The 121,896-nt window shown below is 48.4% G+C and overlaps 2 protein-coding genes across 2 annotated transcripts; both read left to right on the top strand.

Moving 5' to 3' along the window:
• Positions 1 to 753: 753 nt before the first annotated feature.
• On the top strand, positions 754 to 74,576 carry LOC144931403 (uncharacterized). Its single transcript, XM_078855209.1, has 58 exons — positions 754 to 1,098; positions 4,228 to 4,317; positions 7,298 to 7,452; positions 8,679 to 8,889; positions 9,889 to 10,017; positions 12,008 to 12,085; positions 14,233 to 14,397; positions 15,167 to 15,271; positions 16,907 to 17,002; positions 18,204 to 18,329; positions 19,138 to 19,290; positions 21,553 to 21,707; positions 23,826 to 23,952; positions 24,403 to 24,610; positions 26,044 to 26,237; positions 26,890 to 27,035; positions 28,400 to 28,538; positions 29,330 to 29,544; positions 30,795 to 30,963; positions 32,666 to 32,749; positions 33,936 to 34,040; positions 35,061 to 35,156; positions 37,049 to 37,174; positions 37,596 to 37,687; positions 37,816 to 37,942; positions 39,396 to 39,579; positions 40,871 to 41,028; positions 41,409 to 41,587; positions 42,255 to 42,393; positions 44,224 to 44,420; positions 45,864 to 46,008; positions 47,218 to 47,301; positions 48,719 to 48,826; positions 50,151 to 50,216; positions 50,567 to 50,689; positions 51,522 to 51,613; positions 53,668 to 53,794; positions 54,782 to 54,965; positions 55,147 to 55,298; positions 56,938 to 57,089; positions 58,003 to 58,141; positions 59,091 to 59,284; positions 59,966 to 60,128; positions 60,442 to 60,525; positions 60,980 to 61,075; positions 61,309 to 61,407; positions 61,726 to 61,851; positions 62,012 to 62,109; positions 62,287 to 62,413; positions 63,391 to 63,574; positions 64,382 to 64,539; positions 65,119 to 65,297; positions 66,743 to 66,881; positions 68,175 to 68,368; positions 69,934 to 70,096; positions 70,780 to 70,863; positions 71,549 to 71,653; positions 72,903 to 74,576. Exons 1-58 carry the CDS (start codon positions 916 to 918, stop codon positions 73,194 to 73,196), a joined length of 8,190 nt encoding a protein of 2,729 aa, XP_078711335.1. The 5' UTR covers positions 754 to 915; the 3' UTR covers positions 73,197 to 74,576.
• Positions 74,577 to 80,143: 5,567 nt separating this feature from the next.
• On the top strand, positions 80,144 to 119,981 carry LOC144931402 (uncharacterized). The gene is made up of 30 exons (XM_078855208.1): positions 80,144 to 80,232; positions 82,767 to 82,860; positions 84,713 to 84,826; positions 85,639 to 86,247; positions 89,578 to 89,701; positions 91,302 to 91,698; positions 94,855 to 94,932; positions 97,853 to 97,864; positions 99,242 to 99,382; positions 100,984 to 101,037; positions 101,507 to 101,560; positions 102,605 to 102,658; positions 102,983 to 103,036; positions 103,610 to 103,663; positions 104,704 to 104,757; positions 104,917 to 104,970; positions 106,570 to 106,623; positions 107,839 to 107,883; positions 108,317 to 108,370; positions 109,027 to 109,080; positions 110,101 to 110,154; positions 110,420 to 110,491; positions 110,595 to 110,630; positions 112,151 to 112,195; positions 112,756 to 112,788; positions 113,648 to 113,794; positions 114,601 to 114,777; positions 115,483 to 115,573; positions 118,271 to 118,348; positions 119,274 to 119,981. The coding sequence occupies exons 2-30, from the start codon at positions 82,773 to 82,775 to the stop codon at positions 119,468 to 119,470; spliced, it is 3,078 nt and encodes a 1,025-aa protein (XP_078711334.1). The 5' UTR covers positions 80,144 to 80,232; positions 82,767 to 82,772; the 3' UTR covers positions 119,471 to 119,981.
• The last annotated feature ends 1,915 nt before the right edge of the window (positions 119,982 to 121,896 follow it).

Below are 121,896 nucleotides of genomic sequence, written 5' to 3'. Positions count from 1 at the left end.
CGTAAAAATAAACGAGGGCAATTTTAATGCTCATTCGCAACACAAATTACAGCTGCCTTAGTTTGTAGGTACGTGTGGGTTTCTGTTGTTGTTGTAGATGATTGTCGGCATGCAACGCAGATTGTTACCTTTAATCTAGCTAGCACTGTGAGTTGTATCGTCACGATCTGTTTCGTGTTTGTCGAGTTGGCACTTTGGTATTCTCTCAAAACTTTCGCCTCTTTTGCCAGAGTTTCGCCCGTGGTCAATGTGGTCATCGCCACATTAGGGGGTATCCTGCAACATGGAGTTGTCTCTCGTTTAATCTCGATTCTCTGCACGTTGCTCGCACCGCACCCCCACACACACCACACACACACACAACCCGCCCCCCGTGTCCATGAGTCAGTGTCTGTGCCTTGCCTGCCCGCAAACCGGTGGAGGCACACCTCGTGGAAGAAATTCGTGAGGCCCCCCCCCCACACACTCTCCACGTCTCTCACCGCCCCTACCACACCCCCCATATGTGCCATGACTTCACGAGCTTGCGGCAGCAACAACATCATCGTCATCATCAGCACCTCAGTGGATTTCATCCGCGAGTTTTTAAATAAATAAATAAAATAACCCCCTCTCCCCCCCCCCCCAACGTAAAGGGCCGGACTTGGCTCCACGGCACAAAGTGGGAGGAGAAGTGAAGACAACGATTCTTGACGGCTGCCCCTATCTGCACCCCCCCCTCACCCCCCATATCATTCTGTGCTCACCTTTAGAGCAGTGCGTTTGGGTTTTTTGTGGCTTTTCGTCTTCTTATTCATCTATAGGCACATCTGCAAGGCGAGTCCTTAAAAGGGTTTTCAAATTGTCCCCTTCGGTGCGGGCAAGGCAGAGAGGAGGGTGAGGGCTCACTTGGCCTCGCTGGACCCCTCTGCGACGATGACTATGAACCGGCTGGAAGAGTTTGCCTTCAGGCAGCACCTGGTGGCCATGCGCAGTGGCACGCTGACCACTCAAGATCGCTCCGTGTCCAGCAGCCGCATGGAGGCGCTGGGGAACGGCACCAGGAGCAAGGGCGAATGTGTCCAGCAGCAGCAGAGCAACGGCAGTTCTCTCCGGCAAGTCTCGCTCAACTCGGCACAATGCTGTCTGCCTTTGCTACAGCGTAGACACACACACACATGCATTGGCACAGCTAGTGAAAAATGCTGTCTTGTGTTAGCTTTGTAAAATGTTGCGTTTGCTACAGCTTAGACACACACATGCCTTGGCACAGCCAGTGGAAAATGTTGTCTTCCTTGTGTTAGGATAATAGGGTTCTACCCTTTCTGGCAATAAAACAGCTGTGTTAAGATGTTAAAACACTAAACTGAAACCTTTGCAAGGAATCATGTCTGCATTAACCACATATAAATGTGGTGAAAATGAAAAACATGCTCTGACAGAATGTGCATTGTCTTTGAAACGGATTCCTTGTGTTAGCTTTGTAAAATGTTGCGTTTGCTACACCTTACACACACGCGTTTCTGCACAGCCAGTGAAACATGCTGTCTTCTTCCTAGTGACAGCTTTGTAAAGTGTTGCGTTTGCTACACACACACGAGCACACCAAGTCACGCGGTGTTGTGGATCGGCATTTGTTTCGACGATGCCTCTGCTGATGAGACTAAAGGGGGTTGACACTGACCCAGAGCTTTGGTTGCTTAAACAAATGCTGTGGGAAAATATTGGTGTTGAAAATTCGATGTTTAGCCCTTGGGCTAAACATATTTTATTCATATTGTGGAGACACAGAACAGATGTCAGCTTATATATAGCATTTAAATGTTCGTCTATTTTTATTCCATCCAAGCCTCTAGGCTGCCACTTCGACTGATATATTATTAATTTGTTTGTGGTTTATGCTTTGTTCGTGCCTAGCATTTGAAAAGTAGATGTAATCTTTAAAGAATGAGAAATGCACAAACAGTTTCAAAAGAATAGGCGCTGGCGTTATTTTCTTTAAACTGTACTTTAAAATAAAACACTCCATAGCCCTTTATTCATTCACTGCTCAAAGAAGCCATCCCATGCGTGTTTGTCATGGGAATTGTTTGACCATACTTCACCACGCTGATCACTGCGGGCTGGTGAAGAGGGGAGTTCTAAATGCAGCACTGGTTCAGATATGACTCGCCGCTGACGTTAGCAGTGGGCGCGAGATTACCACTCAGGTCGCGAGGCTTTTAGCGCATTACGCTAACTGCCGTGCCACCTCTCACTCTCTCGTAAGCATATAAAAATACTCTCAAGAAATTCAATAATTGCTGTAAATGTCATATTCCAGTGTTCACTCATTTTCAGAGGGAGGCCACTTTCGCCGATAAGATATCATCAGTGTGAGGGCCGCCACACACATTTGACACCATTGGAGTTTGCCAACACAACGATGGGGGTGGTAAAAACTAGATTCGAAGCTTTCGTGACTGCAGGAATTATTTTTTGGTTCTTTCGGTAAAGTCACGTAGAAATAAATTTAATTAAATAATAACAGAATGCGACGTTTCGATTGCATTATAATACAATACGACGTTTCGATTGCATTATATTTCCAAGTTTACTATGTTTGTTTTCTCATTCATTTGTACCTGATGATGGTTACTTTTTGGTTATGTCGGTAAAGTCACGTATAAAGATAAATAAGAAATTATTTTAATTTAATCTATTATTTTATCTTTATACGTGACTTTACCGAAAGAACCAAAGAGTAATTCCTGCAGTCACGAAAGCTCCAAATTAAGACTGATGATGGTTGCTTGTGTTGCAATCGAAACGTCGTATTCTATTATTATTTAATTACATTTTCTTTCTACGTCACTTTACCGAAAGAACCAAAGAGTGATGGGGGTGGTGTTTTCACTTTTTGTTTATTATTGGAGGCCGCACGCCAGGGGCCGCACTAAAGGCCACCAGGGGCCACAGTGGCCCACGGGCCTTGCGATGAAGAACGCTGCAATTCAATGAACATTGAATCGCGGTGGTTGAACATCCGCACCGGTCTCGGACACTCACGCTATTCCGTGTTGACACCCAAATTACACTTTACTGTAGGATATTTTTTTAGATCGACATTTTTTTTTTTACGTGGCTGCCAGCCTAACTCTTTGGTAATTTCACAAGTCAGTTATGAGCATGTGGTACATCAGCCACGTAAAGTGGATGCCCAACGCCTGTAACATGCCTCACAACAATAGACCGTGACGCACAAATTACCAACCAAATGCCACTGACCAATATCTCCTTAGTTGTGCCCGATCTCATTCAGTCTTGGAAACTACGCAAGGCCTGAGCCTGGGGAGTGTCTCGGAGTAGTAGCCGTGGGCTGAAAAGTGGGCAGGAAATGGTCGTACAAAAATGTATCGAATCAACATGTCCAAATATTTATCGTCACTCCCCCATCAATTTCATGGCCATTCTCTGACGATTCTGGTTTCCAGCCACACGCAGCTACTCATTGATGGAATCGGTCAAACATCCCAACGCGGGACTCTCGTGCAAAGCAGTCTTGAGAGTCGGTAAAGCACTCCTAGATACATTAATGGCAGGGCTATTATGAGCAGTAAAGTACTATACTTAATTTAGAAAAACGCAAAAAAATTGTTTTAATAAGTTGCGTAACTGTCTGATACATCTTTCGCTGTGTATTTATGTCCATTGTTTTGTGGAACGATTTGGTCACCATTCTAAACTGAAAGCTACATTTTTTTTAAACAACATTCGATTAGCATTTTATAGGTGCAAATAACTGCTTTCATTTACGATTAACGAATTCACCTTTAGTCTCGTGTAATGTACCGATCAGATCCAATATTACTCATTAATTCAAAATGTGGGTGGGTCATACAAGTCTTACCGGTACGGTAATTAATTAAAGGTAAATGGCTTACCGCTTCCATCGGGGTGTCAACGAATTGTGGCCTTCGCGGCACGCAATAATGACAATGAGGGAGGGGGGGGTCAACAACAAACTGGTAGTCGCGAGATCAGATGCCACATTACAAGTCTGCATGTGGGTGGTGACTCAAGTTTCCCCCGATGCCGTCATTATGAAAGTTAAATGCCACGGTCGGTGGTGCCACGACCCATGTTCATTGCCCTCGCCCTTCGCCAAGCGACCGCTCGATGCCGAGGCTGCGTGAATTGCGCGGTATTTGTCGGTGTTCTCCGGCGAGTGAGCGTCTCCGTGCGTGTCCGTGCGCGTAAAGCAGGCAGGACTCTCTGGAGGCGTGCACCAGCTTGCTTCAGCACGAGGTCCAGCGGTGCGAGGATCTTCTCAAGCGCGCTGACACGTACCTGCAGGCTGTGAGTCACGCACGCCACGATCCGTATCTCCGATTAGCACGTTTGGCGAAGTACGGTGCGAAAGAAGTTCCACATACATCCACACATCGCCCAGACGAACCGCCTTCGTCCATGGAGATGGGACATTTTGCGGAGAGTCTGCATTGTGCCGTGCCACGCGTACGTAATAAAGGTGCAGCACTGAAAATAGCTCCTTCACGCCACTGCTGGCGAAAAGGGTAGCTTGGCCTACTCTTCCACGAGGTTGGAGTACCCACATTTTACCCAATCACACCCAACTTGCAAATTGTCCAATTGTGTCGTACACATTTATACTGCTGTGTGTTCATCTATAAGCGTGATCATTATGTTCAACATACTCTGCAGATAAATAAACTCAACATAATTTTTGTGGTGTCCCCAAATATGCTATAGATTAAGTAATTACGATGCCCCAGAAATGACTGCATCACAGTTTAGTGGAGCAACCTATTCTACAAATGCCATTGTTGGTTGTTTAGTTCACTGTGTATCATTCATTCAAGCCCTTTCCTTTTCTTTGCCTTAACCTCCAAAAAGCAGATTATTGGGGAAATTACGCAATTATTAGCTCTTTCTATTTTATTCCAATATTGCTGTTGGCACCATGTAGTGAGAAAAATCACCCATTCAGAACACTTTCAGAGTGCTGGATAACCTATTTGTCTGAGGACTAACGGATGCAGATATTACGTAACTCCTTCTTAGATCCCTGCAAGTGACACCTTTTATCCACGCTCTTGGGGATGAAGGGTTCTCTGCGATGTAATGATGTTTGTCGCATGGCAGCCAAACCGATATTTTTTAAACTATCGGAGTTGGATTTTTAAAAATTAAGTGACATTTAATAAAGAAATCAATAGAAACGACTCCTTTTTTTGCGCGTGTGCAGTCATTGGATATTGGTCCGAGTCCGTCACTTCGCAACACTTATGAACTTACTTTAATCACAGATGACTAACTGGGTTTGAGCCTGAGATCGCGGCAGTGCGAGGCTCAGTGTTCTTCACGCCTAGGCCACCTTTGCGACCTCAAACTAATAAAGTCTTAAAATGGGGCATTACGTAAGCAACATCAAGCCCACTGACTCGCCTGTGTGTCAGTGCATTCTGTTGCAACTGTCTCACCTGCTTTCAAACCAGGGGTGTAACCCTCCATCAATTCCCCCCACATCGCTGCCCATACATGCCTGGAGGCTAGTCACTGGCCACAGGTGGATTAAAGCGGGTTATAGATAGGTTTGCCGCGATATACAATTTTAATTACAGTATCCACTCTTCTATTGTATAGTTTTTGCGATTTGCTGTGCGCCCAGTTCAAATAAAGGTTACTCAAACGTTCTTAAACTGCAGTTCACTTCACATATGCATGTCATATGTCTTGTGTTAAAGTATGTTACGCTTACAATGCACATACTGTCAGTTATACGAGAATTATTAACTAAATAATAAGCTAAACTCTGAAAACGTGTTGCCCCAAGCACTTTTTTTTCATGAATAATAGCTATTTACATCAATCACTCGAGAGTTGATCATTTCATCCACATTATGCGGGGAAATACGATAATTAAGAAAAAATATTAACGAGCATAACAACTCACGGGTGCCAAAATAAGCACGGAGATGCACGCTCAGAATTACATTGAGAGAAATTAAAAGGGGGAACACGTGGATGAGAGGACGTGCAGACGCTCATGACGTCAATTCCAAGTTTGCAAGAACAGAAAGTTCCTTCGGGGTGGGCAGGTAGGAACTTGGTTGGACAGCGCATTCGTGCACGACAGAAAGCTCGCGGTCACGTGACGCACTTCAACCAATCCGGGAGCGTACATGTTTGGGAGGGGCTATGCACGACAGACAAATAATCCCTGGTGGGCATTGTGGAACTAGATTTGAAGCTTTCGTGACTGCAAGGATTCATATTCTTAGGTTGTTTCGGTAAAGTCACGTAGGTAAAAAAATTAAATTAATAAAAGTAAAATAAAAAATAAAATGAAAATTACGACGTTTCGGAGGCAACACAAGCTTCCATCTTCAGGTGGAACCGTCACAGCACGATTCCACCTGTTGCCTCCGAAACGTCGTGATTTTTATTTAATTTTATCAAGTAATACAGCAATCGTGCTGTGATGGTTCCACCTGAAGACGGAAGCTTGTGTTGCCTCCGAAACGTCGTGATTTTTATTTAATTTTTATTTAACTTTTATTAATTTTAATAGTAATTTTTTACCTACGTGACTTTACCGAAAAAACCTAAGAATAACAGTGTGCAACTGTTGTTCCTACCTGTAAAAGTAAGTTGACCTGGAACAGGGCGCGTCGCTCGTTTGGATGGTGGTCGATGGAGATGAATATTGATGGGAGTAGAAAAGCCCCCCGAAAAAAGTTGGCCACACGTTCCAGTCGGACAAAACCCAACAAGGAAATGGATGCGAGGAAATCAGCTGGGGTGCAGGCGCTCTATGAATGATTTATTACATCACGGGATTGCTTGGAGGCCTTCATCCAGCAGGGCACTGACCATGGCTGACGATGACGATTGTGAAAATGAGCAATTACCACTTTTAAAAAATTGCTGCTAAACGGACATTACAATGACGAAGAATAGGCGTTATCCTTTATGTCAATTATACAGGAGGCGGTAAGATGTTCAAACACAAAATGGATACCTGTTGCAAAGCATTACGCCTGCATGAAACACACGTACTTGTGGCAAAACATGCAAAGAAACATGCTCTGATTATCATATTTTAACACCTGTTGTATTGCCAGAAAGAGAAAATAAAGCCGATTCTTCTATTTTCATCATTTCCACACTGGCAGAAAGGCCCCACAAGATATCACAATTGCCACGCGCCGTTCACCGCAGCGACACATCGCAAAGTCGCGACCGCCCCGAGCCGCACGGTAACGCCGACGTTTTTTCTCGCCCGCGGTGTTTCCCGCTGTCGGCGTGCGAGCAGGACATTCGGCGCGTGGAGACGGGCCACCAGCCGTGGCACATGGCCGAGACGGACGAGTGCCTCTGGGAGGCGGAACAGCTCGTACAGAACCTCTACCAGGAGGCGCACGTGCTCACCGAACGGCAGCACCCGCACTCCGAGTGCCTGAAGGCCAGGTAGCGGCCAGCCAGGCGCGCTCTTGCCACTCCGGCACATTCGCTCTCTGTCTCTCTCTCTCTCTCATCACACACAGACCGTTGGGGCAAGTGCTGTTAGCGAGCAGCACCTATGAAGGCCGGCACGGCGCATGAGGGGGGCGGGTGGCCGGCACCACGCCCGGCCGCCTTTGTCTCCATAGTGGCGATGTTTATACACCGCACCAGGTGCTCATTTGAGGCCAAGTCGACCATGACCGGTTCAGATAATAGTCAGAGGTGTTGGCCTTGAGCAGGAATCGAACTCGGCACGTACGTGCCCTCGCAGCCGCAAGCACGTTCATGCCAGCGCACAACTACAACGACAGCAGCCACAATGTGCCACCGAGTGACTGCCTTTTCACCACAATGCTTGTGCCAGGCTAGGTGCCCTTTTGAGGCCACGTGAAGTGTCGAAGGCTCGCTGGAAAGATGCATCACGTTGTGCTCCCCGCTGTGCCAGTGGCGTGGACGTGTTGGTTTATCATGCAGCCATTGTTGACTGGGCTGGCTTCATCAACTCACTGCGCTTAAAATCTCACGGTGGTGAGAGGTTATGAGTGCACGAGTTCGATTCCGACCCTGACGCCTGTATATTCGGCAATTTGCATGTTTCCCCGTGGTCACGTGGATTTTTCTCCAGGTCCTCCGGTTTTCCCCCTCCACATTTAGAAACATGCGTTTAGACTATTTGGCTACTATGAATTTCCACATTTCCTATATTTTTCACCTGATGACGATTGCTTGTGTTGCGATCAAAACGTCGTGATATTGTTATTCTTTTTATTATATAGCTGTGGGCTTTACCTGCTAACATATACGTACAGGGTGCTTCAAAAAAATGTAACACTAAAATGGTACTATCGTTTTCAATGGAAAAAAAGAACGGATAATACAGTACACTGTAACATGATAACAAATGTAATGTTAATAGTTTTTAAAAAGTCAGAGTCTCCACTTGTTCGCCATCGTTGCCAACGCGTGCCTGGAATCTTCTCCAGCTGGTCTCCAGAGCCCGGAGGCAGCACATTTCTCGTGGTATTGTTAAAAATCCCCAGAAGCGTTTAAAAACAATTTTCGAACATCTGAGCCAGTTTTCAGTTTCATTTATTCGGTATACCCCTCTGAGCCTTTCGCCGAGCGCTCCGACCCTCCGATCCCCACCAGCTGCTGCGTGCGAAACTCCCGCGTGCCACGTGCGCCCACAGGATCGCCAGCCTGCGTGGGGAGCTGCAGGTGTTGCAAGAGCACCGCGCGCGCCTGCAGCCCCAGAACGGCACGCGGAGCCCCATGAAGACGCGCGAGGCCATCCTGCACACGGGGCAGCGTTTCAAGGGCAAGGGCAGACAGCGAGTGGCGGGCGAGTCAGAGACCATGCAGTTCATCACGGAGCTGCTCGTCTGGGTGGAGCGCAGCGAGGTGACCGCATGCTGTGTGGCTCACGCCCTGTTCGGCTGCCGTGTTTCTTTTTTTGACACGCTTTTATTTAAACTCACTGTCTGTTATATATTCTTGGTTCTTTCGGTAAAGTCACGTAGAAGGGAAGTAATAAAATAATAAAAATAAAACATGATAAAATAATTCTCACGACGTTTGCGTTGTGGCCGAAACGTCGTGAGAATTATTTTATTATGTTTTATTTTTATTATTTTATTACTTTTCACTTCATCTCTGGAGGTCCTCCAGCTGGTGGAGGCACCTGGGCTCCAGCCCCTAAAGCCCCCACGCCTTAACCCGGCCCTGGATACACCCCATTTGAAACTATACAATTGTTGCAAGGGCTCCCTAACACTTGGAGATACAAACCAGAACAAAAGCGACTAGTTACGCATAAGCAAATGCATTTTCCCCTGATATCCACAGGCGGAGTTTGACTTCTATACTTGGGCGGGGTGGCAGGGGGTTCGCTTTGTGCTTCACATTATCAATCGCGGGTGAATACAATTAATGCAATTTTAATCTTATTTGTAAACTACTGAAAAATTTTTTATGAAGGCGTCCAGTTTGGGGGGGGGGGGAAATATTTTTTTAATTGTTTATTATTTGTATTATTTTATTATTTCCCTTCTACGTGACTTTACCGAAACACCCAAGAAAATAATGAAAGATACATTGCAAATCTAAGCAGTAGAACAAGTATGCTACCCTAGTATTGGTCACTGTTTTGTTTGACTCGGTTGAAGATGATAAGTTGTACATAAATAATTATCAAACCTTCTTCCCCTTGTTATTTCTGGTCAGCATACGCGCTCACCTAATTATATATGACACATCTATCACAGGTGCTGTGATGAATTGACAGACAGGGCTGACAAATGCAGTTTCATATATATGTATGTAAGGATTATTCTCACCCTTGCGGTCCACACGTCGTCCGATTGGCTGAGCATTCTGGTGGTGTGTCTGTGATGTGTGCAGGTTCACATTGAGAATATCAGATGGGGGGATAGCAAGGCAACGGTGGAATCTCAGTTCCAGAGCCACACGGACCTGCACAATATGATCGAAGCCATCGGAGAGCGGGTGGAGGAGGCCAAACTTCTCGAGGTACGGTTTGAATGTTGTATCCAAACTCTACAACCAGTTACTGACAGCAACCCCACCTATGCATCTGGAAAAAAAACATCGCTTCAACTTTCTGAGTATTCTCAGACTTGAAAGGGTTTATGGATGATATGAAAAACATTGTAATTTGACCTCGCTTATTTTCTTCAGGCCCAGCACACAAAAGCACGAGTATTTTTTGTTTCGTTAAACTGCCGGTTTTATGCCAATCTTGTCTGTGACCTTGGAACAATGTTCGTGTCCACTAAAACAGCTGCAACATATCATCTTCTACGACATTTGGTTTAATAATGTGAATGCTTGCAAACTATCGGAAAAAAGCGGAAATGTGTTCAAATGTATGCAGAGGTTTGTACTTTGAATCACACTGAAAGACAAAAAAGATGCAATTGAGGTTTTTTTTGGGGGTTAGATCACGTGGCACAAGTGTGGTCACCACATCTACGCCTCTATATAAGGAACGAAACAGTAAGACTTCTCCACAAATCTGGCTGTCGCCTGATGAAGCTAGTTGTAATTACTGGCGAAACGTCACGGTACTCAGATTGTAAATATTGTAGCTTGGCTCTTCAACACACCGGTGTGCTGCTGTACTAGTGATGAATTGGCCACATTCTGATTTAAAGCTTTCGTGACTGCAGGGATTCATCTTCTTGGTTCTTTCGGTAAAGTCACGTAGAAGGGAAGTAATAAAAGAATAAAAAATAAAACATAATAAAATAATTCTCACGACGTTTCGGCCACAACGGCTGCTTGCGTTGTGGCCGAAACGTCGTGAGAATTATTTTATTATGTTTTATTTTTATTATTTTATTACTTCCCTTCTACGTGACTTTACCGAAAGAACCAAGAAGATGGCCACATTCTGTTTACGTGACAACCCTTACTAGTTGGCTGTGTCGGATGGTGGCGGGTTTAACGACACATTTATATATTGACGCGATCTAAACCCCCCCCCCCCCAAAAAACCTCTATTATGGATGATATTGGTCGCGAAAGCTTACGTGTTAAAAATATGCAAAGTTGGATCAATGAACCAATGCAGTAAGAGACTTCAGAATGCCTCCAGGCAAGAGTCATCGCCCGAAGATATTGTGTTCAATGGTCAAGATCAGTAATGGAACGGCAGTCATTGACGAGAATTGTACTTGAGAGGATGACCACCGCAAATATAGAGCGAATAAGATGGACACACGCACAGGAGTGAGATGGATTGTGGCATCTCGAGGTTGTGAGAGACAATAACAGTGTTTGGCGGTCGTCATCCAGCAGTGGATAAACAATGCTTGCTTATGGTAATGATATAAAAAAAACAGCCCATCAGGCCCTTTGCACATGTCATAGATGGTCACCCATTACTTTGTGAACTAACAAGTCTAGATTTGAAGCTTTCGTGACTGCAAGGATTCATAGTCTTAGGTTTTTTTTCGGTAAAGTCACGTAGGTAAAAAAATTTCAAATTAATAAAATAAAAATCACGACGTTTCCACCTGAAGACGGAAGCTTGTATTGCCTCCGAAACGTCGTGATTTTAATTTTATTAATTTTAATAAAAAAAAATTACCTACGTGACTTTACCGAAAAAACCTAAGAATATAACTAACAAGTCATAGAGTTTCTGTGAAGTAGCCAAAGTGGCGCGTGTGTGCAGCGGTATTGTAGTTGGTTAGTACGCCGCGCAACGAACCCGGCGACCTGAGTTCGATTCTCGCTCACGGCCCATAACAGTGACGATTATCCGAATTGGTCCTGGGCTTCCCCTAGGTCGACTCAGCCTCAAGTGAGTACCTGGTGCAGTGTGTAAACATCACCACTGGGGAGACAAAGGCGGCCAGGCGTGGTGCAAGCCACCCACCCCCTCGTTTTGCCGTGCCAGCCTTCATAGGTGCTCGCTAACAGGACTTGCCCCAACAGTCTGTTAAGGCTACACGGGGGATCTTTGTCTTTGTTTATCCGTTATCTGTTGTTTCAGGCATCTGTGCCCCAGTCTTACAGACGCAAGTACCAGGAGGCACTCCAGGCACTGATCTCCAAATACTCCAGCTTGATGGTGGGACCTCTGCATGTGTTTCCATTTCTGTTTAGCTGACGCTCACACCTTCTTTGTGTTTCATTTTATTGGGTGCAATTGTGAACAACAGCCGTATCAGACATTGGTACATCTACTGCAGCTCCAAGACTCGGTCCTACAAGGCGTGTGGTGTCCGTTTTGATCCGTACGGTACAACGAACACCACCTGGGTCTTTTGTTTCTTGGTAGCAATTGAGAGTAGGGTTCAAGTGTTGCTGACCCGAAGACCCCCAGGCGCACTTGAGCAGTGCGATGGAGGTGTCACGCTACACATGACCTCATCTAAAAGCATCCGAAAACTCAGAACAGATCGTGCTCAGGCGTGAGCCACTCGGTCAAGGGTGGGGTGACGAGCGTTTTTGTTCTACCTCCCACTACCCCCTGCCTTACATCTTTGTCGTGTTATCACCTATCGCTCTCGTAAAGGGTTGCGATATCACGCACAGCGCTTTTTTGCAGTCGTGCAGAAATTCTGCACTCGAATATCAGTGAACCAATATTATTAGAATTGTACTTAAAATGACAGTTTACACAATGTGATACTGTACTATTTTAGATAGACAAAACATGAAAGGCATGTTTTATGCGGCTCATCAATGTATTAAGTAGACTTAAACGGTACAATTTCAGATTTAGTCAAATTGACTCATAACAAGACACAATTATACCCACTTTGACTTATGAAGAAGAAAAAGAGCTTAGCTTCTTGTTGAGAGTGCTTTCACCAGGTGTGACTGATATGTTTCCATGGAAATTAATCTGCGTTTAAAGATGATGAACTGGTGACACCCGAACACTTTTACATTCAAAACATTGGCTATGTGCCTTCTGGAAGAATATATGCAATTAATAAGGTGTGGCCCTGCCTCATTAAGTAAATTAAAATCCAGTTTCCAAGTGCAATGGTCTTTCTTTTTAAATCCTTTATATTAAGTTCGCTTGCTTGCTTAGGACCGTGCAAATCTTTCGGTCGTTTTTTAACCCACTTCCCGTGATCCAATCGAGCTGACATTTTGCACATAGACTCGTTGTGCGTGACAATGCATTTTCGTGAGAAAAAAAAATTCAAAAATTTTACACTGTTTAGGGGAAATTTTTTAAATATTTAATTACCAATTGTTTAATGCTGCCAGACAATCATCTGACCCATAGGTGGCAGCCATCTCAAGCCAGAGGACGAGAGGACTCTAGCCGCCCCGATGCCACGCATATAAAGGATTTATAGTGAAAAACTTTGTTTTTACGGGTTTACTTGTTACTCGTTGGTAATTCACGATACAGAATTTGACGTCGATATTGGTTATCCAACTGAACATTGCTGTTAAGGAGACCGAACAGTAGAATCAAACAAATAGTTGCGTCCCTTCTACCGCCACAAATGTCTCCAATCAGATCGCCCGCGCATGCGCCCGATCTCGTCAGCCACCCATCCGAGCCGGCACAGTGCTGGCATGGGTGACTATAACGCACAGGAGGTTATCATCGGCTGCTGCAGGACCCTGTGGTGGGCTGCAGAGGTCACAGTGCCCCCAAATCCCCTGTTGCGTTGGACAACTGTGGTCCCGTGGCTATGCTCCCCGCCGTAACCAACCCGCGGTGACGAGCGTGGTGAAGTATGGTCATTTAAAACAGGGGTCCCCAATCTCCAGGACACGGACCGGTACCGGTCGGTGGCCTGTTACGAACCGGGCCGCACAGCAGGAGGTGAGAGTGGTGAGCCTGCACGTGGCCCGCGCCCATTATTTTATTTACCACTTCCATCCGCGCCTCTTTCCCGCACTACGCACTTGTCTCAGTCACAGTTTTGGTGAGCCCACAAGCTCTAACCCCCTAGTAGCCACAATGAGTAAAAAACAAACGTCGCTGGAGAGCTTCTTTGAAATCGGGGAAAGACCCAATGATGAACCCCCTCCCCCTGGTCCGTGAAAAAAAATGTCTTCCACGAAACCGGTCCCTGGTGCCAAAAAGGTTGGGGACCTCCGATTTAAAAAATAGCCCCCGCCGTGACCTGCGTTGCTTGGGGAGGCCCTCATCCGGCAGCGGACGTGCATGCACCAGCAGGGGACAGCAAAGTTGCGCAATGACTCACCTCTGGTGCCGTAACGAGCCGCCTGCACTTTTTGCAGGACATCTCAACGAGCTACATGAAGGATGTGAGCAAGCTGGACGACTTCATCGGCCGTGCCACCGCCGAGCTGATCTGGCTCAACCAGCACGAGGAGCGCGAGATCGCCTATGACTGGAGCGACCGCAGCCTGCCCAATCTCGCTGCCAAGAAGGACTCCCACTCTGTGAGTGGCTCCGACGCGCGTGGCCTCCTTGGTTGCAGTGGCTGTCTTGGGTGTAGAGCAGCCGTGATGGGCAACTTGCGGCCCACGGAGACCCTCGCAGTAGCTTGTTTTAAGTGTGTGTATGTCGAACTCCTTTCGCGCCGTGCGCAGCCAACCCTGCCCATCGGAGATCCGGAGGAAGGACAAGAAAAAAACTAAAAAGCATCTTCTTGGTTCTTTCGGTAAAGTCACGTAGAAGGGAAGTAATAAAATGATAAAAAATAAAACATAATAAAATAATTCTCACGACGTTTCGGCCACAACGCAAGCAGCCGTCCTCAGGATACGCACTTCATGAGAATTATTTTATTATGTTTTATTTTTATTATTTTATTACTTCCCTTCTACGTGACTTTACCGAAAGAACCAAGAAGATGAATCCCTGCAGTCACGAAAGCTTTAAATCGAAAACTAAAAAGCAGTTCTAAAGAAATTAATTTTCAATCTCGATTTAAAAGCGCATTGGTCCAGTGGCTTTCTAATATCAGAAGGAAGAGCATTCGACACTGTTATATATTTACGCGATCTAACCCCCCAAAAAAAACTCTTATGGATCAAAATATATTGTTAGATATTTGTCAACGACGCAGCGTGTTGCCTCATCCGTGTTACTGCTTCAACGGAGTTGCGCCTATGTATGTTGAACTTCTTTCGCACCGTACGTCGCCAGCCGTGCCAATCGGGAGGTGCGCGGAGTTGACGCTGTGATGTGCGTATCGGACCCGGTTAGGAGCTGCTCAAGGAGATGGAGAGGAAGGAGATAACCATCAACCGCATCCAGGGTCTGGGCAACCAGATGCTGCAGAACAACCACCCTGCCGTTGACACCATTGAGGTGCCGCCATCAACCACCACTCACTCGCCCAGCCTCCGCTGCATTGCAGACACGTCTGCCTCACACACAGACAAGACAAAGATCCCCCATATAGCCTTAACAGACTGTAGGGGCAAGTGCTGTTAGCGAGCACCTATGAAGGCCGGAACGGTACACGAGGGGGTGGGTGGGCCAGCACCACGCCGGACCGCCTTTGTCTCCCTAGTGGCGATGTTTACACACCTCACCAGGTACTCATTTGAGGCTGAGTCGACCTAGGGGAGGCCCGGGACCGGTTCAGATAATCGTCACTGCTGTTGGCCGTGAGCAGGAATCGAACTCGTGTCGCCGGGTTCATAGCGCAGCGCGCTAACTGCTACACTATCGCTCCCCACAGACACACACAGACACACACACACAGACACACACACAGACACACATAGACACACACAGACACACACACAGACACACACACAGACACACACAGACACACACACAGACACACACAGACACACACGGACAGCCTGAACCACGGCACGGCCCTGTAGCGTAACCTGGCTTAAAAAGGAGAGAGGGGGGGAAGGTACAAACACTTTGGGGACACACGACACGGCCAGTGTTAACTACACTTCAACTTAATGTTAAACGCTGAACGGAATGAGCAATTCTGTGATGTGCTTTTATCTACAGTGTTGTATATTGTGCCCTAGCTCGCACCCCCTGTGTGCATGAGGAAAGGCTGTACGTGGTCACGGGTATTCGCTGAAGTGGCGAACCTTGATGAAAAACCCACCGTTGGTGTTTATATTGTAGCAGCAGTTTTGACCTGACTGTGAGAATTGAGAATGGCGGCTGAACCTTCATGAGGAGGGTGGGAGGTGAGGGGGGTAGCTCTCCCCTCTCCAGCACCCCACCCCCCAGAACCCTACAGGGCTGCATGTAGAGTAACGCTAACCATCTGCGCGCACATGATGAACCTGCCGTCGTTAATTGGGGACATTTCCCGAAACTCATGGACAATAGAGAACCACATCGATGGGCGGTCAAAGCCCAATTTCTGGATTGAGCTCAAAAGTTTGACGCAGGCAAGGCAAATGCCGGACACCGATATTTGATCATTCACTCGGTAACCGATGTAGTTGCAAATATCTGAGATCGGTCCGATTGACCTGTAGGAGGCACAGACCATGCGCTCCTGTCGATGCCATAGCCCACTCACGTGGCCTGGAGGTTCGCTGTGATGAGTGTAGTGGCCGGTGGTGTGTGTGCGGCCGTGTGTACGCGATGTGCTGCTGGTCAATATTGTAAGCAGCGCAACCAAAGAACACTTTCGTATTAGCACACAGCGAACCCGGCGAACCGAGTTCGGTTCCGGTTCATGGCCAACACCAGTGACGATTATATCACTCGGTCCTGGGCCTTGCTTCGGTCGACTCAGCCTTAAATGAGTTCCTGGTGCTGTGTGGAAACATCGCCACTGGGGACACAGAGGTGGCTGGGTGTGGTGTTGGCCCACCCCCTCGTGTGCCGTTGCCGGCCTTCAAAGGTGCTCGCTAACAGCACTTGCCCCAACAGTCTGCTCAGGCTATACGGGGGTGGGGGGGGGGTTTCTTTGCCGTTATGTGTCAGTATATATTTGTGTGTGTGGTTGTGCAGGGGTTCATGGGGGCTCTTCAGACCCAGTGGAGTTGGCTTTTGCAGCTCAGGCAATGTATCGAGGTGCATCTTCAAGAGAACACGACATATCAGCAGGTAAGAGCCAGCAGTAGAATAACAGTGTTCATTTAGTCCAATTCTGGGTGAAGGCATCGTCATGCCGAGTCGATCTTGGGGATTGTCTGACCATACTTCACCACACTGGTCAGTGCGGGTTGGTTGTAGGGCAGAGAGGGAAGCTCATGACCAGATCATGTGTCACTCACGACTGATGTTAGCCATGCCCAGGAATCAATTTCACAATTTTTAGATTCCCGATTTACATAACTGTAATTGGGTATCTTAAATGCACGAATTCAAGCATCAGTCTTTTTAGTGTGATGTTACTGAGCAGCGTCCACTTTTGAGTTCACGTCTCTCTGCTGAATCAGCTCTTTCACGCGAAAGCCAAGTAAGTGCCTTCTGTTTAGTTGCGCATGACTAATGAAGCAGTGGTTAATGCACTCTGCGCTACGAACCCAGTCACATGGGCACAATTTCCAGCCACGGCGAACATCAGTGGCGGGCGATATCTGAAACGGTTCCGACCCACGCCTCACCACCCTTCACCAACCACTCATTGACCAGTGCGGTGAATTATAACCCCCCCTTACCCCCATGACCAACACACTAAGAGGAGACTTTCATCCAGCAGTGGATCTACAAAGGCTGTAAATGATGAATTATCATTCTGCACATTATAGACGACGAACACATTGCTTTCTTATTCTTTGGGTCTTTCGGTAAAGCCACGTAGATAGAAAAAATAATGTAAAAATAAATGTCTTTATTATTATTATTATTTTATAAAAATAACAATTATAATTGTTTCTACCTACGTGGCTTTACCGAAAGACCCAAAGAATATGAATTCCTGCAGTCACGAAAGCTTTAAGTCAAGATTTACATTGCTTTCTTATTAACAGAGAAGCAATCTGCACACAAAGGACAATTATTGTACACTATTTGGGCTTAGTTCCTACAATTGTCGCACTAACTGAACGCAAAGCCGCGTGCGCATTCTCATTCACGTACCACGCGTACTGAAATGTACCGAGTGGATAACTCTGCATGCCCCAGCGGAGTTGAATGAAAACCCAACGGCCTGTGCTTGACAAGGCTATGTATGACCTCCGGTCGCTCCAACGATTTTCGTTTAGGAAATAATATTCGTGCCATTCATCGGATGGACTGTTGCCACCTTGTCATTACAATAGTGCTCCCGTGTGTGCTGCTGATCCTTGCCTTGGGATGGCAGTTCTTTAGCGATGCCAAGGAAGCAGAGCTTTTCCTCAAGAGGCAGCACGAGGTCATTCGCCAGAAGTACACGTGCGACAAGCACGCAAGCCTGGAGCACGTGGAGCAGCTGCTGCAGAATCTGGCGGTGAGAACAGGAGCAGCAGAGAGACATTTTGCACGACACAAATTCGCATCGAGCGGTACGAAAAGGGCCGCTCACCAACAGAACAAGCCGCGAAAAAAAAAATTCGTTCGTTTTAGTTCCCCCAGTTACATTTCAATGGCCCACAACTAAATGGGGTGCCGCGGTGGCGAGATGTTAACTCCCTCGCCTCGCATGCAGGAAGTCGTGGGTTTGATCCCCACCCGGACGCCTGTATGTTTAGAGTTTGCATGTTCTCCCCGTGGTCGTGTGCTAAAGATTTACACATTATAAGCCACTTTGTTGAGCTATCGTTTGTGGTCAGGTCAATTCTGACAAAAAAATTAGCTACATAGCTCAGTGGGCCTTACCTAGTAAAAAAAATTTTTAGTTTAGTAAATCGCACAAATTGCGCTGACTCATATCAGTGCTCCGAGGTCAAGCATATCGTGTGGGTAATGGGGGTGAGACGACCATACTTCACCACGATGGCCAGTGAGGGCTGGTTAAGGCAATGAGCATATCTGTTGGAGAACAGCACGGTACGAAACAATCTCTATTGCTGCACTGACCCTCCGCTACCCACAAAGTGACCCTTGCAGCCACCTCTACCACCTGGTAGTACAGTGCCACAGCCACCCATCCCTAAGCAGCAACCCAGCACTCGACCCTTCACAGCTCCTGAGATCTGCCGAGGGACGCATTCCGGGTGCTTTGGTCGCAGGCTCGCTTACTCACGTGCAGTTTGCCCGGCCCCTCTTTCGCGTCGTGGAGCCTCTCGCGTTATGTTGTTGTTTGTTTGTCGCCACAGGACGAGAGAGACTCCTACATGAATTACAGACAAACGGTGGCCAACGTCGCGGGCCGAGCCAAAAGCGTCGTGCAGCTGAAGCCGCGTCACCCCGACCACCCCGTGCACGGCGCCCTGCCCATCAAGGCCCTGTGCGAATACAAACTCGACGAGGTAGGGGTGAGGGGGTGGGCACTCATCCTCGGCCACGTTTTTCTCACCTGAATAAGCCGTGAAGCTACTCGGGAGGGAGGGGGGGGGAGTTTCCCTCGCTCTCCAGCGGAGGCGGGCTTCGTGGACGTTCGCGGAATTGATCCCTGACGCGTAATTGTCAATCTTGGTTTAAAGCTTTCGTGACTGCAGGAATTCATGCTCTTTGGTTCTTTCGGTAAAGTCACGTAGGTGATGACGGACGCTTGTGTTGCGCCCGAAACGTCGTGATTTGTTTTATTTCATCCCTACGTGACTTTACTTACGTGACTTTACCGAAAGAACCAAAGAGTACGCGTACGTCTTTGTGAGTTTATATTCGACGGTCGAAGCATCCGGAATCTGTTGTGTATTCGAGATTGCGAGCGCTGAGGTTGCAACTTCTGTTAGTCGTGCGGACGCCATGCGGTTCCGCAACTTTGGCGAAGTATGAAACGGTGTAGAACTGTGTGTGTGAAACTAGAAGGGAGAAAGAAGGGAAAGAAGGTGAGGATGGGGGGCAGGGGGGGGAGTCGGGGGCGGAGGGGGGTCCCGAAGATGCTCCCAGCTCATCACAATTGGTATTGAAAGAGACCAGCCATCTGATCCCAGATCAGGAAGAGTGTACGTATGTTTGCGTACAGATTGAAGCAAACGAACATTGATAATTGTTTTTTTACCCTTTTATCTGACAACAAAACTGACACCTTTTTTACGAGGAGTCATGTTTGCATAGACCACAATACCTGCAGTCATAATGCAAACAAAAACATGACGGCGTCATCTGGTCCAACCCATGTGAGACTAGGCTCTAAGGAAAGCTGTCTCGGGTGTGGACCAATCAACTTCAAGGACAGTGCATACATTATCAGAGTTATGTTTTTTGTTTGCATTATGACTGCAGGTATTGTGGTCTATGCAAACATGACTCCTCGTAAAAAAGGTGTCAGTTTTTTTGCCAGATAAAAGGGTAAAAAAACTATTATCATATTTTTTACTGGCAAATGAGGTACCAATGGTGCAAACGCACATTGTGCTCATCATGCAATATAGGCTCAGAGGAGCCTTTTGCGCAGTTTAATCACCGTAGCTGCGTACACAGGGGCTCATCATTGTACTGGCTTCAGTTGTTGGGTTCAAAGCGGAATGATGGACAAACACATTTCATTCGATTATTATTGCAGTATAATTATAATGCTTTGGAAAAAAAACATTGCAATTCAGCCGTCTGTCGCTTAATTGCTGGGGGTCAGGTGATGCTCTTTCAAAAAAACAAGCCTGCATGTTGAGGAGGCTACAGCACGCCCCCTATTTGCGTTGTTTCACTGCAAAATCGCCAACACATTCGAGTACGTAAATCAATTTGCAAGGCGTTGATTCGCATACAGCGTTGTTTTGGGAGATTGGAAGGAGAGATCGCAGTAGAGTCGAACTCGCGTTTAACGCGCGTTTACGTAACGCGAATTTGAAAGAGCGCGTTAGATTAATTGACAGTTATTGTCGGCATGCGCGCACTATTATTGAAATAACGGGGCCCCCAGCGCGTTGGCCATGGTGTACGGACCGCGCTTGCGAGCTCATCGTTCAGTCAGGCGGCAAAGTTCGGGAGCGATGCCTGAGGTGCAGTACAATAAACACGAGGAGCGCGGGCAGCATCGCCATGCCCAACTGGCGCCCCATTTTGAAGATCCTGTCCGCGTGAACTTTGTCTTTTGCACGCATTTGCCGACCAATATGGCCGGTGAGCATCTCACTGTGTTCTTAGGTTTTTTCGGTGAAGTCACGTTTATTTTATTTTAATTTAACTATTATTAATTTAGATTTTTTTACCTACGTGACTTTACCGAAAAAACCTAAGAATATGAATACTTTCAGTCACGAAAGCTTAAAATCTAGAATCTCACTGTGTGTTTTATTTAAATTTATTTCTTGAAATAGGCTACTTAGTAAGGTTTGTGACGTGGACAAAACTATGTCAATTAGCTAGGACTTCAGCACATCGTTGCGATGGCGAGCAAACCCCACAACGTTTACAATCGAGTACGACGTTCCGTCGACGATCACAACCAGCTTCTTCTTTTTTTACGATCAGAGGAAACAAGAAGATGCTCGGTGTAGTCGGCACTTTGCTTCGTTCATCATTTCGTTTTTTTTTATGCTTTACAACCAACTTCATCAGTGTGCGAGCGGCTTCAAATTGTTATTCCGTCCGCTTATTGTTTTTTTGTTTTGTTTACGTTGCTTCAGATGATGATCGCCCCTGGCGATCAGTGCATTCTGATGGACAACTCTCGCCGCGTCACTTGGAGGGTGATCGGGCCGGGCGGGCGCGAGGTCGCGCCGCTGTCGCTCTGCTTCATCATCCCGCCCATCAACAAGGACGCTCTGGAGATGGCGAACAGGTGCAGGGAGCTACAAAGACACCCCCCCACCCCCCCCGTGTGTAGCCTTGGACAGATGTTGCACACTCGAAATGAAGGACGTGGGCAGGTGCTCCAAATCGAGGGCAAGCACATTTATTTATTGTGGTTAATATTAATCTTGGGAAGAACAGCACCGTCACTCTGTAAAATGCAACAACACGTGTGTTACAACCAGCCTTGCTCCCGAGCCGCCATTAACCATGTGATTGGTATATCCGCGCGGTCATTCAATAACCCTGCCAGCCACCTACAGGCCCAATTCAGTCATCACATGCTGCTGTACACACATGCATTGATGCACTGCACAGCACATCAGGACTTTCACAGAACCACACTTTACTCCCTTGCTGCACAAGGACATAATTAAAAGAGTGATCCATTCCTAATGTGCCACACAGACTTTCGGCGGGCAAGCGCTGTTAGCGAGCACCTGTGAAGGTCGGCACGGTACACGAGGGCGTGGGTGGCCAGTACCACGCCCGACCGCATTTGTCTCCCGAGTGGCGATGTTTACACACTTGACCAGCGACTCATTTGAGGCTGAGTCAGAATCAGAACCTATCTATTTAGACTGCAAGGAATCCGATGACCTATGATGCTCTTTGTCACAGATATCCAGCAGGGACTCCTTGTGTAGTAGATTCAAGGAGACTTGGACGACGTAGTCGGAGGCACACTTATTTATTGAACTACAGTTGTATTTTACAGGTCGAGATATACAACACTTGAAGGGGTATCGGCCCCTTCACCCGTCTAACAGGGAGATCCCACAATCTCTGTCCTGGCTAGCCTACTCCCAGGTCCTCCACTATAGGGCTAGGGGAGGCTAGCTCACCCAGCTCTGGTCAAGCTGGGATTACGGCACCCTGAGTCCCCAGACCGGCTCTTTGAAGAACATCGGCTCTGGGCTCTCAGGGCCACGCCACTGGCTTGCGCTGGTCGGTCCTGAGAAGGACGGCGATCCAGGGGAGTCCCAGGGCCTATCTAGCCGGTCTTCTTTCTTCGCTGGTTTAAGCTAAACACTGAACCCCGAGCCCTCCGGCTCACCGCCTTATGTAGCAACTCCCCCACCGAGGGGTGGGGCCGTGGGGGGATCCCAGCGCCGTGTTAGCCCCCCAGGCTAAACGATGCGGACGTGGATGTTAAGCATCCTTTCGCGTGCGGGCATAACCACACCCGGTGTGTTTGTTTGCCCTCCCGTAACACCTCTACACTTGCATGCTTCTGTGGGCTGCTTGCAATAGCAAGCATTGTGCAAACAAAAGCAACAGTCCTGCTGCAGCGTACTGCAGAAAATCACTCAAGTGGCACGGTTTAAAAAAAATTAAGAGTACAAGGAATATATTACCAAAATTACCCCACAGTTCAAACTGCAAGTGGATTACAATTATTTAGTAATAGATGATACCATTATTGACGCACGATTGTAGTGCATTGATATTTTATAAAGCTCCGAGGCACATTCTTGATTTGAAGCTTTCGTGACTGCAGGAATCCATACTCTTTGGTTCTTTCGGTAAAGTCACGTAGGTAGAAAAATATATATATATATCATGACGTTTCGATCGCAACACAAGCGGTCGTCCCCAGGCGGAAAAAATAATCCAGCAGTGGAACTGCTGATCCAGGAAGAAACACAGCGAGAGCTGCTACAACAAGACGTTATAAATGTGGCGTAGGGCAAGCAGGCGCGGTCTGAGCTGGAAAGAAATTCCATCCCCGCTCGCAAGCACGTCAGTTGTGTTAATGAGGGAGATTAGGGAGAGAGAGATTAGGGAGAGAGGCACATTGCAATAATACCTTATAATGACATCTCATCAGGGTGCTGTTATTAGACAGCTGGATTGTGAGAGACAGTGCCAGCTTGCGACACAACCGCACTCTACGGTAACTGGAGCCAAACTGTGCCACGCCCTCCCGCATGGCCTTGTGGGAGCTTCGGTACCGATATAGTTACTTCATTTTTTCTTACAATTCTTTTCCAATTAAGCAAGTGTACGATGACGTACACATACGTCATCAGAACGGGAAAGGGTTAATCGTAATTTTATGTCTTAGCAAACCCTCTTTGTCGATTGATTGAATTGTATTGTGCAGGATTGACCACCTCTACGAAGGCATCCTCACTCTGTGGTGCCAAGTAACCATCAGCCTCAAGTGTCTGCTGTACTGGCGCTACATGCTGAGAGACATGGGCAAGATCTACTCGTGGAGTGTGCAGAAGGTGCGTTCACAGTTCCCTCTCAGGATTTCGACCTCGCAGTGGACAGTAAATATGCTGTGACGTCATTCACAAGGGTAGGAGGCCGTTATGCGTCAGAATCGTGGTCCAAACTTTGCCAGGTTGGGATTCTACGCAGCAATCATCAAAACTTGGTAGGACCCTCCTAAAACAGAATATTGAAATTTCCCTGGGTAAAAGGCCTTATGATAATCATTCAACAGAAACAGTAAATACGTTGAATTCACGTTGACAGCCTTGAATTCGCGTGTGTTGCTTGCTTGTTTGTTCTATTTGCACTCCTTTCGTGTTTTTGCATTGTCTGTCGAAAACTTTCTGACCTCCTGCCCCCTACTGGACATCCCGGAAAAAGAGACTCATAGCTCATCGGGTCCCTCCTCGAGTATAAATAAATAATCTGATTCTGGTCTCTGTTACGCATCTCGACCGCAGATGCCTTCGCACGACGAGTACTGCCGGCTCATCGCGAGCCTCGAGTCGCACTACGAGAACTTCGTCAAGTTCAGCCAGGACGCCCAGATGTTTGACATCAACGACATCAACCAGATCAAGGTGGAGTTTGGTCAGGCGCTCAAGTACGCGAGCGACGTGGACCCGCAGACGTGCGTGTCGCAGATGACGCAGCGCCAAACGGTGCCAGGTACGTCCCGTCGCGAGAGCTCCGGTCATCCTCGCAGCGGATTTTGGCTGGCCATCTGGAACGCTCTTCCTTCTGATATTAGGAAGATGTTGTAGCAATGCACATTTAAATCTAGATTGAAAACTCATTTTTCTTTTTTTACTGTTTTTTGTGTTTACTTTGTTGTACTTCCTACGCACCTCTGATTAGCACGGTTGGCTACATAAGGTGTGAAAGAAGTTCAACATGCACACATACGATTCGTCGCAGGTTTACAACCCTTTATATATTTAAACGTGGAGACAACTTGTAAATGCTCCTCAACAATGCATGATGAGTTTGCACACAAATATTGCTTTTTTCTGCTGAGAAAATAGGCCCATAGCTTAGCTGGAGTGCACTTGCCAATAACACTGGGCGATCGACAATACAGGTTTTTTTGGGGTTATATCGCGTAAATAACAAAAAAAAAAACCTGTTTTATGGATATTGGTCGCGTACGTGTTAAACTAACATTGGGTGACTTGGCAGCATTCGTTTAAGAAACCTGGCTCCACTGATGAGACTCAGAATGTCAGAACTGGTCCAGAATTTTCTTGCTTCGACCGATGCTGCTGGTTAATATTGGTTTGGAAAGATAATTGGCTGACGGACTAAAAGTACTGCAATCCAGCAACTCTTAATGACTGACACAGCACAGGGAGGCCTTCAACCAGCAGTGGATTCATTTATAGCATGTTGACCATATTGGGGGGGGGGGGGTGGTGGAACTGGGGGTGGGGGGGTCAGAACTGATATCACGTGCCCCCTATGTTAGTCCCAGCCAGGAATCAAACTCAGGTCACCAGCTCCAGAGGACCTGTTGCTTACCACTGCACCACCGTCCTCCACTGTTGATTGTCTCTTGGCACTCCCACATGACATACACTCACGAATGGAGTTGGCCAAATTTACCAATGTGCAGGACCCTCCTGAAAATGAGTCTGGGGACTCAGAGAGACCTTTCTGGTTAAATAGATCATTAAACCCCGCAATTACTTGCTCACACCGCCGCTGGCGGAAGGGCCTTCTTTAGTGGGTGCTCTAGAGAGCCCCTGCATGAGATGTTTGGCCTTCTCTTCCACGCTGACCAGATGTTTGGAAGAGGTGGAAGTCCAGACTTCACGTCACCACACACGACCTGCAGATCGACCAACTGTCGCATACCCATTACTGTACTACTGCTGCATGGGCAGAGGCGGGGAGATTTAAGAAATTTGCCCCTATTGTTTCCACTAGCCCGCCGGGATATCAAATCAAACCAGAAACCTCTAGCTTGCAAGTCCCATGTGCTGACCATTACATCGTGGCACCATCCCTTGTATAAATGGTATTGTGTGATCACAATTATTATTGAATATGAAGGTCTAAGAGGTGGGAGAATTCCATGACCGTTGAGCCATCTCCGTTTGCAGTGCTGGTGACGGAGCCAACCATTACTCTGCCACCGCCACCTCCTCCGGCACCTCTACGTGACATCGTCCCGGAGGTGCAGCTCCTGCTGCAGCATTTGCAGCGCATAGAGGAGACGGTCAGACAGCTGTCGAGCACGCCGCTGCCTGGCTACAACCTCTCCCGCGAGGTCGACGACAAGATGTCCCAGTACCAGGTATGCCACGTCCCTGTCGACCGTCGCTCCGACTGTCCGTCCACTCCTCATCGGGCCCTGCCTCCTGCTTGGACTGAGTAAACAGCGCAACCATTTGGTCTTGTTACATGGCAAAAAGCTTGGGCCAATTTTGATTCCTCTCGCCATTGACCATCTGGAAATCTAGCGGGGTTCGTTTCGCAAAGATGCTGCCACAGGTTATTTTTATTATTGTATTATTTCCCTTCTACGTGACTTTACCGAAAGAACCAAGAAGATGCTACCACAGGTTAAAAACCAGTGGATTGTGCAAGGATGGCAACACTGATTGTGTAATAAAACAGATAAATAGACCTCCAATGTTGTCTTGTCCATGTTAACAAATACTGCTGGGCTGTTATTGGTGAGTGTTCTTCCTCATAACTAACCTGACACTCCTGAGACCCATGCTGGTGGATAATATTGGCTTGGAAAGTGTGTAGGCTGATGGCCGAATAAATTGCCATTCATATTTGCGCAGACAAACACAAAAGCCTGCCCATCGTGGTATCTATTTATTTATTTTGTAAGAAGTCGAGAACTGACATTTCCCGACGTCTGTTGCTTCGGACATCTGTATAAAACGAGTACGAATACATATCCTGATTCTTATGTGTCTCTGCCGGGGCCCCAGAACGTGTGCTCCGAGGCGGAGGTGGCACGCTCCAGGCTCGAGCGCCTGTACCAGTACCCGCCCGACTCGCTGGGCTACTCGGAGCTCAGCAGTGCCAGCCAGAGGCTGGAACAGCTGATGCGCCTTCTGGAGAAATGCCACCAGCAGTGGGTGTCGCTTCACACATCGCGCACGTCCACACACACACACACGTCCACACGCACACACACACATACGCACACACGTCCACACGCACGCACACACACACGCACACACGTCCACACGCATGCACACACACACGTCCACACGCACACACGCACACACGTCCACACACACACACACGCACACACGTCCACACGCACACACGCACACACGCACACACGTCCACACGCACACACGCACACACGTCCACACGCACACACACGTCCACACGCACGCACACACGCACACACACGTCCACACGCACACACGCACACACGTCCACACGCACACACACACACGCACACACGTCCACACGCACGCACACACGCACACACACACACGTCCACACGCACACACACACACACGTCCACACGCACACACGGACACACGTCCACACGCACACACGTCCACATGCACACACACGTCCACACGCACACACACACACACGTCCACACGCACACACGCACACACGTCCACACACGCACACACGTCCACACACGCCCATCGCACACACGCACACACGTCCACACACACACACGCACACACACACACGCACACACGTCCACACGCACACACGGACCACGGGGCGGGAGGGGCTCGGCGAGAGTGGGGCAATTACTGCAAAAACTGAGCCGGTGCCAAATGTGATTACTAAGGCTACCATTTTGCTGTGGTAATTTTTAGTAAAATTCACGGCCGAGGACCGGGGAATTTTTCTTTTTATTCAGGGAAAGGTCACGGCGGTACCCCCCTCTCCCACCGCAATGTACGGAATTTTATATAGGGGGGGAAGGGAGCACCATCTCCACGATTTCACAAACTTTATTTAAATTTACCTTACGCGTTAACAACGTGACCTCCATGTCATAATCGCCTGCCAATTAGGAAGCCACTGGATCTATTAAATCTTAAATCTATATTTAAAACTAATTTCTTTAGAACTGCTTTTGGGTGTTTAGTTTGCTGTCCTTTCCTCGCACCTCCGATTAGCACAGTTGGCTACGTACGGCGCAAAAGAAGTTTAACATTCATACAGATACATACCTACATATGGTCATCAGCATTTATATAATGCCATGGTGGCGAGGTGCCAACTACCTCTCCTGGTATACAGGAGATTGTGGGTTCGATCCCGATTCTGACACCTGTAATTTTGGAGTTTCCATGTTCTCCTCGTGATCGTGTGGATTTTGCACCCGGTCCTCCGCTTTTTCCCTGCACATTTAGAAACGTGTTTAGAATCATGCACATATGTCAAATAAGGAAGGTTCATATCAGCGTGTGTATCTGACACGTGAGCGCGTGATGCGGCACTGTGTTCTTACGCCAGACTCAAGGGACTGGAGGGGCTGGTTCGCTGCCTGGGGGAGGTGGAATCGCAGGTGGAACTGTTTGAAGGCCGCCTTGTGGAGAGCGTCTGTGTTCCCGTCAGCCACCCCGGCATCCAGTCGCACGTCACCCTGCTCAAGGTGCCCTGGCTTTCCCCTCCGATGCGTACTCACGGTGACAACAAAAATAACCCACCGCACGCGTCAGTAGAGCTGCCGTATGTCATGGAGATGTATAATTAGTCTTCTTGGTTCTTTCGGTAAAGTCACGTCGAAGGGAAATAATAAAATAATACAAATAAAACATAATACAATAAATCTCACGACGTTTCGGCCACAACGCAAGCAGCCGTTGTGGCCGAAACGTCGTGAGAATTGTATTTTATTATGTTTTATTTTTATTATTTTATTATTTCCCTTCTACGTGACTTTACCGAAAGAACCAAGAAGATGAATCCCTGCAGTCACGAAAGCTTTAAATCGAAATGTATAATTAGCCTGCCGCTTCTGGAAGTGGCCCTTCTTCAGAGCAAACGAGAGAAAGCAGAGAGATTCACTGGGAAATTCTACCCTCCCCCCGCGTGTATATTAAACAATCACTTGATGATTATTCCAGAAGCAGTTTTATGATATCTTCTTCTGCGGGTCGTTCCCGAATGGTGGTGGAAGCAACTGCTCTCATGATGTGATGCCAATAGCACAATCGAGCTAAATAGGTGGGGGGGGGGGGGAGAAATAAATACAAATAAATGCCAATGTTCCGTAATAAAAGCAGTGATGTATCCTCACGAAAAAAGAGACAGAGCAGCCTTTCGCCAATGCTATCACAACGACCAGAGCAATGCCGCGTTACAGTCGAGACGCACGAAACACACAGAGCGCTGCAGACTCACGCGTGACGACGGACCGACGGGCGTTTCTCCCGTGCGCAGCAATGGGTCTCCGAGGTGGAGCAGAAGGGCTGGTTGCTGCAGCGCTTGCAGGAGGAGCTGCAGAAGGCCGGGGACTTGCTGGGCGGCGGTGGCGGCTGTGGGCGGCCTTCTAAGCAGGGCTCGCACCGCAGCGGCCAGGAGCTGGGTCGACACGTGCGCAGGGCCGAAGAGCTGACCCAGCGTTGGCACATGCTCCACGAGCAGATGGGAGTCAGGTGAGGCCACGCCAAGCAACATTGGAGGTGGCTCGCGGCTGGCTGTCAGCGTAAGGCAGAGTTTGGTGGAGGGGGGGGGGGAATTTCCCCACCCACCTCCAACCCCCCCCCTCCCCCCAAACTGGACACCTTCATGAATTCATTTTCAGTAGTTTACAATTGAGATTAAAATTGCATCGATTGTATTCACCCGCGATTGCTAATGTGAGGCACACAGCAAACCCCCTGCCACCCCCCCTCCAAATATAAAAGTGAAACTCCACCTATGGCTATCGGGGGGAAACTCATTTGCTTATGCGTAACTAGTCGCTTTTGCTCTGGTTTGTATCTCCAAGTGTTCGGGAGCCCTTGCAACAATTGGATAGTTTTAAATGGGGAGTATCCAGGACCGGGTTAAGGCGTGGGGGGCTTTAGGGGCTGGAGCCCAGGGGCCTCCGCCAGCTGGATGACCACCAGAGATGAAGTGAAAAGTGATTTCGTTTGTGAATGGTGAATTTTATTTGTTGTTAGCCTTGTAAAAATAAATTTTACTTTTCTTTCATTTTGTTTTCCTTTTGAAAATATTACTGGGGGCCTCACAGTACCTGTAGCCCAGGGGCCTATACAATCTGAATCCGGCCCTGGGTGTATCCCATGGGGTGTGTCCTGCATGGCAACGCAGCTTTACACCGCAAATTTGGTTCACATTGGGTAATCTTTGCGAAATTCGTAGCGCCCCCTCGTTGCGGACAGATGGATTGATGGACAGGCAGAGCTATGGCATGGAAACTTTCAACCTTAGATGAAAAGCATTAAAAATGCACTGCTGATGAAAAGAACACCTCTTACCTGATAGCCGAATAGAAAAATGTCTTGAGTCATTAATTTTACGATCAGAAATTCATACGACTGTCATATTGTAAAACAAAACAATTAACAGCGACCATTCATTTGAAAGAAAACAACGCGTTCGCTCAAACACGGGGAAACTCTCCGCATGAGCGGTTCGTGATAAATGAATACAAACTCTTTGGTTCTTTCGGTAAAGTCACGTAGGTAGAAAAATATAATAAAACAAAAAATAATACATCACGACGTTTCGATCGCAACACAAGCGGTCGTCCTCAGGCGGAACAAAAAATAATCCAGCAGTCCCACTGCTGAACCAGCGCAAATCACAAAACATATTTTTCCGGACACCTAAAAACCCACTTGGCCGCACCACCCCATTCGGCAACCTTGTCGCGAAATCTCCCTCCACCCCTCCCCAGGCTGCGGGACATGGAGCGCCTGGGCGCGCGGCTCCTGCCCACCTTCCAGGACCGGCAGCGCTCGCTGAGCCGCTGGCTCGACGATGCGTCGGCCCGCAACGACCGCCTGCAGCTGCCGGCCGCTGCGAGCGACGCCGCCTCGCTGGACGAGCGCATCCGGCAGCAGACGGTAGGAGGGGTGGGAAGGGACCGACCCCACCCAGTTGACCCCACCACCCAGCAGAGGCCGCAAACGGGTTTTGATTCCTTACCCGTACACGTACCCGGCCGGGTATGGGTACCCGTACGCTACCCGTACCCTACCCGAAATGAGTGACAAACGGTTACTCACCAGTGACTCACGGCCTACCCGTACCCGTACCCGGCCGCACCAGGGTCGCAAATGGGTACCCGTACCCAGCCGGGTATGGGTACCCATACGCTACCCGTACCCTACCCGAAATGAGTGACAAACGGTTACTCACCGGTGACTCACGGCCTACCCGTACCCGTACCCGGCCGCACCAGGGTCGCAAATGGGTACCTGTACCCGGCCGGGTATGGGTACCCGTACGCTACCCGTACCCTACCCGAAATGAGTGACAAACGGTTACTCACCAGTGATTCACGGCCTACCCGTACCCGTACCTGGCTGGGTACGGGTAGCCGGGTATCGGGTAGGGTACGGGTATCGGGTACCCGGTTGCGACCTCTGCCACCCAGCCCCCCTACGTTGAGCGTCAGTGGCGGCGCTCGGCGTAAGTTAGGGCCCCAATTGGCTTAAGGGGTCCCGGATTAATGGCAGATGATAGGGGGGAGGGGGGCCCATGAAATATACGCTTTATGTTACAGTCCTTATAAACGTAGCAAGATAATTAGCTTAAACGAGCCCATTAATCTCTCTCATCTCTCACGTGTCCCCAGCTCTGTTCTCTCATGCCATGTCTCCATTGTGTCACAGATGATAGGGGGTGGTTGCATCAAATATACGCTTTATGTTACAGTACTTATACACGTAGCAAGATAATGAACTTAAACGAGCCCATTAATCTCTCTCATCTCTCACTCGTCCCCAGCTCTCTTCTCTCATGCCATGTCTCCATTGTGATCTACATTTTCACGCATCTCAAAACATCTACTTTCTCTCGCCTCTGTATATTTTTGTTTCTGTCTGTCGTCTTTCTGCGGTCTTTGTAAATTGAAAGGGGTTACGGCCTCCAAAATGCATCTTGCTTGAGGTCCTCACTGCGCCAGCACCACCGCTGTGTGCAGCGTGGAGTGTAACCTTCGTACCCAGTCAACATTCAGTCGCCGATGACCAAACCGCTCGGAATGCACCCCAATCTCATCGGCATGTCGGAAGCTGAACGGGATCGAGCTCGCTCGGTGCTCCCTCGATGGGTGACCACCGCGCTAAAGAGAGGTCATTGCAGGCCGCCGCGTGGCTACTTGGCGCGCAGCAGCAGCCAGGGCAACAAAATGCATTGTTGTACTGTACTCTCTATGCTCCCGCGTCTAAGCTTCCTCACTGCATTCAATCGGCACTGACCACGTGGAGGGGTGTGGTTAAATAATCCCCACGACCTGCACGGCGTAGGTAAATAGGCACTCATCCAGCAGTGGATTAACGAAAGGATTGTACGATTAGAATTCAACGTAAACTCACGGTTCTATTTACTGACGATTTGTCATAGTTACAGCACATGCGCTGAGTGAACAACCAATGGTGCTTTGAGAGGTGAGGGTTAACGCTGACACAATAGCGTGTAAGCGTTTGATTTAGAACTCTAGGTTTCGTGAATAAGTCACAGTCGTTGATTTTGTGTTGGGTATCTTTCTGCTGCGTTGACGCGTGGCGTGTAAACGTAACGACGCGAACGTTCCCCCGTCAGGCGCTGGTGAGTGATCTGGAACGCAACAAAGCCAAAGTGGATGAATTGCACACGTTCTCAGAAGACTGCATCAAGTCAATCAAGGTAATGCATCCCTTTTTGTGCTGCATTCGAATCGTTAAGAGCGCCGAACTCGCGGTCGATTGCATCGTTCAATTTGGCCGCTCTGCACGTAATCGTTATGTTTTACTTTGTCATAGTTGATAACATTTCAATAAATGTCCTACAACTATAGAAAAGTGTAATCACAACTATTGTTGTAGTTATTGTGGTGTTATCAGTAGTTATTCTTTAAAATCATTATGAATTTATGCAATGATGGCACACGAATCACAGCACGATGTTAAATTGCTGAGAGTTTTATACGGTGTGATGAATTTATTATTTTTACTGCTCGCCCTGAATGAGGGCTTTGTGCAGAACCGGCCCTAGACCTTTGGGGGCCCTAAGCAAAATTTGGTTGGAGGCCCCTTTGATGTATGATTTTTTTCACCCACTCGCTAGCAGTGACTCTAGGGGGCCCTCTGCTGGCCACGGGGCCCTTTGCAATTGCAAGGGTCGCTTAGTGGCTGGGCCGGCTCTGGCTTTGTGGCATGCTATTGCCTTAAAAATCTGGGTTTAGTTTAACGTAGCACAAGTTAATGCCGTGCCTGGACCATCCTCACGGCTGCTATCCACTGATTCGTCGCGGATTTTTTCACGACTCATAACAAGCCCCCAGGATGCACTGGGATTACTCGCACCGTCCTCCTATGGATGTAAGAAAGAAAACTGACGTATTTATTTGACCATTCAGTGACAGTCCGTTCTCCTATAATGTCACGTGTTTTCATAACGCGAATTGGATATAACTCGATGAATGTATGTGGGAACATTTTATAACACGGGTGCGAATTGAATATAACGCGATCGAGCAAACGTCACTGCATCACGCGAGTAGAAATAGGCGGTTGTGCGGCTGCCTCGGCATAGCATTGCACAAGGCGGGATGCTGCTGGATGCTTCTCGATGTTGCCCACGCGCCTCAGTCTCTGTTCAACCTGCATACGCATCTCACGCGCTATCGCGGACTGTGCTTTATCCTGTATTATACATTTTTCATTTATTACAACGCGATTTTTCCATTACGCGGTGTTCTTCAGGAACGCAACTACCGCGTTATAGGAGAACAGGCTGCGTTTTCTAAATGCACATCATGATTTAGCGAGCCTGGCACAATTTTCCGCGCGTCGCCCTGGCGTCTCGCTCCCCTGTGCCGCCCCGCGTGCAGGAGTACGAAGGCCACCTGGCCGCCTACCGTAACGTCGTGCAGAAGTTCCAGAACAAACACCTGGAGATGCAGCACGAGTGCATGGCCGACACCATCGAGAAGGAGGTGGGACACCGATCGCATCTGATTAATTGCCCCTTCCACCCCCCACCCCCAAATTCCATGGCTGTTGTGCAATTGGTAATGTGTTTTTTGGGACTCTTGTTGTTGTTTTGCTGCCTTGCCCAAGCTTGCATTAATTTTACTTGGGTCTTTCGGTAAAGTCGATAGTGGTGTTGCGATCGAAACGTCGTAGTATTGTATGCCCCCCTCCCTCGCCCCTTTCTAAACAGTATTGTGAACATGTCACATCAGTGACTTTTGATGAATCCGTTTTGTTTCAGTGGATTCAACATGTGTTTTCGTATCCTGTATGTATGCACGTTGAACTTCTTTCGCACCGTAAGTAGCCAACCGTGCTAATCGGAGATGCGGGGGAAGGACAACAAACTGAACACCAAAAGTAGTTCCAAATAAATTAGTTTTCAATCTTTATTTAAAAGTGCATAGCTCCAGTGGTGTCCTAATATCGGAAGGAAGAGCGTTCCAGACGACCGCAGAAGCGCATCTGATAGTTGGCCAAAAATAATATCCTATACTTGTGTATGGCAGCAATATATTCAGGAGCTAAATGCCAATGTCGAGGTCTGCTTGCCACAATGAGAGGGCTTCATGAAAGAGTTTGTGTCGTGTTGCTGTTCCTCCCCCTCCTCCTCCGTTGAAGGAGCGCAGACGATAGTGGTTTAATAAACGGTCGATAATTTGGGTTACGTGGCCACAATCGCACTACTGTGGCTTGTTGCTTTAATTTTCCATTTATGAAGGAGATGTGCACTCTGGATGTTCTGATGTAGCCGATGCTTCCGCCAGTGTCTTCGAGGACAAATGCCAAAGCCAGGAGGTGTGATGATATGGGTGACGCAGTTGCGTGTGGCAAAAACTTGAGAGAAGAAAAGCCCAACAAGCAGGCGAGCCTGGAAAGCCACACTTGGATTCCCTCTCCACCCTCTCTGCTCGTGCGATGAATATCCGGCGTGCCGTCTTGTTACCTCCCTGCCCCCTTATCCCATCTCTTCCCGACGGCAGTACAAGGACATATTCAATCGCTATAATGAGCTGCTCAACGCCAGTGCTCAGCAGCTGCTGGTCACTCGCCGGAAGATCAACGAGACCGACCAGGAGGTGAGTTGCAGCCGTCCATTGTTCACATTCCCTTTTAACCCTTTCCCGTTCCGAGACGTCTGCAAGTTGCAGGGTGTCTGTCCCGTTTACCGCTGAATCTCGGAACGCGTAATCGGTTCGCGTTAGTTGTATTTCGAGTGCCATGGCGCCGTTGTTTTTAAAGGCATCAAACTCACCGCGGAGAACTGTAGTGACACGACCGCGCTCTACGATAGCTGCTGCCAAACTGTAACACACGCCCTCCCGCATAGCCTTGTGGGAGCCTCGGTATGTCTTCCGACCTCAAGACGTACCGATAAAGTAATTGCGTACATAAACGTCATCGGAACGGAATTGGAAGAAAAACTGATGATGTACTCGTAGGTCATGAGAATGGGAAAGGGCACATCTCTTCGCTATCATTGTGTGAATGGATGTCCCTACACTTGCTAATATTCGTAGCTGGCCGTCGCGACACTGCTGTAGAGCTATGACAATAGCAGTTAATCTACTTTTCACTCTTAACAATGTCGTATTCTCATATTATGAAATCTGTTCGTTGAAACATCGCTCTTCTATGAAGACGTTTAATTAGAGACTGGATGTAGGCACGACTCCTTTGGGGGCACAGAAGTCGAGCGCTTGTGTCAGTAGTTCCCCATCACCTTCCCCTACCAGTTTCATGTAACAACACACTGCTTATACCAAAAGTGTGCGTGTGTAAGGTGTGCTCACATTCAGCTTCTACTGCATTTACATTCACTTTAAGCTTGACATTGTTTGCATGCTTTTGTGACCGTTCGTCAGCATGTGGTAATTGCATGTTTTTCAAAGGGGTCTTGTTCGATCACATTCACAGGGAAAAATACGGCCTGATGTTCGTTACTGCCTGTGTTCAGAATCAGCTTTGTTCAACCGTAGTTCGGTGGACTCGGTCGATAATGCCTCCTTTCTGGGCAGTGAGCCATCAGCCCATCACCCCGTGTGAGATGCGGTGTTAAAGCCTTGGGGCAGAGAGCTGAAAAATGAAGGTTCTTCCCTGGTCTAGAGGGGGCTTCGCATTCAGAATATTGATGATCTCAACCTGGTCAGTGATGACTGCACAATAAACGTGTGCCTGGGGTAGACTGCATTGATCTGGAATGGGGCTTTGTGCCCCTCCTCTGCCGTTAGGCTTACTGTACACCGATCATGAATTGCCCTTGGAACTAGAACTGCAAACTCCACATTCTCTACGCATGGATAAACATTTTTGGAAGAAAAAATACCATAAAAAGAAAGCGCGTGCGTTCAATTCAACCACAACCACAAACAAATAAAATGTGATTCATAACGTGAATATATATATGGGAGAGGGGAAAACAAACACATTTAAATTCGAATTAATTGTGTCGAAATTGAACGAACCGTTATCAACAACGCAATGGTTTTCAACCTTCACGTGGATCAGAAACGATTACGGAATTTGGAATAAAAGTTTAAAAGTCTGCAGAGAAGAATGGGGGAAATCCACACTTGAAATTACACTGAGAGACAGAAAGTGGAACGCATGGATTAGAGAACATGCACAGTTTAAAGTCATAATGCAAGCTGTTGAGAAAAGTAAGTGGCCCTGGGCAGGACATGTCGCTGGACGGAATGATAATCGATGGACGTGATTGATTGCAGAGTAGCAGTCAGTGCAGGGAATGCACCAGGGACGATAGTCGCCGTGGAGATGGAGGGATGAGAACAGCTCACGTGCAGGAGTGAGACGGGTCACAGGGTAGCCAGAGCATGGGGAGGCCTTCACCCAGCAGTGGAACGATCATGGCTAATGACGACGACGACGATGATGATGAACAACTTACAAAAGCAGCTCGTTATGGTCTTTGGAAGCCATCGCCTATCGCCCTGTCCGTTCTTCCCTACAGTTCTTCCTCAAGGCCAAAGAGGCTGAGATCTTCCTCAAAGAGATGCTCGACTCCCTGCGCAGGAAGTACGGCTGCGACAAGTGCATGAGCTTCTCTCGCCTGGAGGTGCTGGTGCGCGAGGCAGAGGTGAGGTCACACGCAGAGCCATGTGGGACCACATGTCACAGCGAGGGTTTCATTCCTCACTGAAACATCGCTGGGTCGCCGGTGAGAATGGGAGCGGGCGTGTGACGAGTAGCCACAGCCATAGCGATATAGGTATACTTGACGTGGTGTACCGGGTGAGAAATATATTTTTCGGGGTCGGTGACCCATGTAGAAATTATGCCTTGATAAGACCCTTTATTTCGACGAGGTGAGAGCTCATTAAGACTATAGGTATCTTTTTAAATGGGAACGTGCGTTAGTAGATGAATAAAGCCATTGCGTAAAAGAGATCAGTGGAAGGCAAAATGCAAAAGCGAACTCTCAGCTTATAAGCAACAAAAAGATTAAAACAGTTAATAGCATGACCACACACACACACACGCGCACGCTGTGACGCCAGGGCGAGGCGGAGAAGATAGCGAGGGAGCGCCACTCCGTGGACTCGCTGCAGAAGCAGAGCAAGACCCCCAAGCACCAGGACGCCGTGGACAGGTAGAGGTCACGCACGCACGGCAGGGCAGGCGAATGGGCGCGAGCACCACCGCCCACCCGCCGGCTGTCCCCCCCCAACCCCCCAATCGTTGCGCCGAAGCCGATGCTGACACCGCTGTGTGCCGCAGGATCGAGCGGCTGTACCAGCAGATCCAGGAGGCGTGGAGGCAGGTGGAGCTGAATCTGCAGAGCTTGCTGGCCTGGCACCAGCTGCAGAAGGCGGTGGCCACCATCTCCGGGTGGACCCTGCCCACGGTACATTGCGTGGCAGCGTTTGTCGCACACAGGATAAGGTGTATACAGTTACAGGCAATTACCTCGGTTTTGTTTTCGGGTTGTACCGCACGTTATTCGTCTTTATGTCCGACGTTTCGTTCCGCATGCTGGGAGCTTCTTCAGAAACTATAATCGATCCACTCACTTTTTATCCCGATGATAATAATTGCAAACATCGCAACGTGCCGCGCAGCACTCGCTCGCTCTCAAAGAGAGAGAGAGTGCAGCTCCGAGGTACGAGTAAGCACAGCCAATTGGGAACGGCAGCCCCACGCGGTGAGCCGGTACCAAACGCCACCCAAGCTCTGCCGTCCCCCACATATAAAGGTGTCATCAGACAATTCATGAGTTTGAGAGGTGCAAAGAGCCAAGTGTATATGACAGCGCAGCACGGGAGACGTTTGTTATTTTTTTCTACTGCGATAGTCGCGTTCTACGTTAGACCCCTTCGATGGAGCCGCTACGTGGCGCATTGAAGAGCCGCATGCGGCTCGGGTGACGCCGGGCTGGCCACCGCTGACCTGGATGATCAATTCAACCCGACTTGTGATGGACGGCCGCCCCCATTGCCGAGGACTGCAGCTCTCGGCGGAACGGAAATGTGTTTATTGAACTCGGTGGCGTGGCACTCGAGTAACCGAGCCATTTTTAATATTATTGACCTGAGATTGCAAACACAAGACGAGTGAAAACACAACGGGGTCACCAGTGCCAGACGAAGCTAGTGCGGGGCCTGTAGCATATGTTATAAAGGGGCCCTAAATCAATAAAACACATAAATATTAAAACACACAATTTTACATAGTAAAGTAATTGTATTTTTAATTTGCTATACAGCCAGATAAGATGACAAATCGCTAACCTTGAACACACAGTCGTTCATGAAAGTTGAAGGCAGTATAGTACTATAGTAATAGAGCTACTTTTGCTACTACGATAATCCGGCACTGAGGGTCCCAGTAGTAAATTATAAAATATTCTACTCGAGCAGTGCTGCACTGCCGAGGTGGTGTTGGTGGTTGTGCCGTAGAGCTCAGTGGAGTGGTGGCCCAACGCGGTTCACGCACAGCGCTACACTAACCGAGTTAGACTCCCGCTCACAGTCAACATCAGCGACGATTATCTGAACCGGTGCTGGTTCTCCACCTGGTGCGCTGTGTAAACATCGCCACTCGGGAGAACACAGGTGGCCGCGTGTGGTGCTGCCACCCGCCCACTCGTGTGCCGTGCCAACCTTCATAGGTGCTCGCAAACAGCACTTGCCCTCCCAACCGCCTGTTAAGGCTGCACGGGGGATCTTTGCTGTACAGCTCTCTGATGGAGCCGCTCGATTGAGTTTCTCAAAAATCCCACAGCACGGGGAAAGAAACGTGGGACATCACGCCGAGCAACACGCGGTACAAAACATGTGTGCGCGTGCGTGTGCGCTTAGATCCAGACGTTGCGCAAGGAGGAGCTTGACGGGGCCATACAGAACCTCGACTCCCAGTACAACACGTTCGTGAGCAAGAGCCACGGGTCAGAGATCATTCTTCCGGACGACTGCGCGCAGTCGGAGGGCGATGTCAGGGGCTGCAAGCAGCACTACCACATGCTTCTCACCCGCCTCACGCAAGGTGAGCTCGCAGTGTCTCGCACAAGAAGAATCCGTGGAATTTTGCTGCTCAGATTGCTGTGCAGTGGTGGCCTCCGCTCAGCTCGACTTGACTGAACCGTCCTGTCAGTGAGTTTGCGAAGCTTTTAAGTGTTCCTCGTGCAGCGAGTGGTACTCATTTTTATTGATCCTGGAGGGTTTATTGGCTATGTCAACTCTGGCCAGGATTGCTGTACGTACTGGATGGCCCAAAAGACAGGAACTGGAGGTCATTTGAATTGTTTTAACAAATCATATCGGGTTGTTTAATTTATTTTTACAAATGCTGAAACTGACTTCAATTAATATTAAGGCGTGCATGCATTATATTGTGATATGAATTTAGAACTCTTTGAACAGTCATCAATTATGTTTTGCCTCGATTCAGTACATTTTCCTTACATTTTGAAACGTTACCGTGAAAAGGAAAAATAAAAGGTGATATTCATAATTATGACAGACAAAATATGAACTAAAACGAATGAACAAGTAAAATGTTTTAATGCCAGTTTTAAAATAAATATAAGCCTATGTGTCCTGACTTTATGGCAATCGCGTGCATTGCGCCCCATCAGGTTGAGCCTGACAGCTGCTAGGATAGGTGACCACAGTGTGCCAACGGAATGCTACCGAGAGCTGCAGGGCCATGTAGTGGGCAGTAAGAAGCTAGTGCAGACAAACCCATTGTTGTACTGTGCGTCTATGCTGCCCGCCTTTGCCAAGCCTCACTGTCGAAGGTGGTGAAGTATTGTCAAATAATCCACCAGATTGTGGGGAGGCCCTCATCTAGAAGTGGATTGACAAAAGGGCTGTACATGTGCAGATACTGGTGGCGTAGGTACCAATGCTGATGACGATGCTGGCGACGTTAGTGGTGGTGCCCATGGCAACGCCGACGGCAACGCTGGCGCTAATTGCCGGTGATGCAATTAGCAACCAGGCTTTTGACACCTCGACGCCCATGGGAAGGGAGTTTTGCAACATTTGTGCAATCCGCCAACCCTCACCTCCACAGTGCTGAATTAGAGGCGTGCGCCACCGCCGTCTGGCTATGTACGTGTGTACGCTGAACTTCGTTCGCACCGTACGTGGCCAACCGCGGCAAGCGGATGAAGAAGTTTGTCCGAGGAGGAGCCGGTAGGTCGCCGTGCAGGAGCTAGCCTCCCGGTACGGCACCTTCGTGAGCAAGAGCCACGGGCCGGACTTCTGGGGGAGAGTATGACGAGTACGGAGGGGGGTGGGGTGACCTTTGCTTTTTGGGCTTTGGCGAGCAGTGTGCCGCGAGGAGGAGCTGTGCCACGACAGCCTCTCTCGCCTGCGGGAGTTCATGCGCCTGGCAGACGGATTCCGTGAGCAGATCCTGCAGCGCGTGCGCGCCCCGTTGGAGCACAACGCGGCCCAGGACATCTCCACGCGCATCTTCGAGCAGGAGGTGACCTCGCCGACTCGTGCCACTGGGAGCTATGCACTCTTTTTTGAAATGTAGATCGAAAACTCGCTCCTTTAGCGTTCGGTCGGCTCGTCGTGCTCACGGCGCATCTCGCTAAACCGCCGCCCCACCGCTCCATTCTCGACGGCGACAAGTCCTGTCGCGATCCGCGCAAAGCGAGCCGCTCTCGGCTGAGCGAGCGGACGCGCTGTGTCTTCGCACACCTCCGATCGTCACGGTCGGCTACGTACGGCGCGAAAGAAGTTCAACGTTCATACCTACACACGTGTCGGCGAGCGGCGCACGTGACCCCCTGTCTGTGACCCTCCGCTCCTGCGCGACCCCCCCCCCCCCCCCCCCAACCTGCGTTGCCACGTGCCCAGAGGCTCGACTGCGAAGTTCGCAGCCTGCGGGACACGGCGCTGCGCGTGGGGGCAGCCTGCGTGGAGGAGCACGCGCAGCCCTCGTCCTGCCCCCTCCTGCCCGGCCTGGAGGCCGACCTGGTCGAGGCCTCGCGCCACCTCGACCTCATCGTCAGCCTCTCCTCCGACTGCCGCGACGAGTGGGTTCCCCCTCCTCGTCACGGTCGGCAGTTGCAGCGCGTCCGATTGCTGGCACCTGGTGGAACGGTTGCACGCCGGCTCCATCTTTCCGCTGCAGCGGTTTGAAACACCGGTTCATTAATAATAATAATTTACATTTATAAGGCGCAATTCATACACGGATCTCAGTGCACCATGCACGGAGTTAGGAAATATAAATACTACATTAGACTCCATGTTCACCAAGCGGTGTATGTACGTACGTATGTTGAACTTCTTTCGCACCGTACGTAGCCAACCGTGCTAATCGGAGGCACGGGAGAAGGGATCGGTGCGGGGGAAGGAATTTCCTTCCTCATGCCCCCAGAGTGTGAACGGGTACAACAACAGTCATTCGTTTGGCGGGTTACGTGCAATGGGGTTGAGTGTAAGTGTTCTCACCGATTACAAGGCAGCTTGGGAGAGTAAGGCGAACACCCTCTCGAAGGCCTCTATGGAGCTCTAACCAGCGCAGGCGCTTCCGCCAGGCAGTGGTGTGAGCGAGCAATTGCAGAGCTGTGCCTTAGCCTGCTCGGTAACTTTCGAGGCTGAAATGCAAATCCACGCCTCTGTCTTTTGCGTTGCGTGTTCTCATTGCGCGTCCTGCGTCCACGCGCCTTCACGTGCATGGGTTTGCATGCGTTCCAGCCTCAAGTGCCTCGAGGTGTTGGTGAAGGGCTGCCAGGAGGCGGAGGAGGTGGTGGGGACACTGGAGAGCGAGCTGCTCAAGTCTGACGTGGTGCCGGCCGACCGCGATGAGGCCGACCGCATGCGCTCCTGCCTGCAGGTCGCCTGGCTATGCCTCTTCTTCAACTTGTATTCCCCACGCTCACTGACGTGTGCGCCCGTCGTCACGCGAACTCCGCTCATCCTCGCAGCGGCTTTTGGCCGGCCATTGAACAAAGAGGGTTACCGCGTCGCTCGCTTTCAGACGCGCTTCTGCGGCCGTCTGGAATGCTCTTCCTTCCGATATTAGGAAGCCACTTTTAAATCTAGGATGAAAACTAATTTGTTTAGAACATATTTTTGTGTTTAGTTTGTTGTCCTTCTCCACACCTCCGATTAGCATGGTTACGTACGGTGTGAAAGAAGTTCAATATACGTACATATATCACCATCACCAGCAGCAGCAGCCATGCTCAATCCACCGCTGGATGAAGGCCTTCTCAAGCTGCCACAACCTCTCACGAGCCTGAAATGCAACATTCAGAACCTGTCCATGAACTGATTTCACTGCCGCATCTTCTCGGGTTGGAGTCCTGTTGAATGAGTGCCATTCCTTAGCTGCCACTCCATTATTGTTCTTGAACATCAGCCCGAATCCCAGTTTAGAATATTGCCATGAGCCTGCGCATGTTAGCTAATCCACGTGCTTCAACTATTTGTCTCTCAATGTGTTGCATGGATTGTGTTCATGTGTCCATCTATTACGTGTGTGCACTTCTAGAAACTGATAGCATCACACTCCAAGGGAGGCAAATTAATTGGTTCACTCCTGATTCCAGATTTTATGCATTTTAAACGTTTAGCATAAGACTTTGTTTATATATATGATTTAGAACTTTAGGCATTGCCATAAGAATGAAATCAATTAACCTCCAGTCAATATTTTAAATTGTTGGTTTTATACTTTTGTAGAGGAGTAAAATGGGGACGTGACGTCAGGTGTGCCGTTCAGTGCGATGACGTCACATCTCCTAGGGTACTTAAGGGAGACCCCGTGACGCAAGCGGGGTCACTGTGGGAACGGGTAGAGTGAGAAGGGTGAAGAGGGAACCAGGGGTAGAGAGAGGGATCGAATAGGGAGTCTGGGGAGAAGCCGGTGGTAGCCGTAAAGGTGCTTCTCTCTCCGGTCGGTGGAGTCGGCAGAGTCCACGATCCGACACGAGAGAGAGAGACCGGAGCTAGCCAATAATTGCGCCCTATTTGAGATTTCTAATTCTTCCAGAGCAGGATTCAAATGTCCATCAGCTGTTCAGTCATGGGGATGGTGGCGCAGCAGTTAGCACTCTGATCTAGCACCCCAGCGACCTAAATGTAATTCCCGGCGATGGCTAACATCAGTGGGCAAGTCATATCTGATCCGGTCTTCAACCCCCCCGCCCCCCTCACCCACCTGAATTGGCTAGCATGGCGAAGTGAAGTATAAATAACCCCCGTGACCAAAAAAGCGGAATATTTATACTGGAGGATTCCGATGCGCTATAAAACTCTCCTTTAACAGATGCGCGGTAGGGGTGGGTCAGAACGTGTCAAAAACAAACACGATAATAGTTGCAATCTGTACAAAAGGTAAGCAAATACAAAAATAAACTATTTTTATTTTACCAGCTAAAGCCCACTGAGCTATTAGCTCCTATTCTTAGGTTTTTTCGGTAAAGTCAAGTAGGTAAAAACATTAAAATTAATAAAAGTAAAATAAAATAAAAATAAAAATAAAACACACATGAGAGCTCAACTAAGTGGCTTATCACGTGGAAATTTACAGCAGCCAAATAATCAAAATCTCGCTGAATGCGGAGGGAAGGTCTCCATCGAGCAGCGCATTGACGAAGGGGGCCCGCGCGCCAGCCGTCAGCTTCGTAACCCCCCTGCCCCCTCCTCCCGCCACTCGCAGCAGAGGCAGAGTGAGGTGGCGACGGCGAAGGAGTCGGCGTTCGCGCGTCTGGAGCGCGAGCTGCAGGCCGCCAGGGAGGTGAACGAGCGCCTGGCGCGCCACCACGGGGAGCGCGACGCCAATGTGGAGCGCTGCCGCGAGCACGTGGAGCAGCTGCTGGAGCGCTGGAGGAGCGTGCGACACCACCTGGACGGACGGTGAGCGAGCGGCCCCCTTCGCCCCCCTTTGCTGTTGACGTTGTCGCTTGTGGAGAGGCTCGGGATGGCGCGTTGCGGTGCGCTGTCCGTCGTGCAACGCGAGCTGCTGATGCCGAGTTTGGCGGTTTGCGCACGAGTACAGTACAACAAATAACTAAAATAAAACTCAATAAATCACGCCACCCTCAAGAGGAGAACTTATAAATGTCCCTTCTTCGTGGCAGAGAGATCTCGAAGAGGTGGCATTTCCGACAATGGCCCTTCTTCGTAGCAGAGAAGTCTCTAAGAAAAAACAAAGATCTCTCTCCTATGAAACCCATTACCCTTCTTCAAAGTAAAATTTCCGAATGGGGCATCTTGTTGTTGTTGTTGCTGCTATCAGCCGGTAACTTTCACTGTGGGCTAAAGCCCTCGCCTCCCAAACCCCCCCCCCCCCCAGTTGTATTCTGTGACTTCCTCTCCGTCGTCGTTTCTGCTGTCTCTTTCCCCTGTCCACCTCTGCGTCTTCATACCTTCTCTCGGAACCTCTCGGCACCCGACACTCTGGCAAGTGTTTTGTGCGTGTGTACGTTGAACTTCTTTCGCACCGCACGTAGTCAACCGTGCTAATCGGAGGTGCTGGGGGAAGGACAACAAACTGAACATAAAAAGCAGTTCTAAAGAAATTAGCTTTCTATCTAGATGGTTTAAAAGTGCATAGCTCCAGCGGCTTCCTAATTTCAGAAGCAAGAGCGTTCCAGACGGACGCAGAAGCGCATCTGAAAGAGCGCGATGCCGGTTGACCGTCTTCTAAAGAACTCCCCAGCGGTTCTCAACAACTCCCCCACAGGCTGGAGAGCTGCCCCCGTCATTACGATCGCGTGCGGTTTTCTACCCATTTGCCCGCCGTGTGGGTAGGCCTCGGCAAGGTAAGGTAAAAGGTAAAAAACAACGAGCCTACCTTTAGCCTACCTTTTACCTTACCACAAAACAATCACTCTACCCTACCTTTTACCTTTAGCAAGGTAAGGTAAAAGGTAAAAACAACGAGCCTACCTTTACCCTACCTTTTACCCTTACCCCATATAAATTACCCGATTACAGGGTAATTACTGGGGTACTACACATGAAAAAGGTTTGTAACAGGTAAATGCTAGGTAGAGCGCTTTATTCATATAGGATACTATATGAATAAAGAATTTTAAATGGAGGCCACGGACTGCACCACGGAGCTTTTAGCGAGCGGTAAACAGGGTAATTACCGGCTAATACTTCGCGCTACCTTTACCCTACCCCTTAGCATGTCGACACCTTTACCCTTTTACCCAGTAAAAAGGGGTAAATTACCTTACCCTGCCGAGGCCTACGTGTGGGGTAGCGCACGGCGTCCTATTCCCTGCATGCCGAGCGGGCAGGCAGGCAGGCAGGGGGGGTGAGTGACCGATTGCTTTGTGCTGCCCGCAGCGTGGGGCAGCTGGCAGAGCTGGGGCAGCTGCTGCACAGCTACGCACAGAGCTCGGGGAGCCTGACGCGCTGGCTGGACGACGCGTCGCGTCGCCACGAAGCCCTGCAGGGAGCCCTGCATGGCGACGATGGCCATGATCTCAAGGTGATTACGCCCATCGTTCGATCATTTAGTCATTCGTTCAAGTCGTTCAATCGGTCATAACGTTCTTTGCAGGATGTTGCGTGGTGTAATGGTAATAGTTTGCACAGAAGACAGAAGAATCCCCGTGTAGCCTTGACAGACTGTTGGAGCCAGTGCTGTGAGCGAGCACCTATGAAGGCCGACACGACGAGACGATGGGGTGGGTGGCCAGCACTACGCCTGGCCGCCTTTGTCTCCCCAGTGGCGATGTTTACACACCACACCAGGTACTCATTTGAGGCTGAGTCGACCTAGGGGAGGCCCAGGACCGGTTCAGATAATCATCACTGATGTTGGCCGTGAGCGGGAATCGAACTCGGGTCGCTGAGTTTGTAGTGCAGCGCGCTAAACGTTGTACTACCGCTCCGCACACACAAACGCACGCAGCAGCAGCAGCAGCATGCGCATCGTGAACGCAGCACCAACGTGCGTGCAATTGTTGGCGTGCCGTTCAATACGTTTGCTCGAGAGAATGCAATAGCATGTAGCCTTCAAAGGCAGGTCATGACTTGTTAAGCCATTTTTTTTAAATACGGGGAGGACAACAGCACGGTGGTGAGCGCGCTTCAGGCGGTGCTGCCTCTTCCGTTGGATCCGCTAGCGGGAGTTGAAACGACGATTTCTTAAATCTCCCCCCCTTGCCTCTGTCCACCCAGCAGTGTTCATGGGTTGGCACAGTAGGGGGCACAGGTGGTGCATCGGCTAGTCATCTCAGTCAGTCAACACGTGGCATCTGGGTCAGCCACGCGACCTCCTTCCAGCGGGCGTTCGACACTTCACGTGGCCTTAACGTGCACATAACCTGGCACAAGCGCCGTGGTGACGTCACCGCCACTTAGCGGCGAATGGCGGTTGTTGTTTGCTTTTTGTTTTTGTTCATGAGTATAACCGTAGTCAGTGATTGGTAGGTCGGGGGTGGCAGGGTAAAGTGCCCGGCACTCCTACTTCTTCCAAGACATCTGGCCAGTGTATATGTATATATATTGCATCGCACGTAGCCAACTCTGCGGATCGGAGTGTGGAAGAGTAGGCCAAAAATACCCTCGAGCAGGAAGCTCTTGAGCTCCCTCTTGCGGAGGCCCTTCCGCCAGCAGCCGCGTGAACTTGAAATTTCAGCGCTGCACCTTTGAGCTTGGATGGTTGCCATACGTGATCTCGTTTTTGTTTCAGAACCTCATATTGGACATTCAGAGCAAACAGCAGACGATGGACGAATGTCAGAAGATCTGCGAGCAGTGCTGCTCTGACCTCAAGGTAATTGACACCCGGCCTCAGACCAGGATTGCACTCTGCACACATGCATCCCACATGGCGGTCCAGTGGTCCGATTGGTTTCCCGGTTCCCTTGTAACACATTCCTGATCCGAGTGACAATCCCACATGATTACAGTTACATCGAGTCCATTATTGATACTCGTCTCAAGGGCTCTCAACACGATCGACTAAAATACATCATAGGTGCCATGAGACGCACCTGGTTTATAGGCAGTCGTTATGTGTGGTGCGGCCGGTGTATTTGTAGCAGACAGTGTGCTTTGAATGTTGAATGAATGTCGTAATCACGTGGCAGACCCTCTTGTGTTGGGTACACGTACTGGTGCTTCCAACTTACAGGAGTTCTTGCCGCCTCCCTCTGTTTTGCACACGGGGGTCTCGTATGTTGTCAATCTGTATTGTCTCGAATCCCGTCATTCATTTTTCGTTGTCCCCATATTTGCCCGCGCGAAATGTTGCTTGGCGAGCACTTTCGAGTGCTTCGTGATACTCTTGCGTTTAAGCGCTGAGCACTTTCAAATCCTGACCGTGATAGTTAAGACGATGCGAGCAGCATGTACATCACGAACTCAGACTGGACATCCATGCCATTTTCGCAACCCTTTCAGTGTTTTGGCTCGTTCTTTTTTTGTTGTGAGCACTTTCATTTTCATTTTTACCGAGCAGCTTTTACAAAACCACCCCTTCTTATCTTCTTCTCAAAGCAAAAACATTGGCAGGCTGCGGCGTGTGCAAAATTCCTTGGCACGTGTCCTGACGGGTACTGCAAGATCCAACCGTGTCCGTCCGGTGCTCGTTGAGCTGCATTGGATTCCGGTTGACGAATGAATACATTATAAGATCGCACTCATTACACACAAAGTGCTTGGCACAAATGAACCAAATACCTTGCTGATCGCGTCAAGGATCATTAACCATCACGCAAACTCCAGTCATCCAATTGGCTAACCATCGAACAAAGACGGTCACTGCATCGCGCGCTTTCAGATGCTCTTCTGCGGCCGTCTGGAACGCTCTTCCTTATGATGTTAAGAAGCCACTGGAGCGATGGGCTTTTAAATCTAGATTCAAAACTCATTTCTTGAGAACTACCGTTTGTGCTTAATTTGTGCGTTCAGATACGGTTGGCTACGTACAGAGCCCATCACCACCTCCTATATAACCTCGTGCCGCAGCAGATCTCTCGCCTATTTCTGCAGTTGTTCTTGCTGTGGTTGTCCCACCTGATGACGATTGCTTGTGTTGTGATCGAAACGTCGATTTCTACCTACGTGGCTTTACCGAAAGAACCAAAGAGTACTGGTTTTTGTGTTTAGCACAGTTGGCTAAGTAATACATTGAACACACATACATGCATTCGATGAGTGACGTTAATGTTGGTTTATTTTCCTGGCAGGACTACGAGGTGCTGCTTCTGACCTACAGGACACTCGTTGAAAAGTTCCAGCCCAACTTCTACCGCCGGAACAAGATCTCCTCCCCCTCCGATCGCATCACGCAGGACGTGAGCGCGGTCGTTTTTTTTTTTAAACAAACACCGCCCGCTTATTACCAATTCAACAGAAGTTCTTCTTCGAAGGCCCAGGGACCTTGCCGTAGGAATGTGGATCTCTCCATCACCGGTTCAGGACTTAACAAACATGGTCAACGCTTTTTTTCGATCAATCCTGTGACCATCCGGCGGTCATTTAAACATCGGGATGCTTTGAGTTGAAATATGATCTCGGTGAAATTAAAATTTTGAAAGGTGTTCGTAATTCGGCCCGATCACTCGAGGATAGGCAATACATCAATAATGGGCGAAGTATCCTCCTTTCATTAGTAGAGGGCGTGTCCTGACCTGGAGTGCAGACACAGCCAGGCAATGAAGTGATTAGGTGATTGTTGATTGCTGGCGAGGGACACCTATTGACAGTTGCCTGATACGGCACGATTCAAATCATCATCTTCATCATATTACTATTGATGTACGGAAACATTGTAGTTTTTGTCGCCATATTAATATTGAGCTATTCAAAGATGTGTGTCCACTATTCTGCTTGTAACGAGAGGATCCGAAGCAGTCCAAGCACTCAACACATTCCACAACAACACTGCTCTAAGAAGGAAAAACATCTGTACTAATTGCCATAATAGAGGTTTTTTGGGTTAGATCTCGTAAATATGTAAATGTGTCGTTAAAACCCGCCCCCACCCGACACAGCCAACTAGTAAGGGTTGTCACGTAAACAGAACATGCCAGAAGTGTGGTCACCACATCTACGCCTCTCTATAAGGAACGAAACAGGTGGACTTCTCCACAAATCTGGCAGTCGCCTGATGAAGCTGGTTGTAATTACTGGAAAAAACATCGTACTCAGATTGTAAATGTTGTGGCTTGGCTCTCCAACACACAGGTGTGCTGTACTAGTGACGAATTGCCACGTTCTGTTTACGTGACAACCCTTGCTAGTTGGCTGTGTCGGGTGGTGGCGGGTTTAAACGACACTTTTATATATTTACGCGATCTAAGCCAAAAAACCTCTATTATGGATGATATTGGTCGCGAAAGCCTAACGTGTTAAACTAATTGCAATAAGGTAGGATCATTGTCTGCAATGTCACCTATTATATATGTTTTTTTCTCTGTAGAGCAGTGGTGTCGAGAAATGTATTTAGTTGTTTTATTGTTTGTGCTTGTGCATCGCTTCACACGTTCACCAGTGTCCACGGACACGGTGGCGAGACATGGCGCCAATTACGATGACTTAAACGTTTCGTGTGTTTTACACAAGCGTGACCGACGTGCAAACGTAATGAAGCGTGTAACGTCTGTGTTTGCATTGCAGTACATCAACCTACGCACCCGCTATAACGAATTGCTGGCGACCACAAACCAGGCCTTGCAATTTGAGGTAAGGCTAGTTTTGCACTTTGTCAGCTGCGATTTTTAAATGCATGATGAGAGCGCTGGCACCGTGTCCCAAACACACCGCTCACAATCCACCGCCTAGATCGGTGTTTTATATCTATATAAATGATGCTAACAGCGTGGAAGAGGAGGCCACGTACGATATTGACAAAACTCACCTGAGCTCCCACTCATGAAGGCCCTTCCACCAGCAATAACGTTAGCAGCCCATTCGGCTTCATCGGAATTCAAGGCTGTACCTTCACATTTGTATTAATGCAAGGCTGTGCCTTTATTTCTAAATAATAATTCAGACATGTTAACCATCTGATGGACAAGCACCTGTGTTTGCAGTTCTTGGCGGAGGCGCACGAGCTGGAAGAAGGCCTGAAGAGCGTGCAGGAGACCCTGAGGAGGGCGGCCACTGAGAAGCCAGGCAGCCTGGCTCGCCTCGACCAGCTGCTGCTCGACATGGCCGTGTGTTGCTCACACCGCACCGCACACACCGCGAACACAGCCGGGGACGCATGCTCCGTTGTGGCGCGCGCCTTACCGTATTGCGACTCAGTTTGCGGTGAGCGTGCAGCCACCAACGTCACTTAAGCACTCGGCAATACGTCTACCGCATAGGGGTTTATTTTTATGTTTGCGGTCGTAGCCGTCTATCTCTGAGATGTGTTTTTAGGATGCACCGCGAGTTGTTTGTCAAGATGTCTGACGTTTCGCTGCACGTGTTGGGAGCCTCTTCGGGAGCTGGGAGCTTCACTTAACAATGGGTCGTGTGTATTGCAATTGAGCATCTTACGAGCCTCAAGATTAGTGTCACCCTGGGGTTAGCCAGAATCTGAGTCTCTTCTTCCAGGAAAAAGGGTGGCGAAATGTCGGACGTTGTGCTGAACAAGGCGGAGAACAACCAGAAAACACTAACGGAGAGCTTGAAACGGCATATGTTGGGTATAAACGAAACTTATCTATTCTGATTTAACCAGATTAGGTCCACTGAGCTACATAGCTCTTTTTCAGAAGCGACCTGGCCACAAATGATAGCTCAACGAAGTGGCTTATCACGTGCAAATTATTAGCAGCCAAATACTCTAGACGCGTGTTGTTGATTTTAAATGTGGAGGGAAAAACCGGAGGACCCGATGAAAAATCCACGCGACCACGGGGAGAGAGACTTGCACATTCCAACTATACAGGCGTCAGGATCAGAATCGAAGCCACGAACCTCCTGTATACCAGGTATTAACCACCTCGCCACGGTGACGCATAAGGGGGTGACGACAGTGGGGTTGTGTGCGTGCTTCAGGTGGTGCATCAGCGTCTGCAGGAAACCAAGCCCCGCGTGGGACTGCTGCCCGGCCGAGCCAAGAGTAAGGACCAACAGGAGAAGGCCCACAGGTGAAATCTTCGCTCCACCGCGCTTCAGTTTCTAGATCTATCGCCATGGTCCACCCTAAACCGCATGTGTAAAAACCATGGCAGATGCGGATACCTGATGCACACATGGAAAATGTTAAACTCTCCAATGTGCGACCGTGGTCATCTAGAACAGACAATGCAATGCCCGATCCACAAATACAAAGGAGATATTACAGCTCCTGACGCGATTATCTGGCTTGACCACCTGAATGTGAAATTGTAGCTGTTTTAAGAAACGATATTTATTGTTGGAGGCGGCCGGTTAGCTCGGGGGTCAGAGCACTGAGATGATGGGTTTTTAATCAAGGCAACCGTAGGGTCACGACAATGCCAGGTTCTCAAGAGAAGGGAGCCGTCGGTGTGAGCCTTGCCATCAACGGCCAAACAAAGTGTGCACCAGAAGCCGCTCGAAAGGATCTCGGATTTTGTTTTTGTTTTTAAGACAAGAAGGGTTTTTACTCTGGTCTGCGAAAAATCTGCACGGATTCTTCGTCTCGAGACATGACGCCGAGAGCACAACGTGGGGTAACATTCGGGGAACAAATAGAGACGTTGATGTTGCAGTTAGTGCTCGCAGCACGTGCTTAAATAATAACGCCTCTGAGCTATCGTCACACCACCAGCGCCAGTAATGTGTTGTTGCCTCGGGGACCATTGCCATTTCATGCAGTTTTACTTTTGTGGATTTCTTTTATGTGGCGATGGATTTTTCTTTTTTTGCCTTGATAGAATTTTATTTTTCTCAAACGGAATTTTAAAGGCATTCCCTCGCTGTCTGTGTTCGCTGTCCATCCTCATAAGCAAAGGTGGGCAGAGATGTGAGCGTGAGCTTATTGAAATTCACAAGGGCTTACATTTGTCCGTTTTTTTTTGCAGCGCTGCTGCCAATACATGTTTGTGTGACCCTACAAAAACACATTAACACTTTGAGGCTATATTAAATATCCTGTTGGCTGACACATCTTACCTTGAAACATACCGTTGTCTTGACTACATCCTGTCATTATTTTCTCGTGACATTTTTTTTTATATTCATCTGTCGAAGGAGACAAAGATACATTTGGCAGTTTAGCAATTAAGGCATTTGTGCAAATTTGGTCACACCACGTAGTCAAGGAGGCTAGGTTAACTCAGCCTCAAATAAAAAAGTACCTGGTGCTCTGTGTGAAAATAAGCAAAGGGCTCACCATAGTGGCCAGGCATCGTGCAGGCCTCGCCACCCATTTGTTCGCTGTTCTGACATAAGAAGGTGTTCGCTAACACTTGCCCCAACAGTCCATGAAGGCTATGAGGGGGATTTTTGTCTTTGTACCTATTGAACATGTAGTGTAGCGGTTAGTGGTAGTGTAGCGGTTAGCACACTGCGCTACGAACCTGGCGACCCGCGTTCAATTCCCGCTGACGGCCAACACCAGTGATGCTTATCTGAAGTGATCCTGGGCCTCCCCCTAGATCGACTCATCCTCAAATGAGTACCTGGTGCAGTGTGTAAACATCGCGACTGGGGAGACAAAGGCGGTCAGGCGTGATGTTGGCCACTCAACCCTTTGTGTGTCGTACCGGCCTTCATAAGTGATCGCTAACAGCACTTGACCCCAACAGTCTGTTGAGGCTATACGTGGAATCTTTGTCTTGTATATATGGACATGAATGTGTGTGTGTGCGCACGTGTTTGCTGCACGTGTGTGTATTTGCCTTTGGGCGTATCTGTTTGCATTTATGTGTCATATACAGAGACATGTCCGCATGTGTATTTGTGAATGCACCTAACCGTTTGCTGCACGCGTGTCGTAGCGCGCGACTGTCTTTGTCATTTTCTACTTAAAACTTTCGTGACTGCAGGAATTCATATTCTTTGGTTCTTTCGGTAAAGTCACGTAGATAGAAAAAAAATAAAGTGAATAAAAATAAAAAAACGTAAAAAAATATTTGTAAAAATATTCTTATTTTTCTATCTCCGTGACTTTACCGAAAGAACAAAAAGAATATGTCTTTGTCATTTACCCCATGTGTCTATGTGTGGGCTCGCGCAGACTCCAGCAGCTGCATGCAGAACTCTTGGTTCAGTGGGAGCGCCAGTCGGCAGGGCTGCAGGGCCACCAGGTGATCCAGCGTCTGCAGGATGACATTTGCACCGTCACCAGCTGGAACGAGCACTCGGTGAGACGCCCTTCCCCTGCCCACTTTCGACGTCGCTTCGTAATGAATGTAAACGTGTCTCCGACGTGTTTTCCGGGGTTGCGCTGTGCGTCGTTCGGCACGATGTCCGACGTTTCGTTCCGGGTGCAAAAATGTTGGAGGTCATGCCAAAAAGCACGTGGTAGCAACTTAATAAAAATCATTAAAAAAAAAAAACTCGGTAGGATAACTATAAATCTCATGGATATTTTAGGTTACAAGGGTAATTTGTGCTTATAATCCCGTTTTTAAAAAATACATTACTGGATGAGGACCCTCCCTATGCCATGTAGGCTGTCGAGGTTATTTGAACACACTTGACTGTGCCGGTCAGTGAGGTTCAGTAAAGGTGGAGAGCATAGACACGGAGGTGCAGAAGTACGATACAACAATGGGTGTTGCAGCACTGCTCCCTACGGCTCACGACGTAGCGCCGTAACACCGATGTCAGCCTTCCTGTGTGTAGAGCGTCACCCACCCAAGCACTCTCCTGGCCCATCCTTGCTTGAGTTTCTAAGATCTGGTGAGATCAGGTGCATTTTGGGTGAATTTTTTTTATGATTGTTGAACTTCTTTCGCACTGTACGTAGCCAACCGTGCTCATCGGAGGTGCGGGGGAAGGTTTACTAAATGGTCCATAGCTTGTGTTGCATGGCCACAATCACACCACTATGGTCTGTCTCTCATATATATCCATGTCTCTGTGGGTCTCTAAGTATCTCTATTGGTCTATATCGCCACGTGTATCTGTGTATCGCTATGCACCTATACAAATATCTCTGTGGGTCGATGTGTCTCTATGGGTTTACTATATGGTCCACAGTTTTATTTGCACGGCCACAATTGCATTACTGGGGCTATCCCACTTAGAATGTTCGAACAGGAGGAGACTTAGCCTGTGACTGTCAGGCTTAACGTTTAACGAGTGGCCTTGTGGCGTCATGACGATGATGATTGATGACGACGCAGCTGAAGTTGGTCCCGGAGCACGAGCAGTCGCGCGTCATGGCCTCGCTGGAGAAGCATCTGGCCGAGTTCACGGCGGCGGCGCAAGCGGGCGGCTGGGTGGGAGTGGGCGAGCGCTTCAAGGTGGAGAAGGACGCCGAGACGGCGCGCCAGCACTACCAGGCGCTGCTCGGCAAACTCCGCCGAGGTACCGCCCCCCCCCCCTCTACCCTCCCCCTGCCCTGCACGGTGTGCGACTGTCATCATCTACGGATGTTCACACGTACGATCTTTTGACGTATCCGTCGGATACCTCGGTTGATGCCCAGCGAGTCAGGTGTGCGACGTTGCGCTGTGCGGCTCTTTATCGTTCGACTCTGTCCGCCCAGAGTCCGAAGAGGAGCAGCGTCTGCAGGAGCTCGTGAGGCAGCTGAGCAGGAATCGGCAGAAGATGGAGGACTTTGAGAGGCTCATTGTCCAGAAGATCCACGTGCCCGTCACCCGCTGCTCGGAAAATGCCCAGCGAATCTCAGAGTTGCAGGTGTGGCCTCGTGACCGTGAGCCCTCGGTCTGAATGAAGCAGTGTGGACCGCTTGGCGTTGCCAAGCCAAGACTTAAGGCTCATTTTCGTTGTGCACGTATGCCTATTGCCCTGTTTATACCCATCCCCTTTTCATGTTTTTAGTTTCTTGTTGAAGGGTCTAGGTACGCTGGTTACATTTGGACGCTTTATAAATATACATTGTTCTGTGCTCATATTTATATGAGTGCGAAAATTGGCAACGACTGTATGACCTGCTTTGCCAGAGCTGCAGGTGTGTAGTGCAGCACGTGAACTATCCTGTAACGCTAATACCCTGGTCTCATGTAATGTTATTATAGGCGAAAGTGTGAAATATCTGCCGAACTTTTGCAGTTCAAAGTTCCACACCTTAAATACTCAGTTTGTTCCTGACCTTCTACCCAGAATTAATTAATGTTATAAATCTATTCTCAACTCCCAACTACAAAAACACAAGAGGAATGGGAAGAAGTGTTTACACTTGTCTGAAACCCACAATAAGATGAGCACTGTGAAATGCGTGTTGCACAGAGTTGTATTTTATTGTAGTCAAGGGTTGTAGGGTGTTGCATGAATCATCATCAATACGATAGGTCCCAGGTTTCTTCTGGTCAAGATTGAGCACCCACTCCCTGCAAATGAAAATTACTTGAGTAAGTGCTGTGACTGAAATACCGATTCACAGAGGGATACACGTGAAACGTACTGCGGTTATTGGTCGCTGTAGATTGTACGCCATTCTCATCCGCTTCTGATGTATGCCCGAAGAGGACGATTACCGCTGTCACACAGAGGCTGAGGTGACAGGAGGCAGCCAGTCATGGTTCTCAATGAAATCTCTAAATTGTGGGGGGCGCACGTGCAGTTTCACAGAAAAATCGCACAGGGCAGAAAACCGTACGTGTCAAACAAACACAACAACGATGTGTACGATTCACTCAGCCTTTGTGCATTACGCAAATCGACTCAGCAGTACGCGAAGAAGTACATTGTGATCATCTTATTTTGGGCCACCATCAAAAATAAATGTATGTGTATATACGTGAACTTCTTTCTTTCGCACCGTGCGTAGCCAACCGTGACCACACAACTGCCTGATTACTAATCTAGTATATAATTACAATACCCCCCCCCCCCGCCTCAAATCGTTACACCTGATGAGTTGATGAGTTAATGATGACGTCACCCTGCTGCTGCTGCTCTATATAAGAACGGGAGACAGAGCAGAGCCTCACCATTCTGGCGAATTGCCTGATGATGCTGGATGCAATTACCAGCGAAACGTCGTACTCAAAAATTGTAAATGTTGTGGTTTCACACTTCAACACACCGGTGGGCTAAAGCAGTGAACTATTTGTCTTTTGTCAACGTGACACTTTTTTACTGATTGGACGTGTCGGGTGGTGGAGGGTTACGACACATTTATAAATAACGCGATCTAAACCCAAAAACGTTGATTAAACAACCGTGACTGACTAACAGGCAACCGTGACTGACTAACAGGCATGGTTCCGGCCACTCACCACCACCACCACCACCTCACGTGGCAGTACAGCACTGACAAAGCCGTGTCCACACTGACGACCCGCGTTGCGCCGCTGCGTTTTGCGACCCGCAGAGGGTCCACCAGGACGTGGAGGGTTTGCGAGCATCGCTGGAGGACGTGCGCTCTCCAGGTCTCGGGGGCCCCGCTTCCCTGGCCCCAGAGCTGGGCGCTGCCTCCCAGAGACTCCACCAGATCCTGAACCTCTCGTCTCACGCCACTTCAGAGTGAGTCTCTTCACTCGAAAATAAAAAAACTTTTTTTTTAATGTTTTACCAATTAAGGCCCCGCTGAGCTGTAAAGATCTTTTTTTCAGAAGCGACCCGGCTGTCACAACTGATAGCTCAACGAAGTGGCTTATCGCGTGGAAATGTATAGAGGCCAAATGCTGTAAATGCGCGTTGATTCAAAATGTGGGGAGAAAAAAGCCGGAGGACCCGAAGTAAAAATTCACGTGACCACTGGGAGAGAGACATGCAAACTCCAAATATAGAGACGTCATGGTCGGGATCGAACCCACGACCTCCTGGTTCAGGGCCTGCCTCAAGATAAAAAGCTTAGGGACTTCAAACTGTGCAGCTCGGCATCCTCTGAGTGTTTATAATTGGAGTTGTGTGGGGAGGGTAATGCATCAGAGAGTCTAGTGGTCATTTATAAGTAAAACTGGAATAAATTCTGAAAGTAATGCAAGTAGTTTTTTTTTTCATGAAATCCACACCGACTCTCAAGACTGTTGTTTGTTTAGGAAGTGTCTACATTCTGGTGTTTGGCCAACTTCGATTATGAGCAGCATACCCGGAGAACACCCATACACACATACGAGGGGACAACACCAGAAACCCAGCCAGAGATCACTCTCCCCTGTGAGAGTGATCTCTGGCTGGGTTTGGACGAACGAATACGCCCCCGGGGATTATTACCTCAAAACCAATCCCGACACCCTCCTGAGAGCCAAATACACAGTCACCACTGGCCTGGTTGGCAACGAGAGCCACCGCTCACTTTGCAGAAAATGGGGGAGGGGGGGGGGGCAAGAGGGGGGGCAAGTAGGGGGGGGTGTCAGCGCTCGCCTGATGGAAACTTGGAAGCGCCGTTCACTCGAAGTGCCACCCCCCCCTCCCCACCTCGTGTCCGTGGCAGGGTGCAGGCCCTGCACGTGGCCCTGCAGGACGCGGAGAGCCTGGAGCCGCGCCTCGCCGAGCAGGAGCACAAGCTGGCGGAGGAGAGCGTCGCGCCCGGGGACGTGCCCTCCATCCTCAAGGCGCTGGACCGCCTCAAGGTAAGGGGTTGGGGAGGGCCCTCCTGCGGTGCACGCCGTCTCGGGAGAATGTCCTCTCGTGCCACGCCGAGGCTGTGCCGGGCCAACCCAACCCCGGCACGGCTCGGTTTGTTTTCCACCGCAGATTACCGGACCGCGCCGCTGAAAGTCGCACGCGACGAACGAGACGATTAACCCCGCACCCCTGGCCCTGCTTGGCCCGAGCCAGATTCAAGGCGCTGTATAAATTACGTTTCGATAAGAAAAAATATTTTGCACCCCTGCTCTTCCCCCCCCTCCCCCCCCCCAGTATATTAGTTATCTTTCCCCCTATCCTTTTCCACTCCCCATATAAACTTTCTTAACCCTGCTCGTGTTCCCCAACTGGCTGCGGCAGTGAGCCCAGTTATCCCCCCTTCACTGGGCCCTGTCGCGTCAAGCTCGGAATTGCTGTTCGCAGGAATTTCTGTCCCCACCCCCCCGGCGCTTTGAATCGGGCTCGCGTTGATTTGCAAAGAAAACAAAATTATGAGATGTTTTGTGAGGCCAGCATTTCACAGTTTAGTTCTGATTTGGATTGGCAAGGAGCCAATAGAAAACCACACGGACTGTGAGGGACCCGCGCTGGCACGGGTTGGCTGCGCCAGTGGGAAAGCAACACAAAAGCGGGGTTGACCAGCAGCACCTGTGCTTTTACCCACAACAACCGTACAGAAGAGCTGGCATTTATTTTCACGCAAAATTACGACCCATAACCACACAGCGTGGTTATTGACATTCACATGCCGTTGCCAGTGGTGCTACTTTGTCAGCAGAGAGCAGTGCAGCAAAGGCCGACGTTGTACTGTACCACGCTCCAAGGCCTATGCTCCTCCGCAACTCCACCTACCCGACACAACTGCGGGTGACGTTTGCTCGCCGAGCGGCGATTGCATCACGTCGCTCACCCGTCCGTCCACGTGGATCGCAGGACATGGAGCACAGGATGCACCAGGAGAAGGAGGGCTTCACGCGGCTGGAGGGGCACGTGCGGGAGGCGCGCGCCGCCAACGACGAGCTCATGCACGCGTGCGGCCAGCGAGACCCCAACCCGGACGCGGTGCGGGAGCGCGCCGACGACTTCCAGCGCCGCTGGGCTGCCATGCGCGCCCAGATCGACAGCAGGTACAGCACGCACACGCACGCACGGCGCGGTGCCGTAGGCACAGCCGTCGGGCCCGCAACGTGTCGGCCTTGGTCTGGTGTGGCGCGTATCTGAGAAGGCCTGTGCAGGTGGTGGGCCCCTGCGTACGTGTTCTGTAGCCGGCGTTCACCGGTCGTGCCCGTTGTGAGTGCTAAGGGAAATCCTGAGCTCGCTCGTACGGTTTGACGTGAATGTGGCTCGTAATGAAAGTGTTCAGCTGCAACTCCTTGGGGCTTACAAGCTTTGGCTGGCTGGGACGATTGAGCCCGAGCCAGTGGTGTGCGATGGCACCCGGTCAGATCGGCAGTAAGCTCCACCTCGGGTTTCATGATAGCGGCACTCTGTAGCTCGTTCTTGTGAATGCCCTTCCACCAGCAGTGGCGTGAGTCAGCAATTGCAGGGCTGCACCTTGGCCTTTCACCCCTTTATCATCTCCGCTTGCTCTCGCAACTCACGTCACACGTTTGTCTGTCTGTATGTTGAACTTCTTCCGCACCGTGCGTAGCCAACCGTGCTAATCGGAGGTGCGGGGGAAGGACAACAAACTGAAGACAAAAAAAATCTGTTCTAAAGGAATGAGTTTTCAATGAATAAACATGACCTGTGGACGCTGCGCCGGTGGTGGCCCTGCACACGCCTGGCCCTTCCACTCCCGTCCCCAGGAGGCAGAGCCTGGAGCAGATGCGCGGCATCCTGCAGGCGTTCCGTGGTAGCCACGAGGAGCTGAACCGTTGGCTGGACGAGAACTCCATCTGGCAGGAGAAGATCCAGCACATGAAGCCTGACAACTGTCAGGTCATCAACGACACCATTGAACAGCTCAAGGTGTCTTGAACATTTCCTCCGCTGCATGATTTTAATGTCATTTGGAATGTGTAAGGTGCAAAGTTTCTGAATGTAATCCAAAGTCTGCACTCCACTGCCTTCACTGTGCTACGAACCCGGCGACCCGAGTTCGATTCCCGGCCATGGCTAACATCGGAACCAGTTTCTAAACCGCTGTAAGCAACCAGCACGTTAGAGGATGGTCACGTAACCCTCCTACGATGCACACAGCACTGCAATGAAGTAGCGCGCTGACAAAATGGCAGTACTTTTGTGCACGTTTCCTAAAGACAGTGACGCTGCCACGTTTCAGAAACTCCTGCCGAAGATCGAAGAGAATGAATTGAAGTTGAATAAGTGCAAGGAGCTATCGGAGCTGTTTGCGGCCACTCTCAAGGTAAACTTGGCACGCATGACACAGGTGTGCCGTGGTGGCGAGATGTTAACTAACTCACCTGGTATGCAGGAGGTTGTGGGTTTGATCCTGACCCTGACGCCTGCTGTATATTTGGAGTTTGCACGTCTCTCTCCCTGTGGTTGCGTGGATTTTTCTCCAGGTCCTCCAGAAGGGTCTAGGGAGCACCTCTTGAGGGGATTATTGGCCTAATTGCCATGAATTTGCAAACTCCAATTCATTTATTAGGGTTTCCGTGTTTGACTGTGCTTACAAAAATTACCTTACATTTTCCTAAGCTAACATTGCAATTAAATTAGCATGTCTTTGAAGGTCCTCATATGATTTACTGCTATTTATTTTCGGCCTCAGGAAAGGCCCAGCTGTCCGACCATGTGATTGGTGAATACCGTGGGTTGCAGGATCAGTGGCGGTTTCTGGCTTTTGTTTCCCTCAGGACCATGAGGTGCTCCTCATGAGCTTCAGGAGAGTGGCAGGCGGCCAAGATCTTCAAGGCCGAAGGGAGAAGCCCACCAATGACATCATCAAGCAGGTGGGATGTTACATCGTCCGGCACATTCACTTTTGGCACATTTTTAACGACGTAAAAGCCTATTCACGGCAACCATCACTGGGAAAAAATATCGATGTGTTTTTTGAGCCACCGCTTTCAAATCGGCACACGTGTGAGCTGTTGCGCGATAACAGTGTCATATTTACCCGCGGTTTGTTTCATGTTGTTTAAGTTGTCGAGAGAGCTAAAAACTCTGTGTGTTCGCAATGCAGTATGTGGACATCTACACCCGCTTCACATCTCTGAAGACGACGATCTACGAATATCTGAAATTCCTCAACGGAATCATTTTACCGCTCCGTGCCGATGAGGTTGGTTGGATGCCTGAATAAAAACGCGTCGTTTCTCTCCGATTAGGTTTGTGTCAAACCCATCGTAAGCGAGTCGTGCGTTGAACCCCGCAGTCACCGCCAACACAAGAAGGGCTTCTCATTAATCCTCATTCTCCGGTGGGGTTTCGCTTGCACTTCTTCGTGTATAACTATTGTTAATACAATTGGGTACCTTTTAATTTCATTCCCAATATCCAGTCCGTTGCAAACGTTGCCTTGGGGAGGCGAACTTCCGCTGACGCGAAGGCGATCGCGTAAACGCGCCCCCCGACCCGGGGACTTTGTGCGCCCCCTCAGTTTCTGAAGGAGGCTGGAGAGATCGAGACGTCGCTGCGGTCCAGGAAGGAGGCGATCGGCCGCAAGTACGCCTGTGACCGCACGGCCAGCGCGGGTCGCCTCGAGAGCCTGCTGGAGGACTGCAAGGCAAGGGGTCCTTGGGGAGGACACGGCGCTCACTCCGCACCGCACCGCACCGCGCATTTTCCACCGCCGGCTCTCGACCTCCTCGCGATTTCTTGACGCCAACGCTCAAACGCCTTGTTGTGTTGTCTCCCGTCGTGTGCGCTTTCCACTTCCTCCAAAGGAGGAGCAGAGGAACGTCCCCGATAGGGAACTGCAGAGGCGCTTTAACGCATTAGCGGAGAGGGCCAAGGTTCCAGCTGAGCACGAGGCGGTGTCCCGGTAGGAATTGCACTGCCACTTTATTTTTTGCGCTTCGCACGGGACGCAATCCGTTGTTCGGTATCAACCTTCGCTCCGTCATTCTCGTCGACGTGCGTTTTGCCGAGCTGCGACGAACGCGCTCGTGTCCCTGCGCGTGTGTGCGAATTTTCTCCCGCGTGATCTTGCGCGCGGCAGCATCAAGCTGCTCTTTGCCGAAATCCCCAAGCAGCTGCAGGAGACACTGGGCAGCCTACAGGGTGCCCTCGCCTGGCAGCGCGTCAGGAAAGACATCACCGTCATCCAGGCCTGGAACCTCGACTCGGTGGGTGCAGCCATCCTGCTCTGAATGCCCTCTTAAGCGTGGCGATGCGGGGGCAACTATTGGTGAATGGTATAATGCCTTCATTGTCCGATGGAAATTACTCCTGTTGTTGTTGTTGGTGTTGTTCATCATTATTCACCTGCCCCTTGACTGCTTTGGTTGTGGTGGCGCCTATGATCCCGCTGCTGTCAACTTACTCCACTGTTGCCGCTTATTTGTGTGGTTATCTGCAGGTTAAATTGGATAATAGAATACATTTTCCAGCACCTTTGGGTGACCATTCTAATTTGCGGAAAGGTATACATAATAGGATTAATTCACGCTTATGAGAGACCACTTCTGGATGTATTAGCTGCAGATAAAAGTAGATAATGGTATTTATTTCCCAGTGACTCCTTGCATCAACGGAAAGGTGCCGATGATAGACCCTTGATGCTCGGATAGCGGGCCTTTCACACGGATCGATTGAGAGCGCGAATAAAAGTAGCCGTGGATAACGAAAACATCTCAACATGTCTCGTCAAAATCATCGCCCTCGAGAGAGGAGGAATTAACAAGATAGGTGACGTCGCGAGCAATGTTGAGAGAGAGAGAGAGAGATCTTCTGCACAGTAGAGAGAGAGAGAGCATTCCCTCCCTCTCTCTCTCTTTTTTAAAATATTTTTTTACTCTGACAAGTGCTGCATCTGCACGCAGCCCTTCTCGCAGTCCAACGGCCTCCGACGGGTAGCTCATATCAGCATGCAGGGCTCCCCGTCATCTGCCACCGAGCACACGGCCTCCTCCATCGCCCACTGCTCCTTGAAGGCCGGCACGGCGTGGGTCAGCCGCGCATGGCGGAACTCCAGCCACACCCTGGCTCCGACGAAAGCGTGGAAGATGCCCAGGCTGCTGGCCGGACGTTTCCCCTCTCTCTTTCTCTCTCCTCTCCCACGGCGATAACCGGAAAAACCACCGCTGCGTCCGTCCGACATCAGTTCAAGAAGATGTCGAGCCAGGAGCGGGAGGAGCGCATGTCCGGCCTGCGCGGCCACCACGAGGAGTTCCGGCGCGCGGGGCAGCGGGCGGGCAGCGTGGGCGTCCCCGAGTGGACCTCCGTGCAGGCGGACGTGGAGGCTTGCGAGCGCCGCTACCGGGAGCTGCAGGAGAGGCTGCGCTTGGGTCAGTGGTGGCGCAAACCCCCCTCACCCTCTTCCCGCCTACACCCCCGGTGGGGCTGCTCACTGCCGTGGGGAACCCTGGCCCCAGAAAGTCACTCACAGTGAGGCGCACGTTGTGTATGACTTCACAACCAAGGTTGAACGCGTGAACGCATTCACTCCCCCCCCCTCCCCCGATCAGTCTGTAAGAGGGGGTTGGGGTTGGTGGGAGGGCGGTTATAGTAACTATTGTAAAGTTGACCCAACATGAATGCCTTTTTTTCTCATCAATTTGTCTTCCCATAAAGCACTTACCGGAGATAATTCTTCCCAAAACTTAGAGATGAGAACGAGCGCCAAAAGGATTCATAATTACAGAGACGTCGTTGCGTGTGACATCATCTCGCAACCTTACGTGCCATCCGCCGCGTCATGTCACCTTGTCGTTTCTTACCTTTCCCATCTCACCACTTGCATTCTCTATTACCCTGCCATTTGGTCCTTTTTCTAAAGTGGTAATATCCATGTTGGCATTGTGCTTCAAATGAATGTTAATCTGTTGCTTAGCATTGAGTCAAAATTCTGATACCTTCTGACGTTTTTACTCATGCCTTGCTAACTACAGCGGAAACAATTCAAGGTTACCTAACTCAAACAAATACTAATGGTATACATTCATGTGGAAAGCCTTTAAGCCGGTCTACTACACATTATATATGTATTGAAAATTGATCAAAGCCATTTTTGGCTTTTTCAAAAATAAAATACGCTGTGAACATTCCATTGAGTGCATACAATACTCGCACGCTGTGTGTTTTGTTTTTTGAAGAATCCGAGCAGAACGCCATGTGCAAGAAGACGGTGGGCAGCCTGCAGTCCATGGGGACACGCATGGACACGTGCAGAGAGAGGATCTCGCTCGTCATCCGAAAGATCTTCCACAGCAACCCGGCCGTGGAGAACGCGCAGAGAATTCGTGAAATCCAGGTGTGTGTGTTGTCCAACAGTATGAATAGAAGTGTTAACCTAAAGTCAATTGATCGAATTATTCAGTTACCTGGCATCAGCCGAGTGATTCTTGACAGCAGCCGCTAGAATGAGGCATTGTTGGTGCCGATCCACGGACAGGCTTGGTTAACATGACTCTTTAGGTTTTTACGGAATTGTGCTGTACAGCTTTTCGGCGTTACACCGCTTATTATTTGCTACGATGCCCAACGCTTCTACATTCCGGAAGCCTCTAACGGAACGTAGCCGTGCCCAACGACATGCGACATATAAAACCTTGACAAACACACTGGAGATACTTTTTCGAGAGCTGCTTGAGTGAGGTGTTGTCAAATGCCGGTGCAACGACCAGGCTCGGATTTTTTTCTTTGTTACGACAAAACGCGAGCCAGGCACAGCACGCCGAAAAATTCCAGCAACGGGGCACAGAAAATGTACGGTGCTCCAATCCGGCGCGACGGAACCACGCGAAGGGGGTTAGGGGGAAGGAGGGGGAACAGGGGCATCTCGCAGCGACCGGGCTCGCTCAACGAGCCCTGCTCTCCACTCACTCCGCAGGATCTCCGGCGTGAGGCCGAGCAGGCGAAGGTGGACTACCAGCGGATGAAACAGGAGTGCCTGGCGGTGATGGCGGCCGCTCACCAGGTGGAGGGGCGCTCCTCCATGAACGAGCTGCTGCAGGTCAACCAGAGGAAGGTGGACGAGGCGTGCGGCCTCGCAGCCGTCGCCACGGACGTGTGAGTTCCCGTTGGAGCGGCGGTTCTCCCCCCCCCCCACCGCCCCCCCCCCCCCCCGTCGCCTCCTCCCCCCCCAGGTGTGACACGCGGAACCCCCCCAGGGCGACGCGCGACATGTCTGTGGAGTACGCGAGGTGATTTACGTGACGTTTATCCATATTAACCATAAATATACGGCACCTGGTAAAGTCACGTAGAAGGGAAATAATCAAATAATAAAAATAAAACATGATCAAATAATTCTCACGACGTTTCGGCCACAACACAAGCAGCCGTCCTCAGGTGAAGAATGAAATGCTTGCGTTGTGGCCGAAATGTCGTGAGAATTATTTTATTATGTTTTATTTGTATTATTTTATTTTTTCCCTTCTACATGACTTTACCGAAAGAACCAAGAAGATGAATCCCGGCAGTCACGAAAGCTTTAAATCGAAATTTATACGGCACCTGCTTCACATTGGACATCTCGCCAATGGTGGCGAGATGTTAGCTATCTTGCCTGGTCTGCAGGAGGTCGTGGGTTCAATCCCGACCCTGACACTTGTTGTATATTTGAACCTTATGGTGGTACCCCGGATCTCGCATAAAGTCCACGATGCAGTCATTTTTAGTCTGTTGATGGTCGGCGATGCGGCAATCGACTCATCTCGACGAGCTGTGCGCGATGCACCACCACGGTGCGTACGAGCGTTCAGGGTTTCAGCACAGTCGTCTTCGCTGCGTTTCGACATCGCAGAGTAGCACCACCGATTTCGGATTGATTGGTACCCCAGTCGCAGAGTTAAGTACATCCCTGGGAAAAAATAGTGTCCCAGAAATAACATATTTAATTGCTTCGGCCATTTTGTATTACTTGGTACCCCGGGGTACCGCCAAAAGGATCATTTGGAGTTTGCATGTTTGATCACGTTGAGAAACGTGTTTTAGAGCATTGGCTGCTATACATTGGCACATGATAAGCCACTTTGCTGTGCTATCATTTGTGGCCAGGTCGCTTCTGAAAAAGAACTATAGAGCACAGTGGGCCTTACATGGTAACATTTTAAGAGTAGTTTTGATAGTTTTCAGTTTTAAATAGTTTGAAAATTAGAAGGCCATTTATGTGGGCGTCATTGGTGGTCCATATTATCAAAATGTACTTAAATGGGCAGAACCAAATAGCGACATTGCCCCCTGCTGTAATAATACTGCTGACTCTAATCATCTGTGAAACACCGTGCCTTCATGATAGCCTTGCGCTGTCAGTATGGCACGAATACCAAATGTTCCAACGATTAATTATGTTCGCGTTTCCGGCACGTGGTACATTCCAAACAATAACCACACTGCCCATCGTTACAGGTCTACGCTTCGTTGTTGACAGAGATTATTGTTGGCATTTCAAAGAGTTGGCCGTTTGTTGCCACGAACGTTTTATTTTAATTGTTTTTGTTTTATTGACCCAGGTTCCAGAAGATAGACTTTGTCGTAAAGAACACAGAGCGGGCAGAGTCCCAAGTGAAGGATTACGAGAAGAGACTGTGCGAAGAGGAATTGCGTACATGCGACGCCAACGGCATCAAGACTCAAATCAACCACATCAAGGTACAATTACTCCCATTGACATTTTCACACCAGCCTAGCTTTTCACTGTAAAATATTAGGTAAAGTTTGATTTTCAAAACTATGCGCTGGATAATTTTTTTTAAATGTCACGGCATTAAAATGAAGCCGATTTTTTTGTTTGTTTGTTTTACTACTTGATTGCTACCAATGATTCGGGCACCACATTATGAGCCCGGAGACCTGAGTTCAATCTCTGGCCATGGCTAACATCAGGGGTGAATGATATCTGAATTGTGGTCCTGTGCCCCTCCCCACCTTCACCACTGCACACTGAGCAGCATGGTAAAGTATGGTGAAACATCCCCTATGATCAACATGGTGTGTAGAGGCGAGGCCTTCGTGGCAGCAGTCGACTTTAAAACATTACATCAGAAGATAAGCTGGAAAACTCTGTAGAAGCCTTCATACGTTTCCCAATGTTATTCCTATTGTACTATTGGCATGATGTCAAGAGGTGAAGTTTCCGTTTAAAATTCATGCAAAGCAGTGCATTACCCCATTTTATAGATATATTTGTGGAAGTAAATATCATATGACTACTGCAGAGATCCCTTGAAGTGACCTATTTTATCCATACTCGAAGGTGATGCACTTTCCCACACATCCTGCACATGAAAAGTTTGCCAAATTAAGTGAAACATCTTATTTATTTGAGAGATTTTTGTGCAATCATTGGTGATGGGAATGAGACTTTGTTAATCATGGGTGACTACCCAGATTCAACTTCAGGCTCTTAACATTGGTGGCCCAAAGCTCTGATTCCTGAAAAACGTCAGTGCCTAATTTTTCATGCAATTTAAAAGTTTGTAAAGCTGCTGTTGTTTTCGTATGTTGATATTAGCCTGCTGGGAAAAGGCCTCCCCCATTTTCTTATATTCTTTCCTTTCCTCAGTTGTTCCTGGCCAGAAGTGACCTCTGACCTCTGTGATGTTTTCTCACCGACATCTCTTCCACTGTGTTCATCTGCTTCTATTGCCATCTCTTGGTGTATGTGTGGACACAGTACGTAGCCAACCGTGCTAATCGGAGGTGCGGGGGAAGGACAACAAACTAGATTTAAAAGTGCATAGTTCCAGTGGCTTCCTAATACCGAAAGGAAGAGGCGTTCCAGACGGCCGCAGATCTGCACTCCATAGTCACTCCACTTTAAACCACTCATCGCCATTTTCATACTTGGGCACTGGGCGGCCCTTCAAACGTAAGGGTCTCCGGGAGCCTCTCCTACCCACGTGTTTCCGTCATGAACTAATTACCCGACGCCCCTCGCCGCAGCACCTGGAGAGGCAGGCGGCCGAGAACCAGTGGGCCTTCCAGGAGCTGGAGCGGCAGGTGGAGGCGGCACGCTCCTCCAACGACAAGATGCACGCGGCGCACGGCGAGCGTGACGGCAATCTGGAGCGCTACGGCGGCAGGGCGGACGATATGGTCAAGCGCTGGCGCCAAGTGCGCGCGCACGGCACAGAGTGGTGGGTGTTTACGCTCGGGGGGCAGAGTCCCGCAAAGCCGTTGCCGGTTTTGCCGCCGGCACAGGCCGTGGCTGTGTATGTGCGCGCGTACGTTGAACTTCTTTCGCACCGTACATAGCCAACTGTGCTAATCGGAGGTGCGGGGGAAGGACAACAATCGAACACACGCAAAAAAAAGCAAGGCTGCTCGACTCCTTCTTCTTACAGGATGCGTCCATAGGATGATTGGGTGAGGGCCCGTTGAAATTGCAGTGCAGAGGTCGCCAGGTCGATTTGATCTCCCTGTGTGGCAGCTGAAACGATGGGGGCACGTTTTGTCTGCTCCTCTCCGCTGCTGTCCACTGAGCGGTGTAAATGGGTAGACCAGATTCAGCCTACCGGCAGGTTGCGTGTGGTGGGATAAAGTGTGGGTACTCTGACACGCACGCTTCCAAGACATCTGGCGAGCGTGAAAGGGTTGGAAAACTTTCCCGAGAGAGGGGTCCCATCGAGCTCCGTCTACTGGTGGCGTCCTTCCTCCGTATCCGCCGATGAGCACGGTTAACCACGTACAGTGCGAAAATAAAGTTCAACGTGCGTACAGTGGCGTTAGCACGCAATTCCAGGGCTGCACCTTTACCTTGATGGAGGACCTCTCAGCATCTGTGCACCGGTTCATGAGAGCAAAGATTCCCCACAAATGCCGAGCTTAAGTGAGAACGTTAGGCCTGTTGACGCTTAGTGGTGGAGTCACTGACGTTTAAACACTTGACAAGTGCCCTGTTGGGTGTTTCTTGCTTCTTGCTAATGCCTGAGAGCCTGGGCAATCATTGCACTACTGTCAATAACACTGCCTCGGAAAGTATATGGAGTGTATAATAAGGGGACGTTTTGAGCAATGGTAGTGTTATTGATAAACGTGTTTATTTGTTATTTGTGCACCACTGGCAAGGCAGTATCATTAAATAAGTTTGTTGCACTCTGAGGTTGTTTTAGAAGGCCTCTGTTACCAACACCATGCTTCATACCGCATAGGCAGAGTTTTGTTTGACGTAAAAATTTTGGGGTGGAAGGGTTGGCAAACAATGGTCCGCAATTTGCCCGATGAACCCTGTGACCTGAGTTCGATTCCCGGCCACGGCTGAACCCAGTGGCGAGTGATATTTGCACCGATTCTGCGCTCCATCTTCACCCTCCCGTAATGACCAACGTGGTGAAGTATGGTCAAACAGTCCACAGCACCGGAAAGGCTTTAGGAGGCCTTCAGCAGGCGGGGGATTGACAAAGGCCTTTATTATGAATTATGAAAGGTCTTTACATTTGGTTATGTGAGATAACTCAATGTATTACTGTTTTAACTGGACAAGAATTGGTAAAAAAAAGTTTTATACTGGACTGAATCAGTCAAAATCACTTCAATTGGTAACCTGATTTAATCATGGGTGGCCACCTGAATTCAACCCCATCGCTGCCATGAACGCTTACTCGCCGACATTTCAACCGCTGAGCTCCTCGAGCCACCGGGCTGTGTCCCGGTCAAGGGTCAACGATTGACGGAGTGCCGTGCGCCTCGCTCTGTCTTGCAGCCTCAAGCCGCTGGAGTCCACGCTGCAGTCCATATCCAACTACGAGCAGTCTAATGGGAGCCTGCGCCGCTGGTACGACGGCGTGATGGCTCAGCTCGAGCAGCTCAAGAGCATCAAGGGAGACGACGACCACGAGCTCAAGATGGCCATCGCCCGCTTGGAGGTGCCCGGCACGGTCACCGTTCTGTCCTTGCCGTTGCTCGATGCAGCAGAGTGCAGCGTCGGTGTTGAGCGTGTGCGGCGTTAACTGAATCGGCCCTTTTCATTTTGGTCGTAGTCTTAGTCAATCGACGACGGCCCGTGGAAATCTATCCGCGTCGTAGTCCATGGATCCTATCGGGTCGTTCTCAGTCTAGTTCACGAAAGCTGTGAATATCTCAATCCAGTCTCTTGGAGTGAGGGGCGTGCACTTCTCCTGTCCCAATATTATCAGCTCGGCCGATCGGTAAGCTCAGTAAATCTTTTTTCATAGTAAATATACAATTACCCATTTTTGTCAACTCCCTTGCTGCACTATAGTGTCTAGCAGCTTTCCTAAATGATCTTAGTCGCTGTTTTTATTCAGACGAGTTAACCTTGTCTCATCATTGTTAATCTTGCTGTGGTCTTTGGCGAGTATTTACAGTAATTGTCATGCCTCTGTGCGTGGCAATCTTCCTTCACTCGTAGACATTGTTGACCATGAGTAGATGATAATGATGATGACTACGAGTAGACGAACATTCCACCTACAAAATCAACACTGGACGTCGCGATGGGTACTGCTGAGTGGGGTCAGCCATCCCAGCGAAGTGTGCCGCACACGAACCGTCCCGTTGGTTTGCTCCTCTTTGCGTGCCTTTTCAGAAACTTGTGGAAGAGATTGAAAAGAACAACCGCAGCCTCGGCGACTGCCAGAAATATGCTGAGCAGGTCACAGAGGCACTGAAGGTAAGCCCTAGGAGTTTGAGGTCATCATACGCCACGCTCCTCTGTCAGCCACACTGTCGGCAACAAAGTTTCAGAGCTCGGGCTTTGCAGTCCTTGGACCTCAGATTTGGAACGCTCTCTGCCTGAAGAACTGTGTCTGACGGCTGAGATTCTCCCATTTAGAGAGAAACCAAAAACTGATTTCCTATGATATGTTAGATAAACTAAAGATTTATATTTATTTCTTGTTTACATATATTTTCTGTACGGCGTCCTGAAGCCCTTTGTTGGGTCAACTGCGCCTTAGGGCGCCACGGTATGCAGGAGGTTGTGGGTTCGAAGCCGTCTCTGACACCTCGAAATTTGGAGTTTGCATGTTTCTCTCCCTATTGTCGCGTGGAATTTTTCTCTGGGTCATCCGGTTTTTCCCTCCACATTTAAAATCAACGTGCGTTTAGAGTATCTGGGCTGATATAAATTTACACCTGATAAGCCACTCCGTTGAGCGATCATTTGTGGCCAAGTTGCTTGTGAAAAAGAGCTATATAGCTCAGTGGGCCCTTACCTGGTAAAATAATCTTCATAAGTGGAAATTAGAAATGTACCCACTTGTGTGCATGATGGCGGCGCTTACCAGTTTCCATTTCAGATGAATTGTGTTTTAATTATACGCTTGTTAACGCAAATGTTGATCGCATTCTCTCAGGCTTACGAAACAATTCTGCGCAAGTACCGAGTGCTGCTGACCAAGGATTATGGCTACAATTTGCCACCGCAGAAGAACTTGGTGTACGACGGCCTCCTGAAGGAGGTGAGAGACGGACAACATTGCGTTGGATTTAAGGTCGCGTCCGTGATTCCTTTGCACTTGATTTACGGAGCCCAAGTGCACTGGCTCTAAAGTTATCTTGCTGGGAAAAAAGAAAAGTGTCCTCACGTTCAAATGAATACTGGACAGCTCTCATCTTCACTGGTGGTCTTGAACCGGCGGTGGAAAGTGAAGTCCGTTCTCCTATAATGCGTGTATTCATAACGCGAATTGGATATAACGCGATGAATGTATTGGGAACGCAACGACAGCATTATATGAGAACAGGCTGTATTTTATTCCCATGGTGAGGACCAGTCTGCATTTAGGAACGTGTCATTCTTGACCATATTTCACCACACTGGCCAGTGCTGGTTGGTGTCCATGACCAGTTCACATATCACTCGCCACGGACGTTGGCGACGGCTGGGAATCAAACTCAAGTTCGCCGGGCTCAAAGCACGGTGCGCTAACCACTGCACCGCCGCTCCACCCCCATGATTATTATGTTACGCTTGTCGTCTGATGCGCAGTGCACATCCAAGAGCCTCTGACGTCAATCGAATAAGTGTAGGCCGTGTGTGACTGCGTCACGATCCAAATTTACCAACATGATAAATTGCTCGCAAATTACTTAATTGGGCAAAATCCACATATAATCGCCCCCCTCCCCCGCCTACTGGCAGTCTCATGCCATCTTGCAGGCTGGTGCTGTATATATATTGTACTGCAGAGGGACAGCTGCCATTATATGTATGTTGAATTTCTTTCACAACGTACGTAACCAACCGTGCAAATCAGATGTGCGGGTGGAAGGATAACAAACTAAACACAAAAAGCAGTTCTAAAAAAAAAATGTCAATCTAGATTTAAAAGTGCATAGCTCCAGTGGCTTCCTAATATCGGAAGGAACAGCATTCTAGAAAGCCGCAAAAGCAGATCCGAAAGCGCATGATGCACTGACCATCTTTGTTTGATGGCTAAAAGCCGCTGTGAGGATGACCGGGAGTTTGCGTGATGGTTTATGCTCCTTGACGAGATCGACGAGGAAATTGGAGGGTCCCCTTCGATAGCCTTCAAGCAGGGCATCGGAATTCTTGACAGTACGAGCGACGTGAAGGCGCTTTCAGCCGCCGAGACACTTGGGCGAGCGCCCTCTCCTCTGCATGCAAATCCCTATCCCTCGTGTGGAATACCCTTGGGCTGACCTCTGCCGCGCGTGCGTTTTACCACGCACCCTCTCGTTTCCCAGTACGTGGAGTTGCAGTCTCGTCTCAAGGATCTGAGCGGCGTGATCCACGACCTGCAGGGGAAGCTGCAGGCCAAGCTCACGTTCCGCGTGCACCACATCCTCCGCAAGGTCCTCGTCATGGTCGACGGCATCGAGATGCCCCTGATGGACGCCTTCGACCAGGGCCACATCTCCAAGGAGAAGTTCGCCGAGCTCGTGTCCTGGCAGGGAGAGAAGCAGGAGCTGGAGCTCATCAGCGAGGGGTGCCAGATCTATTCGGCAGACGGCATCAACTACCAGGCCACGGCCTTCTAAGGCCTTTGGGTCTCACCGATAAAAGGCGTCCGGCACTACAGGGCACTCCTGGGTAGTAGGTGGCACTGCTGACTGAGCTGCTCTGTAGGATGATGGCCTATCACGTGGTGTAGCAGGGAGAGAAAAGTTCACCATAACTGGGATAACCTCTAGAGAAGTGGTTTTTCAATATTTCTTAATCCAGAAACTTCTGTATTGCCAACCCTCACTTTTTTTTTTCACAGACCACCATGCACCAATAACATCTTTTTCGAAAAGACAAAATACTAAAAATCACCGTATCTACAACAGTTCCACAGACCGATTCCCACAGCCTTGCGGACCACCAGTTGTTCACGGACCACAGGTTGGGAACCACTTCTGGTGAGGATGCAAGGTTTCGTGTAACAATAACAATTCTCTCTGTTTACTCAGGACGGACAGCCTCAACAAGCATGAGGATTCTTTCAGGAGGATCCTGCTGAATTGGGATGTTTGGCCAATTGCATTAATGTGTGTGTTGGCTTCAAGGGGGCAGCAAAAGCCAATCCATAGGAATAATCCAGCATCGATGGGATAACAATCAAAAATTCTGCACAGATCGATTAATTCCACTTGCTGCGCTACCATCTCCTGGTCACCTCGCAGCTTAGTGGGTTTGGAAATGTCACAAAGTTCGTGTGATCTGCCAACCACCACCTTCCAAAGTGCCGGACTACAAGCTTGCGCCACCACACCTGGTTTTAGAAGATAGAGTGCAGTGCTTGATCTGCTTAAGCTCAATGATACGAGCAAATGTGCCTGGTAGACAAAATATTTTTAAACCCGCGGGCTTATAGGGATATTGTTGCGTGGAAGGAGATGGAGGCTCAATGGAAGTAGAAAGAATAGTATTTTGAATGCCACAGTAGTATTTCCCGCACCTCCGATTAGCACGGTTGGCTACGTACGGTGCGAAAGAAGTTCAACATACATACATACGTAGTATTTGTCACGGGACACATGGGAAGGCTCTTGTTTATTGGTCATACTACACCACGCTCTCCTTCTTTGGTGCTTCTGCAAACCGTAGCAATGGGTTATCACTTGAGATTTAATCAAACTTAGCGAAGGATTTTATCCGACACACAGGCAGAAACGTAGAATATAATGCTCGATTCATATATGCTAAGTGTATGCTTTTATTGAAGTGTTTATTGCTGCTTTGAGCATTATAGGGGATACGCTATTTCTTATAAAACGTTTGGTATGAAAGCAAAGTAGTCAAGCTCTAAAATTACACCCTTTCATCTTTTATTGTTTTGCTGGCTTCGGTTTAAAAAAGAAATAAAGCAACGCCTCACTGTATTACTTTAAACGGCTTCTTCGTAAATGGTACAGCAAATGATAGTAGTGTAAGCAAAGAATACGTTCCAGACAATAAAAGCACAAGACAAAATCTTGGCATACTTTGCACGTCAAGATGAGATTTTTTTCTGTATATATTTTGTACACGGCATATGATGACCAACAATGTAAACGGAGCTGAGAAATGCGGCCTCTTAATTTTAGGCAGTAGCAGGAAAAGACAACTCGTTTGCTGGTTTCATTGTTATCAGGAGTCATCAGCCTTTGTGCACGAGGGACTTATACTGACAGCGTGTATTTTTCTGACGAATGGGGTTTTCGCGTTGGTTGCAAAAAAAGTGATTGCATTTGGTTCAACAAAACACAAATCATGGCATTTTCAGTCAAAATTAACGCATTATTTTAACAGATAACGAACGGTTTGCAAATTACGTTTGTTAATTTACAATAGCTGTCAATTCATGTTCTATCAGAAAGTGTGAAGCAGTTGGACACATTTCGATATCTAAGCTGCACCTCCCAACATTTTTTCGTCGAAATATGTATTTGCTGATATGTGTTTGCTAAAGCCATCCTGGAAACTCCAAAGCAGTAAAATATGAATTTTTTTATTACTGTCATTTTGCAGCACAAATTGACAATAATTTTCCCTCCACTGCCATTGAACATCGACGTACGACATCAAAGGCAACCCCAATAGAATCGTAAAGACAAGTGCCGACTATTTGCAAACCAGGTAACCTGTTTAATATTCAGATGAGGCTCGGGGCTGACGTCTAATTGTTGGTGGCAAGCTGTGAAATGCCAATCCGGTGCACGGACAGCGAATAGCTGAGGGTTGGGTCTGCATATTGCAGCCTGGTGCCGAGTCTTGAGTTTACCGTCAGCTTTCACACCCAAAACCCAAGAGTGCTGTACAGAGCCAGGGGTGGTGGGCTGGGGGACAGGCTTCTTGCCTCTGCTGTCTGGCTACATACAGTGCGAAATAAGTTAGACGTGCATACGTCTGGCCTCAATGCACCGTCGCGGGCTTTAGCTCCGAGCATCATCAGTACGAGCTGTTGCTCAACCGTGCCAGCACGACAAAAAAAATCACGGCGTGGGGAACAGGACAGCCTCCCACGCGAGCCACTCTTGTTGAGTGGAAAAAAAAACTAAAAATCACGGCCAACGACATCATCAACCCGGCCGAACGAACGTCGGCCAACGATCTTCCGGCCTCCAGAGGAACAACTCAAGCCATCGTGACGGCCCAAAGGAGCGTGAGAAATACGGCGCGGCTGGTAGAGACGTTTCGCGATGACTGCACAACGAATACGGCCGTTATCATAATGACCTTCACAAAACAAAGACGGATTAGAGCCACTTTGGAATACGCTGCTGAATTAGTGCCCCTCAGGCCCAGCGGTGGGGGTTGTTTGTCCATACTTCACCACGATCAGTAATGGGGGGGGGGTGGGTAGAGGTTGGGGGGAGGCAGGACCGGTAATGCTATCACTTGTAACTGATGTAGAGCGCTCACAAATGCATCTCCATTCTGTCCCAGCCCTTGGAATATCCAACCTAAAATAATGTTATATAAGTTGCAAAATACATTGCATGAATAACAGCAAAAATCGTTAAAATCAAAATACAATGAAACTGTACACACTGCCTTCTGATGAGTACAAATAACTAACCATATAAACCTGTAGGTCAAAAGGTTAAAATGTGGGGATCGGATGGTGTGGCAAGAGACCCAGGCAGAGAATTGCGCTGTGGGGGGGGGGCGTGTGACCTCGGACAACTGTAAACTCATTAGCTCTGCTTAATAAGTGCCCTCAAATTGCGAGTTAAAAAACGCACGGAAGGGATGGGGGAAAAAAGGCCCTAACAGATGTAATCCTGTGAACGCCATAGACAGAAACAAATGTACAAACAATACACGACCGTTAAATCAAGGGGAAAAAATCATAATTTGTGCAAACTATGAATCTATAGATATGAACGAAGATGCACATGTAGTGGAGCGGTGGTGCAGTGGTTAGCACACGCAGTGGTTAGTGGTGCTGTGGTTAACACACTGCACCACCACAGTTAACACATTGCACATTGCACACTGCACTCGGACACCCGGTGACCTGAATGTGGAGGACCCTGAGGAAAATCCACGCGACCACGGGCAGAACATGCACACTCCAAATATAGTCGGGATCAAACCCACGACCTCCTGTATACCAGGCGAGGTATGTAACATCTTGCCACCGTGGCACCCCACAGGCCTGACTCTGCTAATGAAACCTTAAATACTGAAATCGGCCAAGACGTTGCCTGCCTAAATAGAACATATTAGTCCCCGAAGGTCCAGAAATCAATTAAAATATGTTTTGTTCATGGAGGGAAGGGCTTCCTGTGAATCGTTAATTCATTGCACACCCTCCTCCTGCACATCCACTGCTGCATAAGGGCCTCCCAGCACATTGTGGGCCACAAGGGACATTTGACCATACTTCACACCCTGATCAGTGTGGGTTGGTGCAGGTTGGTCGTGGGGGGGAATGACCTTTGCGCACGGTGGTCACCCATGATTAGTTTACGAGATGTGACAGGATCGGGCGCCTTCCACGTGGTTTGGTCATAACGAGCTTTTTTTTCGTGTATACAATTTGAAATCTGCAAGAACGTGGATCCAAGTCTTCAAATGTCCCACTCCACATCCGAGATGCACTCCCTCATACATTGGCCATAGCGTGAACCAACTAGTGGCTGATGGGAAAAGCGTCTGCATTTTGCAAAGAGCTTTCTTTATCGTGTTGCAAAAAAGTGGATTCCCTGAGCGGCAGGTAGGTCCTAAGGGACGCTTGGCATGGCGTTGGCAGGGGATAGGTTCTCTGGGGACGATGATTCCTGGGTGCAAATGATGGATATGAGCCCTGGGAACGAGCGCTGCTGCTCAAGAATGTGACACGGGTGTGCCGGCCGCAGCGGGCTCCGGCGTGGTGAATGCGGCGCTTTATGACTCGGTCTCTCCACACACACGCACGCGCACACACCGGTAAACCTATCACACACACACATATGGATAAACCTGGTGCACACACACACCGGTAAACCTATCACACACACACACACATGGATACACCTGGTGCACACACACACCGGTAAACCTATCACACACACACACACATGGATAAACCTGGTGCACACACACACACTCACGTGTAAAACCTATCACACACACACACATGGATACACCTGGCACACACACACACCGGTAAACCTATCACACACACACACACATGGATACACCTGGTGCACACACACACCGGTAAACCTATCACACACACACACATGGATACACCTGGCACACACACACACTCACGGGTAAAACCTATCACACACACACACATGGATACACCTGGCACACACACACACGGATAAACCTGGTGCACACACACACACTCACGGGTATAACCTATCACACACACACATGGATACACCTGGCACGCGTACACACCGGTAAACCTATCACACACACACACACACCGGTAAACCTATCACACACACACATGGATAAACCTGGTGCACACACACACTCACGGGTAAAACCTATCACACACACATGGATACACCTGGCACACACACACACCGGTAAACCTATCACACACACACACACACATGGATACACCTGGCACACACACACACGCACGGGTAAAACCTATCACACACACACACACACATGGATACACCTGGCACACACACACACACACATGGATAAACCTGGCGCACACACACACACTTTCACGGGTAGAACCTATCACACACACATGGATACACCTGGCGCTCACGCACACGGGTAAACCTTGCTCAAACACACGGGTAAACCCGGCTCATACACACGGTAAACCTGGCTCAAACACACGGGTAAATACTCTTTGTTTTTTTCGGTAAAGTCACGTAGGTAAAACATGAAATAAAATGAATGAAAACGGTCTCAAACACACGGATATACCTGGCTCAAGGGCCACGTTTTACACCGCTAAAACAAAAACCAATGTAAGCCGACTGCAGTGTGCATCGCATGACTATTGTGGCGGTTTCAATCCACGCGGCGGCGAATGAATCCCATGGTAGCCTAGAGCTTCAATGCATTGGTATCATCGTCATCATCATCAGCCATGATCAATCCACTGCTGGATCAAGGCGTCCCCCAAGCCATTTCCATCTCTCACGGTTCTGCCATGTAACGGTGTTGGTAAATACGTGCCAGACGCGTTATCGATGGCAACATATCACGTACCAGCGAGCGACACTCAGTTATGGCTACGTGCAAATGATGATCTGAGTACACGCGCTCATATCAGCGTGCTGGACCCTCGACAAGCGGGAGCGCTTGCTCACTCCACGGAATGGTGTTATCTTGACATCTATCCACAACAATAGATGCAAATGTGTTGCACCGAATGTTGACGTTGACGTGGTGGTGATGATGGACTTTGGCGGAGGCAAGAAACGGCTCTAAAACCCCATCCAGGTGACAGCAAACCACGCAAATATTCTGGCCTCCAAGGGCAAGTTGTTGTTCATGCCACGTGCTGTTAAATAAAGGCAATCATTGAATGTATTAAATTTACTGTGTTGGGAAAAGTATGTATACTTTTTTTGAATCAGTGATGGCTTATTTTGGGGTTGTGCCACAATTGCACCCGAACTTTTGCCACTGAATACACCTTTGCAGCTTGATTCGTGATTCGTGTAGTCCAGCTTGATTCTTGATTTTGAAGCGTTATCTTGACTGCATTAATTCCAGGTGTGCATAATGAGGCTGCCCAATCCAATGTGAAGAAACCACTCTGCATCTTCTTAAATTCGTGCAAATTATCCGAACCTTGCATTGCAGGGTTTTTTTTATGCAGTGTTCGTATCATGTTGGCCAATATCATCCAATTTCATCATATTTGGTTAAATGGCCGGATCATGTGAACTCACGTCTGTTGACTGTCTGAAAATAATTGCTGGATCTACCAATTATAATTGATCTACCAGGTTCCAAGTAGGGATGGTGCATGCATTGCTGTTAAGAGGCGAGTAACGTTTTTGCCACTTTCACCAACCTCTTATTATGATCCAGCGTGGTATGGGCAATCTACCCCAATGACCGCACACCTAAACCCACAGTTACGAGCCGGTGCGATGTAGATTGTTTGCAAAACGACAACGATTCGGTGAGGCACCATTGGAGGCTTTCATCCGTCAGTGGATTCACAATGGCTGATGAAGAAGATGATGATGGTGGTGGTTAAATCACGGCGATAATCTTATTATGTCACGACCCACGTAGCGCATACCCGTGTCAGCCTTTTGACCAGAGACCATTTGGGGGGGGGGGGGCGGTGGTGGAATCGGGCAAAGTGTTGAGAAGCAGCCCGTTCGCACGCCGCTGTGTGACTTATGCTCGCGGGATTGGGCACCGCGGGCATATTGGCCGGTGGCAGGGGTGGGGTGGGCAAGCGTTGTGGGTGTTTGTTTAGCCAGTGGAGAGTCTCACGGCCCCGGAGGGAAGTGGAGGGGGGGGGGAGAAAGGGCGTGCATCGGCGGTTCCCCGGTCCTTTGGGGGTCCCAGCCGCACCGCACAGCCGTGCCCTCTGCCGTTGAAGAGGTCCCGCGGAGGCCAAGCAGAGAGGTGCGCAGCCACGCGGAGTTGTGTCTGCGGTCGGCGGCTCACGAAGCGGTAAGTGCTCGCCCGTTTGTCGCGAACTCCCTTTCTTTTCGTTCGTTTTGTTTCGCTTGCCACCGTCGTCAGCGAAGCAACACGTACCGTGCCCTGCACACCGCGTGCTTAGCGCGTATTGCGAAACCCGGGTTATTGTTAATGCGATGGCGCTTTTTGGGTGGCAGATTTATGCCCGCCACAAAAGAGGCGCCGACGTTTTGTTCAGCAAAAAATAATATTGGCATGAGCAAAAAAAACATTGTGAATTTTTTTTTTATAAGTTAATGTTTTGTGGGCATTTGCTATTCTGCAGAAAACTGCTGTCAGCCACAGTCCACAAAAATATATACGCTTTAAAGATTTTGAGTTGTTTTAAACAGCCTTCCTCGCATATATTCCATAGCCAACTGACTATGGTGATTGACAAGTAATTATAGACATCTTTGTGAGGGAAAGTGGACCTTAGCAACCACCGTGAAAAATTGATGCTTCAATTCAGGCAATACCATCATGCATTGCATATCTTTGTTGTTTTTAGATGCAAATGAGATGTAATGATTTAAGTTATTTGCAATGCGTAGTGGGGGGGGGGCATTGCTAAATTGTAATACATTTACTACTTAGCTACATTCAATAATTCAAGAAAGCCTGGCAGATTATTCCATGACTGTAGTGTATTAATGTTCGGTACTAGTTAGTATTTTTTTTTGTAATTTCATGTGTAAATGAAAACACATTTCATGAAAGTAATTTTAAGACCTTGTTATGGCAGAATATTCGCTCGACGTGCATTTCTTTTCTACTCGACATCCGCTGAACTTTTTTTTTACAAACATTTTCTCTAAAAATACATTTTAATATTAGCATTAGTAAATGCCTGGACTGTGCTCCGTGCTGAGTTCATAATCAGAATATTTTATTTCTACTTGAGGAATCCGATGAGCTATAAAGCTCTCATTCAGATTTACAGCAATATTGTGGTGCCAACGTACTAAAAACGTGTCAATTAATGTGTTTATTTAGTCGGGGTGTTTTTCCCCCCCGCGGTCTCGTTAACCCACTATCACCGCAGCAGTCTTGACAAGGAGGCTCTTTGTGAGGGCAGAGCAGCGCCCCCTGTGAAGTGGGAGAACGAGTCTCACTTGAGTTGGGACGGCTCATCCTCTGTTGGCATGTATTGTTATGTTAAAGCCAAAATTGCTCAATTCTGAAAATATCTCTCTAATTATTAATTGTCCCGAACTGTTGGGAGTGCAATATTGATTGATAGCGATTTAGTTAATAGATGTCTTCTGTTTCATTACAATATATAATACATTAGTTTAAAATGTTATCTCATGGATTAATGATGAAGTTACAAAAAATATCAATGTAAATGTGTTGACAGTTTAGTATCGATTATGTAGTTTGTCCGAGTGCTGCATGGGTAGAGTGTGAAGTTTGTCATGGGAAGCTTGAAATTTAAAACCCCAGGCATGGGTTAGCCCACCCTTCTATGCTTTTGGAAATGTTTATTTCGATAATGAAAAGCAACATACAGATGCGCCTTAACAAGAACGTTCGCAATCAATGCAACATTACCTGCCATGACATACGAATCGGTGGAACAAAAGCTAAAAAGTGTGCAAAGAAGCAAGGAGAAATACGTGCTGGGAACTACGTCTACTACTGAGACAGGAAAATGAACACATCACATAGCAAATGCAAATTAGAGACATTATATTCAGGGGGCTTGACGATAACAAATCGCTTGAAGGGATTATGGCTGAGGGTTGAGAACGGTGATGGAATGGCTCCAATAAGAGAACCCCCGTGGAGATGAAGCGATGAGAGGAGTTCATGTGCAGGTGTGAAATAGTTTGTGGCGTAATAGAGCCGTGAGGGATCGTAATCACATTTTTTAAAATATATATACTAATTGATTTTACCAGGTAAGGTCCCCTGAGCTACATAGCTTTATTTTAGAAGCCACATGGCCACAAATGATAGCCCAACGAAGGGGCTTATCGCGTGGAAATGTATAGCAGCCAAATACTCTAAACGCGTGACGTTGATTCTAAATTTAAAGGGAAAACCCGAGGACCTGGAGAAAAGTCTACGCAATCACGGTGGAGCACACGCAAACTCCAAATATAAAGGCGTCAGGGTCGGGATCGGGATCGAACCCACAAAGTCCTGAATATCAGGCGAGGCAGATAACATCTCACCACCGTGGCGAGAGGTTATCTGAAGGCCTTTATCTAGCACTGGATTGCACTGAATAGAACAATGTACGTCTGTGTGGCAGTCGGTGGCAGTGATATCGTGGTCAGGAGAGTGCCCAACCAATCCCGTCGACCTGATAACATCAGTGGCGAGTTGTTATCAGAGCTGTCCTCCCCGTACCAAAAAAAAAAACTTAAATCAGCACTGGGTGGGAAGACAAAGGTGGCACACGGGCATCGTTTTTGCCAACCCCAGCCGCTGTTTCCAACGTGCCAGCCTGAAGATTGCTTGCCCCTGGCGGTCGGTCGAGCGGCTCTCTGTGCTGGAACTCTGTCTCCGCGTTGCAGATCAGAATGACAGGCTGCGCTCCAGCCATCCTGGCCGTGTGTGCCCTGCTGTCGCTGCAACAACGCGTTGTCACGTCGCAAGACTACACCACAGGTCCTCGCACCAGCATTGCGTTGTTCCCGCACGCGGTGGGGGGGGGACATGCTATGGCAATGCATGAATGAATAACCAGTGGTGAGCAATGAGCAATTTAAATGCCCATCGTTAACACTGCCTAAATAAATAAAAAATACATGGTAGGCATTTCGACTTAAAACTTTCGTGACTGCAGGAATTCATATTATTGGTTCTTTCGGTAAAGTCACGTAGATAGAAAATAAAACAAAAATACATTTTAAACTTTAAATACATTTTAATTACCGAAAGAACCAATAATATACATGGTAGGCAGGTGTTTGTTTTGACCAATTAATTTTTTTCACAGCATAGAGAAGCGCCATTGCTCTCCGTCGATACACCGACAGATACACATATTGAGGGAGGGGTGGAGCTGTGGTGCAGTGGTTAGCGCACTGCGCTCTAAAGCCCGCGACCCGCATTCGATTGGCAGCTATGGCTGACATCAGTGGCAAGCGATATCAGAACCAGTCCTGCCCCCACCCTCTCTCCCTTCAACATCGAACAAAGACGGTCATTGCATCGCGCGCTTTCAGATGCGCTTCTGCGGCCGTCTGGAACGCTCTTCCTTCCGACATTAGGAAGCCACTGGAGTTTTGCAATTTAAAATCTAGATTGAAAACTCATTTCTCTTGAGAATGTTGTTTGTGTTTAGTTTGTTGTCTTTCCCCAGCACCTCCGATTAGCACGGTGCGAAAGAAGTTCAACATAGACGCATGGAAACGAATAAGTGTTCTTAACTGTTTTAGCGCGATAATGCCCGATCACAGTGGAGTTCAATGACCGTCTCCATCTCATTATATTTTATCTTCCGGTGAAAGGATTCAACGTAAATCAATTTACCTCTCTGTACCTCTGCATTGGATGATGCTGTGGTGCAACGATGACCACGATTGACTTGCAATCTAAAAGGCCCTCGGCTCGATGCCACCTCCAGGCGTGGCAGTTGAAACAATGACGCAGGTTTATTGAATCCTGCCCCTTCTGCTCACCACGCAGTATAAATGTACGTGTGTATGTTGAACTTCTTTCACACCGTACGTAGCCGGCCGTGCTCATCGGGAGGTGCGGGAAATCGGGGGGGGGGGGGGGAGGCGTGGAATGGCCACGCGACCATTTCGTTGATCAGCAGGTCGTGTTTGGATGGGAGGTAAAGTGTGGGTAGGCCCACCTCTTCCAAGACGTCTTCCCCAGCCTAGAGAGTCAGCCAAAGCCTCGAGATAGCCGCTCTCTCTCTCTCGCTTCCCTCTGGTGGCGGTAATGCCACCGGGCAGTTTCGCGAGCAGGAAATTTCAGGGCTGCACCTTTATATATTCTTTTACTTTTAACCTCTTTATCGCAGTCTAAGCCACAGAGGAAGCAAGTATTATCCCGGGAGACCATGAGCCGCCGTATCCGTTTGCATGCTGTTCTCTGCTTAACACGGAGGCTTTCGCGACCAATATTATTCGTAATAAACCCTCCACCACCCGACACAGCCAGGAAGGTTCGTCACGTAAACAACGCACCAGTTAGTCACTACTACGGCCCACCGGTGTGTTGGAGAGTAAATCGCCCGATGATCCTGGATGTAATTACCAGCGAAACGTCGTACTCAAATTTCAAATGTTGTGGATTTACTCTCCAACACACCGGTGGGCTGAAGTGGTAACTAATTGGCGTTTTGTTTACGTGACAAACCTTACTTGCTGTGTCGGGTAGTGGAGGGTTACGACGCATTTATACTTACGCGATCTAACCCCCACGAAAACCTTTATGGTGAATGCCGCTCTCTGTCTGCCCGTTCGCTTGTGGTGCTGTTGCTGTCACCTTCGACGCCGCGTCGCAGATGGTGACAGCTCGGGCCTCGGCGTTGGCTCCGGGGGTGAGGAGCGCCCGTACCCCCCCGTGGACTGGCACCAGAGAGGGAGCCCAGACCCCAATGCGGAGAGGGCACCTGCAGGTATTGCGAAGCACGGAGCGGTCAGCTTCAGACGTGTATAGAGGGAAACACCCACTGCGGTGTTTTGGGAGTGAAATACCGTCAGTATGGTGGGCAGCCTTCATTAAACGTGCAGTAGTACGGCGTGGGGTGCAGTGTGGTGCCTGTGGTGGCAGCCGGCGTGGGGAATTAACGATTATAGCCCTTTTACAGGAATGGCAATGATGTAAATAGGGTGTCAGATGTCTCGACGGGGCCTCGACATACCAAATGCTGCAACATTGTTCGCAAATATGTATACAATATAAAAGTGACAACATGTGTGGACTTTGAATTGCTGATGACAGAAATGCATCTTTTTGAAAAATATGAGAGCAGTTTTGGTGGAACACAAGATCATGGCATTGGTGTGTTTTTTGTCAAGAGCCAGAGCTATTTGTCCACTGTAAAACCGAGCAGCTCAGGAGGCGCCAGAATGACTATCCGCGTGCAGAAGCTGAGCCGTGCCGATGATGCCACACGCAGCAATGCATGTCGGAGACGGAGTGATGCCACGTCGTTGACTCCTCACGAGAGGCAACACTCAGATCGCCTCACGAGTCCAGAGTTTTATGGCTCCATTCTGGCTCGGGCTCGGCAAATTTCGCCAGTCGGAAAAAACGTTCGTAGAACAAGAGCTCCCGCGTTGGCTCAGCTCGGATGTGCCAGTGGGAAAAAAGTGGCACTATTCCTCCTCCCCCCTCCTCCCTCCTCCTCCCCTCTCCTCCCTCCCCTCCTCGTCCCTCTTCTTCCCTCCTCCTCCTTTCTCCCCTCTCCTCCTCATCCCTCAACAGGCGGCCTGTGCAAGGACGTGCCGATGGACCTCGTGTTCATGCTGGACGGCTCGCGGAGCGTGCTGGCGCCCAACTTCGAGAAGGTGAAGGACTTCGTCGTGCAGCTCATCGACGCCTTCGACGTGGGGCCCTCCGCCACGCACGTGTCCGTCGTCCAGTACAGCAGCCGGGTGGAGGTCGCCTTCCCGCTCGACGCCCACCAGACGAAGGAGGAGCTCAAGCAGGCGGTGCGCGCCATCGCCTACGTGGGCGAGGGCACCGTCACGGGCGGGGCCCTGCGGCACCTGACGGAGAGCGCCTACGGCGAGGCCGGGGGCGCCCGCATCGGCGCCCACCGCGTCGCCGTCGTGGTGACGGACGGGCGCTCGGCGGACAGCGTGCGGGAGGCCGCCGGCGCCGCGCACGCCGCCGGCGTCACCGTGTTCGCCGTGGGCGTCACGGACAGCGTGGACGACGCGGAGCTGCGGGCCATCGCCTCGGAGCCGTCGGAGACGCACGTGCACCACGTGGACAACTTCGGTCTCCTGGACGAGCTGCAGCTGCGTCTGGCCAGGCAGATATGCGAGGGCAACGTGTGCGGGGGCACCGTCGGGCGGCAGAACGCGCCAGGCAAGCGCGGCCCGACCTCCCAGAGCGTGCATGCGCCGACTGAAATAAGACGCCCGAATTCGTGATTTCATTATCTGATTTTTGAAACGGCAGTTCCCTTGTACCAAGCACAGCCCCATAACGCGGTTAATGATGCACAGACATTGATCCGCCAGAGTGTTCCACATGCATAACCACAGCTTCAGCAGGGTGCTTGCTATTGGCTTAACCCGAGTCTAGAAATTCACCTGGCTTAGAGCTTTTGAACTGAAAACAGCTCAGGTTGGGTTCACAGCTTTTCTTAAATGCACTACTGCGTAGATTTTCGTGGTTGTGCTGCACATGTCTTCAATGAGTTTTCAGGATATAAGGCGTGTTGTTCAGTACTACGTCCGAAGTTTCGCTCCATGTCCTTGGAGCTTGACCTACTTTTCCTTTATTCCTGAAGAAACTACAAGCACACGGAAGGAAACGTCAGATATTAATGCCGAAACAACACCGGTACAACCCGAGAATACATCGGCGAGCCGTATAGCACAACAAGCAAAAACCTACATGTGTAAAAAATATATAATTATAAAACCAATATAGAATAATTTACCCCATCACAGATTAAGGGCTCAAATAGAGAACGCTTCAATAGACTTCCAATCATCATGATCATCCTGAGCCAATTCCAGTCGCTGCCCAGTGATGGTTCCCTTATCCAGATCCTTTAGACCAATGGGAAGGAGTAATGGCAGCTGTGAGTTTGACTCTTAGAGACTTGCCTGCCAGCCAGAGAAGGAAATTATTGTTTTCTCATACAGGCTCCATGAGCTTTGAATTACATTTATATATCACTGTGAAACCATCTGCTGGTGAGGGACAAACAGGGGTTGTGATATAACGTCAAAGCTTCGGGAGTCTTGGTGAGGGTTTCATAGGCTGTGTCCCACACCTCAGCAGTGGTAACCGGTTCGGAGAGGCACACAGCCTGTGCATTTATTTGTGTTCCGCAGAAAATTGTGATATAAATCAATAAGCCACGTCAAATACTATTCTCATGCGAGCACGTACGTACGATTGCTTAACTTCTACAACTTGAAAATGATATCGTGCCAAAAGCACAAGTAAACAAAACTCATCGCACGTCTCGTTGACACTGCCTTGTACCAGAAAAAATACGAATACTCATAATTAATACAATTATAACGCATCATCAATATACCGTGCAATTTATGTACGATATATTTTTGTCTGTTAAAAGACAATATTAGGAATAGCTTTCGTTACTGTTTCTGTTATTATTAATCATTGACAGCCCTTTGTCACCATTGGAACCTCATTTGCCAGTAAAAAATATAATTGTTTTTTTACCCTTTTATCTGGCAACAAAACTGACACATTTTTTTACAAGGAGTCATGTTTGCATAGGCCACAATACCTGCAGTCATAATGCAAACAAAAAACATAACTCTGATAATGTATGCACTGTCCTTGAAGTTGATTGGTCCACACCCAAGACAGCTTTCCTTAGAGCCTAGTCTCACATGGTGTTGGACAAGATGACGCCCAAGTCTCACATGGTGTTGGACCAGATGACGCCAAAAGGCGTCATCTGGTCCAACACCATGTGAGACTAGGCTCTAAGGAAAGCTGTCTCGGGTGTGGACCAATCAACTTCAAGGACAGTGCATACATTATCACAGTTATGTTTTTTGTTTGCATTATGACTGCAGGTATTGTGGTCTATGCAAACATGACTCCTTGTAAAAAAAAAGGTGTCAGTTTTGTTGCCAGATAAAAGGGTAAAAAAACAATTATCAGCCCTTTGTCATTTTACCACTGGATGAAGGCCTCCACACGCTGGCCATACTTCACCGCGATGGTTAGTGCGAAGCCAAGTCGCCAGGTTTACAATGACTGCAGTGTGCCAACCACTGTGCCACTGCTCCACTCAATCTCCAGTTACCGTTGGATATTCACAATCAAACAATTTAATTTAAAAAAATTGTCTGGCTGGCTATTTACATGATGATGTCCCACAGCATTGAATCGCGCCAACAGCGGGTTAGTGCGTGATGATGTCCCGCCTCCTCATCCACCCCGGCCGTGTCTCCCACATAACTGCACAGGCAGTGCTCGTCATACAACAACTCAAAATAATCGTGGCTGGCTACTGACGGGGCACCTCTCCACCCCAACAGTAACTCCGTCGTTGTTGTTGTTGTTGCTTGTAGCTGCTGAGTACAGTTGCCACCGAAAACTAACTGGTTAACTGGCTAAGCGGGAATTTCCGTCGAACGAATGAACATTGAATTCGAATGAAATGGCAGAAGACATTTCAGATAGCGACACTGGAGAAAGGTGGAGTGATGAATGCACAAGACGGGGTTCAATTTAAACTTGCTAATTTTTGCATTTGTTGTCCTAGTAATGCATTTATTTCGCCGCAATTCTTTAAACCGTATACAACTTTTTTTTGAAACCACATAATAACTATATTATTTTATATTCTTTGGGTCTTTCGGTAAAGTCTTTTCCTGATGACGACCGCCTGTGTTGCGATCGAAACGTAGTTTTTTTGTTATTTTCTTTGAACCTATCTACGTGACTTCACCGAAAGACCCAAAGAATATTAATTCCTGCAGTCACGAAAGCTTTAAGTCAAGACAATAACTAGATTATCTTGGCATTTCATAAAAATCTCAGGACTTGTAGTGCTCCGAGCACAGCATTTGAGCAGCGGACAAGTGCTGTGGCAAATGTTATTCACTTGCTTGCGCGCGTTTGTCTTTTAAATGCCATCTGTCAGCATTGTCTGCTCCCCTCTGCCACCGCACCGCCACACACACACGCATATACACACACACATGTGCACACACATACACACACATACACATGTACACACACACACGCGCACACATACACACACACGCGCACACACACACGCGCACACGCACGTACACACACGTGCACACACATACATACGGCATATACACACACACACACATGTGCACACACATACACACGCACACGCATACACACACATACACACGCATATACACACACACATACACACGCATACACACACGCATGCACACACGCGCACACGCGCACACACACGCATACACACGCACGTACACACACACGCACACACATACACACGCATGTACACACACACGCACACATTCACATGCACACACGCACACATACACACACATACACATACATACGCACACACACACGCACGCACGCGCACACACGCACACACACGCGCACACGCACACATACACGCACGCATACACACACGCGCACACATACACACACGCACGTACACACACACGCACACGTACACGCACGCACCAGGCTTCGACCTGCTGGAGGATTTCAACCACCTGACGTCACCGCAGCTGCCCGTGGTGGACGGCACGAGGCCCGAGGTGCAGGCCCTGCGGTTGGGCCCCGACAGCGACCTCAAGCAGCCCACGAGGTGATTGACCCCCGACCAGAGGCGTAGCTAGAGGGGGGGGGGCAGGGGGGTACATATGTCCCCGGGCGCCAAGGTAAAGGGGATCGCCAAAATGAGGCTTACAACGTTACATTATTATTCTTAGGTTTTTTCGGTAAAGTCACGTAGGTAAAAAATTAAAATTAATAAAAGTAAAATAAAATAAAAATAAAAATCACGACGTTTCGATTGCAACACAAGTAATCATCATCAGGTATAAATGAAATAGTTACATTATTACTTATTGCGGCGGGCGCGGCAGCCTGAAACTTACTGCACAAATCTACACCTCAACCTAAAAGTTTATATATCCCGCCACACACAGCCTACGTGTCATGTAATTACATTTTGGTATGTGATCAAACGGGGGGGGGGGCGACAATTTTATATTTCGTCCCCGGGCGCAAATATCCTAGCTACGCCACTGCCCCCCACGTGCCCCGATACTTGCGCCGTCCGTTCGCGTTGGTGGAGTTCTGTGCTGTGATGAGAGTGGAGGGAAGGTAAAGGCGCAGCCCTGCAATTACCCCCCCCCCCCCGATGCAAGATACTACTGTGGTCCCCCCCCTCCTCCTATCTCCCGACTCATTTTTACTGAAATAGCTACGGATGGTTTTTAACCCGCACGCAACAATATGTAGGCTATAACTATATATGTTAGTTGCACCATGTATTGGATTTAGAGGAAGACAGTCTCACAGTGACAGTATTAATACTACAAGATTTAAAGGTACAAGACTACTCACAATTGTATTGGAGTGTTGTGTTTGCATTGGCCGTGTTTGTCCAGGATTCATCGCGCGTAAATAATGCACGATGTTCAGTCGGCCAAACATCCCAATGTATGTGTATGTTGAACTTCTATCGCAGCGAACGTAGCCAGCCGTGCCAATCAGGGTGGTGCTGAAAAAAATTAAGCCCGAGAAGAGACTCATTGACGCTCTCCTGGGCAATGTTGTGCGACGATTCCTTACATAAAAGCCTCACCGAGTCTCCACAATCGTGTTTTGCAAGCTTCTGCTTCTTGAGATGATTAACCAGCTAATTTTAGAAAAAAATATTAATCTTGATTTGAAGCTTTCGTGACTGCAGGAATCCATACTCTTTGGTTCTTTCGATAAAGTCACGTAGGTAGAAAAAAAATAAAATAAAAAATATATCACGACGTTTCGATCGCAACACAAGCTTGCGTGCGGGGATGGAATTCCTTTCACCACATATATAACCTCTTGTTGTAACGGCTCTCTCGCTGTGTTCTTCATGGTTCAGCAGTTCCACTGCTGGATTCTTTCTTTCTGCTTGTGTTGCGATCGAAACGTCGTGATATATTATTTTTTATGCTATATTATTTAATTTTTCTACCTACGAGACTTTACCGAAAGAACCAAAGAGTATAAAAAAAAGATTAAGCACGCGGGAAAAAAATATCCCACGAGAAATGCCAAACAGGTAAAAAGTGTAAAGCTAAGGAAATCAATATCCAGTACAAACACGGCCACTACCCCCACCCACTCAAAAATATTATACTAGCCGCTGGAGTCCCATCAAACTTAACCCGGCCCTGCTCACCATCGCCACGCAGGAACTTCCACCCCAATGGCCTTCCCACGGACTTCTCCATCATCTCGACGTTCCGCATGCTGGAGGAGACACGGGAGCAGGCGTGGGACCTGTGGGTGATGCGCGACTCGGCGGGCAAGGAGCTCGCCGGGGTGCGCCTCTACGGGGAGGCCAACTTTGTCGAGTTCTTCTCGGCGGGCCCGGACGGCACCGTGCATCGCGCCGCCTTCCAGGCCGGCTCCGAGAAGCTCTTCGACGGCCTGTGGCACAAGTTGGCGCTCAGCGTGGGCGAGGGTCAGGCCACGCTGCTGGTCGACTGCCAGCAGGTGTCGCGGGCCGAGCTGCGGCCGCGCATCGCCGTGGGCGCGCAGGGCTCGACCACGGTGGCGCAGAGCATCAAGGACGACTCCACGGTCAAGGTACGGCCAATGGGAGAGGCGCGGAGGGAAGGTGAAGGCGCAGCCCTGCAAGTACCACCACCCACCCTCCCTCACCCCGGGCCATCATCCTGCCCCCTATCTGGTCCCCCCCCCCTTCATCCTTTCTCCCGACTCACTTGTACTGAAATAGCTACGGATGTTCTTTGGGTCTTTCGGTAAAGTCACGTTGATAGAACGATAAAGTAATTAAAATTAAAATAAAGTGAATAAAAAATAATAAAAATATCACGACGTTTTGATCGTAACACAAGCAATAGTCATCAGGTGAAAAAGAGGGGGGAAAGCTGCAGAGGCAGGCTGTTTGTTTTAACTCACACACAACAATATGTAGGCAATAACTATCTATATTGTAGTTGCACCCTGTATTGGGTTTAGAGGAAGACAGTTTCGCAGTGACAGTGTTAATATAAACAATATTTAATGGTACAATACTACTCACAATTAAGTTACCACGCGACTTTATTTCACGCCGGCCCCATGGGTCTAGGATTTCCTCAAAGGGGCATCGTGCTACTCTTTGCTGCTCCATTGATGTATTCTCCAGGTTCTTTAATCGGGAATGGTAGACCGCAGGTATTTTTTATGATTTTTTTTCAAAAATGTTTTTTTTTAATAGACTACTTAGTTTAACATGTCGGCTTTTGTGACCGATATCATCCATAAAAGAGTTTTTTTTGGGTTAGAACTCGGAGAGCCAAGCCACAACATTTACAATCTGAGTACGACGTTTGGGGCTTGGCTCTCCAACACACCGGTGTGCTGTACTCGTGACGAATTGGCCACGTTCTGTTTACGTGACAACCCTTACTAGTTGGCTGTGTCGGGTGGTGGTGGGTTTTAACGACACATTTATATATTTACGCGATCTAACCCAAAAAACCTCTATTATAAATTGACTACTTGTTTATATGTTGATTCGGGCCCTCTCTTGTGGCTGACTGGGCCCCGATGCTGCATGCCCTTCCCTGCCCCTCCACTTGAGGGAGCTCTCTCGAGAGAGAGAGAGAGTGTGGTTCAGATACCACTTGGCAGCGAGATGTCAACTGCCCCGCCTGGTACACATGAGGTCGTGGGCTCGATCCCGACCCTTACGCCTGTATGTATGGAGTTTGTATGTTCTCCCTGTGCTCGCGTGAATGTTTCTCCGGGTTCTCCAGGTTTTTCCCCTCCGCATTTAAAAAACATGCTTTTAAGAGTATTTCCCTGTTGTAAATGTCAACATCACACGCCACTTCGTTGAGCTGTAATTTGTGGCCAGGTCGCTTCTGAAAAGTTATATACTCAGTGAGCCTGAACTGATAAAATTAAAAGTTTAGTTTAGAGTGTCCCTCCAGAGGGAATTTTTGTTCGCCTCTTCCACGCAGGCTACACGCATTGGAAGAGGTGAGAGTGCCTACCGCATGCAACCTGCCCACCGACTAATTGTGGGTTTTCACATTCAGAGTGATGGGTTATCACGTGCCCATTGTTTCGAACGCTGTGTCCAGAGATCGAACCAGCGAGCTCTGGATTGCAAATCTGCTTCACGTTACAACACAACGGCAGGATCCCTCCGAAGTAGCAATTTTGAACAATGACACACATTTCGTGTACAGAATTCAGGGGAGCGGTGGCTTAGTAGTGGTCAGAGCGAGCCAAGTTCCATTCCCGGCCATACACCCAACGTTGCTGGCGAGTGGACATATCAACCGAGTCCTTGACGGTCCCACCTTCAGCAAACGTGCGCTGTCCAGCGTGGTGAAGTTTGCTTTGGCACCCCACCCCCCCGGGCCCACCCCGTGGCCGACACGGTGTGGAGAGACCTTAATCCGGCAGTGCGTTGACAAGGGGCTGTAAATTAAAACCTCGTCACAGGTGCAAGTGTCGATGCTGTACGAGGCAACTATTCAGACATCACAACGCTGATGATGATGAATGAATTAATGCCCCGTAATGTGTGAAAATCGTTGGACGCAGCAGCTAGCGGGAAGGGGAGAACTTCGTGATGATTAGAAAGAGTGGAGCGATGGGAATATTGGCGATTATAATCTTGAGAGAAAGAACTACTTTAGTCTGCAGCAGAATAGAGGAAGTAAAGGACTGTCAGATGCTCACACAGCCTTGTGGACAAGGTCAGCTGGCTAGCACAGCAGTACAGTAAACGTGCTGTAGTCATTATATGCATGTTGAACTTCTTCCACACCGTACGTTGCCAACCGCGCTAATCGGAGGTGCTGGGGAAGGACAACAAACTAAACACAAAAAGCAGTTCTAACGAAATGAGTTTTCATTCAAGATCTAAAAGTGCACAGCTCCAGTGGCGTCCTAATATCGGAAGAGCGTTCCAGACGGACGCAGAAGCACATCTTTGTTCGACGGCCAGCCAGGATGACCGGAGTGAATTGGATGTGATTTTTCATGTTTTTATTAAATTTTATCGTAGAGTTCATGCCGTGCAAAAATAACCTCTTTCAAACTCCATGTTTACTGCCTCCACTTCATATTCATGGCCGCACAGTCCCAGGTTTCGGTGGTCGTAACTATGTGTGTCTTGTGAGCTTCATCTCAGGAACATCTAAACCAAGCTACAAATCTAATACCATATCTCTGCATCGGATTCATATTTACCGCATTATTTTTGACCATAAGCGAGAGCTCTAGAGAAGTGGAAAGTCTCATTTGCAAGATATTTAAACGGTGGCTGTCATTTTGAGCCTGATTACGACGAGTTTGGCTCATATTTAATTTTATCATCGTAACAAAATGTAGAATTTAATCCAAAATAATGTTGGGACTGCTTTGCATTTTCAATCATCATGAGCCGCTGTTGGTTGAAGGCCTGCCAAAGCCATGCCAGTTATAGGGTGTATTTGACCATACTGATCCATGCTGGTGTCTGTGGGTTGGTGAAAGGGTGGAGTGGCCCCGCGTAAGTTCACTAATCACTCGCCACTGATGTCAGAGTTGGATTATTTATTTGATTGAATTTAATGCTTTTTTTCAACACAAGCTGCACTTTAAAAAAATTATACTCTTTTGACAATAATGTATGACTGCATGCGGTACCTCTCAAATTAGCGGTGTTTGCAAAGATGTCTGAATGTGTGCCTTGAACTAACAATCACATCCACGTGTGTGGTTCTGTCCGCTGTGCAGATTGACATCCAGCAGTTGCAGATTTACTGTGATGCGGAAAAGGCAGCGACTGAGACCTGCTGTGAGCTGCCCTCTGTGGTGAGAGATTCAACCACCAATCTCGACTCATCCCAGCATCGACGCATCAGCGAAAAACACACACATTCAGCTTAATAGAAAGAAAAAAACGTTATCGCGCAGTACTGTGCAATGTCACGTATACAACTCACCGGGGACTAAGAAATACGCCGGAATGTTCCTTCCCCCCCCCCGCTACGTGAGAGTAGCAAGCCCAGGTGCTCTCTTCGATTCCCTGATCACGAGGGTGTTAGTGACTCGCTGTGCCAATCGCGCGTTTTCTTACACGCCGTCTCGCCCTGCCCTCTGATACTCCTCGTGTATATCCTTGACTCTTTAAAAACGATGGGGGGGGGGGGGGGAAACCCCGATTATGTATAACAAATAATAGACAAGCGGATATGTGAAAATATTGGGTATTTGAGCGTTTAAAGAGAATGACAGTCACACAACGCGCAACTGTGGTGCCACAGCGACGGGGCCGCTCGGCCGAGCCAGGGAGCCGCCCGGCTTCCACCGCCGCACTGCCCCCCATCACCCCCCCCACATAAACACGCACCCGCACCCACGTAGGGCCTCGTGGTCGGGTCACCTACCCTGAGTTTTCACCCGAGGGCCCCCTAGGGGGGTTACCCCACGGTTTCTCAGGGCCAGGGAATTGGACAGGACCCTTCCCAGGCCAAGTAACACTGCGGCGCCGTGGGCGGATTTGAGATCGCACGACCACGGCGAGCTCAGAGAGCCCCGCAGTTAGAAACGCATACAAACACAAACACGGGTCAGCAAGGCAGATAGCTGGGATCAGGAACCGGGACGACTGATTGGTAGAAAGTTCAAAGGCCGGCGGGATCGCAAAAGAGCGGGAAATCCTAGGCTCAGGATTGGTCGAGAGACCAAGGCGGTCGGGACGGGGGCGCCTAGCCTTTGATGTGAATAGTTTAAAAGAAAACGCAGGGGCAGTAGGGAACTCTCTTCTTCTGGAGTTTGGACACGGGGTCAGCGACGAAGGAGTCATCGGGCGAGCCGCTAGATTGTCTGCAGGACGATCTGAGCGCCGCAAGGTCACCAAGGACTACAGACGGTATCGTGTTGCGCGCCTTACAACACCTCAGAGCGGAGGGTAGGATCCGTAGGAGAGGGTTAGTTCGGGGTAAGGACGAGTAGGAAAGCGGTTTAGCAGAGAGCGCAGCATAGAATAGGGCTACACGGCACCAGAGTGTGGGTTAGAAGCGCCTTGCTGTCCCGCACACACACACGGGTGGCTCGGTTGGTTAGCAAGGGCTAATAAAATCTCGAGCGTAGTAACAAAACCGTGTTGTTGGGTGTTTTTGGAACGTGGTATTAGCGTGCACTGCATTCGCGAGTGTGTGGTCGTTGTACGCATAAAGGCCGTGGTCTCTGTACGATTGTGCGGGTACGGAGGTGTGTGCGTTAACGCCCGGGGAGAGCACTTTTGGTGTGTTGGCGTGACTACGCAGCCGTGTGAGAGGAGAATCGTCCTTGTACGATATTTGTGTTGACGTGCACGCGCGAGTGGGGGAGGGGACGAGTCGTCGTGTCGGCGTGTGCCCCGCTTGCGTGCGCTCGTTACTTGCGTAAGCTCTCGGCGTGCGTAATCGGCGTGCCCAAGGTGCGCGATCGTAACGTGGGCGGCCAGCGCAGCGCAGAGCGGCGCAGGAGTGGGTATCGCGTGTGGAGCTGTACGCGTGTGTGCGCGCACGTTCACGACGTGTGTAACACAGGTGCGCGATCCTAACGTGAGTGGTCAGGGTTGGGTGAGTGCCGTGCAGAGCTGTGTGTGGGTGTGCGCGTGCGTGGTTATCCATGCCTGCTACGCGGACCCGCGGTGGAGGGGAATCCTCGGGTGACGGCTCCCACACCCTGGGTGAGGAGCCTAGCGGCGGTTCGCTTAGCAGCGGGGGGGCGATTGATGATGTTAGTCCGGCCGTTAGTATTATCGAGGGAGGGATCTCGGGGGCTAGCGACCCCCACACAACTACTGCACTGGCAGTGGGTGGTTGTCGCTTTAAGATGTTCTCCGTTCATTTTTTGTTTGTTGCCGTTGCACCCGACTTAAGAGCCGCATGGCTCGCATTGCTATACCAAATAACTGAAACTTGAAACTTTCATTGCTCAGGGTGGATACTCATCGGTGGGATATGCGACGGGAAGCTGCTGTAACCTGAAACAAATATATTTGAACGCATGTAGAGCTTTCAAATGCAAATTACAACTTACCCAGCTGCATTTCGATTTAAAGCTTTCGTGACTGCAGGGATTCATCTTCTTGGTTCTTTCGGTAAAGTCACGTAGAATGGAAATAATAAAATAATAAAAATACAATATAATAAAATAATTCTCACGACGTTTCGGCCACAACGCAAGCAGCCGTCCTCAGGTGAAGAACAGGTCTGTCGAGAAGACAGAGTCTCTGTCTTCTCGACAGACCTGTCTTCTCGACAGACCTGTTCTTCACCTGAGGACGGCTGCTTGCGTTGTGGCCGAAACGTCGTGAGAATTATTTTATCATATTTTATTTTATTATTTCTATTCTACGTGACTTTACCGAAAGAACCAAGAAAATTACCCAGCTGCAGTTTTGTTACTGAAGTTTGATGGGAATTATTCATGAGGCCGCAATGTCAAACATCACAGTGGTTCATTGTTTCCCTAAGACCTCGACGTGACCTCCACTCAAACATGTGTGCCCGCTGACTTTAACGTCCTTTATTTTTTGCCGTAAAAAACTAAAGTGAATAATAATAATACTGCTTCCTGACAAAAAAAATACTGTCTAGGAGTCATCTGCCTATTCTAATTTAGCTTATATAAGTACAGTAGCAACACATTGTAATAATGTGATAGAGCCACTCATGCTCATTTTGAAAAGTGCGAATTTTAATTTGTATCTGTTCTTTGTTTGCGTTCTCATGCAACACAGGATGACGATCGGGTAAGTTTTTTTTTACATTCTGTATTTAAACTGCTTTAAAATAAATATAATATTATGCAAGGCAATCAGTAAACTGTTATACAGCAGATTAAACATCCACTAAAACGTAGCTTTCACAAGGGTGTGTGCTGGTGGCTTGCTCTGCTAACTCCCTGTTTTATTAAAATCGCTCTTTGAGACTCACTTATTTTTAATGGCTTTATTTTGGGGCTGAATGTTATTGCCGTGAGCCTGCGTGTGTCTCTTTGTCTTGTACAGCGCCTTGTGATCTTTGGGTGAAAGGCACTTTAGAAGTGTAAAATATTATTGAAACAACAAGGTGTAGACACTACGGATGTATTCTAAAGCAAAGAGAAGCAGAGCTCCATTCTGTGTCTCCACATATACATAGGTAAATCATCATAATACTATTGGCTTTCTAGACAAATATCCAGCAGCATTTGTTTAAGCAAGCAAGCTCTCGACTGGCTTCAACTGGCTGGGTCCTGTCAGCAGAGTCAGGCTTTTTAAACAAACGCTTGCTTGTACGCCAGATATTATGAGCAACAGGACTCCCATTTAATCCATCGGGTCCTATTCAATGCAAAAACAGCAAAGGCGTAACATTTCTACCCTGTACTTAATTAGGATGTGTTCCGCTATTGGGGCAAAAACGTTTAGCCAAACGATGTCCGATGGAGAATAAGACAAAGGTGGCACTCGTGAATGTACAAAACGTCCCATCATTTCCACCCGCACATCGTTGGGTGGCACGGTGGCAAGATGTTAACTACCTTGCCTGGTATACAATAGGTCGTGGATTCAATCCCAACCCTGACGCATGTATATTTGAAGTTTGCATGTTCTCCCCGTGGTCGCTTGGATTTTTCTATGGGTCCCTCCGGTAATTCTCTCCACATTTAGATTCAACATGTGTTTAAGGTATTTGGGTGTTATAAATGTCCACATGATGATAAGCCACTTCGTAGTGCTATCATTTGTGATCGTCAGGTCGCTTCTGAGAAAGTGCTATCTGCATAGCTCAGTGGGCCTTACAGCTGGTAAAATAAATACAAAAAATTACAGTATTTTTTGTTAAATTTCGATTTAAAGCTTTCGTGACTGCATGGATTCATCTTCTTGGTTCTTTCGGTAAAGTCACGTAGAAGGTAAATAATAAAATAATAAAAATACAACATAATAAAATAATTCTCACGACGTTTCGGCCACAACGCAAGCAGCCGTCCTCAGGTGAAGACCAGGTCTGTCGGGGAGACAGCGTCTGAATTCAGACGCTGTCTTCTACGTGACTTTACCGAAAGAACCAAGAAGAGGTATTTTTGTTAGTTTACTTCACACCGATCGTGACCCTCACGCGCGCACGCACGCTCACCGCAGTGTTCGTCGGTGCTCGGAGTGACGCTGTCGCCACCGGAATCGCTCACACTGGGATACGAGCCCGAGGACGAGGACAGCAGTGACGGTGACTGCGCTTGCTCCTACGGGGACTCGGGGCTTCCGGGGACGCCCGGCACTCAGGTGGGAAACGTTCGTTTTTGTTGCAGAATAAGAATGGGAGGTTCGTTTTAACCGCCGAGTAAAAAGCCACATTGAGTCAGGCAGCTCTTTTACAACGGGGGGCGTGACTCAACTTGAGAGCGATCCACAATTACAGATTCCAACAAACTAAAAAATCGAGCTTAAAATAACGGCAAATGTGTTGTTAAATTGCGTTCACACTTACAATGTTGGGGATTTTTTTACGGAGCCGGTTTAAATGAGGGACAGAGATGGCGGAATGGAGATGCCGAGAGACAAAATTTAGGTGGTTACAAAACGTTCACCCGATGTGAGAACCCAAGAGGGCCGGATAGTCAAGCAAAGTCGATTTGATTTGTGCTCACACACGTGACGCCATTCGGGCACAAAATCTGCCGCTCATAAAGCGACATTACACTCCTACTCAGACAATGCAATACAGTGAGGAGAAAAAATAATACGTGTTTATACTATCTATAGCCAGCCTCATTTGCAAGTAATGACCTGGCAAGTGAGCAGAGGGAGTTGTGCAAGTCTGTTCAGGTGGATAATGCGATGTGGGTAGAGAATATTTAATGTTATAATTAATACTAATAATGTCACATTTATATTACGCCTCACCTTGAACAATCACTCAAAGATACACTCATGCATCATTGTACTGAAATGTAATGTTTATCATGCAGCATTCAACCATTTATCACACTTGATTTTCACATAAGCGTTTTAATAAGCCCTATACTTGCCATCATGCTGTACCCAAGTATATATCATGTAGCATTCAACCATTTAGATGAGCATTCATGCTTATTTTGAATTTTACTTTGCAACATTTCTGTGCTTTGAGATCTGAAGTTAAAAGCAGTAGCACAAGGGCATGTGGCTAAAGCTGTAATCATTGGTCTGTCCATTCGAACCACATTATAATTGAGACGTGACTCTCACATTCTTAACACAGCTCATATCGTTAATTTATGGCAATGTCTGTTGCATATGTAGATATACACATTAAGCACACGTGACACAGTCGCCGAGAGGAGGGGAAACGAATGATCATCAATTATCTTGAGGTAGGAAGACCAGGAGATGTTAAAGGACATGGAGAGCCCCATCTCGACAATCAGTCCTGAGATCAGCTAAGGATTCAATGTTTACTCTTTGGGTCTTTCGGTAAAGTCACGGAGATAGAAAACTAATTTACAAAATCACAACGTTTCGATCGCAACACAAGCAATCGTCCTCAGGTGATCATATTTTTTCACCTGAGTACCATTGCTTGTGTTGCGATCGAAACGTCGTGATTTATTAAAATTATTTTTCTACCTACGTGACTTTACCGAAAGACCCAAAGAGTATGAATTCCTGCAGTCACGAAAGCTTTAAGTCAAGATGCAATGCCTGTACTGCAATAACACATACGCGCTTTCTTGTCTTGGTGCGTGCGTGTGTGTGCGTGTGTGTGTGTGCGCATGTGTGTGTGTGCGCGTGTGTGTGCGTGTGCGTGTGTGTGCATGTGTGTGCATGTGCGTGCGTGTGCGTGTGTGTGCATGTGCGTGCGTGTGCGTGTGTGTGCGCGTGTGTGTGCGCGTGCATCATCACAGGGAGAGAAAGGGTGGGCGGGTGAGACTGGCGACGTGGGGAGGGTCGGCAAGATGGTGAGTCTCGCTCAGGCTTCCACTCCATTCGCCTTTCAAATGTCGCCACAGCATCGTGAAAAGCATTTGGCAGCTGGGGCCAGTCCGGGCCATGGGGGGGGGCTTGTTTCATGATGACCCACTTGATTAAAAAAAAAGAAAATGGGATAATGATAAAAATCGCCAAAAAAAATAATGCTTGCACGGTTTAAAGATTTACAAACGGTTACATCCGAGACTGGACAACGTATGGTGTCGCGATGGTGGCTGCTTGTCGCTGGAAGTAACGCAGATCGGACCTCCGCACCCCACAAGCACACTCACTCACCGGCCGCCACCAATCAAAAGCACCTCCTCAGGGAACGCGGTTGCCATTCTGGTAAGAGGTGTCGACAGGAGGTGGGCTAATGGAGCCGACAAATAAAATTCATAGGAGAGGAGACGACGCGACACTCTGTGACTGTTTTTGTTCTTCTGTTTTGGATGGCAGGGCCTGCACGGGGCCCCAGGAATCACAGGGCGAGGAGGAGAGGCAGGCCTCTTGGTGAGGAGGAGGAGGAGGCTTCTACACTTCAATGGCACTAAAAACTATTATTTGAAGGAACGAGCCACGTGAAATAAAAACAAACTGTGTTTAGGTTTTTCTATTTATTTAAATGTGAATACTGTTTCTTGGACTCTATGCAGTAATCGTGTCCACGCCATAGAGAGTGGAACGATCCACAGGCCCTCTCCCACCACCTATTGGAGATGAAGCGACTTTTTGTGAATGGTAGCACCTCTGTTGGCTCCAGATGTATGTATGTTGAACCTCTATTGCACCGTACGTCGCCAAATGTACTAATCGGAGGTGCGAGGGATGGACAACAAACTAAACACAAAAAGCAGTCCTAAAGAAATTAGATTTAAAAGTGCATAGCTCCAGTGGCTTCCTAATATCGGAAGGAAGAGCGTTCCAGACGGCCGCGGAAGCGCATATGAAAGCTCACGATGCAGTGACCATTTTTATTCGATGGTTAGCCAAAAGCGGATGCCAAAATGACCGGTTGCATGATGGTTTATGCTCCTTGACGTGATCAATGAGGTATTGTTGGTCATTTCTGGCAATAACTTTGCGTGCAATGAGTGATGTGTATCCCCATTACGTACGGGGTATAAGTATCAAAAGATGTCGATGTATCTGTCGTGAATGCAAGAACTGATATTGATCAAATAATTGTTCCACATACTTAAGAGATCGTATTAATATAAAATTTGCTTTTAGAGCGATAAGAGGAAATGAAGCAATGATCTGCAGCCAAAAAAAATTGCTGCAGAGAAATTAAAATTATCTTAGCATCTCATGCGATTTTGTTTCGTAATGTTTTGGATGGAAAGGCGTCGCCTGCTAGTGTTGTCACCTTAAGATATTTCAGAAGTAGTTCTACGACAGCTTCTTCCGCAGACTGAATGCACCGCTCTGCGGAGTCGCGAATGGACGTGACACCACCGAACACACAGTTTGAGATAACATTGTGGGAACAAAGGCAAAATTAGAAGAAGAATGCCGTCGATGGTGATGGGGCGTGGTGTTTGTTTATATGCACAGGGCGTGCCAGGAGACAAAGGAGAGAAGGGCAGCCCCGGACAGTTGGGGCCTCGGGTGAGTGCAGTACAACCTCGCAGTGCATCCACTCTCATCACGAACACCTGGAGAGGACTCGAATAAAACGGTCGCCTCTCCTTACCCAAGGCTGTACAACATCTGGCATTTCACGCGGGTCGTTTATTGTTGTTGCATCGGTAGGGGTGTCAAAAAAATGATTGCCATACCAACACCAACAGCAACATGTATCATTCATTGATGCTGTGCCACTGCTCGTTTTTGTTTACTTCGCCTTAGCTGTGCTCTCCTGATTTGCCATGGCCACACTTGTGTTGAGACGTGAAAGGGTTTTTGTGTGTGTGTGTGCTGTGTCTTGTTCAGGGAGAACTGGGACCTTACGGCAACACAGGGCCCCAGGGGCATGGCGGCGTCAAGGTAAGTGTTGGCTTGCCCAGAAGCACAATCTTTATAGTAGAGCTGAGCTTTCCAATTATTCCACCGATTCAATCATTGGGGGGAAAAAAAGTTGCACCACCCCCTGCCCAACCGTTCCAACGTGTGCCCCTGGACTGGAGGTGATGATGGGCGAGGCTTGGTGACATCATCAACAACATGAGCCACGCCAATCCGGGCATGGGATTTAGAGGGGTTCCTGCCTTTGTAAAGAGGCTACCTTGGTATTTAAGTTTTGTTTTTTTGTCAAGTACATCAACTTAATCAAGAAATATTCCCTAGAGACCGATTGCAAATGTATACTTTGAAATTGCTAAGCATATGCAGGAAGATTGTTGCTAATATAAGATCATTCCCGGTTTAACAATAGCAGCACTTGTTAGATTTGACCCTGTTTTATGTATGGTGAACTTCTTTTGCACCGTACGTAGCCAACTGTGCTATTCGGAGATGCGGAATATGCATAATCGGAGGTGCAGAATATCACCGTCATGAATATGCATTCGTTTATAAATGTGACAGACATTTAACTGATGGGTTCTTTTGTTTTTCTAGGGCTTCATGGGGTCCCTAGGCCAAGATGGATTGCCTGGTCGCAAAGGAGACAAGGTGGACACCCAAATACATCAAGATGATTCATCACACCCACACGTCGCCGCCACTTTGCACCACACCTGCAGTGAACAGCGGCGCTGCTGCTCGCCCATTGGGGGCCCTAATCAGAAATTCACTTTGGGGGCCTCCCTCTTTGAATTCATAAAATTCTAGCGAGAGGACGGACGAGATGTAGATACGATAATTTATCCTCATGGCGGTACCCCGGGGTACCAAATAATACAAAATGGCCGAGGCAATAAAATATTTTATTTCTGGGACACTATTTTTTCCCAGGGGTGTTACTTAACTCCGCGACTAGGGTACCAATCATTCCGAAATCAGTGCTACTCCACGATGTTGAAATGCAACGAGGACGATTGCGCCGAAACCCTAAACGCTCGTAGGCACCGTAGTGGTGCATCGTGTACAGCTCGTCGAGATGAGTCGATTGCCGCATCGCCGACCATCAACAGACTGAAAATGACTGCATCACGGACATTATGCGAGAGCCGGGGTACTATGGTACCCCGGGGTACCGCCATACGGTTCATATATAGATGTATTGAGATCAGACAAATGTCAACAAAAATAGAGATGTAGTGAAATCAGAGAAGAGGGATGTGGATGAGACAAAGATGACAGAAATCGATACTGTTGTTGAATTTGAGCTGATTCATGGTGCGCCCCAATGTTTTCATGAATCCAGAGCCACTGAGCCTCTTTGCTGAGTTTGCTCATTATGCCTTACGGCATCACCGAGCAAACATCCATATGGACACAGCCAACCTAATGTCACTCGCACGCAATGTATAGCGAACACAGTGTTGCAACTTACATTTGCAGAATAACCAAAAGCAATCAAACTACGATGAACATCTTTGCAAGAATAATTGCACTGTGTACGATCGTCTTAATTTTCTACTGGTTACAAATTTGATGGGGAAAACCCCCATTAGCTTTACTGTGCAATCCTCAATCTCAAACCCGCACACACGTACAAAGTGCATCCCTTAAAAAGGCGCCGCTCACATGCATGTTTTTTTATTTTTCAGGGAGACATTGGATCATCCGGAGATTACGGCATTCCTGGATTTTTAGGAGTAAAGGTGAGACACTGGAGATTCGTAAAACATTAACAAGAGGTGATGCTTTCCAATGACTGTTAAAAAAAATTCGTGTAAGTTTAGAACACCTAATAATTATCGTTGCAAGTTGCACAGAATGCTGCTGATGCTTGTTGTACGACGTGTTCCGCATGCGCACAGGGCTTCAGGGGTAACATCGGCAAGCAAGGACCGAGGGGCCCGTTTGGACCGCCGGTAATCCAGCTCACTGCAAATATCCCTAAAGCGCACGCGCTAACTTTGTATCGTCACTTCAAACTGTAAACAACGGGAGTCGACAGCACGGCCCTCTCCTGTGAAGAGAGAGAATGGTGATGGCAGTAGATCATCTTCTTGGTTCTTTCGGTAAAGTCACGTAGAAGGGAAATAATAAAATAATAATTGAAAAAACATAATAAAATAATTCTCACGACGTTTCGGCCACAACGCAAGCAGCCGTCCTCAGGTGAAGAACAGGTCTGTCGGAAAGACAGCGTCTGAATGAACACCACCAGGCTTGGAAGCGTATATTTAAGCTGGGTTGGAGGGGGAAGAGCGCCTTGACAAAGGCAGTAGATCAGTTCCCGTGCCGGAGTGCCGGTGTTTTTGTGTTGGCAGGCACCACCTTTTGGGGATAATTTACAAAAGACAAAGATCCCCCGTATAGCCTTAACAGAGTGTTGGGCAAAGTGCTGTTAGAGAGTGGCACCTACGAAGGCCGGCACGGAATATGAGGAGGCCGGTGGCCAGCGCCACACCTGGCCACCTTTGTCGTTGTGGAGAACCTGCTGATAATATATGATATTGTGCTTCAGACCATCACGATTAAGCATGGTCAAACAACCCCCAAGGGACTGTAAGTAATAATGGTAGCACAGAAACTATCAGAAATGATCAAGAAAACTGAATTTTATTTTAAAACCTCTCAAGATGTTTCTCGCCAACACTCTGCTGATACACATTGATCTGATTTGTCAACGAAGGTGATAAAAGAAGGTAAAGAGGGGAAGGTCGTTAGATCTCATGAGGTGTCTATAAACCTATCACCAGGGCCATCCATAGGGCAGGGGAGGGGGGTGTACAGGGCCTCGGGAAAATCACACCGTGTGGGCCCACCCAACACCTTCAAACTTACCTTTCCTATACTTAGCACTGCTATCATGATTTTGTACTGTTTTGTTGTTGTAAACGTTCTCACCCGCCCCTATCGATTAGCACGTTTGACTATGTATGGTGTGAAAGAAATTCAACATACATTACTGGACATCTGTGAAAAACAGCTTCAGACCTCATTGTATGTACTCCAGTATACTTAAAGAGTCTGTCTTCATTGGTTCTTTCGGTAAATTCATGTAGAATGGAAATAATAAAATAAGAAAAATAAAACATAATAAAATAATTATTTTATTATGTTTTATTTTTATTATTTTAATAATAAAAATTTTAAAAATACAACATTTTAAATTAATTATTTTATTATGTTTTCTCTTTTTTTCTTTCATTATTTCCATTCTACGTGACTTTACGGAAAGAACCAAGAAGATGAATCCCTGCAGTCACGAAAGCTTTAAATCGAAATTTAAAGATTCTGATTATGAAACTAAACCGGAAGTGTGACACCTGACACCGTGACGATGAAGCGTGGGGACCCATCCGCCCCTCCAAAGCGCAGGGCCCAGGGCAGTCTACCCGACACCCCGCGGGGACGCCCCTGCCTCTCACTCTGCATTGCGCTTAAGAGCCGTCGATCGGGTGCAGGTGACCCGCCTGAACGTTTTCGCCTCTCACATTGAGTGCAACGTGCGTGTCAACTAGGGTGTGGTTGGAGATGCAGGTATACCGGGAGAACCAGGACCAAAAGGACAACCAGTGAGTGAGACACCAGCAACGTGAACCCGCCACCGTTGACGAGTATGGGACAGTGCATACATTATCAGAGTTGTGTGTTTTTTGTTTGCATTATGACTGCAGATATTGTGGTCTATGCAAACATGACTCCTTGTAATAAGTATAACCCGTAAAAACAAAGTTTTTCACTATAAATCCTTTATATGCGTGGCAGCGAACTTAATATAAAGGATTTAAAAATATATTCGCCTGTGGAGGACGCGGGGATCGATCCCGCGACCTTTGGCATGGGAAAAGAGAGCGCTACCAACTGCGCTACTCCGCCACGGCCTGTGGAGGGGTTACGCTCTGGGCTCTTACACTGTGACGTTCAGCCAAAGCCATGAATGCGTTCTATTTGAATATATGTAAAATAAAAAAAATTTGCCTAAAAAGTGTAAAATTTTGGGAATTTTTTTTCACGAACAATAATTGTCTGGCACAACGAGTCTGTGTGGAAAATGTCAGCTCGATTGGATCACGGGAAGTGGGTTAAAAAACGACCGAAAGATTTGCACGGTCCTAAGCAAGCACGCAAGCAAGCAAGCACGCGAACTTAATATAAAGGATTTAAAAAAGGTGTCAGTTTTGTTGCCAGATAGAAGGGTAACAAACCAATTATCATATTTTTTACTGGCAAATGAGGTTTCAATGGTGAGTACGGGGGGTTCGCTCTGCCTCCTGTGAGTGATGTGATGGGCACAGATTGGACATGCTTCGGTTTTTGGGGAGGTGGCACCAGGTTCATTTTGAATCCCGTCAGATTCTGCACATCTGTGTTTTAATCTTACCAAGATTTTAATCTGACCAAGATTACTTTAAATAGCTGAGATTCTATTGCCTGCATTGACAGTCCATCACCTCCCACTTCCCGCGCAATCCAATTAGCACGGTTGGTTATGTACGGTGCGAAAAAAGTTCATTATACATACATCACGGGAGGTAGGGTTGATACCAAAAAGCAATTATTAAAACCATATATTGGAAGCGATTTTGACATTGCATTGATAACATATTTGCTCAACTTGTGTTAAAAAATAATATCCTGTGTTTTTAGCTTAAAATGTGATTTAATGTTGCTATTATCATGCAAACAGACAGTGGAATTTCACCTTGTGTCATTTTAAACGAATTAACCTTACTTTTCTGCCACGTCCGTGACAAATTAACATTGACGCGAATTGTTGTGTTGCTTAGGGTTTGCCAGGACCAATTGGACCAAACGGAGTTAAAGGGAAAAAGGTAACAATGCCTTTATTTATTACGTGTATTAAAACTGTCAGTATCATATTATTAGACGAACTTTAGACTTGTCTTCATTGGCCAATGTGTTTTCTCAGCATATATAGTATGTGTTTAGTTATTTTGTCTATTGAGGCATCGTGACATTTCCCACAAATGTGGTATTGCATGTGACCTGTACATTTTATTATTTCGTATAATTAAATTATGTATTAGTTCTTTGTTTTGCACCTTAGAAACAACACAGCATGGCCAAAAATTGCCACTTGGGAAAATGTCAGTGGAAACTCCACAATGCGCACGGAAAGACATGCATCATACCAGTGTCACATTCAGGTCTAATTGTTGTGGCAGGTGGAATTGTGAGGGTGTTTTGTCGTCAATGCAGACTTCTCCGTGGTGTTGAATCACGCATGCCTTCTTGCCATTGCAGAGCATCAGGGGTGACCCAGGCATTCCAGGAATAGACGGAACTCATGGATTTGACGTAAGTTAATGTGACTTCATTAAACGCGCATATTAATGCTTATTTACGTTATGTCATTCTCTAAGCTTGCCTTTGCACTGTTGTCAGTATTATGCAAGTAGATACTATGTGTATTTTTTTGACAAATTAGTTGATGATACGCAGACGATTTATTTTGTGATACTTATTTGATGTGAAGAAAAGCCATTGCCTGAAATGTCACCTATTATATATATTTTTTTCTTAAAGAAAACAGTATTGTTGACGAATGTGTTGAGATTGTGTAGATATTTAGAGGTTGTCTTTAATCATAAACCTCATGTTGAAATTAGTAACTTAATTGATTTGTAATTACAGCACAGATTTGTGATTAACTTTACCAGCCAAGTTTATGGTCTATATTCATTCCCACCCTCTTGCCCTCTCTTCCTCTCCTTATGCCCCTTCTTTCCCACATGTTTCTTCCATCACAACCGTTCCCATTATGAGCGTCAATAATGTATGTATGTGCGTTGGTCTTCTTTCGCACCGTACGTAACCAACCGTGCTAATCGGAGGTACATTTTCACTCCGCCCTCTCTTCCGCCCCTATTGCCCTTCCCACCCTGTCCCCTCTTCCGTTCCCTTATCTCCCTGCCCTGGACTTTGCTTTGTCTCACCCTTTGCCAACATTACAGGGTGAGCAGGGGGACATGGGCCGACCTGGCTCAACTGGACCTGCCGGTGCCAAGGTCTGAACAAGTGGCGGTGCAGCCTTTTCTCTCCATGTCTCTCTCTCTCCTTGTAACCACCACCACCACCGCCGATTGTGCCTCGTTCAGCCACATCCCTTATAAAGTGCCTCTCAGTCTGAGCTGCTTATCATCAGAAAAAAAAACAATTAAACTAGAACTATTCATCTTCTTGGTTCTTTCGGTAAAGTCACGTGAAGATGAATCCCTGCAGTCACGAAAGCTTTAGATAGAAATAGAACTATTCAACTAAACGATTGTTATTTAAGGCCAGCTAAGGCCCACTGAGCTATATATTTTTTTTTTCAGAAACGACCTGGTCACAAATGATAGATAAAAAAAAAAGTGGCTTATTGTGCGGAAGCATGCAAACTCCAAATGTACAGGCATCAGGGTCGGGATTGAACCCACGGCCTCCTGTATACCTGGCGAGGTAGTTAACATCTCGCCACAGCAGTGCCCCTAGATACATAAATAATATAACATTGACTTACATGCCTTAAATGGGTTGTATACTGTAAGTAATAGGGGAATGTGGATGCATTCATACATTCACATAGATTCTCATGCTCAAAAATGGCATCAACCATGATCAATCCACTGCTGGATGAAGGCCTCCCCAAGCCACCGCCTATTCTCACGATTCGGCGATACAACAATCCACCTTGGCACCTGCACACGTGGAGCTGAGTTTCTCGCTCCATCTCCTCGGTGGTTCCGCTCTCAAGACGTGTTCCATTCCTCGTCTCTCACACACGCTCACAATGTGTGCAACTGGTTTCACGCGTTCGAATCGACTGTTTATGATTTGTGTGAATGGCATGCTGTTATATTCAGGCTAACGGAGAGACCCAGAAGGTACGGGATGAGGCAGAACATTTTTATTTTGCAAAGAACAAATGAGACGAGTGAAATGGGACAAAGCTAACAAAAATGTCGCCGGATTGTGCCCATGCACCAAGTCACCGATTTATCACGCACTTCACAATTTTCACGTAACTTCTACTTGTTTTCCTACAGGGTGAAAAAGGCCATGTGGGCATTCCTGGGGCTCAGGGACCACAAGGAAAACTTGTACGTGTCAACAGATGATATTTTTCACACGCAGCACATATATATACACCTCGATCAAACAACATCGCTACGACGATATCACAGTTCACGCGCAACGTTTAAAAATCATCGTCGACATGTCTACACGCTGAACACCGCTGTCCTGCCACCCGACACTGGACATCTGTGTGAAAAAGAGCTTCTACAACTCATCGTATTCCTCCTCCTCTTCCAGCAGCCTAAATAAAGATTCTGATTCTGTGTGTGCCCCCCACCCTCCCGTCAGGGAATAAATGGTGAACGAGGAGAGGCTGGACTCCCGGGACGCACTGGAGCCTACGGCTACCCTGGCATACCCGTGAGCTCCTGAAAGCCCTGATTTCGTTTTGCTCTGCAGGTGTAGCCATCAGCGCCGGCTTTGCTGTGTATGCTCAATGACTCATCCCGTTTTGCATCTACAGGGCGACATTGGAGAGGCTGGGAAGCAAGGACCCAAGGTGAGACTCTCGTTTCTCTACGGTCGTTAGTGCGGGAATGGAAGGCAAATACTGTAGTGCAAATATTGTTGAAAGGTGTCTGTGTGTGTGTAGAGAGAGAGGGGGGGGGGGGAGCGGTGGTGTAGCGGTTGGCGACCCCAGTTCGATTCCCGCTCACGGCCAACACCGGGTTCACAATTATCTGAACCGGTCCTGGGCCTCCTCTAGGTCGACTCAGCCTCAAATCAGTACCCGGTGTGGTGTGTAAAAACATCGCCACTGGGGAGACAAAGGTGGCCGGGTGTGGTGTTGGCCACCCACCCAATCGTGTGCTGTGCTGGCCTTCATAGATGCTCGCTAACAGCACTTACCCCACCCCGACAGTCTGTTAAGGTTCTATGGGGGATCTTTGTCTTGTAGAGATAAAGTATAAAAGGGTCCGCACAATGTTCAATGGACATTCCCTCTACAAAGCATTAATTTGGAGGGTATTAAATAACCGATAGTGTGAAGATTGACCTCTCCATCGAGCACTCTCTACGCCGATGGTTGTGATTATGCCAAACGTGGCATTTGCAAATCTTCAAGAGATTGCATCCATAAGATAACCTTTAAACGCGGCACATAATGCTGCAGTGATTACAATCTATTCTCATGTTCATTATACACCAATACCATGCCGGTAATGATACACAACCCTTTAACATATTACAGTTGCTGTTGTATGCATATGATATAGAGCGAGGTATCCATGAAAGTATTATTCATTGTTAAATAATCATCACCAAACAGCAAAATTAATTCGGCCAATGCAACTAAACGCGCAGACACACACACACTTTGTGGTATGAAGATTACGCGCGTGAGTCTCGCCCCGTGAGTTAAACACGACTCTCGAAGGCTGGAGAGGGTTCCCCCTCCCACCCCCCAGTGCCAAATGCTTTCAGGCTATCAATTCCGCTTCAGTGATTCTGCACTTGCTCTATTACTATAATACTATACCGCCTTCAACTTTTATCAACGACTGGGTGTTTAAGGTGAGCGATTTGTCGTATTATCTGGCTGTATAGCAAATGAAAAAATACAATTACTTTACTATGCAAGTAAAAAATTTACGTGTTTTAATATTTACGTGGTTTTATTATTTTTATTTAGGGCCCCTTTATAACATATGCTACAGGCCCCGCACTAGCTTAGCCCGGCACTGCCCCCCCCCCCGTGTTAATCCGCGTCTTGGGTGTCCGCACCTCGGAGTCTCGCAGGTCGCTTGTGAGCGTGGAGCGTCGTGCGTGTTCTACGCATCACATCGCCACTTGCATCCTTCTAAACGCTTCTGTTATGCGCCGTTGGAAGATCACTCGAGATGCGTTTGTTTATTTTTTTTTAGGAAACACCTTCGCCAACATTGAACCACGCAGGGAAGGCTGCTGTCTAAATATAATTACGTCGCGATATATGATACCTTGATGTGTTGCGTGTGACGGAGTCTGGTAAACTTGGTAAACGTTGACAACGGCACCAATTTTTTTTGCCACTTTTAGGGTGGCATCGGCCCAGACGGACTTCCAGGACACGTTGGGATTAAGGTAACTTGCTCCATAAACAGGTACTTTAAATTTAATATATATTTTTTTTCTTTTCAATTCTGGCAATAATTGTGGTACATTTCTTAGAAGTGCGTTCTGAGTGTACGCGATTGAGCACAACAAAGCCCTCGTGTTCTACCGGCAACTGCCGCTTCCGTCGTATGGAATTAGCGACGTTTAGAAGGGTGGATCAAGTTCACGTATCCAGTCAAGAATATCCCTGCATATGCTTCCTCCCCGCGGGGCGAGACATGCTCGTGGGGTCATTTCCATAGCGGAGTGATTTGATTTAATCAGAATCCATTTTCCGGTCGTTAGCGCATCCCGAATGAGCTATTTGGCATTTAACTGTTTAATTAAATTATATCATTGAGCAGATGGTTTAATGCGGCTCGAGAGGAGCGGTGTAACAGCTCTGGAGAAGAGTACACACGAGGGGCCGATAGACCACGTGAATTGTCGCTCGGGCGATGAGAACTTTGCTAACCGGATGGTTGCGCGTGTGTGCGTGTGTGCGTGTGCCCGCGTCGGCATTTTTTCACAATCGCTTGACTTGACAGGGCGTCAAAGGCGTGAAGGGGAAGGATGGGCAGGTAAGGTGATGGAGCAGCTGCTTTCGTGACACTGCCTTTGACGAAACGTCCGCTGGCGCGTGCGGCGCTGCTCCGACTCACACTCGATGATTTCTGTCGGTCACCTCCTCGTCAAACCTTTGCCACTGCCACCGTAGTCATTGCCATGAGCTGGAAAGCTTGGGTGGATGCACGTTGAACCTCTTTCGCACCGTACGTAGCCGACCGTGCTGATCGGAGGTGCGGGTAAAGGACAACAAATCAAACACAAAAGGGAGTTCTGAAAAAAGTGGTTTTCAATATAGATATAAAGCTTGACACAGACAGAAATTTGCATTATAGCTCTATATTTCCTCCTTGCTTCGTATTGCACACCTTTGGAATTCCTTCCCATCGTCTCCTATCCTAAGTTTCACAACCTGTTCTCAATTCAATAAACGTATTGTCATTGGCTACACTATCGCCATTGTTCTCTGTTGCTGACCACTCCATGTCAATGGCCTTTGGGGCCTGTGTTGAGACAATGTGACAAAACAACGAGATCTACACTCTTGTATTCGTACACTGAATGTACACGTGTGTGCTTGATTGTGTGTGTGTTTTGTGCACTACGAAACGAGCGATTCCTGCTCACAGCCACAACCAGTGACGATTATCTGAACCAGTCTTGGGCCTTCCCGAGGTCGACTCAGCCTCAAATGAGTTACCTGGTGTGGTGTGTAAACATCGCCACTAGGGAGACAAATGCGGTCGGGCGTGGTGCTGGCCACCCACCCCCTCTTGTGCCGTGCCGACCTTCATAGATGCTACTCGTTAACAGCACTTGCCCCAACAGTCTGCTAAGGCTACACGGGGGATCTTCGTCTGTGTCTGCTTGTAGGAAGGAAGCCAGGGAGACGTGGGTCCTATGGGCCACCCGGGCCATAGGGGATTCCCCGGGGCTCATGGGGGACAGGGCAAGGTGGGAATCAAGGGGGGCATTGGGGAGGCAGGCGTTCCCGGCTACAGCGGATCACCGGGCCGTCAGGTACGCTCGCACAACTCAATGCACACAGCATTGTTATACGCCGCTTTTTCTGGAAGGCTTTGCTGTGTTTTTTCCTGGATTTTTCTGTTGCGCGTAGTCACTTGAAGATGTTTCTTGTTCATGTTTTTGTTTGTTGCACCCGATTCAAGAGCCGAATGGCTCACAGGGCTAAACCTAATTACTGCACTGAACGGAACACTTAATGTGGCCCATTGGGTTTGCGATTGGTGCAATCGTCGCCACTTACAATGGAGTGGCATTTTGAAGCAATGCCGCCGGCAAGTTTATTCAATCCTCCAGCCATCTGTCCACCCAGCAGCGCAAGTGGGCTCACCAAAGTTAGCCGATCGGCAGGTCGCGTGCGGTGAGGCAAAGAGTGGGCGCTCACGTCCCTTCCAACGTGTCTGGCCGGCGTGGAAGAGGAGGCCAAACTACCCTCGAGTGGGGCTGTCTTGAGCTCTCTCCATCTAGTGGGAGCCATTCTGCCAGCAGTGAACAAGTAATTGCAGGGCTGCACCCGTACCATTGAGTCCAATTACCATTGCATCTAAAAGCCTTTATTGCCATTTTTTGCAGCCGAAAAACAGATGAAAGGACCGTGCATCAATATTAGACACACGATGTCAGAAGGTTTTTTTTTTATTATTATTGCGTGCAAATATTTCATCTTTCCGTAATCAGCAATGACCTTTCAGCAATGATCTCTCAGCAGTGAAGCTGTCTTTGGCTTTGCACGAGCAATTGAAGCCACCAACGAGTATCTAACGAAGCGGGACGTTCCGCGCCCTCGCACGCAAAAAACACAGGGCCTGCCGCTGGCAGGGGCGCACGTGATAGAAGTCTGCAAGCGTCTGGTGCTGGAGCAGATGTCGCTGTACAGCAACGCCATGCGGAGGAAGTGTGGCAGCGCCTGCCCGAGCGGGGAGAGCGCCGTCCTGGGGCCACCTGGGCCTCAAGGCATGCGGGGCCTACCAGGACCAGTGGTATTGTCACACATGGATCCGCTCACCGTCGCTCCGTCCTCCGCACAAATACTAAGATCCCCCGTATAGCCTTAACAGACTGTTGGGGCAAGTGCCGTTCGCGAGCACCGGCACCGCACATGAGGGGGTGAGTGGCCTGCACCACGCCCGACCGCCTGGTACCCATTTGAGGCTGAGTCGACCTAGGGGTGACCCAGGGCCAAGTTCGGATAATCGTCACTGGTGTTGGCCGTGAGAGCGAATCGAACTCGGGTAACCAGCTTCGTAGTGCAGCATGCTAACCGCTAGACTACTGCTCCCCACTACACACACACACCGGCCGTTTGTTTTGATGTCTACTCTGACAGCTCTATCTCGGCGGGGGAACCGTGGGTTGAACTTGTTTCCTCGTGCAAGTATCTCGGCACGTAGCTTGATTCGCATATCAGCTTCAAACCGCATTTTATTAAAATTTAATATGAGATAAAGAATGAGGATAGGATAGATTGTTATATCATATATGTTTTATTGTTTCTCATTTTCTCTCTGTTACATCACTACCCTTGCTGAAAAATTGCCAAATCACTTGGACAAACGGCACCAGATCAGTTCTCACGTGCACTAATCTGTGAATTGTGACAAGTCTTTAAGAGCCAGTGAAAGCACCAGTGGTCCAGTCGTGTCCATTGATGCGGGCATCGTGTAATGTGTGAATTGTCTTTGCAGGGTTCTGTGGGTGCCCCAGGTCAGAATGGAGAAGCCGGCTTGCTTGGCGACCATGGGGAGCCAGGGGACAAGGGATCCAAGGGCCCTACAGGTAGGCACCTCGACAGCAGAGGTCACAACCGGGTACCCGATACCCGTACCCTACCCGATAACCGGCTACCCGTACCCGGCCGGGTATCGAGTAGGGTACGGGGACGGGTACCCGATTGCGACCTCTGGGATGAAGCCATGTTGCAGACGCGGGTGGGTTGATTCTAGGAACTTGAATTGTGAGAAGAGACAAGACGTTGGGAAATGAGTGACAAACGGTTATTCACCAGTGACTCACGTCCTACCCGTACCCGTACCCGGCCGCACCAGGGAAACAAACGGGTACCCGTACCCGGCCGGGTACGGGTAAGGAATCAAAACCCGTTTGCGACCTCTGCTCTACAGTTGACACGGCGTGCTTCTGCGCACTACTGAAGTAGGAAATGCCGGTGTCAAACATCTTATCCAACTGATCTTGGTAGTGGGCTAAAATGTCTTGCCATCTTTCTCAGGGATTGAGACAATGCCCCTTCTTCTCTATGGGCCTTTCGTCCAATCACGGTGGGTCGAGGAGTAGCACATGATGGATTGAACATTTGTCAGACAGAGCATTGATGAGCTCAGATCTGGAGGCAAGTTGTCATCAACTTAAGTCAGAGAACCACTAAATATCATCACAAAAATCCTCATAATCTAATCGTACTATAGGCATAATGGAACAGAGAAGTTTCATTTAAGTTTCCTCAAATAATAAAATGCATAACCCGAAAGGTGATAACGCGGAACCATTTTTAAGATACCTTAATTGTTTATTCGCTACACTAGCTGGTGCACCTTTTGCATTTATCAAACCGATATTATACTCTTTGGTTCTTTCGGCAAAGTCACGTAGGTATAAAATAAAATAAATCTCGATGTTTCGGGCGCAACACAAGCGTCCGCCATCAGGTGGGAAAGCATGGCCTGCTGCTGAGGCAGACTTTTTTAAAGGGTTTGAAATGGGTGTAGCCCAAGGGTCATAAAAAACCGATATTATTTTTAATGCTCAAATCAGAATGAAGTGCAAACTAAATCTAATGCGACGGGTTTTATTGTGGTTACCGGTGACCAAGTTGAGCCTGCAATTCTAGATTTGAAGCTTTCGTGACTACAAGGATTCATATTCTTAGGTTTTTTTCGGTAAAGTCACGTAGGTAAAACATAAAAATTAATAAAAATAAAATAAAGATCACGACGTTTCGGAGGTAACACAAGTCTCCGTCATCAGGTGGGACCGTCACAGCCAGATTAGCTGCATCAAGTGAGGCAATGATTCAAGATGTAATCCCTTAAAAGCAAGTTGAGGGGGGAGGAGAGGGGGGGGCTCATCAGAATGTGGTAGCCAATGAATGGAACGTATCGGGAGGGAGGGGGGCGGGGCTCAAAGACGGCACGGAGTGCCACGTACAACGCATCGGGAGGGGGAGGGGGGCGGGGCCAAAAGGATGGGCGACGGCTTGGACGCGGTTGAGCGCAAGCGACTACTGCTGCACACGCCAACACAATGGACAGAGAGGGGGGAGGGGAGGCCTGATACACATGATAGAAAAGAACGAAGATGCCCATGTTTATACCAATGCTGGCTGAACAATGAAGAGAGTACTGTTAAACACTAGGGATGTTAACACTCGGTAAAGTAAAGTAAAATAGTGCCTGTCAGATAAGATGGTCCAAAAAAGTGTAATTAAGTCTTTTTTGCGTGGTTGATAACATATTTCCAATGATTACTAAGTTTGTACCCATCATCACGGTTGAAATTATGTCTGTGTTTGTATATTTGTATGGCTTCGTGTACAAACCTTTGATGGTAGCCAGGAGGTTTGCAGAGAACCTTGGTCTCGGAAAAGACAATTTCATGAGAGCCCAACGAGTTGTAGCAATGATCGGCAACGGCCGAAGAATCAGTTCTGCCGTGAGCCTGCAATTAAGAGCGTTACAGCTCATCGGATTCCTCCACTATGAATAAATATTCTGATTCTGAGAACGCGCCTTGAATCACAGGTGACCACTTTGTGTTCTGAGCCAGTGCGTCGGCATCACATTGGCCATCTGAGGCTCACGGCCGCCAGAAATCCAACCTCTGCTTTTCGAAGCCTCGATCCGAAGCTCACGTATCACGGGGCGCTTTAATTGCCCGCATCTGAGCCATCCCATTGCCCTGAGGAAGTTTAGCTGGCCTAGGGGACACCAACGGCGACGCAAGGTGGATGCGGCAACCGCCTGCACATGGTTTGCGGTCTGCCAGTTGGCGGTGATGTTACGTGGTTTTCCCATATTGGTAATTCTCAAATGTCCTTGGTACACATGGCCTCTTTTTCGAAGTAACGTCACGACATTTTCGGTGTTCAGTCTGGAAGTGGGTAGCGTGTATTTTTCGGTTAAATCACCGGCAGTATAAAATCTCTGAATGGCACAGAACAAAACCATGGCTCTTGCAAGGGAGAAATCAAATGCATATAAATGCATCATTGACATGTAGAATTATTTTATTATGTTTTATTTTTATTATTTTATTATTTCTCTTCTACGTGACTTTACCGAAAGAACCAAGAAGATGAATCCCTGCAGTCACGAAAGCTTTCAATCGAAATGTAGAATACATATCACGCCTATATACCAGGGTATGGTTAGCTCATCCTTGCAGTAGAGGCTAAGGAGAAGTCAACGCCCTAATCCGTTGTAAGGGATTGGTGACTCACGGCTGACGTGTATTGTGCAGGAGAGACTGGAGACCAAGGTGATTTTGGAGCCACTGGAGCATCTCTGATTGGACTCAATGGGCCTCCCGGGCCACCAGGTATGAATCTCTGCACGTGGCTGTGTTCCACTGCGTATGGGTTTTTTTTGGGGCGGTTGTGCTGCGTGGCTCCCCGATCTGTCACTGGCTCTACCGCGTGTGATGTTCGGCACGGTCCGACGAGTAGCTCCGTTTATTGGGAACTTTTTCACGACGTTCAGGAACTGCAAAAGCTCTCAGGAAATGCCCAACTCGTGATTGATTTTGTCTTCGGGTCAGGTCGTCTCAGTAGAATGTGTGGTAAACATCCTCCTCCACCTGACACATTTGTCACGCGGACAAATGTGGCAACGTATTATTGCTGCTGCAGAAGCAGCAGCACGGTTGTGGTGGAGAGTAATCCACAACACAAAACAATACGTCCGGTGCCCAACTGTTCATTGTTGTGAATTGCTCTTTAACACACTAGCGGTGCAACTGAATAATTTTATTCGTGCGATCTGACGCCAAAAACATCTATTGAGAATCATAACATCGGTCGCAAAAGCCTACGTGTTCAATGGCTGACTATTGCACTGATACGTGGGTAACTATAGCTTCCCCTCCCTCCTACTATGGGCGCCACAGTGGCAAGATGTTAAATACCTTGCCTGGTATACAGGAAGTCGTGCGTTCGATCCCGACCCTGACACCTGTATATTTGGAGTTTGCATGTTCTCCCCGTGGTCGCGTGGATTCTTCTCCGGGTCCGCCAGCTTTTTCTCTCCACACTTAGAATCAGATGCGTCAAGCTTATTTGGATGCTATACATAGCCACGTGATACTCCACTTTGTTGAGCTATCATTTGTGATAGCCAGGTCGCTTCTGAAAAAAGAGCTCTAGACAGTAGCTCAGTGAGCTTTACCCGGTCCAGTAAAAAATAGTTTTAGTTCAGTTTTACAATCCCCTCTCGTCTGTTGTCCGACCCCCGCGCGCGCGCGCAAGGTGTTCCTGGAGTGCTCGGCTTGATTCGCGACGGGCTGCCCGGCCGCCCCGGACCTCGTGGACACAGGGGCCACGATGGGCAGCGTGGCTACGCCGGCCACATGGGTTCGCCGGGCGTGTGCGACGCCAGCGACTGCAGCCAGCAGGTCTCCCGTAACGGGGTGCCCAACCGCACCGGGCGCAACATCGCCGGCTAGGCAGAGCGTGGGCAGAACACCGAGTGGCAAATGGACCCCGAGGGCAGACAGACCCCGTTTGTTTCGGAGTGGCTCCTCCCTCGTAAGTCGCTACCACTCCAGCCGAGCACAGATTTGAGCGGGTGAAACCTGCAGGTATCAAGTGTGAATTATTGAATACATCTCCGTAGTGTGACCATCTTGGCTTCCTCTTCAAGGAGGGAGGGGGGGGGGACGGCTGAATTGTCTCCAACCTGGCCTTGGCAAGTGTGCAGGGATTATATGTAATCAATGATTGCATTCAGTGTTATTTGTTTATTTTTGTTTGTTACACAAGCTTACACGTGGCATTGTTTGCCGATGCAAAATTAAGATGTCGATCCTAACAACCTGAATGTGGAAGAACGGTGGATAGTAGAGCAATGTTATACAAATTCATAATAAGTAGTGTATATGCGTACGACTGTGTAGATCGTGGCATATATGCAGTCAATCAAGAACAACGTCACTCACAGCCAGTGCTGGACATGGGTAGCATAACGTCCAGAATAGTTGAGAGCTTGCTGATTGTGATGTGATGAAGTCTAAAGAAGAAATGATGATTGACAGTCAACATTCAATCAAGCCCTCATTATTATATTGCATGCTTTATGCATAGGCCACTGCTCTTTCATGATCATATTTCTGTACTTGTCACCATACTTCTAGAAGAAGAAAAAAAACATTCTCTCTTTTCTTCTAAAGTTGTTTCACCCCGACCGTCACAGTAAGTTCAATGCACGCATTAATGTTTCGGTAGCATCACGTGCAGTTATACTCCAGCTGTAAATAACACTTGAAACGAACATAAATGTGTACAATGTCGGTAAATTAAAAAAAAGATGTTTAATAAAGATATGTACACACAGTGCAATGTGGTTGAGTACTCAACAAATAAAGTATGATTCCATTTTTGTAATTTGGTGTTGGGTTTAAAATGTTGCACGCAAGTTGTACAAACGGACGCAATACAAGCTGAATTCACCACCGTTCAAAGTTAAGTCAAAGAGATTTCCTGCTCAAATGAGCATTTGACGTGGTGCACATTTCCCGTTTACAGCCCCGAACCAGTGGCGGAAATTCCACATTCCTCGAATGGGCGGGTGATTCTATCCATGGGACAACCACTGTTTGAAATTCTCACAAAAGTGGTCATCATAATTAATCGACTCCGGAGCGACGATGGGCTGAGTCACCCCCACCCAGGTTTTGAGTTCACAAACGTCCAATTGCGAGCGACTCGCTCAATCACTGAGCCACCACCTGGCCGGACAGATTTGGTTCAATATATGTGTACTCTACGGATATTCACTCTACATGAATGGTAGTGCAAATATTAGCGCGCTGCGCTACGAACCCGGCTACCTGAGTTCGATTGCCGCTCACGGTCAACACTGGTGACGATTACCTGAACCGGTCCTGGGCCTCCCCTAGGTCGACTCAGTCTCAATTGAATACCTGCTGGGTTGTGTACACATCACCACTGGTCATGGTGTTGGCCATCCACCCCCTCGTGTGCTGTGCCGGGCTTCATAGGTGCTCGCTAACAGCACTTGCCCCAACAGTCTGTTGAGGCTTTACGGGGGATCTTTGTGTACATCAACTCTGCACGGAATACGGTGTGTGCAGTGAATATAATGATTGATTTTACTGTACAGCACTTGTTTAAATGTGAAGCTGAGTGTTCCAAAAGGTACGTTATAGCAGGGCATTTCACATTCTGAGATGCTAGTGTAATAAAAGCCAGAAATGTCAGTCTATGCAAACCGTGGATGTGTGCAGTGGTCCGTGTCATCTATAAACCAAATAAATGTTACCTTGCAAGCAAATTAAACAAATGCGATTTGTCAATGCCAGTGCTTAAACTGAACAGGATAAAAACATTTACATTGGATAGTTAATGAAGAGAAAAGTGAGAATGTATCAAGCCACAAGAGTCATTTCACAAACATCTACATAAATAAATGCCATGTCAGTACAATTCATATCTCACTTGCGGCCCAAATGTAAAATGCCACAGTTGAGGTTTAACATAAAATAATCCAAATAAGCATAACAAATTTACAAAAAAAAGTTTTTTCTTATTTCCAAAAATCACAAACAGTTATTATCCAATACACATAGGCTGTGTGTCGCGGTCTCTCATGATTTTAAGTAAATTTTAAGTTACGACCAAATGCGCAATCATAGCAGTGACATCGTTGCGAGATCACCATCATCATCTTCACGATCCATGGGCAGATAGCCCCGTAGGTGTCCACTGCACATTTCGTCAATTTGTTTCCACTTTCCTCTCCGTCTTGTGATAATATGTTCAAATAGTGCCACATCTTTCTGGCACAATCTCTTCTGTTGCCAAGACATTCTCTGTGAGGTCTTCCACTCTTTCCGGTTCCTTTCTTTTTTCC

The sequence above is a fragment of the Lampetra fluviatilis genome, chromosome 4 (assembly GCF_964198595.1).
Source record: "Lampetra fluviatilis chromosome 4, kcLamFluv1.1, whole genome shotgun sequence".
Lineage (NCBI taxonomy): Eukaryota > Metazoa > Chordata > Hyperoartia > Petromyzontiformes > Petromyzontidae > Lampetra > Lampetra fluviatilis.
The sequence above is the reverse complement of the archived record's forward strand: the minus strand, read 5'-3'. Positions and strand labels throughout refer to the sequence as shown.

Coding starts and splice junctions, on each gene's coding strand:
- LOC144931403 (XM_078855209.1), top strand. CDS start 916: ATGACTATGAACCGGCTGGAAGAGTTTGCCTTCAGGCAGCACCTGGTG. Junction 28,539..29,329: donor CGCACGTCACCCTGCTCAAG/GTGCCCTGGCTT, acceptor TCCCGTGCGCAG/CAATGGGTCTCCGAGGTGGA. Junction 50,690..51,521: donor AGCTGCTGCTCGACATGGCC/GTGTGTTGCTCA, acceptor TGCGTGCTTCAG/GTGGTGCATCAGCGTCTGCA.
- LOC144931402 (XM_078855208.1), top strand. CDS start 82,773: ATGACAGGCTGCGCTCCAGCCATCCTGGCCGTGTGTGCCCTGCTGTCG. Junction 109,081..110,100: donor CTGGACCTGCCGGTGCCAAG/GTCTGAACAAGT, acceptor GTTTTCCTACAG/GGTGAAAAAGGCCATGTGGG. Junction 112,196..112,755: donor CAGGACACGTTGGGATTAAG/GTAACTTGCTCC, acceptor TTGACTTGACAG/GGCGTCAAAGGCGTGAAGGG.